This window comes from Gossypium arboreum, chromosome 11, assembly GCF_025698485.1.
Source record: "Gossypium arboreum isolate Shixiya-1 chromosome 11, ASM2569848v2, whole genome shotgun sequence".
Classification (NCBI taxonomy): domain Eukaryota; kingdom Viridiplantae; phylum Streptophyta; class Magnoliopsida; order Malvales; family Malvaceae; genus Gossypium; species Gossypium arboreum.
Window position 1 is genome coordinate 21,880,878 of NC_069080.1, and position 144,179 is coordinate 22,025,056.

The 144,179-nt window shown below is 33.7% G+C and overlaps 5 protein-coding genes and 4 long non-coding RNA genes across 13 annotated transcripts; 6 read left to right on the forward strand and 3 right to left on the reverse strand.

Moving 5' to 3' along the window:
* Positions 1 to 21,003: 21,003 nt before the first annotated feature.
* Positions 21,004 to 38,313, reverse strand: LOC108473535 (protease Do-like 7). 3 transcript variants are annotated; one of them, XM_053022078.1, is made up of 26 exons: positions 37,779 to 38,313; positions 37,296 to 37,366; positions 36,716 to 36,850; positions 36,338 to 36,396; positions 36,145 to 36,181; positions 35,234 to 35,359; positions 33,494 to 33,583; positions 32,704 to 32,769; positions 32,552 to 32,608; positions 32,384 to 32,449; positions 31,882 to 31,989; positions 30,227 to 30,307; positions 29,998 to 30,047; positions 29,265 to 29,430; positions 27,689 to 27,944; positions 27,480 to 27,601; positions 27,045 to 27,227; positions 26,868 to 26,973; positions 26,351 to 26,521; positions 25,311 to 25,390; positions 24,961 to 25,188; positions 24,562 to 24,774; positions 24,205 to 24,362; positions 22,091 to 22,202; positions 21,469 to 21,631; positions 21,004 to 21,362 (listed from the first exon to the last, which is right to left on the reverse strand). In XM_053022078.1, the coding sequence occupies exons 1-26, from the start codon at positions 38,062 to 38,064 to the stop codon at positions 21,328 to 21,330; spliced, it is 3,225 nt and encodes a 1,074-aa protein (XP_052878038.1). In that variant the 5' UTR covers positions 38,065 to 38,313; the 3' UTR covers positions 21,004 to 21,327. The 3 variants fall into 3 exon arrangements, with proteins under 3 accessions (XP_052878038.1, XP_017630652.1, XP_017630651.1); XM_017775163.2 differs by having other exon boundaries at positions 25,266 to 25,390; XM_017775162.2 differs by having other exon boundaries at positions 27,480 to 27,944.
* A 14,415-nt stretch (positions 38,314 to 52,728) lies between these two features.
* LOC128284386 (uncharacterized) lies at positions 52,729 to 55,386 on the forward strand. Its single transcript, XR_008274819.1, has 3 exons — positions 52,729 to 52,874; positions 53,822 to 53,894; positions 55,322 to 55,386. It is a non-coding gene; the product is annotated as an uncharacterized LOC128284386 (long non-coding RNA).
* A 1,116-nt stretch (positions 55,387 to 56,502) lies between these two features.
* LOC128284387 (uncharacterized) lies at positions 56,503 to 58,665 on the reverse strand. The gene is made up of 2 exons (XR_008274820.1): positions 58,543 to 58,665; positions 56,503 to 56,713 (listed from the first exon to the last, which is right to left on the reverse strand). It is a non-coding gene; the product is annotated as an uncharacterized LOC128284387 (long non-coding RNA).
* Positions 58,666 to 63,159: 4,494 nt separating this feature from the next.
* Positions 63,160 to 63,854, forward strand: LOC128283488 (uncharacterized). The gene is made up of 3 exons (XR_008273845.1): positions 63,160 to 63,290; positions 63,380 to 63,624; positions 63,705 to 63,854. It is a non-coding gene; the product is annotated as an uncharacterized LOC128283488 (long non-coding RNA).
* Positions 63,855 to 63,859: 5 nt separating this feature from the next.
* On the forward strand, positions 63,860 to 64,938 carry LOC128283487 (uncharacterized). Its single transcript, XR_008273844.1, has 4 exons — positions 63,860 to 63,905; positions 63,974 to 64,066; positions 64,144 to 64,245; positions 64,401 to 64,938. It is a non-coding gene; the product is annotated as an uncharacterized LOC128283487 (long non-coding RNA).
* A 4,897-nt stretch (positions 64,939 to 69,835) lies between these two features.
* LOC128283843 (uncharacterized) lies at positions 69,836 to 70,284 on the forward strand. Its single transcript, XM_053021243.1, has 2 exons — positions 69,836 to 70,068; positions 70,173 to 70,284. The coding sequence occupies exons 1-2, from the start codon at positions 69,836 to 69,838 to the stop codon at positions 70,282 to 70,284; spliced, it is 345 nt and encodes a 114-aa protein (XP_052877203.1).
* A 5,787-nt stretch (positions 70,285 to 76,071) lies between these two features.
* Positions 76,072 to 80,656, forward strand: LOC108470714 (uncharacterized). Its single transcript, XM_017772149.2, has 10 exons — positions 76,072 to 76,610; positions 76,731 to 76,814; positions 77,135 to 77,268; positions 77,355 to 77,452; positions 78,528 to 78,616; positions 78,698 to 78,812; positions 79,024 to 79,181; positions 79,264 to 79,334; positions 79,871 to 79,985; positions 80,194 to 80,656. The coding sequence occupies exons 1-10, from the start codon at positions 76,371 to 76,373 to the stop codon at positions 80,356 to 80,358; spliced, it is 1,269 nt and encodes a 422-aa protein (XP_017627638.1). The 5' UTR covers positions 76,072 to 76,370; the 3' UTR covers positions 80,359 to 80,656.
* A 10,650-nt stretch (positions 80,657 to 91,306) lies between these two features.
* Positions 91,307 to 92,786, reverse strand: LOC128283844 (uncharacterized). The gene is made up of 3 exons (XM_053021244.1): positions 92,394 to 92,786; positions 91,807 to 91,957; positions 91,307 to 91,695 (listed from the first exon to the last, which is right to left on the reverse strand). The coding sequence occupies exons 1-3, from the start codon at positions 92,784 to 92,786 to the stop codon at positions 91,307 to 91,309; spliced, it is 933 nt and encodes a 310-aa protein (XP_052877204.1).
* Positions 92,787 to 127,901: 35,115 nt separating this feature from the next.
* LOC108470661 (uncharacterized) lies at positions 127,902 to 134,019 on the forward strand. Of its 3 annotated transcripts, none has more exons than XM_017772056.2 (8): positions 127,902 to 128,918; positions 130,223 to 130,522; positions 130,928 to 131,017; positions 131,363 to 131,443; positions 131,968 to 132,026; positions 132,102 to 132,168; positions 132,240 to 132,342; positions 132,886 to 134,019. In XM_017772056.2, exons 1-5 carry the CDS (start codon positions 128,093 to 128,095, stop codon positions 131,994 to 131,996), a joined length of 1,326 nt encoding a protein of 441 aa, XP_017627545.1. In that variant the 5' UTR covers positions 127,902 to 128,092; the 3' UTR covers positions 131,997 to 132,026; positions 132,102 to 132,168; positions 132,240 to 132,342; positions 132,886 to 134,019. The 3 variants fall into 3 exon arrangements, with proteins under 3 accessions (XP_017627545.1, XP_017627546.1, XP_017627544.1); XM_017772057.2 differs by having other exon boundaries at positions 132,259 to 132,342; XM_017772055.2 differs by having other exon boundaries at positions 132,102 to 132,342.
* The last annotated feature ends 10,160 nt before the right edge of the window (positions 134,020 to 144,179 follow it).

Below are 144,179 nucleotides of genomic sequence, written 5' to 3' on the forward strand. Positions count from 1 at the left end.
GTTAAAAAAATTTGTTCAAGAGAAAAGGGAAAATGACTGAAATTTTTAGGGAATCGTTAGAGAAGGGATTGAAAATATTCGAAATTGGAGAATTATTGTGCTAATTTTCAACATTGTCGGAATGATTAATAGAAGAGAACTAGCCCAAGGTCTTCCATTGATTGCAATAGGCAAATTTATTTCAAATTTGAGTTATTTTTCGATTTAAGAAGGACATAGTTCAAGTTTGGTATAGGGTTTAATAATGTTTCTAATTTGGGTTCATCGTTTTTTGATTTTAGAGGGATTTGAATTTATGATTTTTTAGAATTGTTAGTTCAAATATGTTGCATTCGCCCAGGCCTAACATGGGGTTATGCTTTTATACTATCAATTTGTAACAACTCGCCCAACGAAGCTTTTATATTTGGTTATTGTTTGTTGTACTAAGCATAGTTTTGGCTAAGTAAAGTATTAGTTATGACCAAGTATAGGATTTTATGTATACGCCAATCGGCGGATCTTGTGTTTTGGCGAGAGTTGTGGATTGGCGGATTCTTCTGTTGGGTATACGCCACCCCAGATGTTTTGGCAAAGTCATTAAATCCATAGTTTAATAGATTTGTTTATTATTTTAGTAAGACTGTTTAGTTAGTCCAGTGAGAACTGGTTAGTTGATAGAACTTAAAGTATGATAAGCGCACTTAACCATAAGAATCAAGGGTGTTAGTGGAATAATTTGATTCTCCCACTAAACCTTGTCTCCATGCCTAAGTATATAAGGGTATTAGTGTCTTCACCAATAAACTTTGCGCTTTCTTTACATTTTTCTTCTTTTTGATTTTCTCTGCACTCTTTTTGAAAATCTTAAGTCTAGAAATCCTTTTGAAGTTGGGTTTGTTGTACTCAGCCAACTTCTACGTTTGTCATTATCTCTCTGGTAAATATCGATGAACCCTAGGTTATTTTCATAGTTATACACGTAATGTTAGTTCTGCATGCATAAGAGTTAGGTTTTTATGTTAAGAAGAAAACTTATTGATTCTGGGTTATGTGTTCATGTTTCTTGCATGAATGTTTGGATTTATAGTGTAATGATCTGATAAGCTTATGTAACATCCCCTTAACACTTATCCGTTCCCGGAACAGAATTACGGGGCATTACCAGTCAATACAGTTCAATTACGGTTATTAATTAAAAAAAATTGTTTGCACTTATCATAAATTTAACATATCATCCCTTTAATGGGCCCTCGAAGCCCAATATGAACAGTAAAATCAATTCAGGACTAATTTAAAATTACTATAATTTTTTCTCAAAATTTCAAAATTTTCCTTATGAGCAGTACCCACACACCCGTGTGGATTGCCCATGTGACTCACATAGCCGTGTCACTAGATCACAAGGCCATGTCGTTAGGTCACTTGAGAGCCCTTGTAACTACTCTTTGACTTGAAAATATTAAGGTGCAGTTTCCACACGGCCAGTCCACACGCCCATGTGCTAGGCCGTGTGGACTCAAAATGAGTCTTAAACAACAAATTTACCAGCCTTGCAATTTAATATACCAAACATTCCAATAACCATTCATTCAATTACTTTAAATCACATTCAAACCTACTCAAAACATGTTAAATTAAATATTTTATGTGCCTATATGATAAATGTTTTTAAGTATTTCACATACATTTTCAAATAGTTCAAATTCATGCTAATTAAGCCAATTCTTACCAGATACCATTACCAAATCTAAAATTTACTTATTTCACCTTTACTTTCATAATTCAAAAGAACACTCATATGAATAATGTAATATCCCGAATTAGGGCCTAATGAGAATAGTGGTTTCGTGACCACAAATCTGAGATAGAAATAATTATTTTATGTTTATTTTGAGGTCTATGATATGATTGCATGATTTTGTGAAAATTTCGTGAAGAAATTCTATGCATAAAGTGCTTAATTTGAAGTTAGGGACTAAATTGAATAAGTTGCAAAACTTGCATTCTAGAAGTTTCTAGTATGAAATTGCTTTGAAATATTAATTAGGAGGTCTTAAATAGCAATTTGACCAATTTCAAAGTTTATGGACAAATATCGGACATGAATAGAATTTTTGGAAAGTTTAGTAGTAAGGGCATTTTGGTCATTTAGGGGTAAAATGAATTAAAATACAAAATTAAAAGCCAATTTTGCTCATCTTCTTCACCATGGACGTGTATATCAAGGGAGACTCCATGGCTAGGGTTTCCAAGCTTCCAAGCTCGATTGTAAGTCCGTTCTAACCTCGTTTTTAATGATTTTTACGTTTTTGGAGTGTATTTTGGTGTTTTGTGATAGAATGTAAGGTTTTAAATTATGTTAGACAACTTGTGCTACTCGATTTTAAGTGAAAACGAGCAAAAGGGCTTAATCGGTAAAAATACCTAATAGTCATAAGTACATGTTAGAGTGAGAATTTGATGTTTCCATAGAAGGGAAAAATGATCAGCATGTTATAAAACATAAGAAAATAGGATGAAGTTTAATTTCCGAACCTTGAGGCAAAAGTGAAAATATGCAAAAGTTTTGGGGTCAAAATGAAAATTTTTAAAATATGATTTTTGGACCTGTATGAATAGTGTGAATAATTATTAGGCTAAATGTGATATTATAGATGAAGGAAATCGAGATTCGGGCTTAAATCGGGACAATACAAGGTTATGGACTAAAATGGCAAATTGTTGTTTCTGGATCGAGGTAAGTTCGTATGATAATAATAATGCAATGTTATGTTTGAATTATATTTCTTACTATTATTGCATATATTTTATGATTTAATATATTGGAAAAGTTGATGGAATGGTGTTTATGATGTGGAAATATGACATGAAAGAATGTTACATGAAATGCAAGAAAATGAAGATACATGACAAGTGATATATGAAATATGTGATATATGTTATGTAAATTCTTAAAAGCTGATTTGATATTTGAGTTGTGTCCTATTATACTATGAATGGACAATTGGTACTATGGATAGTGAGATCGACACTTCGAGTAAATTCGTACATAAATAATCTATTGATTCTTTTTATGTTATTATATTTTGATATCATACCTATCAAATGGTTATTTGATGTAAATTATGAATTTATATTGATTACGGACAATTTAGTAAAATGTTGAAAAGTGAGGAATTTCCCTATTGAACCTTCGGAATAAAAATGATACGAATGATCTATTGTGAGGTCGCATGTGTAGTACTAAGTGTAGGCTACTATTCGTACCCAAAAACTATGATCACGTGTGTAGTACTAAGTGCAGGCTACTACGCGTATCAAATGGTTAGGTCACGTGTGTAGTACTAAGTGCAGGCTACTACGTGTACCAGATAATTGGTCGCATGTGTAGTACTATGTGCAGGCTACTATGCGTAGCAGATAGCTTTGGCTACAAGTGTGAAAATATGTGCGAGCAATTGAGTATCGCTTATTATTCAAGAGTTCAACGGAAAATCGATTAACAAAATACAATTGAACATGATTATATGATGAATAAGTGTAGGTATATGTTTATGAAAAATTATGAGCAATGTGCTCGATAATTGGGTGAATTTTGATAAGACAAAATGGATTAAGTGGAATTATGTAAGAATGAATTTTAGTGGTAAAATAGTGTTGGACAGCAGCAGTTGCATGACTTTGAAAATTCACTAAAAATTGTGGAAGTTGAATAAAAATGCAAATGATATATGAAAATAAAGCTTAATGAGTCTATTTTCACATGAAAGAAACAGGGGGAAGCAAAAGTTGAATTCTTGTGAAATAGGGTCTGAATGAATTTGAGATTCCCTGTTCTGACTTTATAAATTCACCATAAATTGTAAAAAAATTATTTAGAGTCATACCTTACATGGATGGATTTCTTATTGAGTCTATTTTTAAGGGAAACAAACTGCATGGTCGTTGGGATTCTGTACAGGGAGAAATTTGGTTCGTAGTGCACAGAGGTCAGATTAGTTGTACTCTAAAACAGGGGAGACTTTAACTAATAAACTGTACTAATTGGCTCAACCAAAAATTCTGGAAATTTTATGGGAGAAATATATATGAATCTAGTTTGAAGGAAAATTAACGAAACTAAATTTGAAGTTTTTTAGCTTCAGATATGAATGATTTAGTAACTGTAACTCGATAACACATCTTAACTTGAATATGTGTAATTGTACAATTATAGTGTTTTATCTTGAAAAGCATGGTAGTAATTGCTTATTATTTTCATATGAACTTACTAAGCGTAAAGCTTACCCATCCTCTCTATTTCTTTAGTATTGGCAAGTTGGCTCGGGGTTGGAGATCGTCGGAGGCAAAATCACACTATCAAACTATCATTTTTGGGAAAATTAATTCAAATATTAGAAATATCAAGTGAGTGGCATGTATAGGAAGTTGGTTCGTGATATGTATTTTTATTATGATTTTGACCTTACGTATCAGTCTGCATTATGTTATCGTATATGATCATGAGATGTGGTCCTTATCCATTATGGTTTATAAGTTTAATTAATCGTGCCATGTCCTATGTTTTGATGTGATGATATAGTTAGCTTTGTTTGTTATGCATGTGTTCGAAAAGTTTTGAATTAAATGAAATTTTATGGCCCGTTTTAAATCATGTATTGTTAAGTCTGGTAATGCCTCATACTCTGTTCCGGCCTTGGATACGGGTAAGGGGTGTTACAAATAAGATATCCTAGGTACATGTCATTACCAATAAATAATATACCTCTCCACTTAGAGTTCGGAATTGGCCTGGGATGCTGATCCAATGATCTAATTTTAACTTATCCTGCGCACGAAAATAAACCGTACGCTGAGTATGAACTCAGTGGTATTTCTATAATCTGAACACTTAATAATATGAAAATATAACATTCACTTAAAAATCATATAACAATCACAATTATATAATTGTTCAATTCATAGATAAATCCTTTATAACTCAATCAATTCTTTCATCTACTAACTCGTATAATTTTTCTACAATATGTTTACAATTCACTTGAATAATAATATTATTCACTTATATCCCATTTAGAGTTACATAATTCATGTGTTTCAATCATGTTTTAGTTCACTGTTCAATATCAATAAATAATATTCAACAATTCCCATTTCAATCAACAATCTGTTTTATTCCAAGCTCAATATCAGTCAATATTTTTCAATATTAATCAATTTATCAATATCATTCAGTAACAATCAATTTTTCAGTAGCAATCAGTTATTCAGTAACAATCAATTATTCAGTAACAATCAGTTATTCAGTACCTTTATTCACCCCTATTAACATGACTTGGATATTGACGGATACACGGATCCAACCAACACACCAGTACGGCACTCAGTGCCTCATCGGCTTTGCCGAAGGAAACAGTAACAGTACGATACTCAATGCCTCATCGGATTAAACCGAAGTAACAGTAGCAGTACGACACACATGGTGCCTCATCGACTTGAAGTCGAAGTACAGTACGACACTTATAGTGCCTCATCGACTTAAGGTCGAAGTATCCCTAAACACTTCTAATCCCATGGCATGCCAATTATATCCGACTTAGCCCGAATACTGTTAATAGGGTTTTCAATTCACTTTCAATTTTTCAACCAATACACATTTCAGTTAATCACATATATTTTCAATTCAATACAATTCACTTTACTTTTCAATAACAAATATTCAAATTTCACAATAATCACACATTCATATTAATTTCATCACATTCCCAATCAATATATTTTTCAAATATAACATACATCCAATATTCAATTTTCACATCAATCACATATGTCCATATAAATTCAATTCAATAACAATTTCTAATACTTACCTTAATTACTTACAATAACATATAAACCAAACTATAACAATTAATAATTAAAATTAAATACCAATTCAATTTAAATTCAATACCAATGCTCAAATATCACATAAATCATAATTTCACAAATACTCAATTCAGTATCAAATATACTACACTTATCTTAATTTTTCTTTCCATAAACATTTAAATTAAAATATAAAAATTAATAATTAAATTTGGATTATAGAAATACAAACTGTAATTTCGAGCTAACCTCGTTGACTTTGCCTTTTCCTTCCTTAGCCAAGGTTTTTCCGAAACAATGTTAGCTATGTAAATTAAAACAATTTTCATAATCATTAATACAATACTAATTTACATTTAATATTTAAATTTCTTATTCAATTTCTATTCAATTTCTACTTTAATTTCAATTTTAATCTTAACTAAATTCACTTACTTTTCTATCTCAATTTATACTTTGTTTCTACTCAATTTTCAACCAAACTTAGACATAACTATCTAAATTTTATCATAAAACCCTAATTTCAAAATTCTTACAATTTAGTCCCTACTATGTAAAACTAATAACTTCTTTTACAATTTAATCCTTAAATCGGTTCTAACTAAAAATTCTATCAATTAAACCCTAATTCATCATTTTGTTCAACACAAACTATATATGAAAATCTATAAAACTCTAAAATATTAACTTAATTTCATCAAAACTTTGTTTTAAAACTTCAAAAACATCAAAATTAAGTAAAAGGACTTAATTGACTTACCTTTTAAAGCTTAAAGCTTCAAATCCCTAGTTTTTCCTTTTTCTTTTCTTTTACTCCTTTCTTTCTTTCTTTATCTATTTAAATACAAATATTTAGATTACAATTGTCACCATTTAATTTGTTAATAATACAAAATCTTATAATATAATTATTTAATTAATAAATATTTTTAACTTAATAATAGTAATTAATAAATATCTATTTACTAATTTGATATAAATATTACAAATGTATGTATTTTGATTAATACACTTGTACTAAATCATCACCCTACATTTGTCAAAATCTTAATTTATTTTATAATATAATATAATATAATTTAAAATATGATATAATAATATAATTTAATATTTAACCAACATAAAATCTAAGATTTTATGCATATTACCGCCTCTTTCATTGAAATAGGCTTAATTGCCTATTTAATCCGTTTTATTTTCTTTTAATCTATAAATCAACTTTTACCCTTTATTCAATTTAGTTCTTTTTCCTAATTACCATTAATTAAGCTAAATTCACCTAATTAAAACTTAATTAAGCTCACTACTAGACTCATAATTACTTCTAATAATTATTTACTAATTCGCTTTACTAAGATGAAGGCTTGATATTGCACTTTTTTATGCCTGTTAATTTTGGGTCATTACAGCTTAATTATCCATATTTTAGCTCAAGACGTTCTAGAAGGTCCGAGTGACAAAGGCAAATGTCCTATTATCTAGACTTTGTTGTGTTTCTGGTGAGTTCCTTCTTACTTCCATGTGTGTAACATTTTTTTTTTATATTTCGTGTAAGGTAAGTACTCATACTCTATAAATGTGTAATGTATATATGAAAAAGGGTGTTCAAGAGTTGTCAGTCTGGGTCTATTATGTCAGTATTAAAGTCTAAGAACCATTCTTCATGCTTAAATCACAAATTTTTACTTTTAACAAGAATGATATTGACTGATTACTGGAAATGATGTTAAAGAAATATATTCATGGTGTTGCCTTCGATAAAATGTACATTGAACTAGCAGATCACGATACATAAAAATGGTTGTTTAGCCTTTGGTAGGGCAAATGTATGTTGCAAACCAGATTGCCAAATCATGACAAATGATACAAACTAAAGAAATATGCATGGAATGAATGACAAGAATCTGAGAATGGATTTGGGTACGTGGCTAACATGAAGAAGGTTCGTCCGAATGTTATATGGGTGTATTGCATACACCAAAGGAAAAGTAAAGTGGCGTATAGTCTGTCTATCTGTCTATGGTACTCGCCATATGGGGAATTGTATGATTGTGTTCGAATCTTTGAAAGGATCTGCTTGAAGTATTAGCAATTATTGATATGCTTTCTTCTAAAACTTATTAATTAAGTTATTTTGAACTTACCCCATTTCCCTTTTCCTTCTCAAGCTTACTGTTGAATGTAGACTAGTTGAAGGACTACGCTAGAGGACATTTGCTGTTGTGAGATACCTGTTTATTTGTATTATGTATGATGATGGGGGTGATGTCTGATTGTATTTTGAAAAGAAATTGTATTTAAAACTTATGTTAAAGAATTTATGATTTAATGAAGTTTCATTAAAGTTTATGGAATGATTTAGAAACATTTTATTTTGGGTTGATAAAATACTTTACTAAAATTCTATACATCATTTGACTCATACTCTATTTTCCATATTTTATTAAAGGTTTATTTCAAACACTATGGTTTTATAAAGTTTACGCCAGAATCAATTTCGAGGATGGATAATTTCTTTGCAGTGACACGTCTTACTTGGATCCCCCTAAGGGATCGGGTTTGGTGTGTTACACAATTGATTAAATTTTTGAGAACTGCTATGAGTTTATGTTTTATTGGTGTAAGCTATTCGAACTAAAATTTGTTTAAAAAAATGTTAAGGGTTGTAAGGTATTCAAATTTAATGGGAGTGAAACATGTTTTCTTGATGTCATTTGTTTTGTGTGATGAAATAAGTTGTGGATGCATGCAAAATTTAGATAGTGCACTATGTATGTTTGTATTATATAGTTTGCGCATGTGTTGCTTGGTTATTGTTTGCCATGTGCATGATAGAACTGAATATGTTTGTATTAAATTCTCTAGCATGTGGACTTAGATTATGGATGCTTGCCAAATATTAAATAGTGATTGAATATTATTTTTCATTAGTGTGTATGAAAAAGTCAAAGACCTTACTGCCTTTATTGTGACTTTTGATGTTAAATTTTTTTGGCAGGTTTAGTTGATGATGAATTTAATGAGAGTGAGAGTGAAGAAGAATTGGGTGATTTTGATGGATTTGATTGTGTAATAGGTGATGATGTGTTTAATAATGCTGGAATGAATGTATGTGATATGGCTACGGTTAATTTAGACGGCTTAAACATGGATGATGTACAATTAAGGGAACTGTCTGATAATGATAAATCTGAAACATTAAATAATGCACATGAATCTGACTCATGTGGCAAAACTTGACCTGAGTTCAACATAGAAATTGGCATGAATAATCCAAAACTTGAGATCGGATTGTTATTTCCCAACAAATACAGTCTAAAAGAAGACGCTAGATAATATGATAGGGTGAATAATCACTTTTTAAAGTTCCCTAAAAAATGATCACAATAGGTTAAAGGTAGTTTGTAAGCCACACTATTCAAGATACGTATAGGCCTCTAGAATTAACCCACTTGACCCTAGTGATCACATTTGGAAAATTAGGAGTTTAAACCCTAACCATATTCGTTCTAAGGTATTTAAAAATAGAAATATAAACTCAGCTTGGGTAGCTCAACATTATAAATAAAAGTTCATGGTTGATCCTAATTATTCTTTGACATCATTGTAATAAAATGTCAAAACAAAGTTCCTTTGCCCTATCTCACTAACCAAATGTAGGAGGGATAAACTCAGGGCACTAGAATTAATAGACGCAGGTATAAGGCATATTATGAGAAGATTTATAAGTATCTGTTGGAGCTTAGGTCCCAAAATGTTGGAACAACAACAAATTGTTATCTGCATAACAGATTGTTTCAAAGGACATGCAAATATGGGTATAAGACTAGCTGTAAGAGGATAATATGTTTAGATGGATGTTTCTTGAATGGCTACTTTGTGGTTACCTATTGGCAGCTGTTGGGATATATGCAAAAAACGACATCTATCTTATAGCATATGCTACGGTTGAAAGTGAAAACCAAGCATCATGGTGCTGGTTCTTGGAGTTGCTTTAATTGAACTTGGAAATTGTGAGCTCATATCAAATATATTTCATGTCTGACAAACAAAAGGTAAAATTCAATTTGTTTGTTTTTTTTGTTTTTGTTTTTGCCAAGATGTCAAAAAAATAAATTGTTTTTGTTCTGTTTGCAGGACTTGTAGAAGCAATATGTTTGTTATTTCCTAATGTAGAAACAATAAACTGTGTTAAACACCTACATCAAAATTTCAATAAAACTTTTTCAAAACAAAGGCTTTGAAAGACTTGCTCTGGAAAGATGCCAGAGTAAGCACTCCAAGAGATTCTGAAGATCTTATGGCTGAACTGAAAAATACTAATCAAGATACTTATGATTGGTTGAAGGGAAAGAAATTTGCCCATTGGTTAAGGCCTCACTTCTTATTAAGGAGCAAGTATGATATTCTGGTGAATAATTTTTGTGAATGCTTTAACAAGGTAAACCCCTAAACTTCTTTTTTCTATATGCAATTTATTTTTGATTTGTCAACTATTTTATGCTTTAGTAATTGATATTCCTTTCTGCTACATACACAAGCCGATATTGGAAGCAAGAGGGAAACTCATTCTGACCATGATGGAAACAATTAGGACCAAAATTATGCTACTGATTGTCAACAATAAAGAAGCTGAAAAGTTTAAAGGAAACTTGTTTCCAAAGATCAAGGAAAAGCTAACTGCCAATTTCAAAGATTCAATGAGGTAAATAACTATTTTTTAATAGGCTTAAGGGTGTAAAAAACCCTTAAAACTTTTTCAAAAAAAGTAATTAAGCCTTGCTCTTTTTTTTTTTCACTCCATTGGGTACTTGAACTTTCAAAATGCATAAAAAAGCCCTCAAACTCTTTCAAAAAAAAGCAATTAAGCCCCTACTTTTTTTTTGCACTCAATTGAATACTTGAACTGTCAAAATGCATCAAAAAGACCCTTTGATCGTTAAATTTAATAGTTAACCGTTAAAGTTAATCACCCTTAATTTTTTTAGGTAAAATCACCACGTGTCATAACCATGATGTGACATGTGACAAAATAATAAAAATAAAAATAAAAAAATAAAATTATTAAATTTTAATAAAAATATAAAAATATTTAAAAATTATAAAAGCTGTAAAAGAATTATATTTTTTTAAATTTTATTAAATCGTAAAAGAATTATAAAAGATATATATATATATAAAAATGTAAAATTTTATAAAGTCGTAAGAAAATTATAAAAAATGTAAAAAATCATAAAATTAGTAAAAAAATTATAAAAATTATTGTACCAAAAGAAGTATGTTGTAATTTTCTATAAATTTTATTCATTTTATTTTTATCATTTTTCGCCACATGTCACATTATATAGCGACACGTGATAGCTTTAACTAAAAAAAATTTGGGGTCGTTAACAATAACGATCTACAGTTAAAGTTAATGGTTAAATAACCTTTTTTTATACATTTTATAATTTTTATAAAAAATACATTTTTTTTATATTTTTTATGATTTATATATTTTTTTTCTAATTTTTTTATTTTTAATATTTTTATTAAAGTTTAATAATTTTTATAAGTTTTATTGATTTTTATTTTTTATAATTTTTCGCCACATGTCACGCCATGGTTATGACACGGGGTGACTTTAACTGAAAAAATTAGGGGCAATTAACTTTAATGGTCAACTATTAAAGTTAACGGTCAAAGAATCTTTTTAATGCATTTTGATAATTTAAGTACACAATTGAGTGTAAAAAAAAAGTAAGGGCTTAATTTCTTTTTTTGAAAAACGTAAAAGGGTTTTTTTGATGCATTTTGAAAGTGCAAGTACCTAATTGAGAGAAAAAAAAAGGGGCTTAATAGCTTTTTTTGAAAATGTTTGGGGGCCTTTTTATGTATTTTGAAAGTTCAAGTACCAAATTGAGTGAAAAAAAAAAGGTAGGAGCTTAATTACTTTTTTTTTTGAAAAAGTTTGAAGGTTTTTTACACCCTTATGAATCTTTGCGAGTTCAGATGGCAGAACCAATCTATAAGCAACCGGCCCTATCCGTTCTGCTATCTCGTACGGTCTAATAAATCTTGGGCTCAATTTGCCCTTACGGCCAAATTGGAGTAACTTTTTCCAGGGTGAGACTTTCAAAAATACTTTATCACCAATTTGATACTCAATATCTTTGCGTTTCAAATCTGCATATGATTTCTGACGATCTGATGCTGCCTTCAAACTATCACTAATCACTTTCACTTTTTCTTCAGCTTCTCTGATCAAATCAACCCCGTATATCTTATTTTCACTGAGTTCGGTCCAATATAATGGTGTGCGGCATTTGCGACCGTATAAAGCCTCGTATGGTGCCATCTTGATACTTGATTGGAAGCTATTGTTGTATGCGAATTCAATCAAAGGTAAATATTGTTCCCACGAACCACTAAACTCGAGAATGCAACATCTCAACATATCTTCGAGTATCTGATTAACTCATTCAGATTGACCATCTGTCTGGGGATGGAAAGCAATGCTAAAATGTAGCTTAGTACCCAACGCTTCATACAATTTTCTCCAGAATCGGGATGTAAATCTGGGGTCTCTATCAGAAACAATAGAAGTAGGTACTCCATGTAGTCGAACAATTTGCGAAACATATAATTCTGCCAATCTATCGAGTGAAAATTTTGTACGAACAGGGATAAAATGAGCAGACTTCGTCAATCTATCAACAATAACCCAGATTGAGTCTTTCTTGCTCTGTGTCAACGATAAACCAGATACAAAGTCCATCGTTACTCGATCCCATTTCCACTCAGGTATCATGATCGGCTATAATAATCCCGAAGGCACCCGATGTTCCGCTTTCACTTGTTGACATATCAAACATTTAGAAACAAAGTCGGAAATGTCTCTTTTCATACCATGCCACCAATATTATCTTTTTAGATCGTTGTACATTTTCGTGCTACCAGGATGGACCGACATACGGCTACAATGAGCCTCACTCAAAATCATCGAAGTAAGTTCTGAATTTCTCGGAACACAAAATCGACCTCTGAATTTTAAACAATCATTGTCGTCAATTTGAAACTCTGAACCCATATTAGAATCACATTGAGCTCGTTTAGCAACCAATTCTTCGTCGATTTTCTGTGCTTCACAAATTTGCCGTATTAACACTGGTTCTGCTTTTAATTCCGCTACCAGCACATCATCAGCGAAAATAGACAGATGTACATTCATTGCTTGAAGAGTCAACAGAGATTTTCGACTTAGGGCATCAGCCACCACATTTGCTTTACCAGGATGATAATCAATGACAATTTTGTAGTCCTTTAATAATTCAAGCCACAGTCGTTGTCTCAGATTCAAGTCTCTCTAAGTCATTAAATATTTTAGGCTTTTGTGATCAGTATAAACATGACATTTCTCTCCAAACAAGTAATGACGCCAAATTTTAAGAGCAAACACAATCGCAGCTAGCTCAATATCATGAGTTGGATAATTTTTCTCGTGAGGCTTTAGTTGTCTCGAAGCATATGCAACAACTCTACCTTCCTGCATCAGCACACAACCCAAACCATTCAAAGAAGCATCACTGTAGACTACGAACTCTTTACCAGACTCTGGCTGAACTAACATAGGAGCCTTCGTCAAAAGGGTTTTCAGCTGGTCGAAACTTGTCTGACACTTCTCTGACCACTCAAACTTGATATCTTTCTGGAGTAGTTTCGTCAACGGTGTTGCGATCATCGAGAAACCCTTAACGAATCTTTGGTAGTACCCCGCGAGTCCCAAAAAGCTCCGAACTTCAGAAACATTCCTCGGAGGTTTTCAATCAAGAATGGCTAAAATTTTATTCAGATCAACTCTAATACCCGAAGCAGATATAATATGTCCCAGAAAGCTGACCTCCCTTAACCAGAATTCACATTTACTGAATTTTGCATACAACTGATTATCTTGCAAAATCTGCAGTACAAGCCTCAAGTGTTCGGCATGCTCGGACTCGTTGTGAGAATAAATTAGAACATCATTTATGAACACCACTACAAATTGATCTAAATACTTTCTGAATACCCGATTCATCAAATCCATAAAAATCACAGAGGCATTAGTGAGCCCAAACGGCATCACTAAAAACTCATAGTGTCCCTATCTCGTTCTGAAAGCAGTCTTAGGAACGTCAGAATCTCTAACTCGCAACTGATAATAGCCAGATCGCAAATCAATCTTCGAAAACACGGAAGCTCCTTTCAACTGGTCAAATAGGTCATCTATCCACGGGAACGGATATTTATTCTTTGTCGTCACTTTATTGAGCTGACGATAATCAATACACATTCGCATAGTCTTTCTTTTTCACGAACAGAACTGGAGCACCCCAGGGTGAGAAGCTGGGTCGCGCAAAACCTCTGTCAGTCAACTCTTCCAATTGAGCTTTCAGTTCTTTTAACTCGGTCGGTGTCATACGATACAAAGCGATTGAAATCGGTGTCGTACCTAGAACCAATTCTATGCCGAACTCTACTTCTCTAACAGGTGGCAATCCCAGTAATTCCTCAGGAAACACTTCTGGATACTCACAAACTACAGGCACAGTCTCGAGCTTTCGTTCCGATACCTTTCTATCCAATACATATGCAAGATAAGCTTTATAACCCCTTCTCACATATTTCTGAGCTAACACAGAAGATATCACTGCTGGTAACCTACTCAGATCACTAAACTCAATTCAAATCATTTCACCACTCCAACATCGCAAGTCTATAGTCTTTCGCTTGCAATTTACCACAGCATCATGTTCGGTTAACCAGTCCATTCCGAGAATAATATCAAATTCGTTGAAGGGTAATAGCATCAAATCCACCGAAAAACAGAAATCTTTAATTATCAATGAACATCTCTTGCATACTTTATCAACTAACACATACCGACCCAAAGGGTTTGACACTCGTATCACAAATTCAGTAGACTCAACAGGTAGAGTCTTACTGGACGCTAATGTTTCACATACGTAAGAATGAGTCGAACCAGGATCAATTAAAGCAAGTACACTAGTACTATAGAGAGTGAATGTACCAGTGATAACATTAGGGGAGGATGCCTCCTCTCGTGCACGGATGGCATAAGCTCTGGTGGGGGCACGAGTCTCAGATCGACCGCCATATCAGAAGTCCCTTTCGACACGCCCCGCCCAAAGATTTCGGTGGTCTACCTCTAGTTGTTGTACCACTCGATCTCGCACCTTGCATCTTATTTTTCTCATCAGGTTCCGTGCAATCTCGAATGAAATGATCCCGCGAACCGCATCTATAACAGGCTCTGTTAATAGACTTACCCCAACATTCACCTACATGTTGTCTTCCACATTGTGGACATTCGGGTTTTTCTTGCCGATTGTTGCCAACACTAGCAACCGAAGTAGCTCGAGAGTCCGTTGATGGTCGCTCCTTAATAAAAATTCCTGGAGTCGTCTTTGATCTGTTAGTATCATCTCTGAACTTCTTTGCAGCTGAAAAAGAATTTTTACCCGCCGATCTTTTACGAAAGTCCCTAACTTCATATTCAGCTTTCTTTTTCTCCTTTCCAAGCTCTTCAGCCTTGCAAGCTCGTTCAACCAGTGTTACGAATTCCTTTATTTCTAGAATACCCACCAGCATCTTTAAATCTTTGTTCAATCCCTCTTCAAATCTTTTACACATGAAAATTTCATCAGCTACACACTCCCGAGCATAACGACCGAGTCTTACAAACTCACGTTCATATTCGGATACCATCAAACGGTCTTGTTTAAGCTCCAAAAATTTTTTGCGTTTTTGATCGATGAATCGTTGACTAATATACTTCTTACGAAACTTCGTCTGAAAGAAGTCCCAAGTAACTCGCTCCTTTGGAAAAATCGAAATCAGGGTTCTCCACCAATAGTAGGTTGAATCTCATAATAAGGATATTGCACACTTTAGACACTCATCGGGTGTGCAAGACAGCTCATCAAAAACGCGAATAGTATTATCAAGCCAAAACTCAACCCTTTCAGCGTCATCAGTAGTTGTGGCTCGAAATTCCTCGGCCCCGCGCTTCCTAATCAAATCAACAGGAGGTTTACTCAGCCTCAAGGGATCATTAGTTGCTGGTATTATAGGCACCTGAGGAGGATTATTTAAATTCGGAAATGGTTGAGTAGCCGGGTTTGTTCGGGCATATTGTGCAACCCACTCATTCATCATGGTAAAGAAGGCTTGCTTAGCCCCATCATCTTGATTACTCGCAGATGGTTGAGGTTCAACAGGCGCTGTCCCTTGCGCGGGAGTAGGCGCTACACTCTCAACGTCATCCGCTAAGGCTCTTTCTGGAGTGGATTCCATTTACTAATCAAAACAACAATTTCAACCGTCAGAAGTCATCACACTATCATATACTAGCATTATGGCATGTATAGCTAGACTCTCACGCTCTACGGTAGTCCTAGAATCGACTAAACCGTAGCTCTGATACCAATAAAAATGTAACACCCTAATACCCGTGTCCAATATTAATTTAAGTAATTACAACAGTAATAGCATGTTTTCATGAGTAACTTCTATAGTAAGCACATACTAAAACAAGGGTAAAAATGTAAGGTGATTTTTCTCCTCTTGACCGAATACATACATAATGTATCTCGAATGCTTAACATGTTAGTTCAAGCATAACATAATCACACTCATATCACAATATAGATTCATATGTCAAGTTGATTTCACTTCAAGATTTATAATTAAACCATTATCACATCCATACATAGAACTTTAGCCATATTCACATGGCCTTATATATATACAATACTATCAAAATAGCAACCTCCCAAAATATTATTCTATACATGCCATAATGTCTATTTGAGTTTTAAACAAAGATACCAAAAAGGGGTTGTCAAAAGATGTGATAACTTCGTAATGAGTCCAAGCTTTCCTCGACAAGATGATCTATACAAAACCAATAAACACACCAAGTGAGTTATTAACTCAATAATTTTTAAGAAATTTAAAAAAAAGATGTAATGATCCAATTATCTTAACAAAAATTTAAAATTTCAATCCAATATTAGCCAAATTCAAACAGGATATCACAAGAAAATCTTATGTCACATGTGTACATTATGAATTTGGTACATACTTACCTGAATTCACTATGTACTCCTGCACCATTTAATCGCAAATTGAAAGGACCATGGTAAATATCATATACATATCGTTGGCATATATATATAAATGACAAACAATGTCCAATTAATCAAATAAAGCACAAACCAAGCCGCTCCATCTATAAATCAATCTCCAATCCATTTAGATTCATTTATCATTAATTTATATCTTTGTTCAATTATATACTAATTGAGCCGATTACCTTTCTCTTCTTTCTCTCTTCCCGAGCATTATCTATTAATATACAAATATAGATCAAGTCCCATGTCTAATATCCATGCACATTTCATTACTCCCAGTTTAAATTTTTAAACTTTTTCATTTGCACAAGCAATTCTCTACGATCGATATCGCACACTTAGTGCTCAATTTAAAGGTATGCACACATAGTGCTCTTACTCATTCGCACACATAATGCAGCGTTTCCTCGCACACATAGTGCTATATAATCTCGCACACATAGTGCCATGTAGTTTTTGCACACATAGTGCTGCATAACCTCGCACACATAGTGCTGAAATTTCTTATCTATAGCTACCACTATGTCATAGATAGGTTGATAAATCTCACATTCGATTTTCACAAATTCATACATACCATGATTTCTTATCCAACCTATTTTATGTACAATATTAATCGTAACTTAAATTACTTAGGAACTTACCTTTTTAGTCGGATGAACAACTCCGATCAGCTACTCAACCGCTTTCGCTTTTCCTTTGACCGAACTTGGTTCCCTTTGATTTTGAGCTCCAACTAAGCAAATAAAATAAGTCAATCATCATAGCCCCAATTTATATTCATTCCTCATAGACACACACACATATTCGGTATTCCATCTAATATTAACCATAGCCGAAAACCTATCATACAATTAAAACCCTTGTTCAAATTATTATTCACTAAAATACTATGGCCGAATCCCTCAATTAGCTAACATAGCCTCTTGTATTCAATCTAATCACGTATATACAACCTAAATCCCTCTTTTAACACATAATTCACTATCTTGGAACTCATTTTCTAACTAATTGAACTTACTCCAAAGCCGAATGCTATTTGAGCATTAAGCTCATGTTCTTTTCATTATTAAGCAAGTATTATAACTCAACTAACATCCATTTTCAATTTGAAACATCAACATTCAAAATTAAACACGAAAATTAATAGCCGAATATATATATACTTTGTCCCAAACTCATAAATTCATCCATTCTAAGCTCAATTTGCCAATTAAACAAGTACTACTAATATTAAGCATTATTTCACAATTTATCTTAAATTGCCGAATGGACTCATGCTCTTAATTCATATACTTAACTTCATTAGTCGACTACTCAAGCTCATTTGAGCGACATATAGTAATTTAGTTTGTTCATACTCAATTAGAAACATTTCTCCTTACAAATTATCAAAACATACACAATGTAACCCATTGAGCTCATGACCGAATGCTTCATGCATCACAAACACAAAATCATACACATAGGTCATGTTAGGAGCTTCAAAACCAATTTAAATTTCTCAAAATCCAAAGAAAAACATATGAAATCATACCTTAATTCCTAACACAAGATGGTCGAATGCCTTAGGTGTTCTTTCTTCAATTTCTTGTTTAGTTTCGGCAAAAGGGGAGACAAAAATGAGAAACTTTGTTTTTATCACCTTTTTTCTATTATTAATTCATGGTTTTCTAATATAAAACTATTTAATATTATTTCACTAATATAAAATATACAAAATGCCAAATTCTTCATCATCATTACCGTCCACTATAATCATAGTGGTCCATTTAACATACAAGTCCTCTATGATGCTATCCATATACAATTTGGCCACTTCAACTTTTACCTATCACATTTTTATGGTTTCTCAACTAAGTCCTTTCAAGTAAAATTCCTATTCATAAGACTAAATTTAAAACATCAAATTTTCACACATGCACTATCACACATAGAAGTTTTGCAAATAAATTTTAAATAAATTTTATGACTCGGTTTTGTGGTCCTGAAACCACATTCCGACTAGGGTCAAATTAGGGCTGTCACATGCCTTAACTTATCAAGAAGTTGCCCCAAGAGAAAAACTTTAATTCAAGAGGAAATCAACTGGACAACCAACCACTATTAAAATGGATGCCTTCTACTCAATAATCATCTGCCTTAGACCCATTGATGACACTTTATGGATCAAGCTTTACCTAATACCCGTGAACCAAACTTGTAAAATGAAAATTTATTTCGTTTACTATTTTGGGTTTGTTGTGTAAATTTGCTTAGTATTGCTACTGATTTCTTAACTTAGGCAAATAACTACATTTTTTTTTTGTAAATTGGCCTACAATTCAACTGAGATCAATTGTATTGAATTGTAGGCAAATTTGGAAACAATTTGGCCTTCTAACCATATATAGTTACAAGTCATATAGGATGATCTTGTTTTTGTAAATAGTTTGGCCTTAATTAATGAATGAATTACAATGTTTTGCAATGGTTTATGCTTTTGTTTCATTTGTACAAAATATCTTTGTTGTTTTTAATCCATTCCATAAACCAAAATCGAAGATTCCATAAATTAAACTTTCCAACATACATTACATAAAGCAGATTATAGATAACATACTTTTAACTCACACCCTAAACCCTTTCTTACATTTAACACTACCTCCACCAATGTCCCTGAACAATACCAATGTCCTTCGAGCCATTGATCCAGAAAAAATCATAATCTAGTTTTTCATTTCAGCAACCGCAACAAAATTACAAATAACATCACCATCAACCATATTTTTCTCTCTATCCTTGCATCCTCTATTGTCTTGACATTTTTCAAAATACCCAATAACACAATTCATGAACGAGGGGCGTTAATAGTGGATCAAACAAGGTGAAAAATGACATGCATTTTGAAACCCACTCCCATACTTCTTGCACCCAAAAACCTCCTACTTGGGTTGTCATTAGACCAAGAAGTCCTTAAATTAACTGGGTTTCCACAATAGCATATTGGAATCACAGTGGGTATCTCCATTTCTTTTTCTTTTTCTTCCGGCTAGGGTTATTCTGTCTAGATGGTAATCCTTATAAACTAATAAAAGGATATTATAAATACAATAGGCACCCTAATGGGCCATGTCAATTGTCTGTTAGGTTTGTAACGAAAAATGGGCTCAGTTACTAATTTGTCACTTTTCGTAATAGTTGGTGATTAATTTGCCACTTTTAAAAGTTTAGTGACAAATGTTATTTTAATCAAAGTTTAGTGATTGCCGGTATATTTTTTCCTTTTTTAATCAATTTCATGGAAATTTTCATTTTCAATAATATAAATATTTTAAATATATTTGATAATTATACTAATTTTTATTTAATATAAGTTTTTAATAAAGATATTAAAAAATAAACACAACATATCCTTTAATGTTAAAATTATCAAATTGATTTAATATTTTCTAAATGTTATATTTTAAACAAATCTATTGTCATCATTAATTTGTGTAGGTATTGATGATATATAGTTTGAATTTTTATTTATTTTGTACACACATTCAATAATTTGATCATTCTAATTATGATTACCAGATTGTTTTGCTAGCATTCGAAAGTTTGAATTTTTAATTACGTTTATAAATGATTTAATATATGTTTATTAAAATAATTAAGATGGATTAAATTCTAAACTTTAGAAAAGTAAAGGAGTTAAATTCAAACATATAAATAGATGTTCGATCAAACTCAAGTTAAATATCAAGCTCCAAATTTCAAGTCATGCTTAAACCCGGCTCAATTCAATTACACTCCTAGACACGACTTCAGATATTGTTTTTATTTAAAATTTACTTAATAAATATCAAGGTACTTATATTATTTTTTTCAAACATGAGTGGATAAGTAGTTTTTTTCCAGAACAACGTGTATGTTACAGCAAGCATTTACCAAAACAACTACGCTTTAATGTTTCAAAACGAATTGGCCGGAGGATCGAATTTTACCATTCAGATTTAAGTTAGAAAACCGAATGGGTAAGGAAGCTCCAAACCCTTTTTTTTTTTTTTTAAATTTCATCCAATCATTTATCTATGCAAGTCTATATAACTTGAAGTAATACAATATCAAGTAGTTGAAAACAAGTAAAAAAATTTTCATACAGTATATAAATGCTTAGTCTTCATTGGAGTGTCGGATTCAGAAAACTCACCATGAAACGTAAACCAATCAGCTATACAACACAACTCACCGTATGGTCTGTGCACTGGGTCGGGTCCAAATCTGCTAACCAAGCTTAACCCTGCACTGGGTTGGGTCCGAGTCTGCCAACCATACTTTAACCTTGCACTGGATTATGTCGAAAATCAACAACTGGCCACAAGCAATACCAGGAAAATATATCCGACTCGGTTAATTGGTTCCTTCCTAAAAAAGGATGAGAAACTGAAAAAAAGACACCAAATTCATAAGTTCTGACAATCTAAGGCCTTGATAGTCTGTCGATGCCAAATTGCAGTCTCTGGATCAAATCTCAGCTCCCATGTAGGCCAGTAGTGCAAATCCTGCTTCAATGTTAGAACTCGAGGCTTGCTGTTCAAATGGATGGTCCTTACGCGGACAAACTCCCCATGTTCCAATTCCTGTTCAAATACAAAGAGCATGTACATATTATTTTAGTACTAACTAGAGTTTTCTTTTTCTTTTTTTTTTAAGAGAAAAGAAAAAAAAACTAATTAGTCATATAATGTTTAAGTTTTTTCATAGCCAGATCATTAAAAAGCAATGATTCAATCAGATCCTAGATTATGTTACCTGAGCCTGGGAGTGTTTCGAATATGTATCTAACATGGGAGGAGACTTTTTTAATTTATTTAATTTATGTTATTTGGATTCAGGCGTGAGTACCAGGTATGAGTATGTGTTCAACACAAGTATGGTCAGACCTTTTTTTTAAGGACCTCACACCAGAGTTCAACATAGTTAAGAAGTCAACTTAAGAAATGAAGGCGTATATGCTACTCATCAAGCAATCAAATAAATTCTCTTATGTATGAAGCATAATAGACAAAGTAGGAAAAAGGGAAGTAAATAGACGGTACCTTTGTCACATTAACAAAAGCATCCAAATCAGGAGTCGGTTTTCCATTAACTTCAACAATCCATTGTAGAGCATATAACCCATATCTATGAACAGGACTACCACGACACCACCTGAGAGAAGAACAAATTGTCACAAGAAATACTCAACAAACAGAATATCAAAAGTACCATTTCTGTTCAGAAAATCTTAATGTTTTGTAATATTCAGAAGCAGTCAGTGATATTAGCATAAATAACACTCGGACTATGTTACTATTAAAGCTTGTAAATACAGTATCCAGACTTGTATATTATAGTTGTGCCCTTTCTTATTAGTTTAAGCTTTTGGATTATCTTGTCATTCAATTTAATATGATATCAGAGCTCTCTAGCTCAAGATCCTAGCAACCAGTTTCCCCCTATAACATTTCTTCACGCAATTTCATATTGCCCCATTGAGCTCTGCTTCTCAAATCTTTCTTCAACTTCCACTTTTCTTCCACATTTGGGTTCACGTGCAAGTCCATTATAATTATCCGGCTTGCACGTGAGGAGATGTGTTGAACTTTAAATATAATAACTAGGGACTTTTAGCTTGAGATTCTGGGAGACTTGATCACCCAATATAACATATAGCATAGTGCCCCTTAATCCTTAGTAGTTCATGGGAAGTTTCATCAAAATAGTTTCATAAGCAAGTGATTTAAAACCAAAGTTAGGGATCAAACGAGTTAGCGTAGCAGCCAATTTAACCAGTGCAAAGAAAATACATAAATAAAACAAACATAAAACATCTCTTTCCTGTAAGGTAGGAGATTATGCAAGACCAAGATGTTCACAAAAACATAAAATTCAAATTGTAAAACTTCATACTTAATTTTGATTGCAACAAAGAATTTAATCTAAACTTATATGCTACAATTTCATTTTGTGATGCTCCTTGTGAACCCTAACTCTTTCATATTCCAATCCTTAATCCCGTTACAGACTCAGTCTCATATATTTTGGAATAATTCCTAGTTATACAATTTCATTAAATTATACAAGACACAATTTGAATCACATGACTTTAGATTTTTTTAACACACTTTAATAAAAAATCCATAACAAGTCAATAAGAAATTTCACAAATCCTGGAAAGAGAAATACAGACTATGGCCAACCTTCAAAAACCTTCAAACTTGATCTTACAGAATATATAATCCCTCAGAAAAGTTACGGTTCATGAAATTATTGGAGAAAAATAAATAAATACCCACATTTATTATCAAAATTTAAGGGAATCCTTGCTATACTAATGGCCTTTTATACTGCAAACCCAAATCTTACTTGGACAAAGATGTTCACACAAGTGCCTCTAAACCAAATATGAATTGGTTTTGGGCAGTAAATATAACTCTCAACTTGTTTCTTACTTTCTTTCTAATAACTGGAAAGTGGCCCTATCATGCTTTTTTAAATTCTCATACAAACTAGCCACATTTACAGACATGTGGGTTCCACCCACCCACTGAAATTATTATTTGGGGAGAAAAAAAGTTGAAACATGCATTGAAACAGGCTCACCCTAATTGAAATTATTATTTAATATCCTAGAATTATATTCAAATTTTGGCTGCTATTTGTTCCTATAATTCCTTTACATCAGGCATCTTAAAGTTTAAATAATTTCTCTTATTATCTTCAGACTTGCAGAAAAGTTAGATAAATACTTTACATCTACATCCTCAGTAAAAAAGAGGTTCAACTAAATGTAAAAGGTATTGATTATCACTCCCTTGTAATCAGAGGGCTAAAAAAACAAATAATTGCCATCAATTCACAATTATCATGATCTGGAAAAAAAAACCCAACAGAAATACATGTTCATTAATTTGATAAGATATTTCCATTATTTGATGAAAAATGCAAGCCTAAGCAATCAAACTCACAGGCATTTTTCTACCATCAGGTATATTCACGAGTTAACTTGTTAAGAAATTCTAGTAATAGTAGTATTAGCAGTGTTCTAATGCCTTCAAACATATTGAGGTTAAAATCGGTTCTACTGCTTTACTTCCACCTGCTATGTTCACCTCATCACTTTCCAACTAAAATGTAAATAAAAACTTTTTACTAAGAGAAAAATCCTTACCGTGCCACATATACACCATGCCCTTCTTCCGGAAGAAATCCAAGAGCACGCACAGCAGGATGAGGATCCTGAACAATACACCCACACCAATTAATCACCCGTGTTGTGCCATTCCCATCCCTAACATCTGTCCCCACAACAAGATCAAGTTCACGTCCCTGGAAAATAATACAATTAAAAGGAAAATGAGGCATAATTGTTTCTATGTTACATGTTAGTACTACTAAAAACTAGAAGAACAAAAGAAAATTCGTTAGATCATACACAGATCTTGTCGGACAGGTCAAATTTATAATGGTAATAATTACAAGGTAGAAAAGGAATAGATTGTCTTTCTGCCTGAATCTATTTGCTTACCTGCCGAAAAATGGTCATGTTAAGCTCCCCACCACTTTCACCAAAGTCCAACGCATGACAAACATTTTCTATGTCCCGAAAGCAAGTAACTGGCTCTTTATTTACTGCTAAAACCATATCACCTTGTTCTAGTAAGTTTTCAGCTTTTGATCCTGCCAAACAACCTTTAACACGTAAAACTTGACGACGAGCTGGATCTTTCTTGATTAGCGCCTACAAAAAGTAACATATAATGTGATACTGTAATAATGCAATGTGAAATATGAAACTGAGAGGATATAAAGAGAAAAAGGAAAGAAAAAGTCATTGTCACTAGCATCAGAGTTTAGTATTGCTAAGTCCTGAAAGGAAAAAACATTCTAACCAAAACAGATATAATAAAGGAACAAATAAACATACTTGGATCCAATCATCGCTAAGTCCAAAGCTTCTGGCCTTTGAAAGCAGAGTACGATAAAGTTCAACCTCTAAGATCCTGATGAGCGGCATTGGCCTTTTGACACCATTTATGAGAAGATGCGGTCCATTGCCACCAGATATTATGTTGTGAAGTACCTGACTTATTGCATAAACTGGGATACCTCTCACAAAATGATGATCCTCTGATGTATTGGAACCAACTTTCAGCTGAAATCAATGAAGCAAGCATCAGAATACTTGGGCATATTGGAGTTTATCCAAAAAGGTAGATTACTAGAGGAAACCTTTGTTTTTCTTTTCTTTTTATATTTTTTGTTCAGAGTGGAAACCTGTGTTGAAAAGCTTGCCCAGATTGCTCTAACCCTTCCATGCTCATCTGTCAGCACGCCTGAAAATGCACTACCAAAATCTGCAGAAGAGTTCAAAATCCATTTTATACATTCAAATCAGCACACAGGTAAAATCAGAGTTGGCAAACATGCAAGGTGCACTCTAGGCACCAGAACCCTTATATTTCCTTAGGCACAAGGCGCAAAAAAAAGCACTTGCCTGAATGAAGTAAAGACGCAATATGTATACGTTTGTTTTTATATGTATGTTTGCATATGCGTGCGTAAGTGTATATATATCTATACTTATTATAAAGCCCTAGACTGAGTTGGTGTCACGGGCTAACCGAGTACCAACTCAGTTGGGAAAAGACAAAAATACCCTCACTTTACAAAGTAAATTGTATTATGAGGGTCTTTTTGTCATTTTATATCTTTTATATAGAAAATAGAAAAATATACACGCAAAATAGGATTTGAAGCCATGCCTCTTTAACTTTCCACATTTGTACTTTACCATTCAACTAAAGCCTCATTTGTTATTTATATCAATTTTTTATAAATATATTTGTTACATCATTTTGTGTTGTGTGCCATAATCTAGTATGTATAATAAGCTTAAGATATGTAATTATGATAATAAAATCTAAAAAGTGCTCAAGTTTATCTGCAAAACATGCAAACCCTTTCGCTCGCCAATATGCATAATTTCCTTGGGGTCCCATGCCTATTGTTGAATGCTCAAATATTGAGAAGTAGTGTTTGATACCGTCACTTTCTTATTAGTGAAAACATGTCTAATGAAAAAAAGTTTAAAATAGAAGCAATCGAAGAGAGTTTCAGAGAGGTGGGGTTTATTATGCCTATCGACTTAAAAAAAGTGCACCTAGGCAGACTAGGTATGCACCTCATCAAATGCGCCTTGCACGAAAGGGTCCAAGACACTTTTGCTTTTTACCACTAAGGCACAGGGCGTAGGCACACACCTTGACAACAATGGTAAAATTAGATTCCTTCTTAAGTAATAGCAATAAACATACCAGTATCAAGCTCAACTACTTCCATATTTGTTGCTCTGTACCGTGGACAGTCAGCAGAGCCAATGTTCAGAGTAGCACATGGGTTGGTCACAACTGATTTCCTAGATGTTGCTTGTAAGCTTCTATTTAAACCCACAAGATAGACAGAATCTCCACGATGCAATGCAGGGTCTGTCAAATAAAACAAAACGTTAATCCTTGTCGAAAGTAGTCTTCTTGTGTCTTACCAACAAAATTAACAGAAAACACAATTAAGGAAATCAATGTTAGCTTTCCATCCCCCAGGCCCTCTTTCACTGAGAAAGGACTTCCTTTTACCAAATGGACTTCTACAAGCGTAACAGTACAATCTTTTTATCTATTGGTAAAATCAATTTCCCAACTAATATTTTTGGACACAATAAAACATTTAGTATAGTATATTATAACAACAAAAGTGTGCAAACTTGGTTGCATAAGGAAAGATGAACAAGTAACAAACCCAAACTGCAGGGTAATTGCAAAAAGTAGCACCTACCAGGAAGTAGTTCTGCAGCTTGAACGGCAGACACACCAACAAGCCCTAGTGCTGAGGAGTCATATGCAACTAGAGCAAAATTGTGAACAGGATGAAGAAAAACAACCTGCATTTAAAACATGAAACTGTAACAAAAACTCTATGGTTTCTCAATGTTCTTCCGTTATAAGAGCATACCTCTCCTGGAATTTCAATCGGGTAAGCAGCAAAGGACAGCATCACATCAGATGAGGAAACTGCAACTGTATTCTTGTCAACAGCAACCAAACCCATACTATGAGAATGATATATGATGACACCAGTTCCAGAAAAATGTTGCGAATGGACACCATCTAGCATGCACGACGGTGGCACATGAACCTATAAAGAAGATTAACTTAGGTTGTTCTAATGAGATAAACAAGAGGGAAAACAATAAATAGCCAACAATAAAAATCTCGAAAACAGTCATTATAGCAATAAGAACTCATATAGTAGAATGATCTTAGAAGAATGATCCATGACTAAAGACAATGAAACAATTATCATTTACCGTCAAACAGCATTGTGATAAAAATACTTAAACTGTAAGTTCACAAGAATGAACTATGGCGACCAACAGAAATTTGTTACCTCAAACATTACAAGAGTAGGCTCAATTACTCGTTCAGCAATTGACGCATTAGCTACTGCTGCTGCACCTTGACCATCCCTTAACAGAACATTTTCCTTGGCAATTGTGTCCTCCAACATAACTTCAACAGTTGTATTTAATGAACAGTCAGTAACAAATCCATCAGAAGACATATACTCCTCAACTCGCTTTATTTTTGATCCAGTACCTGTTTCATTCTGAGAATGCAATACTGCAGAAGCATGTTCAGAACTGGTTTCCATACTAGTAGCACCATCAGTCAACCCTTGGTGGTTATATGCATGTATGTGTTCCATGGGAGTAGCCTCAACATTAACACCAGATGGGAGCATAAACTCCAGCTGAAATGCAGGCTTTACTGTCCATAAACCTGAGCTGTCATCACGAGTGTATATCTGTGGAGGTGCATACCATTCATGGCGATCAACCGTGACCAAGACAAACTGTAACATCAACAGAAAAACCAAGATCAATAAATAGCAAAGACAATCTCGATTGAAATGAAACCTGAACATGTCCACAGAGCAAGCAAGTAGAATACAGAAAACAAGCTGGCACCAGAGGCAGAGAGAGGGAAGAAGCCAAGGGAGGGAAGAGTGCCTTTAAAGAAGAAATAAAAGGAAGATAAGGAAGCAAATAAGAAAAGTGATGAATCACAAGTTCCACAATGCACTTGAAAAGATAGGCCAATGTGTGCTAAACAAGAAAAAACGAAATATGGCCTAGTTCTAGTCACATGTAGATAGTATAGTAAGAGCTAGAATTTGATGGTGAATTTTAATAAACAAGGAATGGAGTCAAATCATCAAAAAAATTTTAATTTTAATTTTGTGGTATAATAATAGATTTTTTTTCTATTTGATACTTATGGATCTTTTTAACTATTTCTTTCTTCAATGGGATAAGCACTTTCTGTATCTAGCGCTCAAGTGATACTACACCTATATTTGATTAAACCACAACCATAAAACCACTAAAGAGCCAAAAATAACGCTTCTAGTTTGCAGAATCAAATCCTTTTTTTTTTTCTCCACTCTCTTGCTAAACAAAATAAACAGAAATTTTACAAAAAAAATAAGAGGATGTTAGATATTTTAAATTTCTTAGAGATAACTATTAAGGCTTCTTTTTATAAAACAGATTTGAACCTTAATTTATGTAGACTTCATTACCCTTTATCAATCACGTCAGGAAACTATTTGATCAAGCTCGCTCATCCATATAAATGTTTCAAAGTCACCTTGGTTCAGATCTGGTTCATTTATTAATAAGCTTTAAATTCTCATTCTATGTTGTTTAACTTCAAACAAATTCATTCTAAGCTGTTATCCAATTCCAAAAGCAGGCTCCACCAAAGACCACCTGCCTGTTATTTTCTTCAATATACTAGCTGTTTTTGATCGAAAAGCAAAAGAAACCTTATGCACTTTTGGACCATATTTTTTAACAGAAACATCCAATGCAACTGTTATGTCAAGCGCAGCCATAATGCATCCACACTAGAGGAGTTTTAGAGTCCACAACCACAGTTAGATAGGTGAGACATACCCCTTAGGGTATATCTAAATTCTTTTTAAGAAAAAAATTACTTAAAAGATTAATGTGACATCTGGCAATCTCTTTAACAAGCTCGTGGAGTTAAAAACCTCCAGTCAATGTATCAAAAATAAACTCTAGAAGTAAGCCTCAGCCACAATTTTCAACCCCTGAAGTCTGAGGAGACATAAGCATCAGGTGAAACTGCAAAGTCAAGAATAAAATACCTTTCTCCGATGACGGTCCGTGTAGCTTATATATTCTAAAGGTATCCGAGAACCCTGAGATAGCTTACATAGAACAGAGATTAGGTCCTCAAGTTTTGATATCTCCTCACCAGCGAGCTTCTTAATGATGGCATGTCTAGGAACTGCAGCTCTAGATAACATATATCTGCAACAGATGGAAATCTAATTATTAATAAATCAAACAAAGCCATAGAGATAAAGAAGCAACCTAATAATTGATACAAATTAGAAGCAATCTAATTGTGTTATACAGAACTCCCATATTTCCCATGCTGGTGACCCAATAGATTAGGCAATCTATGATGTTCATCATGAAACACTATGTCTTGTTGGAAATAAAATTAAGCATAAATCAGTCTTTCAACCTCCAAAGTGATGAAGGAATCCTCAGGTGCATTGCACAGGGAAGAAAAAAGAGATCATTAAATTATAATACTTAAATCAGAATAATATCATGAATTATGGCCTAAAATCAAGCTTCATTTATTCAATAAATTAGCTTAAACAATTTAGAAAGATACTGCTTGCGACAATTCAAGCTAATTCGTTTGACAACAAAAGTTATTTTTCTTACCAATGGATAGGTCCAGAAATTAGGCACAGAAACATATGTATACATTAAGTTTTTGCTTCTATTATTTATTTTCAAGATATATTTTGAATAGTTAGGTGGGGATTTCATAAATAGATACAGGTAGACTCGTAGACTTACCCTGGTTCTGAGACATATACAAGACCACATTGGAAACGGAAATTTCTAGCCTGTTTCAAGTATCAGCAAAATAAGATTATCTTTCAGCAACAAAAGTACCATCCTAAATATGCATAAGGATAAAAGCAAACAAATCCTATTCAGCAAACAATGTACCAAAAATCAGATTAAAAAGGATAAGGGGCAGGGGCACTGGGATTATAAGTGCTAAGCAGAAACTGCAACCTACCTGCTGATAAGATAGGGGATGTATTACTGCACCACTTACTTCTAAGAAGTGAGCAGGAGTTATTGAGTGTAAATCCTGAACCTGACAAAAAATTTGGATAGATATTAGCTTTTGCAACCACACTCAACATAAAGCAACTTGACAAACTAAAAGAATGAGCTTCTGCACATTCAGTCAATTTCCAGAAAGAACCTAAGCAGCACATTACACTAACTTATTTCAAGAAATCATTGGCATTAACATCACACAAAAAGGAAAAGCTAAATTAAATCCCACAATGAATAATATCAGGTTCAATGTTCTTGAGAAAAGGCTGTCAGTGGAATGTGATCAATGGGTTTTATGGGAAGGAATATAGAAAGATTATTTTACCCACAAATGTCCAACATTAATTTTCAAGAAAATTAACAGTCTGGATAACAGCTACATGCTAAAATTATATTGATACAGAAAGCAAAGCAATCATAAGAACACATGCAAGGGCCTTATACCAGCTAGTACTAAATTCAGGCCATTGTCCAAAAATATGTCTGAACCGAAAATAGAAATGCTACATCCCATCAAATTGTCAATCCAAGAAAATAGAAATCAAAGGCTCTAGGCACATGTGCAATTAGAGTGCCAAATCTTTTTCCGCAAGAAGCAATAGACCACGTAAGGACTATGCTTCAACAACAATGAGAGTAATAGAGGAAACAGTTATTCTGCTATAGCATTCATTCTTTTAGAGTTACAAAATACCGTATTTTGTCAACAAGTTCAACAGCACAAGGTCATATACTTCAAAGAAAATAAATAGACATTCAACTTCATTAAATGATATCAAATTCCTCATTTAGTAGACCATTTAATTCAGTAGATCTAAACATATCACATTTTGCTATTTCTATTAGTATACAATTTAAAATATCATATTAACTTTAAGTGGTGGGCCTACATTTTATTATTTACAGGAACTCTTACATCAGGTCAATAATGGGGCACAACTAGGATACCCAATTATAAAGATAAAAAATAACTTGATCATCAGATTTACATCAACATGCAGGCCAGAGGTAAATATTATGTTGCCAAGGGCACACAAGGCATACATTAGGCACTAGAACCCTTATATTTTCTGAGGCACAAAGTGCAAAAATCTTGAGTGAAGTAATGTGCAACATGAATGTGTGTGTCTAAAAACATGCAAAATGTTTTTTTCTTTGTTGGTCTGTATGCACAATTTCCTTTCGGTCTCATGTCTATTGTTGAATGCTCAAGTATACAAAAGTAAGTTCAATATTATCCCCTTTCTTACAGGTAAAGGTACAATTTTAAAAAATAAAAAATTAAACAAATTAAAGAGAAGTTCAATCAATCAGGCTTTTTATTTGTGTGCATTGTCTAACAAAAATGTCTGATCAAATCTCGCTTAAAGGGGTCAAAGGCACTTTTGTAGCTTGGTGCCAGGGCACAATAGCTAGACACACCTAGGTGCATTCCTTAACAACACTGCATAGTCACACTGACACAACTAATAAAGAACCTTTAGTATTAGCCACCAGGATCAAAATCAATATTAATAACAAACTATATAATATGAGATGTAATTTAAACCTCAAGGCATCAAAAAATAAGAAGCTAAAAATGCTTAAATGAGAAAGAGTAAGTCTTACCACTAATTGCACACTCAATGGTGTGCCACCTCTTTCAATTTCTAACTCTATATTCTGCTCAACACTGTCATCAAGTAAAGTTTCCAACCTCAGAAATTGAGTAATAACCTGCAATAGATTTTCAATAAAATGAAAGGCAAAAATGAAGCAATTTCATTTCAGATCGTAGAAATTAAGCAATATCTATTAAAGAAATGAATAGCAGCAACTGTCAGATTTTTTTTTAATGAAAAGTTTCTCATTATGGTCAAAGTCAAAATTCATGCTTGAGCAAGCACTAAAAAAGGGCTTGTAGGCACCGCATTACTAATCAAACCATGTCAGAGATCTTCCCAAGTGCCTTAAAAATCATAAATTAAGATCCCAACATTTGTGCATAACTCACTAAGAGACAAAGCACACATAGCTTTAAAAAATCCATCAAATGAAGTAAGTAAAAAAAAATCCATAAACCTAAAAAGAATCAAAACTTGTTTCTTCAATTACTGAATGCATAACTCACCTCCCTATTTACCCGAACAAGTACATCACCTGGCTCCAAATGGTTACGAGCAGGGCCACCAGGCACCTAGAGTAGGTTCAGATTCAGAAATAAGAAGTGAACTAAAAATGGAAACAAAAGGGGGGCAAATTTAAAGCAGAAATTGAATAGAAAAAGAACGTTACTCACCACAGAGTCGACAACAAGCATTCCAGTTTCACCTTGTGCAGATGCATGTCGTGCCATCTAAATTAATAAGAAAATAAAATGAGAAATAACTTTTTTTCCTAAAACAAGCCACGGAAAGGTAGCAAAAATGTTGATGAAAAAGAACTAGGAACCTGCTCTGTTTCACTCTGGAGACCAAGACGACGTATCTCGTCAAACCCCTTATGGAGAAAAGTAGTCTGTACAAAACAAATATCTCGCATTAAATCTAACAAAAGCAAATTTCCAATCATTGACAGAATACTAAAAGCATAGACACATAAATAAATATCCTCACAGTGCAGCAGTTGATAAGCAATACTGTGTATGATGCGAATTTCTGGCACTAGCAAACATATTTTGTGTAGTGCTTGAATGGTTATGTCCCCATTGAGGATCTTTATTGAGCCTCAGTCAAAGGAAGATCGGCAATTTATGTTGGGAATCAGATTTGCAATTTTCAGGGAACTTTTGGAATACAGATCATCATTTTATTGCATCATTGAGATATTCACTCTACTTCATCCTCACTATTTTTCTCTCATTCTTCCTCTAACTTCTCCTCCGATTTCCTCTGTCTCACAATTTTCTCTTTCCTTGCCGTTTCTCTCTTCTCTCCTCCCTCTTCCGCTCCCCTTACCCAAATTGCTACTCATTCCTCCTAACCACACCGCATAGAAGGTGGGATCAAAGAGAGTTTACTTTTGTTACCAGTAAGTTAATATGTTTGGGGTTTGTTCATGGAAGAAGAGGTGCAAGTATTCCTAGTAAGTTCATTTTTCCGAGTTGTCAAAAAAATTCAAAAAAGAAAAAAGATCCAGCAGGACATTTTAGCATTTTCACTTCCATGGAAAATTTAATTTATAACTGTAGAAATTAGTGAAAATGTTATTTTTCACTTGTACAAGGATAAAATCAACAAACCTGAAGCGTACCGCGTGGTATAGAAACTACTTCCCACTTACTTGTGTACGATTCTCCTCCTTTTTGGAAAAATTTTAAAGCCCTTACCACCTGAAAATCAAATTACTGATTTTACTTAGAAATCAGACATAAATCTAAAAAATGAAGGTTCAATTTGTACAGAAAGCAAGGGCAAGGCCTATTTTTCGGGTGAAGGAAAACTTTTATACATAAAATCCAAATGAATAGGAGTTGAGCATGCCAATATCTAGAAACATGTTCGTAAGTTAGCCGCTATATTACTTGGAGTTGGGTGTGAGTGTTGGATACAGGTATGTTTCCAACATTGGCATGTTCAATTTTTCTAAGTTTTTCAATGTGTTTGGAGGATCCTTGGAGGGTCATGTCCCCCACCAATGTCTAAAAATGTGTCTGAGACTCCTGTCAAATGAATAATTCAAGAAATATGCAAAGTCTGAGCAATATAGGTTAGCTATATTATAGCTAACAGAGTGCATGTAAAAGTTTGAAAATAAATCCAAAAAGCTAAAATAAACATGTTATGCCAAATTTAGACACAATACAGGAGAAGAAACATAGCATGAAAAGATAACCTCCGCAAGAATCTTGAGCAGGTCAATATTGTTTTAAGGCTTTACAGGTTCTCGTCTAGCCAACAATTAATTGGGTGGACTAAATTTGAGAAACATATTCTTGTCATTGCAATTTTTTCTTTAAAAAATCTATTAGGGCAAAAAAAAATGTAATGCAGAAAATAAGCACAAATTTATAAACTATAAATTTCACATTTCAATCTACAAAAACGAAAAACCATCTAGGAAGCACAGAAATGTACACACAATACAGGCTATGGCACGACATGAGCACACGAATTTCCAGAAAAGTAGGACAAAACAGAACACGGCAATGAAAAATAATTTCTGTATAATAATATACAATAAAAATTTGAGCCCCAAGTTATAACTTATTGGCCAGTTATTCACCTTCCCTAGGGTTAGCCTGGGTTCAAATCACAATTGTACCAAAAATACATGCAATAAAAATGTAAAATTTATGCTTTTCAGTTTGACATTAACATACAAATAGCTTTTTCTAAAAAAATTCTTTTCCAACTTAAAAACTTGAATCTTAAAAAACTCGTCAGGACTAAATTATTCAAATTGATTATGTATAGGGAATAAATAGGCAAAAAAAGAAAAGAAAAGAAAAAGAATCCTTATAGCATGCCTGGCCATGTCTTAACCATATTTTGATCACATCCGATTTAAAAAAAAAAAAAATTTTTTGACATGTTCAACACATACTTTGTCGTGTTGGAGCCGTGTCTGTATCAGACATAAATCTGATACTTGGACATATTCCCAATAGCAGTATCCATGCTTCATGGATAACCAAACTAGGACTCAAATATGTGAGCCCCAGACTTATTACGGAAAATCTTAAGTGCAATATCCAATAATACTTACAAGGCATACAACCAAGAATAATAATAAATAATAGAAATTTTATGTTAAAGGACAAGGACCTCTCTAGAGCAACCCGTGGAAAGGTTAGTTACTCCCTTAAGTTACAAATTCTAAGCGAATCATAGAAAGCTTGAGCTATATAAACCATCAGACCTTGTAGTCTTATTCTCTCAAGTTAATACAATCTTCAGTCCTAAAGAGAAAAATGAAATCTCAGATAATACCAAAAACAAGGCATAAAGGTCAAGTAGTTAAAGTACCACTCAGTACTCACTCGTTCTAGAGGTAGAAAAAAGGCAGATGCAGTGGTTGTCTTGCCACCAGCATTCAACGCCACGGCTCTGCCTTGCCAATCGATCACTGGGGATCCACTTGAACCACCTTTAGTCCCAGATGCTGCCTGAAAATGAGCATAAATGTAAAACAATACAATCTAGAACAGACAAACATGGATGTCAATGTAAGATAACAGCATAACCAAGGGTGTTTCTTCACCAAAAACAATTGGCAACAAAACTATTAACAAAGATAACAACATTGAACATCTTAATGCCACGCAGGTCAAAAACAATATTAAAACTACATGTCAAAATGCAGCAGATCCATCAGAATGCTGTTCAGGTTATAAGCATTTTATAGTCTAAAATTGTTTGCTTATTCTGAAAGTGGTTAAACATATCGTCCACATGATTGCATCATATCATTCTAAAGATCACCATCTACTTTAAACTTCATAGAATGAAAGTATATAATTTTCAAATGACTTATATCATGAACTTCTATCTGAGATGCATACAATTACATGGTCTCTCTCAGTTTGTACTCATCTTTTCATTTTAGGAAGTGTGGAAATTATATCTATTTTCTTTGTTATTTTACTTTTTTCTTTTTGGCAATTAAAACCATCAACTATCAATATTGAAAATAATTCAAATATTAATAGAAGAAATCTCAAAGTCAAAACCTCTTTGTTAAATAAATTTTACGTAAAACATGGGAATCCAATATGAAAATTAGCAAGTATATATTTAAAAAACATGCATAATGTGAGAAACATTTTTATACACTCTGACAAAACCTATTCCTGATTAACTTAAAATAGCAACGAAAGAAATAAACGAACACTAATCCAGAAAGTTCATCAATCCCCTCCCCCAAGGGGAAAAGACTCCAATGGCTACGTACTTGAAGGTAGAAAGTGTTGAAGTCATTATAGCCATCCCTGCAACAAAAAGCATGTCAGCTACCATGACACAAATTACATATTTGTAGACTATCTACTTTTTACCCGAAAAGTGTTTGTTAAACAACATTGATTCTACATCCATTTGGAAAGCAAAAGATTCAAAAGGAAAATGATAATAAAACCACCACATACTTTGTATATTGAGGAGCATCTCTATCCAAACGAGCGATAGTACCAGCCAATATTGAAACCTACAATTTTTTTATCAAATCAGCAACATTGTAGTTAGGTATACAATTTTTTTATCAAATCGGCAACGTTGTAGTTAATTATCTAGTTTTCATGTTCTGCATTAGCATTACATAGCGAGACATCACTCATGACAAGCACTGGTACTAGCAAAAAGATGAACATCTCAAAACCAAGTTAAACAACTCCATTTTTTTTTTCGTTTTGACAATCCTTCATCAAATGGAATCAAAACATTAAATTACAAATCATTTCCTCATGTTAATAAAATAAAAAAGAAGTAAAGCAAAGAACCAAAGAATACTAATGCTGTTGTATTACCTTCTCTCCACTATCATTACCAACAACCCTGATTTCTAACCCAACACAAGCAGCCTCTGGGGCAAGTGGAATCTCCTCATAGTCTAAAAACTGAATGGCATTAGGATCGTAACGAAAGAAGCCAAAATCATGAACCTAGAGAACAATAACATAATGTTAGTCAATAGTCACAAGAGCAAGAAGAAAACTCTACAATAATGCAAAGCATATGATGTGCCAAATGATCACATACAATTCCAAGTTACTAATTTCAAGCACTATATGCCTATGTTCTCCAAATCTTCATTTTTGTTGAAGTACCATATCTGACACTCTGCCTAGCACCTGGATAAGGGGATGTGACCTTCCAAATACATGTAAAAAATTGGAATAATCCAAAGCACTCATATAAGACGCATACTCGTATGCAAAATTCACACCTAAGTCCAAATAACATGGCTATATGCTCAAAGATCAAAGCCTTCCTAGGACGACAACCAAAATAATGCACATTTCCAATAGTAAATTTCAAAAATCCATTCTCACAATAAGCTAAATTACACTCAAAATAACATTAATCCCAGACAAACTATATACTCACCGGATCCCTATACAAGGGGTGGACAGTAATTTCTTCTCGATTTAAAAACATTGCTTCGGCAACAACAGGTCCTAAAAGCAGACATTACAGGAAGTCATTCTTCTAAATTTACAAAATTTCTTTTTCCAATTTTTGACAGACAAACAACAGGAAACATTTAGCTATTGCCATTTAGTTGTATTTCCTTTGCTATTCTTTTTCAAAAGTTGTTCAAATGTAAAACCAGTAGTATTATACACACGCAGATATTCATATACCTTAAAATTAGAACATACAGCTAAAATGCAAGGCACGTTCAACCTCTAATTGATACATATAATAGTAAAATAATCAATTTTATTACTCACAACAGTCAATTGTTTTTATTTCTTTCAAATTATTAATAACTAACAAACTCTTTCATCTTTTTTTGAGAAGCAATAACAAAATGAAATTCAAGAAATAATAATAATAATAATAATAATAATTCTTGAGGAAGTCAACCAGGTTTAACGACATGCCGATTCGTGAGAATAATTCCTCTTCGCTTATCAACAACAAAACCGGTAGCAGAACCAGCACTGGCAGACTCCGTATCAAAAGCACGACAGGCGGTGGTACGGAGGACGACGACAGCCGGAACAACTTTGTTGAGAGCCTTCCGCCAATCCTCTGCGGTAGCAACGTTCTCTTTGAATGGAGGATCGATCTCCATGGAAAGATCTTCTTTGATCGTCGATTCTAATCCCGATTCTTCCTCCGATCCTATCCTTTCCATTGGATCTTCCATTCAATATAGGATTTTTCAAATTTCAGAGAAGAATTGAAGCTTTTTTTTTTCTTTTCTTTTTCTTTCGGTTGGAACTTTGTAAGTCTTCGTAAGTCCACATTGTAGAAAACTGATATTTATTTTGGCTTTTCTTCATCTTCTTTGCCGGGTTTCTTCGTTGAGGACTACGACCTCGGTTTTTTTTATTTCTAAAAAAAAACAAAATGGGTGCTTCTGTCATGCATAGTCCCACTATTTTTATCTCTTTTACTTTTTTGATAATTTTTTAAATGGCCCAAGTTGTCTGGGGTCATAACCATATTTTTCTTTGGACTAATTCCAAATTTCAATCTTCTATTTTACAAATTTTAAAATATAGTCCTTTTATTTTATTTTATTAGAATTTAATCCTCGAAAAACGAAGAAAATAGTCGATTGTTAAACCTTACAGTTAAGTTGCTGACATGAGTATAAGCAGTTCAACCATTTATGTAAATAATTAGAAAATCAGTAATCTATATATAATAGATAACAAAATCAATGGTATCAATTTCTCTTGTTTACCAACAAGACTAAATTTTCATTTTTGTAACACAGAAAGACTAAATTTCCACAAATTAAAATAGATGAATTTTTTTCAATTCTCAAGATTATATTTTGACAGCTTAAAGTATATAAATTATCTTCATAATTTTTGTAAAGTATAGGAATAAAATTCAGAATTAAACATTTTTAATCGTTATATTATGAGTTTTCAGCTATTCAAGAATAAGGAGTACATACTTTTAAGCAATCTGAGTTAGAAAGTAGAAATAAGATAAGTTCTAAAAATAGCGAATATGATTGTTGATGCGATAACTAAATGGGTTTGATGCTGCGCGACTGAATTTTATGTCTTAAGTGGTTCTGGATGTTATGGTGCGAGATAAAGGATAAAGAAGCTGAAGTCGATGATATGGTTGAGCATTGAATCTCAACTTCCTATATTATAAAAGAAATAATAAAAGAAATGATAATAGAAGTGAGATAAATGGTGTGTTTATTTCGCAAAAAATGAATTACAATTTTTTCAATGCCTTTTCCTAATTTGTTTGGTAAAAGATATATTGGTAAACAAAAATAATTTATTAGTTAATAAAATGTATTTTTTATGAGTAATTTAATTTTATATAAAAATTATATTAAATAAACAAAATAATAAGAATTTACTTTTTAAAAATATTAAAACGTTAATCTCAAATATTATAATTTTAATATTATTAAACATACATATTTGTATTTAATCATATAATAAATTATTAATATAATTTATTATTTAAATAAAATATTTCATATTGTGATTTTATTTTAATAGAATTTTAACATTAACAAAAAAATTAATATTTTAAGTAATATTCTTAATAATTTAATGAAAATTCATATTAATATTTTAATGATAATATTCAATCCCATGTGAGTTGTACGTGAATATAAGCATTCATTTTTATTATTTAATATATTTTATTTCTTGTAATTAGTATAAGTAATTATTATTAAATATAATTAATATTTTATAATATTTTCCAAATAAAAGAATTTCAAATTATAATTTAACTAATTATACAATATTAAATAATTTACATATTTTTAAATTTAAGTGATTATATTTATTGAACTTTAATTTATTCAAAAATTTATTTAATTAGTTTTAATATGATAACTTTTAAAGAAGTTTTAATATAATAATAAAATATTAATATATGACAGATGATTTACTTCAACACTTATTTTAAGTTTTAATGAAAATAGAAAAACTCTCACTTGAAAATTCATATAAATATACTTAAAACTAAATTCATACAAATAAAAAATATTCTGAGAATTGAGGTTGAAGTTGATTTAATTTTTATGTTTATGTCAATAATAGAAAAAAACTAATTGTAATCTTAAAGTATTAAAGTTATCAATTTAATTCATCTTTAAAATTAAAATCAAAACATTGATTTCAATTTTGTTAGTTTAATATTGGAAAGTTTTTTTTTTTTTTATTTCGAAAGAAACATATTGGAAATATTTTAACATTCTATATTTTAAAATAATTTATAATTTAAAAATTAAATGATAATTTTTAATTAAGACGTAAATCCAAATTGAATCAAATGCATTTAAATCAAAATTTTAAATATTACCGTAAATCAATTTATCCAATTATAATGAGATTATCATAACATTTTTCCAAATTTTATAATATTTTATTTTTGTAAATAGAACAAATAGGTGCAGACAAATTAAGCCCCTAAATTTTAATATTGAAATCGATGAGTGCTGAGTTTATATTAAAATTTTGTTTGGTAAATTGATAAATACAAGTGTTAAATGTAATGGCGTTGTTTGATAAAAGTACAAACTGATTTTTAAATTATTATTTATTTATTTATTTTAATATGTTGAAAATTTTCATTTTCAAAATAAAAACCTTTAATGGTTTTTAAAATATTATTTATTTATTAATTTTAATATATTGAAAATTTTCATTTTCAAAATAAAACTTTTAATAGTTTTTCAAACACTCCCTAATATTAGATAATCTAACTGTACTAAAACAACTACCTAATAAATTAAGATACAAATTAAATGTTTCAATTTCCTAAATAGAGTTAAAATATAAATTTTAAAATTTTAAATAAATATTTTAAAAATTAAAACATTAATCTCAAATATTATTATTTTAATATTATTAAACATACGCATTTATATAAAACTATGCAATACAAATTAAAAATTCAATTTCCTAAATAAGATTAAAATAATAATTTTGAAAAGTTTAAATATATTTTAAAATATTAATATCAAATATTATAATTTTCAATATCATTAAATATACATATTTATATTTAAGAAAAGTGGTACATCGCCAAGAAAATTTTTAGATTTTACAAAAAAATTCACAAATAAGATCGAGGTTTAACACCAAATTTCACAAATAAGATCAAGTTTAACAAGTATCTTATAAAGTATAGTAAAATATTAAAATATTTAAAAACACATCAATTTTTTAAAATTGCTTGTAAAATAAAAAAATACACTACCAATGTCCTAAATATTTACCCTTATATATAATTATATAATAAATTATTAATATAATTTAATATTTTAATTAACTTATTCAATATTATACTTTTATTTTAATAAAACTAACATAAATAATATTTTTAATTTTTAAATGATGCTTAAAATTTTTATTAAAAAATATATTAACATTTAAGAATAAATATGTTACATTTTATAAATGTTAGTAATAAATATTTTATAAATACTAAAAAATCCTAGTAATAAATATGTTCCGAAGGACTTTCCAGTTTGTATAATTGGCTAGGCGAGAGGGCGCGAGGGGAAACAGTGGGGAGGAGGGGACTAACGATAACATATTTCTTTTTTATATTATTTAGAGAGGCGAAGGAAGAGGGGGCAAGAGCGATGAAAGACTTGCTAGTGGAGTATGAAGGGGTTTCAAGGCAAACTGTCAATTTTGATAAGTCACTGGTTTATTTTAGTAGCAACGTCGATGACAGGACAAAGGCTCGGATAGGGGATATCTTGGGGGTCCGTATTTCGTCTAACCCGGAAAAGTACCTCGATTTGCCAACAATTGTGGGAAGGAAGAGGAAGGAGGCTTTTGTGGGATTTAAGGAGCGGATTATGAAGCACATTGATGGTTGAACTGCTCGTTATCTCTACGCGGGAGGTAAAGAGGTATTTATAAAATCCATTTTACAGTCAATTCCAATTTATACCATGAATTGTTTTTTACTCCCAAGTTCTTTATGTCGTGAGCTGGAAAGCCTTATTAGTAAATTTTGGTGGCGCAATAACAATACAAATAGGGGTATACGTTGGTGTAAGTGGGGCGTATTATGCAGGCCAAAAGTTTATGGGGGTATGGGGTTTTGAGATTTAGGTGCTTTCAATATAGCTCTGTTAGCTAAGCAAGCCTGGAGGCTTTTGATGAAACCGGATTGTTTACTTGCCCGTGTTGTGAAATCCAAGTATTATCAATCTACGGATTTTATGAATGCACAACTTGGTTCTTACCCTTCATATACCTGGCGCAGTATCTGGTCGGCCCGTAGGGTGATTCAAGAGGGTGGGGGTGGAGATTGGGCAGTGGCACCTCTATTAACATGTGGCGAGACGCATGGTTGCCTGGACTGGAAAAGGGACAATCGGCTCAGTCGATTGATATTAATTATACACTCGTTTCGGATCTTATTGATGTAAATACATATACCTGGCAGGCGGATGTGGTGAATAGTTTGTTTGGTAGTGATCAGGCCAGGAGGGTGCTTTCCATGCCACTGTCAAGATTCACACAGGAGGATGAATTCTTGTGGCAAGGGGATAATACGGAGGAGTATTTGGTAAGGAGTGGTTACAAGTGGCTTGTTTCAAATACAGGCGATGGTACAGAATGTGCAAATACAAGCCAGAACAATGAGCTACGAGTTTTTTACAACAGAATTTGGAACCTTAAATTGGCAAATAAAATTAAGATTACATTTTGGCGAATTGCTAATAACTTTCTTCCTACACTAAGCAATCTGGTACCTCCAAGGGTGGCAACTAGTAGCTGGTGCCCAGTATGTAGTGATGCTGAGGAGACAGTGAAGCACCTCTTCTGTGATTGTGCTGTAATTACCCAGGTTTTGAATGCTCTGCTGGTACCATTTGCTCCCTCAAACAATACAAACAATTGGAAACTATGGTTAGTTAAAGAGTTTGTCAACAGTTCCCTTGATAAATGTAAATTGTGGATGGTTGTATTTTGGGCAGTTTGGTTTAATCGGAACAGTGCTTACCATGAGGGTGTCAATCAACAAGCATATGGTATTGTGGCTTTCGTCAAAACATACATGCAAGAACTGGACTGTTTGGATTCGGTTTTACAAGAGGTTCAACGTCCTCCGTGTAGCATTTGGAAGCCACCAGAGGGATTTAAAGTAAAGGCAAACCTTGATGTGTCTTTCAATCATTTAACATACAAGGCTGTTGCGGGGGTCTTAATTAGGAATGGGGATGGATTAATCATGGCGGCTGGTATTTACCCTTTTGAATCTGTAACAGATTCGATTGTTGCAGAAGCAAAGGCATGTCTGAGTGCGATGATTCTGTTGAACGATTTATGGTTCCGAGTGGTGGTAGTGGAAGGGGACTCTTTGTCTGTCATCAAGAAACTGCGATGTCCTGGGGTTGACATATCGATCATTAGTGCACTTGTAAAAGAGATTAGGGCTAGGGGACAGTGTTTTGATTCAGTGGAATTTAGATATGTACCTCGACAGAGCAATCAAGCGACGCACACGCTGGCGGCGGAGAGGAGGCGTTTTGAGGGAATAAGGGTCTGGGTCGAGGAAGCTCTGGTGGGGGTGGCAGCAGTAGTAGATCGGGAACGACAACGAGTAACCTCAAGAGTTTGTGTATGCATTTCTAAATCGAAGGATTGTGGATATTTTTACTTCGGTTGAGATAAGGGATGCAGGAGCATTTTCAAGTTTTCAATGGAAGATACCATCGAGGATGGAATAGGAGCTCATAATTTTAATCTGGTTTGGAGTTTCATTTCTTCTGGTTTTTTGTTGAGTCTAGTTTTTTTTATGCTTTTCTTGTCTGTTCATTTTCCTTTAAGCTTGCTTTTCTATCTTAATTTGTTTTAAATGGACCGTTTGTTCCGGCCAACGGGGTCTTCCTGATTTTGTGGTAACAATGCCCTTCATTTAATGGTAACCAGCTAGAGTTATTTAAAAAAAAAAAAATCCTATCACACTCATTTCCGTATGAAAATTATAGATTTAGAATATATATATATATTTAAAAATATTATACAATAAATAATGAATTATACGGTTTGAATATAAAGATAAATTAAATGAAGCTTTGACTGTTTAAATATTATCATATATATATTTTATTGATTTTAAGTAAAAAATTAAAATGTTCTCGAATAAATTATTTATTTTAATTATGAAAGGTATTCCCATAACTTCATAATTGTGTTGGTGATCCAGTTGAGGGTAAAATTGACTCAATCAGGAACTTAATTAATAATATAGATATACAATTGATGGAAGTAATAAAGTGTGAATAATAAAATTAAAATGTATAAATATATATATATATATATATATATATAAAACTTTAGCTGAATATAGACATGATTATGGGTCAAGTCATCTGCCTAAATCTGAAGGTCCACCAAAAAAGTAAGAGGGTTTGGGCAAAAATATATGCCCAAAAAATGGGCTTGTACAAAAAGTGATGCTCATTTTTCAAATGGGCCAAGTCTCGCGTAAATTTTTTTTGGCCTGGCCCGAATTTGACTAAATTTTTTTCTGCTATTGTTTGATGCTGCTTTGTTATTGTTTGTTGTCATTTTGCTATTATATTGTTACTATTTTGTTGTTATTGATTGAATTTTATATAACTCTTATTTTATTGTTAATTTTGCTACTATTTTAGATGCATTTGCTTGCTAAGTTGTAATTATCTTAGTTTGACAAAAAATAAATTGCAACTATCTTAGTATTATTTAAGTATAAAGATTTTTCCTAATTTATTTTCAATTTATTAGGAAACATTTATTTTAATATTTTAGTGTATTTAATGTATTATATTTTTAAATTTATTTTATATAAAAAATATAAAATTTTTAATATGAGTGGATCGGGCTCGAGTTTAGCATTTTTTATCGATGTCAGGCTTGAACAAATTTTAGGCCCATTTTTTGGGCTAGGCCCGAGCCTAAAATTTTGCACTGGCCGCGGCTTGGCCCATGATCATGTTTAGTTGAATGGTAAATTATATGTTTTATTGATACAACTAGTGTGAATTCAAATATTATAATATGCATATTTTTATTGATTTTTTTAAGTAAAAAATTAAAATACCCTCAAATAATATTATTTATTTTAATTACGAAAGGACATTCCTATGATTTTTAATCGAGTTGGTGACCGATTTAAGGTAACACCTACTCAATCGAAAACTTAAATAATAATATAAATAAATATTTTAATAATATAAATAATCGAAAACTTAAATAATAATATAAATAAATATTTTAATAATATAAATATTAGTGTTTATATAAATTCTATTTAATTTCATTTATCTCTTATAGTTACAATGTGCCACTGATGTTATATATATATATATATATATATATATATCAAATGTTGGATATTAATAAGTTTATATAAGAAATCATTTATTATAAATAAATTTCTATTATCAAACGAAAATGCTTTTATGATATTGGGTAAAAATATAAGGGCAAGTTACACTTGTTGTACATGAATTTTACTTTAAATTACATTTTGGTCACCCAACTTTTAAAACTTATGTATCAACTATTAACTTTATCAAATTTTTATATTTTAGTTACTTAATCGTTTTCTCCCATTAAATGGATGATGTGGCATCTTAATTTAAAGGGTTAAAAACTAATTTAGTCCTTGAAATATACATAAAATATATATTTTAATTTTTTTCTTGAAATAATTCTAAAAAGTTTTAATAAATTATAAAAATTTAATCAAAGGTCGAAAATTAACCCTTGTAATGCAACAAACACTTAAATAAATTAAAATCGAAAAGATCGAACACATAAATTTTACGTGGAAAACATAAATTTTACGTGAAAAAACTCCTCAAAAGAGGATAAAAAACCACAGGTAGAATGAGATTTCATTATAATAAATGAGAGTACAAAAGATAAAGGTAATTAAAGAAAAACTCGAAGCCCCAAAAACAAAGCCCTTCAAAACAAATAACAAGATTCTCTCAGTCTAAATATTTTTGTTGTGTAAAACTTAGAGTAATTAAGCCTTATTTATAGATTGAAATTTGTAGCAAATATGACTATAACAACTCTAGGTTAATTAGAGTTTAAAGGGGGAACTAAAAATAGAGTTTAACTAAGAAAAGAAAACTGAGAAAATTTGATCTGCACGTCGTCACGTCGTCATGTGGCTTGATATGATGTCAGGATTTGAAGGACTGTCGCGTTGTCGGGATGAAGCTCTGTTGCTTGTTGGGACAAGATGACCATTGCATCATCGGGACGAAAGAATACTGCTCGTCGGGACGTCGCATACTGTTAACTAAAATAGGAGGTATTTACCCACATTAAAATTATTAATATTATAAAATATATTATAAAATTTCAAATTATTATTATAAACTATTGTTTATAAAATTCTTTATTTCCTTTTCTAATGCTTTAATTCAATTAAAATCATTTAATTCAATCTTGGTTGTGGTGTGGTGGAGATGATAGAATCTATAGGGTGGTCATTTAGATAAATAATTGTTTATAAAGATTGAATAGAAGCATTAAAGAAAGGAAATAAACAATTTTATAAACAATTGTTTATAATAATTATTTAGAATCTCTATAATTTTTTATTTTAATTTATTATTTATAATTTATTAAAATTGTTATTAAGAAAAAATTAACAATAGAAAAATAATATTGTATTTATATTTCAGGGCCCACATTAGTTTTAATCCTTTAAACTAACGTACACGTCATTGATTTTACGGGAAAAATAGATGAGTAACTAAAATGTGGCAATTCAACAACATTAATAGTTATTATGTAAAGTTCAAGGACAATGGGTGTAGTTACCCAAAATATAATTTATGTTGTGTTTGTTTTATAAAATCAAGCTTCAAAATTTTATTTTAGTAAAATTTGTCAAATATTGAAATTTATTTTACCTAGAATCCTTCAAACACTAGAAAATTATTATAAACTTGTTTAAGAAAATACGATGATGTTTTAAAATTATTTTATATAAAAATTATTTTCAATGAAACATATATAATTTTGTTATAAAATAAAGAGAGATGGAGAGAATAAAGAATAAAGAAAGTATGAAAGCAATAGAAAATGTACTTTATTGATCAAAATGGATAATTACTATGCTTCATCGTAGTCTCTATTTATAGGTATAAGAAGTATAAAAAAAATAGAGATCTAATTCTAATAACTATTAGAATTTAAAATACATTAAAACTTTATCTTAATCATGATGGACATCCACTTAATAAGATATTTATAACACTCCCCCTTAGATGTCTATTGATAGATAATGTGTTTCGTTAAAACCTTACTAGGAAAAACCATGTGGGATAAAAACCTAATAAAGGAAAAGAAATACACAATTTATGATACGCATAATATGCTGCCTCATTAAAAATCTTACCATGAAAACCTAATGGGACAAAACCTCAGTTAAGGGAAAAAGAGTACAACGCGTATTTACTCCCCTTCGTGAAAACATCACATATTTTATCATATTCTACGTATTCAATCTAGAATACTAGTTTTTCAAATGAATATTTGAATGTATTTGCTAAGCATTTATATTACCATTCTTTTAAAACATGAGTGAGGGAAAATTTTGAGAAATATATGTTGATCTCTTCGGAGATTCAACAATATCATAACAAACTTTAATTATGATTCTTATATAAAAATAAAAATAGGTATTTTATATCATTTTATAATCCTTCTTCAACTACTCAAATTTACCACATATGTTCAAATTATTTCAATTCATATAAATGAATAATTTCCGAGAATTTCAATATGCTTTTAGCATTCTAAATTCCTTCAATGATTTTAATATAAACTTTACTATATAGTGATTTATAAATGTTGTAAAACAACCACTAGACGCAAGTTAAATCTTTTATGAATTGTCAAAATAATATGTCTAAAGATTATTGCATCCACTACAAAAGAATATTATATCTTTTCATAATCAATACCAGTACTTAGCAAAAAACTTCATATTTTTATTCCGCTTTTGTAAAACTACTTCATTTGCATCCTCACTAGCTTTATACCTTTAGATATTTGGACTACTGGTCTAAAACTCCTCGAATTTAATTGTACTTGAGTTGCGTCTTTCTATTTTGATCAATTCTTTCCATATCTATATTTCTTAATAGATTTATTCAAGATCCTCCTTTTATTTCATTATTTCAATAATAATATTGCATGCAAAATCATTGTCGACCACTTTTATTTTTCGGTTCCACATTTTCTAATTGACATAACTTATCGAGATCTCTTATTTTCATTATTTTAAAATTTAGTTTCAGGTAATTGAATCTCTTCTGGAGTTTTACTTATTAGTTATGTCCTAGGTCTCTTCTGGAGTACCCGCCTATAACCATTTAGAATAATTTTTATCTTTGGGACCGATCAATCTATTATTTATTCTAACTAATTGTCCTACTGGACTTTGATTCAAATTAAAATATTATATGGTATATAACACTTGGTTATTTTCATTAAGTTTGCACTACAGCAAAATAGACTTTAAGCGGTGCTTTCAACGGCGTTTGGACAAAAAACGCCGCAAAATATACACATTAGTGGCGTTTGGATAAAAACGCCGCTATAGGTCAGAGTTATAGTGGCGCTTGCCAAAAAAATGCCACAATGATCAATATTAGCGGAGTTTATGTAGAAAATGCCGAAAAAAATGAGAATTAGCGGCGTTAAAAAAACGCCGCAATAGGTGACGCATTAGCGGCAGTTGTCTAAAAATGCCGCAAATGTGTTGAGCAAAAAGACGCCGCTTGTTGGTGAGGCAAAAAATTCAAGCATTAGCGGCGTTTTTTAAAAATGCCGCAATAGGTGACGTATTAGCGGCGGTTGTCTAAAAACGACACAAATGTGTTGAGCAAAACGGCGCGGTTTGTTGGTGAGCTGTTGAGGCATTAGCAGCGTTTTTGGTAAAACGCCGCAAAAAATTCAAGCAATAGCGGCGTTTTTTAAAAAACACCGTAATAAGTGACGTATTAGCGGCAGTTGTCTAAAAACGCCGCAGAAGTTTTGAGTAAAACGGCGTCGTCCCTTAGTTAGCTATAAAAACGCCGCAAAATGTGAATCATTAGTGGCGTTTTTTTAGAAAACGCCTCGAATAAATTATGTTATTTTAAGGTTTAAGGTTATGAATTTTAGGTTAATTTAGAGTTTTAGGGTTTATGATATAATGTTTATTATTTTAGGTTATGGATTTATGTTTTAGAGTGTAAGTTTGGGATTTACTGTGTTTTAGGTATTAGGGTCGAATTAATATTAATGTTCATGGTTTTAGGGGTTATGCTATTAGGGATTAGAGGTTATGATTAATGATAAAAAATAATTTATTTTAGGGTTTTGGTAAGCATTAAGATTCTATTTTAATTACTTGTGTCCCTTGTTATATATATATTAGAACTTGTAATATATATTAATTAAGATTCTATATATTTAGGGTGTAAGTTTAGGTTTAGGGTTTAAGAAAAGGATACTATTAGCTAGAAACTGAAGAACATTTGGATTTTACTGAGATTCATGCCATTTTGTATATACCCATATTATTTAATATAAGAATATAAACATATATATGTGTTTTAATTTGTACTATACTAACATTGGCCACACTAATTCCCAAAAATATGTCTACAATTATGTTTAGGGTTAACGATTTTTAGAGTTTATAGTTTGGAGGCTTTATAGTTAGGGATTTACGGTTGGTTTAGGGGTTACTGTGAATGGTTTTGGGGTTTAAAGTTTGGGGTTATGGGTTTTGTACTTGTGGTTTAAGGTTTAGGATTTAGGGTTTAGGGTTTCAAGTTTAGAGTATAATTTTGGATTTTAATTTAGAAGATAAATATAAATAAGATAAATATATATAAATTATTATTTTAATATAAATAAGACAAATATATATAAATTATTATTTTAAAATAATATATATCAAAATGGGTTAAATCCCAAATAGCAAAGATGAAAAGTGGTTTAGTGTGCAAGTGTGTACATGAACTGTAATTTGATCTAGATCTTTCCACCTATTAACACAATTATTGATATAAATAGCGTCATGTTTTTATTTAATTAATTTATATGCATACATAATATTTATATTTATTCAATATAAAAATATATTGATGTATTTTAAAATGTGTATTACATCAAAATTAAAGTTTTAACTATAGTTAGGGTTTAGAGTGTAAGTTTATGGTTTGAGGTTTAAAGTTTAAGGTATATTGTTGAAGACTGAACCAATATTTGGAATTTTATGAGATTCTTGCGATTTTGTACTACACCTAATATAAATATATGAAAATATATTTTGTACTACACTAACATTCGTCACACTAACATTACTTGGATATAATACAAAAGAAATTCTAAATATATAGTTTTAAATTTTGACCAATTTTTAAAAAATATTCAGGTATTAGCGGCGTTTATACATAAAACGCCGCAAATGATAGGTAATAGCGGCGTTTTTCAGAAAACGCCACAAAATTTAATTATACATTAGAGTAAAACGGCAACGTTTCCTCTAAATATTAGTGGCTTTAGCGGCGTTTCTATAATAAACGCCACAAATTGTATTAGAACGGCGTTGTTTTGTAGTGTAGATAAAAGAGGCGTTAGTGGCGCTTTGCCTAAAACACCGAAAAATGTCTCATTAGCGGCGCTTTGATGAAAACGCCACAAAGTTTCCTTATTTGAAACGGCGTCATTTTTTCTCCCTTGAGGTTTATGCCCTTTACCCGAAATTAGTTCAGTTTTTTGCTAAGTCATTTTCCCCCATTTCGGTTCTTCCTTCCTTAAATCTCTAAAACAAAAAACACCACTTTGTTTTTCCCCAAATCCTCCTCTAATTCCCCAAACCCGAAATCCCTAACATTTTCCCCAAATCCCATTTTTTCCCTAAATCTGTTCTCCCATCCCCGAAATCCCTAACTATTTTCCCTGTCCTCTCGTCTCACTTGCTGTTATTCCCCGAAACCATTGCGTCTGTGCGATATCGACTTTGGAAGCGGTTCATCTGATTCTGCTACACTAATCGTGTAATTTAGGTACAAATTTGTTTTTCTCATTATTCTTTACTCCTTATGCTTACAATACTTTTTCTTGAATTTTTCAGTGTTGTTGGATGGTATAGTCAAGCAAGAGAGTGGAATCAGGTACTAAAGCCAGTGTTTTCTGATAGAAATTTCATGTCTCCCCTCCTTGTTTCTTACAAAATATTTTGGAAGGACAAGGAAGGCATTATCCTCTCTCAATTGTTTTTCTGTTCATTTTATTCAATATTTATTTTAATTTTATTCATCTCCTTTTTAGATTCTGTTTTCAATCGCTTTCACGCTAATTTTATCGCCGTTTAATCCATCAAACACCACTTCATGAAAATTTGTAAATAAATGTAATGTGTTTACCTTGGAAGTTATACTATACTTTATTTGTTCCAAAAGCCCAAGTGTTTTTAAATCTATTTTCTGTTTCTACCTGTGTTCTAATGTGTTATGTATATGCAAGCATGCCACCAAATTTATCGAAAATCCTTATCGATTCATCACAAAATTAAACTTCAAAGATAGTGATGAGTAATATAAATCACTTTAGACTTGGTTTTTTTGTGCTTAGTATGTCACTGAATTTTTTGGGTACCTTTCGCAACAATTAATTAATTAGAATTTATTATCAGAGTAATTTAACGATGATAAATTATCAACAATTGACGAAAGTGATTAGTTTCTATGCCTTCTACTGGTTGCTTTTATTATCTATTTATCTTTAAGCTCCTTTTGCAAACAATTGTATTTTTGCAATATTTTATAATATTTTATTTATATTTTTACCATGTACTATATCTATGTATTAAGATTAATTTTACTACTTCAACGATAATAAAAGATTAAGGATTTAATTATCATTTAATATATTTCCATTAAAACATTTTAAACATTTTAGTTATGTTTATGTATAAATATTGACTTAACTAATGCACGTTAAGTAGTAGGTCGTTGTCAATTTCCTTGTCCTCTTTAGACGCCCATCAACCTTTTTAAGGCATTGTCATTTGAAAGCACATCTCCTTTGATTTGAACCTATATGTGGGTAGCAATGACCAAATCCAGATAAGGACGGTTACATGAACTAAATTACAGTAAACGTTAGATTTGCATTTAAAGTGTTTTTACTTATTGTTTCTTTATCTTCATTTTGCAGACAGCAATTCCAATATTGGTAGGGACCAAATTTGATGATTTTGTTGGTCTTCCCCAAGATTTGCAATGGACTATAGTGACTCAAGTAGAGAACTTAAATTTGTTATTTTGCATGATTATTTGAGATCTGCTCTTAAATTTGTTATTCTGCATGATTATTTGAGATTTGCTTTTGTCAATGTACTTTCTGATTTCATTGCTCTCATACGTAAAATTCAAAAATATTGACCAAACACTCAATCCTGTTCTCAACTAATCCGTGTTAAACACGTCTCGGGATGATGTTGTAACGACCCGAATTTTACCATTGCCAAAAAAGTATATTTTCGGTCTCCGTTTCGAATGGATTCGTAAATATTTATTAAAAATATTTACTAAGTAAAATGAGTAGTTAATTAGAGTTTAATTAAGTGAATTTAATTTAATTAAGAGTAATTAAGAAAAGGACTAAATTGAATAAAGGATGAAAGTTAAATTGTAGATTAAAAGAAAATGAAGAGGACCAAAATGGCAATTATGCCATTTGTCCTAAGTGAGTGACATAAACATAAAAATCTGAGATTTTATGTGTTAAAATATATATTATATTATATTATATTATATTATATTATATTATATTATATATAAATAAGTAAAGAAACATAAGAAACAGAATAGAAGAAACGAAACAGAGAAGAAACGAAACAGAGAAGAAACAGGGGAGAAAGAAAGAAAGAAAAGAAAAAGGGAAAATTGAAGGTTTGAAGGTTTGAAGCTTTAAGCTTTAATAGGTAAGCCAATCAAGCCCTTTTTACTTAATTTTGATGTTTTAGAAGTCTTAGAACAAAGTTTTGATGAAATTAAGTTGATATTTTGATAGTTATTAGATTTCTAGATATTGTCCATGTTAAATAAAATGATGAATTAAGGGCTAAATTGATAGAAATTCAAGTTAAAAATGATACAAGGATTGAATTGTAAAGTGATTCATAAGTTTTATGCTTTAAGGACTAAATTGAAAGAATTTCGAAATTATGGTTTTATGATGAAAAATAGATAATTATGTCTAAGTTTGGTTAAAATTGAGTAGAAATAAAGTATGAATTAAGATAGAAAAGTAAGTGAATTTAGTTAGAATTAAATTGAAATTAAAGTAAATCAATATTTTGCACTAAAACTGTTTTAGACAGCAGCAGTAGTCTAACTTTGAAAAATCATAAACAATTATAGAAATCGAATTAGAAGATGAATAAAATATGAAATTAAAGCTTATTGAGTCTAGTTTCTTATAGAAGAAACGATATAAGCAATTGAATTGTAAATTATGAGATATAATGAATTTTGTGAGACAAGGTTAGAATGAATTCGGGTTCCCCTGTTCTGACTTTGGAAAATCACCAAAAACTGAAGAAAAATAATTAGAGGCTTAAAGTTATATGTTTAGAATCCCTAATGAGTCTATTTTCAGGAGAAATCAACGGGAATATTATCCGAGTTCTGTACTGTGAGATAATTAATTTTTAGCGAAGAATGGACGAAACTGTCAGACAGCAGAATAGGAGTAAATTTAAAGAATAAACTGTACTTAATGGCTAAACCAAAAATTCTGAAAATTTTATTGTAAGAAGATTTGTGAGTCTAGTTTCAGGAAAAATTAGCGGATCTTAATTTAAAATTCTGTAACTCTAGATATGAATTAGTAATGTATTAATGATTATGAATTGTATTAATTTCGTAGTCAATGTGGTACCGGAAATCTCGGCTAAGAAAGGACAAGACAAAGTCAACGGGAGTTAGCTCAAAAAATTACGGTTTGTATTTCTATAATCTGAACTTAGTTATTATTTGTTATATTTATATACATATTGCAATTGTTAGTGTTAGAATTATGATGTTTTACAATTGGAATGGATTGATTTTGGTATGCGATGAATTTATTGAATTTATATTGATTGAAATTATTTTGATTGAATTTATATTGATTGAATTATATAATATATATGATTTATGTAGAAATTTAAATATTGAATAAATATTATATTGAAAAATATATTGATTAGAAATATGAGAAAATTGATATGAATATATGAGATTGTGATATTTGAATATTTGATATTGAAAAGTGAATTGAATTGTATTGAATTATGAATTAATGTGAATAATTGAAATATATTGTTGAATTGAATGAAATTGTATGAATTGTGAAAATGGGTGAATATATGTGATTATCGAATGGTATATTGATGAAAGAATTATTAAATTGAGAAAGTGAATGAAATACCCTATTAACTAGTCATTTGAGTCGGATATAATTGGCATGCCATAGGATCCGGAAGTGTACGGATTTGTCGGTTTTATCGATCGACACTTTATGTGTCGTATTTCGTGCACCTCGTGTGTCGATCAGGCACCTCGTGTGTCGCTTTTAGGCACTTTATGTGTCGATATCGATCAGTACTATGTACCGCTTTTAGGCACAATGTGTCGATCGGTGTGTTTGGGTTGGAATCGTATCCGTCAAAGTCCGGGTTTGTTAATAGGGTAAATAAGTGAAAGATAAATCGAATAAATTTGATTGATCAAGCTATTGAAATGAAACGAGAAATTGAATTGAGAATTGAAAATTTAGATATGAAATTGAAAATATGAACCAAAGGTTCATGAAATGATTGGAGTTCGAATTGATGATATATGATGCCACTTGATGGATTGAAATGTGATTTAAGTTATATGAATCGTATGTATATACTGAAAGCTATTAGGGATAGTAAGTTGATATGATATAAATGAAATTGACTGTTATTGAAATGAATTAAAATGGAATATGATTGATAAGTGTATAGTTGAATATAGTTCAATGATATTGAATTGTGAGTAAATTAAGGTATAAAATAACTGATTATTACGGAATAATTGACTGTTACTGAATAACTGGTTATTACTAAATATTTGATTGTTACCAAATAACTGACTGTTACTGAATAAATAATTGTTCTGAGAGTTAATGAACATTACTGATTGATTAATTGCTATTGAAAAATAATAAATGATTTTGAATTTAAAGTAGACCAAAACATTTGGTTGGAAAGTGAATGTTTGAATTCTCATTGAGTTTGAATAGTTCAATATATATTTATATATATATAAATTAATACGTTTTATAATTGTTTAAGTGCTCAGATTATAGAAATACCACTGAGTATACCATACTCAGCGTACGGTTTGTTTCCGTGCGCAGGTTGAGTAAAGATAGTACGTTGAAACAGTATCCCAAGACGATCCCGAATTCATTAAGGTAAAGTATGCTGAGTATTGATAATGGCATGTACCTAGGACATTTTATGAGAGTCATTTAGGTTATAGAAGTATTGATGAAATGAGTAAATTATGGTTGGCAACGGTATGTAGTATGAATTTTGAAATTTACTAAAAAAAAATCGTAGTGATTCTAAATTAGTCCCGAATTGAATTTACTGTTCCTATTGGACCGCGAGGGCCCATTAAAGGGACGACATCTTAAAACTAGGATGTGTGTGAATATTTATTTTAATTAATGACCGAAATTGGACTGTACTGACTGGTAATGTCTCGTAACCCTGTTCCGGTGACGGTATAGGGTTAGGGGACGTCACAGATGTGAAAATCTTTCCTCCTGAAAATAAACATTCCCATCTTAAACACATATCTATCGAACACTCATTTTTGAATCCAAGAAAATCATGCATGTAAATTTGCCTTAAAAAAGGATAGATTTGTGTAAGAGGAATGTCCTGTGGAGTCTTCCTTAGTCTATTCTCAGCCATTTGACATTTGTGACAAAAAATCATTTCTTTTCCATTCGCAATCAATGTTTAAAAATTGAAACACTAAGGGCCACCTTGTCGATTAAACTATACCAAATTGGAAGGTTGATTACTTAACTTATTTCTATGCATTCTCGCTTTAACTTACTTAAGAAATACTGCTTTTTTAACTCCAGCCTCTGTTTGCTGGCGAGAGTGGAGTAGACCAGGTTGTTGAAATACTACTTTGTCAGGTGAAAGGGGAATGTAACACCCCAAACCCGGCCCAGTCGTGAAGGCCGAATCTGACGTGCCACTTTGAAGTCAAAAACTCGTGTTCCCTTTTTAGTATTTTAAAAAAAAGCCGACTTTTGTCAAACTAACCAAGTGAATGAAGGCTGGGCACCAGGTAGATATCCATAATAGAGGAGGTGAGCCATGAAGGCTGCTTAAGTACCAAGCTCTCCGATTGGATCCAATCCTAGACATGCCCACATCCATTGCCACAATTGGTTATAACAAGTTGAAATTTCTTTGAGTGATTATCTTTGATAAACCGAATATTCGTGACGTCGTGTTATTTTAAAAAAAAACAAGTATCATTTTGAAATCACACCCTAAGTCTAGCCCATTTGAATTAGTATCCATCAATTTAAAGTTGTTTTTAATAATATAATCCCAGAAAAATCAAAGAAGAAAATAAAGTTAAAATGGCCTTATTACAACCCAAAAATTAAATAGCAATTAAAAATAACTTAAGAAAACCAGTCTCTTTTTCAAACCCAAAAGTATTCACCATGGCCACTCTGAATCCCCTCCGGCTCCAAGTCACCCACATCAAGGCTCACCTGCAAGGTTAAAGAAGGGTGAGTTTGGGGAAACTCTGTGTAAGGAAAACCCATTCAAAGCCCAAGTCACCAAGCCTGTTGGGCCTAAGCCCATTCAGTAACAGTGGTACTAGGCCGAGCCCTTTTCAGATTAATAAACCGGGCCTTAGCCCTTATTCAGATAAAAGATGGCCCATAGGCCCATTTCAAAATACATGCAACATCAAGAAACATATGCAAGCCCATTTGGGAGACTACTCAACCCACCAACCACTACACTCCACTGCATCACCATACACTCCATGTGGGGAATAGCTCAACCCACCCATTTAACACTCCACATTGCAAACCTTTATCTTCGATTAACGAAAGAATTGAGGCAAAACCTCTAGTACGAGGATAAGCCACTTTCAGTACTTCCTCCGTCAATATCCCAGTCCCATGCATCAAATAATAACAACATGGCATGCAGTAAATAACAACAGTCAAACATCCATTTAGGTCAATTCAACCCAAAGGGTATTTCGGTAATTTATCTCCTAAGGGTAAAACTGTAAATTTTTCACTTTTAAAAGTATTTCAGTAATTTATCTATATTAGGGTTTTTCATGCATATTCCTACCTTTCACGTACTAACAGAATCACTACCGAGGGTTCTTACCGAATTGGGCCGGTGGCCCATCATTCCAATTTTGGCCCATTAAGCCCAAAAATATCGAGGGCACAGAAATCATGCACTTTGTAGCCCAAACATTGCAGCTTACCAAAAACATTAATCGATTTACCTCACGAGCATTCGCACACTCGCAAATCTACAAAATACCGATTTTTTGCATTTCGGCTTTTCGACTTTTGCCGATCTAGACTAAGAAAGAGGGTGTTAGTTACACACATTTTATGACGATATGTTGATTTAAATCCACACACGAACCGCCTACAATTAGATTACTAACACGTTAATCTAACTATTTAAATACAAACTACGTATTAACCCCTTACAATATTCGGTCAACCACATCTACAGATCATAGTAAGCTTATAAGAAATCAATAAGCAACTCTTTAACAAATTTTTGTCAATGTTTACCACATAATCATAATTTCACTGCAAGCTATCTTCCTGAGCAACAGTCACTAAATCATTTATAACTGGAGCTACGAAACTCCAAATCAAGTGCCATTAATTTTCCCTGAAAATAGACTCATATATCTTATATCCATAAAATTTTCAGAATTTTTGGTTTGGCCAATCAATACCAGATTTTTCTTAAAATTTCCCATGTTTCACTGTTTGACTAATCTGACCACTCTTCATTACGAATCAAATTTCTCATTGTAAAGAATTCAAAATATGTTCTTATTTATTTCATTTGAAACTAGACTCATTAAGCTTTAGTTACATAATTTATGTAGCTTCTAACTCATCTCCCACAATTTATGGTGATTTTCCAAAGTCACGTTACTGTTGCTGTCCCAAGCAGATTTATTACCAAATCACTCTTTCACACCTAACTTGCATGCTTGTTATTTAAACATGTATATCACCAATCAATCATCACATATCTATGATTTTACTTAAGTATAATCTCCATTTCATCATTTTAAAGCACAACATGTCAGCTGATTTTTCCCCTTAGCATCTAAGGCACATGCATGTTCATTTGTTTGGCTTAACTTCACCTATCTTCCATTTTTCATCAAAAGAACATGAAACATCAACCATTTCCTTCATTTTAATTCATGACCAAATGCTCACAGCACAACTAAAAACCAAAATATGCTTCAAGAGTTAAGGTAGAATCCAGAAGAACTCATGAACCTCAAAATAAAAGCAAACTACCATGAACTTACCTTCAATTTTCTTCCCCAAGTGACCGAACATTCAAGAGCTTTCTCCTCTCCTTTCTCTTCTCTAACTTTAGGCTATGATGAACAAAGATGGACAAAACTTTATTTTTTTACCCCCTTTTTTTTTTTAATAAAATTTCATATTTAATCCATTTAATTCTTTAATACAAAAGACATGAAATTCCCATCTTGGAACATTTACCTAAACCATTATCATGGAACATTTACCTAACCCATTATCATGGAATATTTACCTAATCCATTATCATGGAACATTTACCTAACCCATTATCAATTTGTACCATGAATTATGGATATCAAGTGCTCATATTGTCTACAACAACATGATGGCTGGCCACTTAATGTAAAATGGGAGGTTTGTCATGCAAATCCTCCTATTTTGCACTCTCATTTATTTGGCCACTTCAATTTAGCCTATAGCATTTTCAAACATTTTCACATAGGTTCTATTTCATAATTTCACCACCTTTTTCTTATGGAACAAAAATTAACTAAAATTGTCGGGTTCTATCTTAAGCTTGGCTTTCTAGAGGCCCACTAACATAATTAAACTTATGCCAACATTCACAGAATTTCTGAAAATTGGGGCGTTACAGGGAACCAAGCATATCTTACATCAGTTCTAGGTACTATCAAGCACATGTGAATTGCACACTTTCTTGGCTTATTTATATGCATTTTCACTTTCAATTAATTAACAAATACTATTTTTCTGACTCCAGCCTCTGTTTCCTGGTGAGAGTAGAGTAGACCAGCTTGTTGAAATTATTAAGGTATGTTTTAAAAATGCAAGCCAAGAGAATATGATTCTTTGCCCTTGTAAGAAGTGTGGCAACATCAATTGGCATTATCATGAAGTTTTCTACGAACATCTAATTATTGATGGCTTTATTCGGGGTATAAAAAATGGATTTTTCATGGAGAGTGTACAGCTAGTGGAACTTCTTCAACGATTAATTCGACTTATCCTGATACTGCTTACCATCAGTATGTTAGACAAGATTACATGGAAGGTATGTTGCGGGATGCATTTAATATGCACAGTCATAGTGAGCAATCGTTTCCATCTGACTTTGTTGCATCCGATGATTGTAATATTGGTGGAAATGTTTTTGGCAAAACGGGAACAAGTGTACCTGATGAGGAGCCAAATGAAGAAGCGGCAAAGTTCTACAATTTACTTAATGAAATGAATGAAGAACTTTACGAGGGATCAAAATATTCGAAATTGTCCTTCTATATTCGTCTATTTCACTTAAAATGTTTGGGAGGGTGGACCGAAAACTCTTTTACAATGCTGCTAGAGTTTCTGAGAGAGATGTTTCCGTTTGCAAAAATCCCCCAGTCTTATCAAGTTATGAAGAGACTAATAAAAGATTTGGGCCTTGGGTATGATAAAATTCATAGTTGCCCAAATGGCTGCATGTTATACTGGGGTGATCAGAAGAACCAATAGTCTTGTCATGTTTGCAGTAAGTCTTGTTGGATGAATGGGAATACAGAAGATGTGAATGTGGATGAAGGTGGGGCACAGTTAAGAAAGAAGCCAGTCAAGGTTTTGCGATTTTCCCTTAATACCAAGACTTCAAAGGCTTTTTATGTCGTCAAAGACGGCCGATTCTATGAGGTGGCATAATGATCAACGAACTGATAATGGATTATTAAGGCATCCTGTTGATTCTTTAGCTTGGAAATCTTTTGACAGTAAATTTCCAAGCTTTGCAAACAATCCTCGGAATGTGAGGCTTGGCCTAGCAGCTGACAGCTTTAATCCTTTTAAAATCATGAGTACTTCGTACAATACTTGGCCTATAGTGTTTGTTCCTTACAATTTTCCTCCATGGATTTGCATGAAGCAATCTTCATTTATTTTATCAATGATTATCCCTGGAGAGAAAGGTCCTGGAAATGATATTGACATCTATTTGCAACCACTTGTTGAAGAGTTAAAACAATTATGGTCGGGTGTTGAGACATATGATGTATTGAGAAAGGAGAACTTTAATTTACGTGCAGCTTTATTGTGGACAATTAATGATTTCCTGGTTTATGCTAATTTATCGGGTTGGAGTACTAAAGGACGTTATTCCTATCTTGTTGTGCTGCGCAAACTTGTTCGAAGTGGTCGTGTAATGGGAAGAAGTTCTCTTACATGGGCCATCGTCGGTGGATAGATGGAAATCATAAATTTAGATTTCAGAGGACTCTATTTGACGGTACTAAAGAATACAGTGGAGCTCTTGAGCAGACCATTGGATCTGAAATCTTGTTTATGTTAAAAGATATCAACTTCAGTTATGGGAAGATGAATCAACCATTGGATCTGAAATCTTGTTTATGTTAAAAGGTATCAACTTCAGTTATGGGAAGATGAATCAACCACCTAACGCACAATCAAAGAGAAGGTCGAGGGATGAATCTGATAATGAATCTGACGAAGAAGATGATCATAATAAGGCAGACTTGTGGAAAAAAATGTGTATTTTTTTGAGTTGCCTTATTGGGAGCACAACATTTTACGTCACAATCTTGATATCATGCATATTGAGAAGAATGTCTGTGAGAACATAATTAGGACAATTTTGAATATCGATGGAAAATCAAAAGACAATCTTCAGAGTCGACTTGATTTAGTTGACATGAGAATTCGGTGTGATCTTCATCCTCAAGTACTTCCGAATGGGAAATATCGGTTGTCGCCTTCTATCTTTCAATGTCAAAGGAAGAGAAAGAAGTGTTCTACATGGTGTTGAAGGATATAAAGGTCCTAGATGCGTATGCGTCAAATATATCTCGATGTGTGAGTTTTAAAGATCGAAGATTATATTCATTAAAATCACATGATTACCACATCTTGATGCAAGATTTACTCCTAGTTGCTTTACGATGCTGTATGTCAAAAAATGTAACGTCTTGTATAATTAAACTATCTAATATAATGAAAGCTATTTGTGGCAAAGTTTTGGATATTGAAGAACTTGAGAAAGTACAGGATCGAGCCGCTTTGACTTTATGCAATTTGGAGAAGATCTTTCCACCTTCCTTCTTCACTATTATGGTGCACTTGGTAATCCATCTCCCTCACGAAGCAATACTTGGTGGACCAGTTTTTTATCGATGGATGTATCCTATAGAAAGGTGCTAATTTATTTGTCAAGTACTCATTCATTCACCTCTATACATTTAGTTACAACTTTTGATAAATATTGTTTATCGTGTTTAGGTTCCTAAGCAAATTGAAATCTTATTGTTACAATAAGCGTTACCCAGAAGGATCAATTGCTGAAGGCTACTTGGCAGAAGAGTGCATGACCTTCTATTCTAGATATTTAGAAGATGTTGAAATACGATTGAATAGACCAAGTAGAAATGCTGGGCTCAATGATCATAACTTGGCAGAAACTTATTTATTCCAAAGTTATGGAGAACCAATCATCAAAGTTGAAATTGCAGAATTAGATGATATATCATGGATACAAGCACATCGATATGTACTTTTTCACCATGATTCAATTGAACCGTTACGTAAGTAAGTTCTAAAATTTCCTCACATATTCGTCGTTTTGATTTGTTTATTTTCTAACCAATTAAACTTGTTTTAACATAGTGAATACAAACAAATTTTGAGATCTCGCACGCCTCAAGATTATAACATCGAGAGATTAATAAGTTATTCACGTAATCTTTTCATGAATGGTTAAGCCAAACGGTATGTAACTGAAGTTAATAAGTTACATATAATCGCGAAATTTAGTTAATCAAATAAGAATGTTTTTACATAATACATTTATAATTTCTCAATTTACTTTCGATTTAATAGGTTTGGAGTGGGAAAGATGTCAATGACGAAGTTAAATGGCTTTCCCAAGGTCCGAACAAATTAATAAAAGATATAGTGCCTTCCTCATCAATGGATACAGATTTCATACAAAATATCGCGAGAGAATGAGGAGAACTCAAAATTGTGGAATTGTTGTTAATTCTTCAATTACAAGTTATGCTAGTGCTAGAGACAGTAATCCGGTTGAGGGTAATGTGGAGTATTACGGACTTCTTACCGACATTATTGAGTTGGATTACTATATTCCGGTGTGATTGAGCTGATGTTAATACTGCTCGCGGAATTAAAAAAAATCAATTTGGTTTTACAATAGTTAATTTCTCTCGCTTGATTCACACTGGACAACAATTGATGGACGAACCATATGTATTTTCTTCTCAAGTGAAACAAGTTTTTTATTCGAAAGATCCAACTGATGAGGGTTGGTATGTTGTACTCCGGAACACCCCTAGAGACTTGTTTGACATGGGTAATGGAAGTAGAGATGACATCGTCGAAAGATCAGAAACATTGCCTTTTCCAGAACAAAACTTAGATGAAAATATCCCTAGTACTAGTACACAACATCAATGGGTTTGATATGATATAGATGAAGATATTTACGAATAATGATGTAGTAAGATTTTACGATTTTTTAATTATATGTAATACTATAATTTTAATCTTGGTCATGTTATATAATTTAACTATTTTACATGTACTATTATTGTTGTAATTTGTTACTAAAATTTCAATCATTTTATGTGTATTGCAGGAAAAATGCATAAAAGAAGGTTACGAAGTATTGTCCAGAATACTCTAAATTTGGAAGAAGCAAATAGTGAATAGCAGACAGTTGTTGGATCTTCGAATGTACCGAAGGCACTTGACGAGCCTGTAGAATTTCAAAGTAATGTTAAATTTATTTTACATGTGTGTTGTCTTTTATTATTGATTCATTTTTCAATTTTAATATAATAATAATATATCGTTTTTCAGCTGAAAGTGATGGGACGCCCAGAGTTCGAGGACTTACGCTGCTTAAAGATTTATACGAATTAAATCCTGTCGAATGTGTCAAAGTAAGTAGAAACAGTCATGGTCAGCCTGTTGGATCTGAAGCTCAACTTTTAGCAGGCTATTTGGGCATTATAGCACGAAATGCTAATATGTTGCCCATCAACTACGAATCATGGCATCACATGCCTGATAGCAACAAAAATCAGGCTCTCGATAAAATTAAGGTAACAAAACGTTAAAGTAATTTATAATACTTTGGTTTAACTTTCATTTATATTTACATTCTAAACTTGTGTTTTTTTAGGAGAGATTTGCTTTAGAGGTCTCTGATGACTATATCAAGAAGGCATTGGGTAAAAAATGGAGAGACCATAAAAGCACTTTGAAAAAACTATATTTTAAGAAAGACATAAGCCTCGAGGAAAAATTGAGAAATGTCCCACCGGGAATGCTGAGGTACCAATGGGAAGATGCGGTTAGATTCTAGAATTCAAAGAAAGGAGAGGTATTATGTATTTCAAAACTCTTATATATAGTATTTACTATATACGTAATAATAATTTCATTATGTAGGACCGTGAGCGAGTTGGAATAAGTAGCGGGCAAAAACAAAAATTCACGCGCACGGCAGGGTCGAGAAGTTTTGCTTCTGTAGCTGAGGCCGAGGTATTATGAATTTATTAATTCTGTCAAATATTAATGACTTTCTACTATTAAATAATATTTTTACTACTATATTGTAGGAAGTTTTGTCAGGTCAAAAAGTTGGCCGCCTTCAGCTTTTTGAGATTACGCATAGGAAGAAAGATGGATCTCCTATGACATCCGAAGTTGGAGAAATTATGGTATATTTACTTAATAAAATTTGATTTATTATAAATATTTATAATGTTTAATTATAATGGTTTAATTCGTCATTAGTAGTTTTAAATAATGTTAAGTTATGTTGCATTTCTTTTTATTATATATTTCATTTCTAACTCTTTAATTGATTTATTAGGAGAAACTAAAGGAGAAGAAGACGGAGTACGAAGCGATTGCTTCGACTGATAGTTCTGTTAATCTTGAGAATATTGATAACAGAATTATCATTGAAGTTTTGAGTCCTGAAAGGTATGGTCGGGTTTGATTTCAAGGATCTAGTGTTACCCCGACCCAATATTTTGGATCCGGATCCAAGCAATACATGCCTTCCGGGAGTCAAGCTCAAGCTGAAGTTCAGGGGTTAAGAGACCAGATAGCTCAGATGCAAGCGAGCACAGTTGAGCAAATTGCCGAGGTTCAACTTAGAGCGGAGGCAGTAGAGAGGGAGGCAGCGGCAGCAGCGATGGCAGTAAAGCAGAGCAGAAAGTACGATGAGGTCCAGCTACAACTTTAGCAAATGATACAAATGTTTCAGCAGTCGCAAAAGCAACCATCTTAGACATTAGTTTTCTCCTTGTAAGAAACGTTTTTAACATTGTTACATTTAACATTATTGTAAGAATGTTTTGAGTTATACTTAATTTATTAATTCACATCATAGATCTTTCGTTGAATTTGAAGTATCATTTAGATTTAATGTTTTTTATTCTATTTTTTATGCTACATTTGCTGTTTTTGGTTGGATTTCATGCAAGAAGGGTTGGAAATTGGTAAAAAAATAAACATTTCAAATCTGCCAAAATTAGCGGCGTTTGTAGGAAAAGAGCCACTAAGAGCCTTGACTTTTAGCGGTGCTTTTTTCATACAAATGCCGCTAGTTTTTGTGGCGTTACCTTTAGCGGTGTTTTTTTGTGGCACTTGGAAAAACGCCGCTAATAGTTTTTGCGGCTCTTTTAGCTAAAAAAAACGCCGCTAAAGTTTGTTTTCGTGTAGTGTTGTAAATACATCTAACAGTTAACTTATAATGAGTTATCCTTATTGAACTTCTGGTTCAATGACTCTCCCCCTAACTCATTACAAGTTATTGTTTCTCTCACCCTACTGTTGGGAAAACTGATAACTCATGTCACATTTAAATCTCGAATTAATTGCTCAAAAATATTATAAGGAGACTCATATAAATATACATTCCCAATATCTTATTATGACCTGTGCGCTATGGTGGAGCAGTTGGAACATATACCGCACATCTAAAAATTATAAGATGGGAAATATTTGGCTTTTTACCAAAAATCAATTGTAATGGGGAGTATTTATAATTTATTGGCTTGATGCATACAGTATGGAAATTAATACAATCTCATGTTGAAATAGAAAGTTTTGTTTTTATAAGTAATGATTTAGCTATTAGTTGGAGGCATTTGATAAATAATTTAGCTAAATCATTTTATGTGTGAACATGAGTTACAGGATGTTCAACTTTTATTCCAATTGACATGCAATAATCATTGAAAACTTGGGATGACAACTCACCAACATTAGCAAGATGAATTGTTTTAGTTGCATAATCTAAAATTAATCATTTAAATAAGCAATCTCGCAAATGACAGGTTGCGAGTTGATAACGCATGTGATTATTTTGTAGATGCATCTACCAAAATCATATAATATCAAAACCATCCACATGGTGGATGAATGATCCCATATTCATTTCAGAAATGCAAGACATTAAATCTCACCTTTAGCTAGTGAGTTTCTAAGAACCAATTTTTATTGAGAACAAGCAACAAATGAAAATTCTTTAAATTAAAGAATCTTTTGGTTCTTTAATGGATGTCCATATGAATTCTTAATTAATTTCTGCTTCATATATGAAGCAAGATGGTCTAACTGGTCATGCCAAGTAGTAAACGCATTTGTATCAGTAAACTTCTGTTTACTTTAGCATGTGTTTCAATTGTACTAAATTGTAACAAATTAATAGTTTTACTATCATTCTTTTTGATTTGTATCCACATATAAATACTATTATGTCATTTACTACTAGAAATGTCTAAATCAATGTGAAGTCTATAATGTCACCAAGTCAATAAATATAATTTTCAAATAATTGTATGCAATATTCGCTTTAGGGAATATGTCAAAATCTTCAAATGCCCAAAAATCTATTAATAGCAAACTTTGAGAGTAAATCTTATTTTCCATGTGTATAGCAAGTACATAACCAATGACTTTTCATACATAAAGTTTTCTCTCTTGCAAGTTCTCATCAGTAATATTTTACCACGTAATTTTAATTGAGAGCTTATTCTGAATACTGTAGAGTTATACTTACAGTTTTTAAAAAATACTTGCAACTTTTGATTCACCATAATAAGTTTTGAATTATCATATTCTATTTCTTATGAGTAGATATTTCACATCAAATATTTTACTTTCAACCCTTTAATAGGGATGATGACAAAAGAATATCATAAATATTATAAATTAATAATTCAATCCCTTTTTTTATTCATATGAAATATAATCTTTTACTCATTCACAATCTCAATATGAGATCCATTACAAATAACTTTTAAAAGTAATGCATTATCCATCATAAATTTTGTGCTTTTTAGATAGTGATATATTAGCTCTTCTTGTACTATTAAATATTGGAATAATATTTGTTTGTTTTAGTACTAAATAAGATAAATATTTTCTATCTGTAATGATAGAATTCTTTATTATATTTTCATATCTTTCCTCAAAGAATATTAAAATATTTGGGCATACGTTACATATGTGGACAACAATATTTCATATCACATTGATAACATAAGTTATCTTTATCCTTTGAAAAGTTATCTTGAGAACTCTCATTGTTCTCTTATTTATTACTATGTTCCCACTTTTAGTGGTAAATGAGTATATCTTTTATTTTCTTTATTTTTACATTCACTTCAGGGAATGCAACAAATCTAGTAAGACGAACTTATAAACATCCCAATAGATACTAGACGAACTTATAAACATCCCAATAGATTCTTTATTTCATAATCACCATCGCAAACATGTATGAGATTTCAAATCAAAATCTATCTATGCATATTGTCATGATTAGTCTTCAATTATAAGAAACAATAAATAAAACATAGTGAAATATACCTGAAGATCTTTAACATCATTGTCATCACTAGAAGGTATGCGATAGTTCAAGAATATTCTTGATTTCATATAGATAACGGTATCAAATCTTTCACCATCCTTAAGAACAAAAAGTAAAATAAGTTAATCAAAACAATGATAACATATAATGAAAGAAGAATGAAAAATAATAATCAGATATGAAATATTAAATAAAAGAAACTTCTTATAAAAACTTTGCATCTTGCTGTCAAAGAAATTAAAAATCATGGAGGATAAATTTGATCGTCGATAAAAGGAACTATCACTTTAAGTAAGATCGTGCTGAGAACGTGTTATAAAATAAAGAGAGATGGAGAGAATAAATAATAAAGAAAATATGAAAGCAATAGAGAATGTATTTTATTGATCAAAAGGAATAATTACAATACTTCATCGAGTCTCTTTATATTTATAGGTATAAGAAGTATAAAAGAAGTAGAGATCTAATTCTAATAATTATTAGAATTTAAAGCATATTAAAACTTTATCTTAATTATGATGGCCATCCACTCAATAACATATTTATAACAAATTTTTAATTTTCATTTTTAAAATGAAAGAAATTGCTTAACTTTTGCTTTTATTTTATTATATTTAAGAATAAAATAAATCAAATCACTAAAATAATAGATAAATTTGACATAAATCTGAGATTGACTAAAAAATTGTCAATCAAATGGATTTAATGTTACGATGAAATCATAATGTGAGATTACACGATCCAAAATGTTTCTTTAGATACAAGATTGTGACGAGATGGTAATAGAGGGCTGTGTGCGGTCTGTTTAGGGGATGATAGGAGTGTGGTGGACAGAGCTTCAAGCCATACAAGATGAGCTTGAGTATGCTACTAATATGGGTTTCACGGACATTGCGACTCATATGAGTTGATTTTGAAGGTGCGCGATAATAAGTTGGACATATCCATATCAGATCACTTCGAGAAGGAAGTTTACAATTTATACTTAACTTTGTTAGTCGTTTTAATAATAATAAGACAGCTGATCAGTTAGCTCAATCGAGCTGTACTAGTTTTTTTTTTTTCACTTAGTTTTTGTTTTGATAATTCTGTTGAGGTTCATGGAAGATGCTATTATTGCTAAATAAAAGAATGTGCTTTTTTTAATTATATTTTATCAAATAATAATCATAATTGTAATATATTTTTAAATATATTTTATTTTTTTTCATTTATCTCGTCTCTGTTTTATGGAAATTTCAAGAGGCAATCTTGAGAGTCAGTGCGTTTGATGATTATTGGATTAAGTTAATCTTGACATGCGTTTCATTGGTGACATATCAGTTTTCATCAATGGAACCCTTGCAGAAATAATCAAGCCAGAAGGCGATCTAAGACAATGAGACTCTCTTTTTCCGTACTTGTTGTGTTATGCCAAAATATTCCTCTCGCTTATGATTGAAATGGCTGAAAGTGAAAGGAAAATAAAATGTCTTAAAATAAGTAGTAGAAGCATCCCCATCACTCACTTTTTTGCAGATGATAGTTGTATCTTTTTCAAAGTGAGCAGAGAAACATGTCAAGTCATTAGAGGCCTTTTTAAGCTTTTCCGTGAGTTCTCTAGACTCCTGATCAACTTTGAGAAATTGAAATTTATGATGAATCGAAACCATCAGCCTAAATTCGAACAAGTGATCAAAAATATTTTACAAGTCAAATTTACAACCAAATGAGGTAAATATATTGGAGTGAATTTAGAGGACTTAAAAAGATGAGGTAAATTCTTCCAGCCTTTACTTTCCAAAACGGAACCAAAATTTATCTTGTGGAAGGCGAAGCTTCTTAGACAAATAGATAGATTGACTTTGTGATATAGATGTTTTCATTGGAAAACAATATCAACGGAGGAATAGGAATTAGAATTCTACATTTATTTAATTTCTTTAGGAGTTTTAGTTTTACTAGGTTTTTTATTTCCTTATAAACTTTAAATTAGGAATTCTATTAGGACTTTAAATTAGGAATTAGATTAGATTTTCCTTTGTAATTAATGACCTATAAAAAGGCTGCCAATATGAAATAAAAGGGAGTTTATTTTTATCACAAACGTTAGTTTGGGAAGGGGTTCATCAGAGACTAATCACCTTTGAGTAACCATAGGTCGAAGCAAGGATACTTTCTTGTCTAGACTGTGACTAGATCTTACGCCAAGGCGCATAACAACTTGGTATCGAGTCACCGTCATGGGTGACTTAAAAACTTTAATGTACCAAGTGGAGGCATTTATGGAACAAATGGCTACAAGGCAACGAGCATTAGAGGAGCAGATGGAATTTTATCTCTTTCGGTCCAAAAGACAACGAAAGAGAATTTAGAAAAAATAATGAAGAACAAGGCAAGAAGGAGGCAAGAAAAGAAATTCAGATTCACAACACGGTGGGGGCATGGTGCCAAGATACTCCAAGATGGAATTTTCCACTTATGATGGTGTTGGTGATCCTTTAGGATGGTTAAAAAGATGCGAAAATTTTTTTGGCAATCAGCGGACCAACGAAGAAGACAAAGTCAACTTAGCTTCATTCCATCTCTTAGGAGAAGCACAATTGTGGTTTGATCAAATCGAGGAAGAGGAGGCAAATCTGGATTGGGAGCGCTTTAGAGAGTGTTGTCATGTCAGGTTTGGGCCACCTATGAGTAATAACCCCTTGAGGAACTTGCAAACTTGAGACAAACTGGGACGGTAGAAGAATATCAACATCAATTTCAATCATTACTGGCTAGGACTACTGATCTTAAACCTCGACAACAAGTAAACCTTTTTACTGCCGGATTAGTAGAGGAACTTAGAATTGATATCGAGATGCAACAACCGGAAACCTTGGAGTTGCAATGAATATGGCTCGAGCTTTGGAACGGAAACAAAAATTCTCTTCCAAGATGTTATCTCAAACCAATCTAAACTGGTCAGCTTCCCAAAACACTGGCAGCAATTCCATTATTCCAACAACTAAGAGCTTTGCAAAGGGAGGAGGACAAACAACGAAACCAATGGGGAATAACAGCAAAATAGGTTCTTCCACACCATTTATCAAAAGATTGACACGAGCAGAGATGGCGGAGAGAAGGGCTAAGGGATTGTGTTATAATTGTGACGAGTCTTACTCCATGGGGCACAAATGTAAAAGGCTATTTTGGATAGAAGTACCAGATATTAAAGATGAGTAAGAAGATGAGGTAGATGATCTTGAAATTTCCTTACATGCCATTAGAGGAACTTGCAATTCATCTACTATGCAACTACCAGCAAAGGTGTCAGGAAAAACAGTGTTAGTTCTCGTTGATTCAGGCAGTACACATAACTTTCTACGCGAAGGTCTAGTGCCAAGATTGGGACTGAAAATACAAAAGAAAAGGGGGTTGCAAGTATGTATGGCAAACGAAGAACGGGTTTCTAGCATTGGCATTTGTAAATCAGTACAGTTCGTTGTGGCCAATGACAACTTTCAAGCTGATTTTTATACAATACCATTAGAAGGGTTTGATATGATTTTGGGGGTTAAATGGTTGTGTACCCTTGGTCCAATTTTATGGGATTTCAGCTTTTTAATTATGCAATTTGCAGTAAACAAGAAGAAGATACTCTGGCAAGGGCAGCACCTAGAGGAAGTTCCACGACTCAGCTTGATACAGGGACAGGATTTAACTAATGTAGTATTAGATAAGCTACTGGTAGAATTTGCGCATTTATTCTAAGAACCGTCTGGGTTACCTCCTAACCGCAAATGTAACCATCGTATAACTCTCAAACCAGGAACAGGACCAATTATAGTCAGGCCTTATCGATATCCACATTTTCAAAAGGATGAGATTGAGAAGCAGTGTGACCAAATGTTACAATAAGGAATCATTCGACCCAGTAGATCACCATTCTCTTCTCCAGTACTATTAGTAAAGAAGCATGACGGGTCATGGCATTTTTATATCGATTATCGAGAGCTTAATGCTTGCACTGTTAAAGACAAATATCCGATTCCTATCGTGGATGAATTGTTGGACGAACTTCATGGGGCAAAATATTTTACAAAATTGGATTTACGATCGGGATATTTTCAAATTAGAATGGCAACTACTGATGTGGAAAGGACAGCCTTCCGAATCCACCATGGACACTTTGAGTTTCTTGTCATGCCATTCAGGCTTACCAATGCCCCTTCCACATTTCAGAATTTGATGAATGACATTTTTCGCCCTTACTTGCGTAAGTTTGTTTTAGTCTTCTTTGATGACATATTAATTTATAGCAAAATATGAACTGAACATATACATCATGTAAGATTAGTTTTTGAACTCTTGCGAGAGAATATGTTGTTCTTAAAGAAATCCAAGTGTTTCTTTGGAGAGTCTCAGGTAACCTACCTCGGTCATGTCATCCATGGTGAAGGGGTCGAGGTTGATCACACTAAAATTAAAGATGTCACCGATTGGCCAACTTCTAAAACTACCAAGGCTCTACGAGGCTTTCTTGGGTTAGCAGGATATTATAGAAAATTCATCAAGAATTATGGACAAGTGGCTGCACCCTCAACATCTCTTCTAAAGAAAAATGCCTTCAACTGAACTAAGGAAGTCGATGTTGCTTTCACCCAATTAAAACTTCTCTTCAGAAGCCCAGCTTTTGCAATTACCCAACTTTATGAGGAATTTGTGGTTGAATGTGATGCTTCGGATAATAGGTTTGGAGCTGTACTACAGCAAAAGGGACACCCCATTGCCTTTTTCAGTTGCAAGATTGCAGATCGACACTTTAAGTTGGTTGCCTACGAACGTGAATTAATTGGTTTGGCAAAGGCAGTGACTCATTGGCGACCCTATCTTTGGGGAAGGCATTTCCTCATCCGTACCGATCACTTCATCTTAAGTTTTGTTAGACCAACGACTTACGACATCCCCACAACAACATTGGATCGCAAGCTAATGGGGTTTGATTTCGAATGGAATATAAGCGAGGAAGTTGAACAGTAGTGCAGATGCTTTATCTAGAAAAGACGAAGACTTACCACACCTCATGACTGTTTCATTCCTCAAGTTGAAATTCTTAAAGCCATCGACGAGAAATAGAAGCTTCCCTGAATTATCACAACTCCAAAGAAAGAATTCTACAAGGAGAGTTGGGGCTGATTGGGTTGCACAAGATGGATTGATTTTTTTCAAAGGGAGGTTGTACCTTTTACCTACCTCACCAATTATTCCCACTCTTATCTCCTCTATACATACTATGGCACTTGAAGGGGAATTGAAAACATTGCATCGTCTTCGCCAAGATTTTTTTTGGAAAGGAATGAAGCTTGCAACCTTAGAATTTGTGCAACATTGTTTAGTATGCTAATGCCACAAATGGAAAAATTTACAGCCCGCAGGTTTACTTCAACCTCTTCCAATACCACAACATGTTTGGGCTGATATTTTTATGGATTTCGTGGAGGGTCTACCCAAAGTAAAAGGGAAATCGGTACTTATGGTGGTTGTGGACAGACTGTCGAAGTACGCTCATTTTTTACCTTTTTCCCATCTATTTACTGCTATATCTGTTGCTACCGTCTTCTTTACAGAGGTATTCCGACTTCATGGCTTGCCGGAATCCATAGTTTCAGACCGTGATAAAGTTTTCCTCAACTTGTTTTGGAAGGAATTATTTCGTCAAAGTGGTTCTAAGCTCACTTTTTCCTCAGCATACCATCCCCAATCTGATGGTCAGACAGAGGTAGTTAACCGAACAATAGAAATGTACCTACGATTGGGTTCCATGGGCTGAGTATTGCTACAACACCTCATATCACACTGCCTTAAAGGCCACTCCCTTTCGATTAGTATACGGTAGGGATCCACCTCGACTTCTCTCCTATTCAGCTGGCTCTACAAGGATTGAAGCTGTGGATAAGGCTCTACAAGATAGGGATGCACTTTTACACAATGCTCGGGATAGACTCTTGCAAGCTCAGCAACGAATGAAAGCCACTTATGATTTGGGGCACAGAGAGTTGAATTTTAAAGTCGGGGATTGGGTTTGGTTACGGCTTCAACAGTATCGACAATTGACGATAACTAAATAGAAGCATCACAAGTTATTGCCAAAATATTTTGGTCCTTTAAAAGTCTTGAACAAAATAGGATCAGTTGCCTATCAGCTTGAATTACCTACAGGCAGCAGAATACATGATGTATTTCATGTTTTTTTCCTCAAAGAATACAAGGGACCTCAACCAGATGCGGTAGGAGACTTGCCCTTAGTATATGATGGCAAGGCCTTGCCTACTCCACAAGCTATTATTAATACCAGCTTTATCTGGGTCGTGGGAACTATTAGTGCAATGGGCGTGATGTCCTCAAGAAGATGCCACTTGGGAACCAATTGATAATTTTCGAGTAGCTTATCTCGAATTTGAGCTTGAGGACAAGCTCAACTCCGAGAGGGGAGTAATGATATAGATGTTTTCATTGGAAAAAATATCAACGGAGGAATAGGAATTAGAATTCTACATTTATTTAATTTCTTTAGAGTTTTAGTTTTACTAGGTTTTTATTTCCTTATAAACTTTAAATTAGGAATTCTATTAGGACTTTAAATTAGGAATTAGATTAGATTTTCCTTTGTAATTAACAGCCTATAAAAGGCTGCCAATATGAAATAAAAGGGGAGTTTATTTTTTATCACAAACGTTAGCTTGGGAAGGGGGTTCAGTCAGAGACGAATCTGCCTTTGAGTAACCATAGGTCGAAGCAAGGATACTTTCTTATCTAGACCTGTGACTAGATCTTACGCCAAGGCGCATAACACTTTGTTCAGATGATACTCTCTAATCTGCCGATTTATCAATTATCTTGTTTTTAGGCTCCGAAAACATCTGTGAGAAAATAGATAAGATCATGTGAAAATTTTGGTGGGGTGAAGATTTTGACAGTAGGAAACCCATATCTTAGCTAGGATCACCTTTGTTCAAATAGATTTTAAGGAGGATTAGGTTTGAGAAAGAGATCACGAAAGTCTTCTAGCTAAGTAGCTGGCTTTTGCAAGAAACGCTTATTCAGAAATATTGCTACAATGAGAACATCATAAATTCTCAGTCGAAACCTGGTAATTCTTGGACACGGAAAATCATTCTCTGCGGGAGAGATGTCATCAAGTGGCAAAAGGAAGTTCAGTTGAAGAATTTAAATAACTTAGGGTCAATTCTCTCAAATCTTTCACACCAAGATGATAGGCATTTAGACAAAGCGAAGCTCATGTTTTGATGGTATCACAGTAACAAGATGGAGACATTCTTTTGAAGGAGAATTCTCGATTCAATTTGCATATCACAAAGAAATCAATAGAAGCAAAAATGTGAAGCAGAACTTGAATCAAGCAAGAATTTCAGAAAGAGTACGGAGGAAAGCATAGGCTATGAAACTGCCTTTCAAGGTAACCATCTTCATTTGGAAAATTTGGAACAATGTTCTGCCGATTAAAATGGAGATATAATAATGAATAAGAAAAATGAAAATGGAATGCATCTCTTCCTAACATGTGAATTTGCAAAGACAACGTGGTTTGGATCCTCTCGGGACTTAAAATCAATCCTATCAGATTCGGGATCAGTTCGTGATTGGTTAGCCTCCCTAATAGAACATTGGAATGCAACAAGGAAATCATAAATGAAAAGTTCACATCTATTGCAAGCATAATTCAATCCAACCTAGCCTTGTGCATAATTCAAACCTTATTCAAAGAATAAATTAAAGAAGTAGGACAAACTTTGGGTATCACCTAATCATCTACTCAACTCTCTAAATTTGCAACATCTCTTTAAGCTGGGGAAGAAATATGACAATAATGGGGGTAGGCTCTCTCCTGAAAGTCCAGAGTAATGAAATAATTTGGCTGCATAGGTAGGAATTTGGTTAGAGTAGGATGTCTATTAGTAAACTTCTAATTCTCCGATTTGTTCTCGCTAAGCTACTGGAACTAAAAGCTCTAAAATGTACTTACAAGTTATCAAGAAGTATTATTGAGTGCAAACAAGTTCAAGATAATGGAAAGGGACTCCTAACACCAACTTTATCAATATTTAAATATTAAATATTAATAATTATAGCATATATCTTCCAAATTGAAGTCAAAGTATTTCTTGAAGGCTTGTGATTAGCTTGGGATAAAGGTTTTAGACAAGTCAAATTGGAAATTGACAGTGCTTTGCTTATTGAGATTCTTCAAACAGAACTTACAACAGTTAGAAATGTTGTTGAAATTCATATGATTAATGACTTGTGTTTCAAAGATTGGAAAGTAAATTTCAAAAGTATTAGTATAACAAATAATAAAGTGATGGATTACCTAGCCAATATGATTAAGGATAATATTGATCATTTAGTGGTTCTTGAAGAACTACCCTCCAAAATCAAGATTTCACTAAAAAAAAGATATTTGTTTGAGTGCTCTTGTGGAATCAAGTAATTAGTTTCTCAAGTTTTTAAGCTTGGCCTATTTTTCTTTCTACCAAAAAAAATTGAAAACCAAAATTCAAAAAAAAAAAAAAAACAAATAAAACGAACATAATTTGATGATTTATATAATTGGGCTTTTTAAAAGTCTGTTTAACTTTAACCATTGAAAACTTGGGCTGGGATACCAATTTCTAACCTATATTTTTTAGGCAATAAAAATGATAATTTGATTACCTGCAAAGGAAAGATGATAGCTTTATTTTAATTTTTCTTTTTTCAACCGAGAGCAGCTTAAAATCCATTGAAACCAAGTTCGATACTATCACTTGAAGCTTTAACCTCCTCCGCCGCCAGTTGAATCCACTGCCATCAGTCCACCGCCGCAGCTGATTCTTCAGTTCTCTTATCTCCCTGCTGCCTCTAATACAAATAAAAAAGCTTGTCAATTTTGAAACAGTGTTGTTATTTTTAACGATTTTTTGAAAAAGCGGCAACGAGATGGATATTAATGGCAAGGGAGATTCCGTGGATGAGCTCAAGGGCCTCCGAATTACTAACCTTGACGATGATGACGACGATGACGATGACGAAAACATCGCTGTTGACGAGGATGATAATGGTGAAGACGAAGACGATGATGAAGAACAGGAATCTGTAATTCTTGGGTTTGTAGAAAAGCCTGAACACAACTGGTCACTTCTTCGCCAGCAGTTTCCAAGCAAAGCTGGAGGCGTCCCAGTAAACCTTATTTCTTCTTCTTCTTCCTTTTTTTTTTTTGCTTTTCTCTAATATCTTTGCTAATTGAATAGTAAAAACGTATACATTTTTGGAATTTTTATGATATTGTTTTCTTTGCAGGCTTGGTTGGACCCAGATAATTTGCCTACAGGTATGTCTTGTGTATGTGATGTATGCGGAGAACCCCTGCAATTCCTACTCCAGGTACCTTTTTTGGTTATTTGAATTGTAATGCTTTGTCAGGCTTGAGTTCTACTTTAAACTTGAATCAATTCCAATAAATGTCATAGTTTGTTTTATATTTTTGTTATATTAGAAAAATAAAAATGCTTGATTATCCTTCTGCATCACTCTGTTTGACTCCTTACTTGAAATTTCCAAAGCTGAAAGCTCTTTTGGTAGTTATAGTTTGACTTTTTTACGCCATGGAGTATTTCTCTTTGATACGAGTTACCATATACTTGGGAGACAGAGGGGCAGAAGTGGGCTGATTCTGCTAATTTTCATCTTGATTGAATTCCTAGGTTTATGCTCCATTAGTTGAAAAAGACTCAACATTTCATCGAACATTATTTGTGTTCATGTGTCTGTCTATGAAATGTCTTCTCCGAGATCAACATGAACAATGGAAGCGTCATCCGGATAAGCAATCAAGGAGGTATATCGAATTCTTGCTTTTTTCCATCTCAACGCTAGTATTTTCAGTGTGCTAGTACCTTTCTGAGTCTGTATTGTTTTCTCAAGTGTGAAGGTTTTTCGTTGCCAATTGCCTCGTGGAAATTCTTTTTATTCAAGTAAACCCCCTGAAGGCAATGCCACCGACAAACCTTTAACCCCTGGAGGTAACTTTGGGTTCTGCTTAGTTATTAAATTCTATTTCAAATTTAATGACAATATTGAATATAACTAAGTTTGTGTAGGTGTATATCTTATTACCTCAGCATACATTATGTGCTTGATTAGAAGGGATGAGTTTTGCGTTATGTTGCCAACTTTTGATTTTCACCATCTTAAGTAGGGCAATAAGGGAAAGTTGAAACCAGGAAAAAAAGGGGAGAGATGAGAGAATGCATTTCCCTTCATTCTTTAGGTGGAAATAGAAGTAGGAAGGAATGGATTTGCTTTCATTTAAATCCTTCAGATTCATTTCATCCGTATATTGAGAAAACAGAGGGAAACTATCAGCACTTTGGATGTAGTTGTTTAATCTACTTTTCATCCTCAATTTCTTCTATTTTCTTCTTCATCAGACAAACTCATTTCCTCTCCTCTGCTCATTTCTTTTCACCACCTGTACTTCATCACTCCCAGCAATTGTATTTTCTGGGAAACTTGAGCTTTGTTATACAAGTTTTTCTTGGCAGATCTCTGTGATTCCATAGATTTGATGGTTGATTAGAAGAGGGAAGCTTATTAAAATTTTAATGCAAAGTTTCTTATGACCCATATTATTACTTAAAAAGGAAAGTGAAATAACATAGAAGAAAGCTTTTTCCATCATGAAAATAACATTTCTCTTGAGTGTATCCATAATGCAGTGTGATCCTGCTATGAGTTCCCCTGCTGTTGATTTCATGTTCTTTTCTGATTTTTATTTCAGTTTTTATGTCATTAAATACTGGTTTAAGTTGAAGTTGAAGTTGATTTCATGCTCTTTTCCTAATTTATTTCTGTTTTTATATGTCATTAAATATTTGTTTAAGTTGACATTATTATGGATTTTGCTTAATTGCTTTATTCATGATTATATGCACTCAATTTTTCCTTGACCATTACATTATAGCGATCACTTTATGCTAGGAGTCAACTTAGCTTATTAGCCCCTTGTTGAATCACTGTATTAGCCAACACAAAATTGGGTTCATTAATTCCATCCATGCTCATAATGGTATTTCCCCCCTTGTATGCTTGTTGCAGCTCCACTATGTAACTGGTGTGGCACCTGGAAAGGAGATAAGTTCTGTAGTAGTTGTAAAGTAGCACGATATTGCTCACAAAAGCACCAGGTAGGTAGGGTTTTCAAGTTTTGGTTATTTTCACTTGTTAGAAGATTGTTTGCTTACCCTTCCTTTTTTCTTACTTTTCAGGTCATGCACTGGCGTGCAGGTCATAAACTTGAATGCCAGCAGCTGAGTCTTTCACCTCAGTCATCTGACTCCAATGCCTGTCATGGTGGAGTTGCACAAATTAAAGCCCCAAAAGGCAAGTATTAATTGATATTAACCCCCTGGGTATTGACTTGGAATCAGCTATGCATGTAAATTGGCATGTTAATGGCCAAGCCTTCTGCCATTTTCTTCTGGGATAACTTTTAAGAATAGAGTGAATGTGTATTTGAACTGCAGAGTCTAAACAAATGTTAGTTGTGAAACTTTCTGAGTTCTCTTGTATTAAAATGTTGCCTGTTAAACAGTTGCAAGCAAGAGTTTATGGCCAGAGTATGAGATGAAAAATGAGCACGAAAGTGAATATGATACAGAGATGTCTGGAGATGAGGAACATACCGATAATTCATTGATACCTAGAAACAAGGTTGATGACGCAATGAAGTCACTTATGGATACTTTTGAGGTATTGATACCAGTACTGTTGCAGTGGCATGTTATGCATTCTTGTTCCAAGTCTCTTAATGCTCGCATCCTTTGTTGTATAGGGAGATGGTGACAAAAAGAGTTGGGCTTCTTTCCAAGAGCGGATAGGCAAGGCTCCTGAACAAGTTTTGAGGTGAGAACTTAAATGCTTTTTTGACTTCTTGTGCACCATATAACAGTTTAGAAGAAGATATCGGGATTCCAGCAAACCACTTGTGAGTAGTGTCTCTACTGTGCTTAGCTTGTATAAACTATAAAGCACCCTACATATGTCACATTAGCTTGATATGGAGGATGGCATCAATATTACTTCGACTCTTCATTTTTCTTAAAGCATCCATGCCCAGCATTCATGTCCGACCCATAGATATGGGGATATGACCTCCAAGGTTCCACCAAATTCATGTCCGTATTCAGCACTTACACCTGAGTCTAGTAATATAGGATGGCGTTGTGAAAGAAGATAACAAAATATGCTTAAATAGACCTGTTTAAGTAACAAACTAACAAATGTCAATCGTAATCTTTTACTTAATCCATAAAAATGAAAAAGCTGAAGATATTGCATTTAGAACTACATATTTTTTCTTCAAGTTCATTCCTTTTTCTTTTCCATTGCTTGATTTTCTTATGTTTCTCATGTTTGTTTATTTCTTTTAACAAAAACAGATATTGCCGGAGTGCTGGTTCTAAACCACTGTGGCCCATGTTAGGTGGTCGCCCTTCCAAGGCTGATATTCCCATATGCAGCTATTGCGGTGGTCATCTATGTTTTGAATTTCAGGTACTTGATAATCTTATCTTCATGGAAATCCCAATTTTTTATGATCAATTTTTAAAAATAAGAGAAATATATCAATCCTCTGCATTAATCCTTTGTGGACTTTTTTTTTATTTTTCCCATTGATTTTAGAATGTCAAATTCCTCCTTGGAATCTCTACTTTAGCTCAAAGAAGGAAATATCTAATACATGTACAAATGTGTTGATCAGATATTACCTCAGTTGCTTTATTACTTTGGTGTGAAGAATGATGCGGAATCTCTCGATTGGGCAACGATAGCAGTATACACATGTGAAGCCTCTTGTGAAGGTGTTGGATACAAACAGGAATTTGCCTGGGTACAACTTGGTACTGCTATTAATTGCCCTTCATAGTTGTTTTGATTTGATCATGTTTGAAGGAAAAGTTGCTTCTAGGTCCCTTATAATGGCAAAAATTTTGGGACATTTGCTTGAAATTTAGTTAGTGGGGGCAATTTTATTATTTTTTGATTTTAGAATGTGTGATGGGATTTTTTTTCCAAACTGTAATATCCCTTTATGAGAGAGAATATATTGTATGTTTATTTTTATTTGATGCTATAGGGATTGTAGATGTTGAAATGGTGGAATGCCATAAAAGCACTAGATATCCCCTTAAAATGGAGTTAAACTAGTCATAAATTGCTCTAAACTTGGATTTTTGTTGGTACTCCACCATTTACGAAACATTTTCTTTTAATTTTGTACATTCAAAGAAATTACAACGAATATCACTGAACCTCAATATGATGCTACCAAAAGGATTAGGTATTACAATATTCAAACAATTAACTGAATTTATAAATCGGGACTAAGAAATTTCGCTATATGCTCTCAGTAAAATTTGAAATTTTAAAAACATTGTTAGTAATTTTTCGGTAAATACATTAAAAGCATTAATTTTCATTTTTTTTAAGTAGGAAAATTAAATTTCTAATTTTACTTGTATCAAGTATACTAGTACTTACGGGCGTATTAAAATCGACGAAGATGATGATCTAAAATTAGATGATTTTGAAAAGGAAAAAGATTACTTATAAATTGGTTAAGATATTAGATCTTTATTCTATATTGGAACTTTTATTTGCTTTCCTAATTTAAAATAACATTTTATTTTAATTTTGGAGATTTCAATTCATTACCATCAATATATTAAATTAAACTTATATTAAAATTTTTAAACTCTACAACAGAATTAAAAGGTTAATAATTATCTTATTTATATAGTAAAATATTAAAAAAATATATTTTAAAAAAGAGATAGATGTCAATTTTTAAGAATAATTGTAGAATAAAAAAATACATATGATATGATAGAGATTTTAACTCCCAAGCAGACCTAAAAATTGACAAATGTCTCATGTATATGGTTTTATCTTTCTAGAACACCAATTAAGAACATTAAATGTAGTTGTGGAGTTAAAAACACGGCTACATGTGTATCAAATGATTACATTATAGTTTGAGTAATAATTGCGCACATATATAATATGTCATAAAACTAATTTCTATAATAAAGAAAGAGAACTATTTAGATAAAATTAAGGGACATTTGAGTCCACCTTGGTACGTATATATATATATATTTATTTATTTTGGTATCTGAATTTGACAATTGTAGTATTTCGTTTTTGAACTTAAAAATATAAAATTTTAATGACATAACACTTTGAAATTGTGTCACATCATCACTTAAAAAAATTATATAAATATTTAGGTGATGACATGATACAATCTTATAGTGCCACATATGATATTCTAATAACCGAATCAGTGGTTGAACCAATCAGACTACTGGTTTCCAATTTTGATTGGTTTAACTGCTAAGCCAACAACAAATAAATAAAATTCATAAAAACTTAAAAAGAAAGTTTTTATAAAACCAATTCAACTATTAATTTTTGTCTCCATTTTTAATTTTTATTAATTTTGAGTAATTTTTAACCCTTTTGTTTGGACCAATATGCTAGTCAATTCTCAACTCAATCGATCTGATTGATCAATCCAGTCATGTTCTAAGAACAGTAGTGACATCATCAAATCTTGACTGAATTCAAGTTTAGAAACCAAAATAAATTTAGTTACCAAGTTGAAGTACTAAAGTGAAATAAAAAATACATATATTATAGTGTACCTAATTAGGAACCAAAATTATAATCTCTAAAATTAATTTTACGTGCTTCTAAAGAAATTATATTCTTAATATTTTAATCAACCAATTTTAAATTTAACTATAATTATACTTTCGGTACATGTAATATTTTAAATTTCTTTTTCTTTTAACATATAAATCAAGAAAATTTTTAAATATATATTAATGGTTTAAGGTTTTTCTATATTTAATATATATTTAATATAGAAAATTTTAAATATATATTAATGGATATATTTAATATATCCATCGTAATTCGAAATCGTTTGAACATGAAAAATAGTTAAGCATGACTTGATTAAATAGTTTGTTTAAATCTAATTTTAAATTATTCTAAAATTAATAAATTTAAACAAAATAATCCAAATGTCAAGCTTGCATGATCATAATTCGAAAACACTCCGACATGAATCACGAGTATTAAATTTGATTTTAAGGTTAAATTTATTAAATTTAGTTGGAATTTAGAATCAAAATTTATTAATTGAACTAGCTAGAATTAAAGTAAAATTAATTATGTTAAAAAATAATTTGACCTTTTATGAAAGGTTAATGATCAAATTTAACTAAAAAAATAAAAGTTAAATTGACAAAACTTTAAATATTAAAGGCTAAATTTACCATTATGCATATTATAATAATATTACCCCATTATACTATTTATTACATGTCTTGCAATGTATTTTGTACCACAAATTACAATATATTTATTACACGACTACACAATTTCTTACAGCCAATATAATATATATGTCTTCTTACCTTCTCACTAATGGAAAACGTAATGGATTAAAAGGGATCGACACTACAAACAACACCATATCCAAGCCTAAACTTAATGTTAAAATTAAGTGACTCGAATTCTTATTTAAATAAAATACGATGAAAAATAAAATAAAAGTAAAATCCATATAGAACTAGACTTCTTTTATTTTATTTTAGAATAAGGTTTTTTAAACCTTATTAAACTCCATCTATTTTATATTGATTAGGATAAGGTGTTTTAATCCTACTAGAATATGGCTTTACAAGCCTATAAATAGACATAGTCTATTCCTCTTGTATTGATTCAAATTTTCGACATAGTGAATTTTCTTCTTCTCTGCCTGTGGTTTTTTTCTGAAAGGATTTCCACGTAAAATTTGTGTGTTTTTTATTTTATTTTATTTTTTCACAAATTGGTATCCGAGCTTCCGGGTTGTTCATCTCAATCACAGTAATGGCGTATTTGAAGTATGAAATTCCGCTGTTAGATCGCAAGACCAGATTTGCATTGTGGCAGATTAAGATGCAAGCAGTTCTTGCGCAGATGGATCTGGAGGATGCCCTGCTAGGGATAGATAAGATGCCTTCAACATTAACAGATGAAGAGAAAAATCGTAAGGATCGAAAGGCGTTAACACAATTACATCTGCATTTGTCCAACGAAATTTTGCAGGATATGATGAAAGAGAAGACTGCTGCTGCATTATGGAAGAGGCTAGAACAAATATGTATGTCGAAAACTCTAACAAACAAGTTGCATATGAAGCAGTGTCTTTATGCTCATCGTTTGGAGGAAGGTGCGTCTGTACACGAACACTTAACAGTGTTTAAAGAAATTCTCTCAAACTTGGAGGCCATGGAGGTTTAGTATGATAAGGAAGATCTAGGGTTGATTCTACTTTGTTTGTTGCCCCCTGTCTTATTCAACCTTTAGAGACACGATTTTATATAGCCGCGAGTCTCTCACAGTTGATGAGGTTTATGATTCTTTAACCTCGTATGATAAGATAAAGCATCTTGTGGTTAAACCCGACTCTCAAGGAGAGGGTCTCATTGTTCGTGGGAGACAAGATCGGAATGCTGATGATGATCGTGGTAGGACACAGGAACGGAATCCTCGTGGTAAATCTAAGGGTAGATCGAAGTCTTCAAACAGAGGTAAAACTTGTAACTTCTACAAGAAGAAAGGGCACATTAAATCTGAGTGCTATAAGCTACAAAATAAGATTAAAAGGGAGGCTGCGAATCAAAAGGGAAAACAACCAGAAAATTCCGGTAAAGCTGATGTTGTAGAAGACTACAGCGATGGTGAACTTCTAGTCGCTTCTGTTAATGATTCTAAAGTAAGCGAGGAGTGGATACTTGATTCAAGCTGCACCTTCCACATGAGTCCCAATCGAGATTGGTTTACAACTTACGAAATAGTGTCTGAAAGTGTTGTTTTGATGGGAAATAATTCTTCGTGTAAAATCGCAGGTGTTGGAACAATTAAAGTTAAGATATTTGATGGAGTTGTCAGAACACTTAGTGATGTACGGTATGTTCTAGAATTGAAAAGAAATTTAATTTCGTTGAGTACTCTTGATTCAAAAGGGTACAGATACACAGCTGAAAGTGGGGTTTAAAGATTTCCAAAGGGTCCCTTGTTGTGATGAAAGGGCAGAGAAAGATTGCCAAGTTATATATTTTGCAGGGTTCTACTGTTACTGGTGATGCAGCTGTCGCTTCCTCTTCCTTGTCAGATGATGATATTACTAAACTTTGGCATATACGCCTAGGGCATATGAGTGAGAATGGTATGGCAAAATTGAGCAAAAGAGGACTTCTTGATGGGCAAGGAATTTACAAACTGAATTTCTGTGAGCACTGTGTTTTTGGGAAGCAAAATAGAGTTCGATTCACAAGAGGAATCCATAACACGAAGGGAACGTTAGAGTATATTCATTCTGATCTGTGAGGGCCATCCAGAGTGCCTTCGAGAGGTGGAGCTAATTATATGCTAACCTTTATTGATGATTTTTCTAAAAAAGTTTGGGCGTTCTTCCTGAAGCAGAAAAGCAATGTGTTTTCCGCATTTAAGTCTTGGAAAATTATGATTGAAAAATAGACGGGAAAACAGATAAAATACCTCCGCACAGACAATGGCTTAGAGTTCTGTTCTGATGAGTTTAATAGATTGTGCAAGTTAGAAGGGATTGTCAAAACCATTTTTTGAAAAAATGGGGTCGACTTGGTTTGAAAGCGAAAATTAAAACGGGAGTCGCCACCGATCTTTATTAGGTGTGATCGGATCACATTTGTTTTAATAAATCAATTTTAGTTTACTAAAATAGTGCCTTTGGTCTACGAAACTTGAGAGAATGAGTTCGGGAGTCGGTTACGTGCGAGGAAGGATTAGCACCCTCGACACGCCCAAAAATTGGTACCGAATTGATTAGTTAGTGTCCTAATATCGAAAATTTAAAAATCGGGAAGGGATTTGAAATACGATCTTTTCTATTAATATTGACTTTAAAATTCTTGAATTAGTTTGAATCGATTGTTTAAAGATTTCCTTATCTCGAGATATCAGAGTATCACATCCCGTAAGTTAGGACACAATACCATGAATTCCCGAGCACAAGGTCGTCTCTTAATTTAAATGAGAATTTCATGTGTTTTAAAACTCGAAAAGGATATTTAGCTATTTAGAAACAATAAGGAAATCGAAACCCCGTAAGTTAGGGCACGATTCCTTGATGTTCCAAAATGCAAAGCATTGCTTTATTTGGAAAATTTCGTTTTTGAATAGTAGCGAATTTGATACTTTCACATAAAACAATTTATTGGATGAATGTAACGAGGTTTGATTTATTGGGGTGACGATATGAAATAAAGGTGTAGTGCGACATAGAACAATGATAAAAATATTACACAAGTGAATGACAATAATATGACAATACAAATAAGCGAATCATGCAATGGCAATAATCGTACAACATGCATCGTTTAAATACTAACATTAACAATCAAAGATAAATGAATTAAATAATCAAATAAAAAATGAATAGCATAAAGTTACTTAAAATGAATAAGATGTAAGAAGAAACGAGATTAAAAGGATAATAAATGAGTTCTAAATAAATAAATAGATAATATGCAAAGAGAATTTTAAAAGAAAGATCAACCATATACAAAACAATTTTAAAAGATTATAACAAGGTTAAAACCAATAATATATGTTTATGCGAAAGTATGAAACAAATAATATAAAAATCTTAAGGTAAATAATAATAAAACATTCCAAAATATATAAATAGGGTTTTAAAATGAGGTACATATAACGATTTAAAGCAAGTAATAAAACAACAATTCACAAAAAACAAGTTTAAAATAGTTTATAAAGCAAATTTAGAGTAAATAATATAAAATAAGTTAAGATAGTTGATATATGATTTCAATTTAAAATAGAATAAAATAATATATACATATATATTAACCTTAAGTGAATAGTTTTTTTTTAAAAAAAATTAAAATAACATATGAAAACTTAAAATAAATAATATGTGGAAAAAGTGCTTTAGAGTAAATAATCTATAAATCTGGTCTTAACAAAAATAATGAAAAAGGGTTTGAATAAATAATATATAGAGAGAATAAGGATAAATAATTTGGAATAAATAACATATATAAAAACATAGAAAACTAAGTTTAAGCTGCATAATATATTAAAGTTTAAAATATAAAATATGTAAAGGTTTAAAATGAAATAATCTATACGTAAAATATAAAATAAATAATATGCCAAATAATTTAAGATAATATATAGTAAGGCAGTAACTAAATAAAGAAATATATATATGTTCATAATCCAAGATAATATGTAGTAAACAATTTGAAATGTATGCTTTAAACCAATTTTAAATAAACAATATATAAAATAGTTTTAAGAGAGCTAATGTATATAAAATAACAAAAGATTTACAGCAGTTTAAAGAGTAAAATAAAAATAAAATAGAAAAGAAACAAAATAAAATAAATGAATTAATGAATAAATGAAGCAAATTAAAAATAAATGCGAAAATAATGAGTCGGGACTGCTTTGTAAGTCATCAATAAAATAATGGGGTACAATCATAAATACCAAAAGCTTCCAGGACTGCATTAGAAAGTCTTGCGAAGGACCAAGGCCCGAAAGAGCAAATATCCCAGGCCCTTTGATGCGCGGCGTTTTATTAGCTTAGTCCAGGGATGAAATCGGAAACGGAATAAAATAAATGGGTGAAATTTAAAAAAGGAAAAATGCAAACAGGGCTAAATGGAATGACTCAGGAAAGAAAGAGGGGCCATAACCGCAAATATCCCATTTTAAGGGCACAGACCCTTCTCCTTTGCCCAAACGACGCTGTTTCATGCAGTATTTAAATCTGTTTATTTATTTTTTTTCTTTTATTTTGCTTTCTCCCTGTTTGAAAAAAAAAAAAGAGAATACTCCCCCACCCCTTTTTCTCTTGCAGCTAGGGTTTCAACACCCATCATCGCCGGCGGTTCACCGTGTCAAACAGAGAGGGGAGCTCCGACGACGCGGCCATGGTGTAGATCCGGTAAGACTCTCTTCCCCTCCTCTTTCCTTTGTCTATTTTCGTATAAAAATAAAAATAAAAAACAAATAATACAAAAAAAATGAAATCGTAACATGGAACAAGACTAGAAATAAAATCAACCTTCTGCTTTTTTTGCTATTGTGATTTTGTTTGCTAAAGTTCGTGTCCCCCAAAAAAACTACAAATGGATGTTTCAATTTTATAACCGAATTACATAGATTCGCTTTTTGTTTTTTCTTCTTGTCTGCTATTTTTTCTTCTTCGTTTCTTGTGTTTCGCGTGCTATTTTCGTCTTGCAGGTGTCAGACGCGTGGAAGGCCGATGGTTGGTGCCCCAAGCGGTGGTGGTGGCGTGCGTGATGGCCAAGGGCAGAGGGGGGAGTGGCGGCTGAATTTTGGTGGCTAGGGTTAGGGTGGTTGCTGAAAAAAAGTTTAAGATAGTGGGCTGACTTGGGCTTTAGGGTTTTAGGTTATTGGGTTTATTTTGGGCTGAAATCTGGGTATTGGGTTTTAATTAGGTTTTGTTTTAATTTTGGGCCATGTATTGGACTATTTTTTTGTTTATTTGGTTTGGGTTCTTTTAGGCCAAAATTGGCTATTACAGTTGCCCCTCTTTGCTCATTCTCGTGTAATGAGAATGGAGCAAAGACCTTAAAATAGCCAATTTTGCCTAGTCTAACTGGATCTTGGCTTCTTAGTGCTTCTTTTCTTCTAATAGCCTCACTCCATCCCACTGCATCTTTAGGGGTATTGTAATTAATTCTATGGTTTGCTCCAATGTAATTTCAGGGGGAGGAGACTTGTAGCTTCGATCAACTCCGCTGGAACTTCAAAGGGCTAAGACTTGATAATTTCAACCTGCTCCACTGCATCTTCAGGGAGATGAGGTTCGCGACTTCAACCCGCTCTATTGCAATTTCAGGGAGATAGTAATGGCTTTAATCGCTCTCGCAACTTCAGAGAGATAAGATTTGCCATGGTAGATTTGATCCACCCCACCGCAATTTCGAGGTACAGATTTATAGCTTTAATCGCTTCTCTCGCAACTTCGGAGAGATAAGATTTGCTAATTTGATCTCGCTTCATTGTAACTCCAGAGAGGCAAGATCTGTAATTTTCAGCCTATTACCCTACCGCTTAGGGGTTAAGGCTTGGTGGCTTGAATCGCTTCACTACAACTTCCGGAAGGCGAGATTCGTGCGTCTCGATCCGCTCATCGCAACTTCGGGAGGCAAGATCTGTAATTTTCAACCTATTACCCTACCGCTAGGGGTTAAGGCTCAGAATTCAACTTGTTACCCTATCGCTAGGGGTTAAAGCCCATCATCTTCGATCTGTTTCCCTACTACTTAGGGGTCAAGATCTGCGAATTCACCGATGTTGCTACACCATCCTCTACGGGTATTATCTGTAGAATCGGTTCCATGTAACTATGCTTATGCCAAATAATTAGGATGCTATGATCGAAATGAATCAAATGCTCCTAACTAGATGTGTTATGAATGATATATGAATGAAAATGTCATTATTTTTAATGCTTGATCGATATTACTAAATGGTTAATGAGATTTTATCAATGACGATTACTCTACCTTTTCTTCGATGGTATCTCCGCGAAAACCCGACGAATAATCACAATTTGGGATGTTATTTCACCAACGTTTCCAACCTTTGAATGTAGGGTAATTCAAACTAATCAGTCCCGTTTCAGGTCCTTGTATCATTTAGAAGAATTTCAGAGTAATATGCAGAACTCTTTTTTAATATTATTAGTCCATTAATCATCAATTTAATGAAAGACGCTTGAAAAAGATTATCGCAATAGGCAAGATGGAATTTTATTGAGAGCGAAGCTCAAGATGAACAAGGTAATTAAGATGGCACATTTGCTAAGATGCAAAACGAGAACCTATGAATTAATCAAAGTGGCACATTCTGCAAAACAAAATGAATAAGATAGGAATAAGTGCCCCAGATATCACAGTATAAGCTTCGTTGCACAAACTTCTCGAGGACTTTTTGAACTCGGTATGTGTTTGGAAGACCAAGAGTACTTTGTTGATGCCCCACTATGTAGCATCCCTCCCTCCTGTTAATTCAGAGAAGGCAAAACTACCGTATGCCCCATGTTCGATCAAAATTTGAATTACCCATTCTTGGGTTTTCAATTCAAACCCCTTTGGTCTCAAAGCGCCCTTTCACGGGTTTTCACCTTGGCCTCTCCTTTTTTTTTTTAGGTAAAATACCTCTTGACCGAATCTGAATTAACGGGATTAGGCAGGCTCTTACCATCCATCTCGGTCAAAATCAGAGCCCCTCCAAAGAAAGCCTTCTTTACCACATAAGGCCCTTCCCAATTCGGCATCCATTTCCCTCTGAAGTCCTTTTGTATGGGGAGGATCTTTTTCAATACGAGGCCTCATTCATGGAATTCTCTAGGGTGAACCTTCTTATTATAAGCCCGCATCATTCTCTTTTGATACATTTGACCATGACGGATAACCTTTAGCCTCTTTTCTTCAATCAAGTTCAACTGGTCGTATCGAGACTGGATCCATTCTGCTTCATCTAATTTTAGTTCTGAAAGTACGCGTAGAGAGGGAATCTCGATCTCAATAGGCAGAACCGCTTCCATTCCATAAACTAAATAAAAAGGTGTTGCCCCGGTAGAGGTTCTGACTGACGTCCGGTAGGCAAATGGTAATTTCTCGTGCCAATCTTTATAGGTCTCAGTCATTTTTCCTATGATCTTCTTGATGTTCTTATTGGCTGCTTCGACTGTACCATTCATCTTTGGGCGATACGGTGACGAGTTATGATGTTTGATCTTGAAATGGCTACAAACTTCCGCTATCGTGCTGTTGTTCAAATTCAATGCATTGTCGGATATGATTCTTTCAGGCATCCCATATCGACATATAATCTCTTTCTTTAAGAACTTACCGACTGCCGACTTTGTGACGTTGGCGTAAGAAGTAGCCTCTACCCACTTGGTGAAGTAATCTATGACCACAAAGATGAATCGGTGTCTATTAGATGCCTTTGGTGAGATCGACCCAATAACATCCATACCCCACATGGAGAAAGGCCATGGAGAAGTCATGATATGAAGGGGTGAAGTAGGTACATGCATATTATCTCCATAAATTTGGCATTTATGGCACTTCTTGGCATAGTTGATGCAATCTCCTTCCATGGTAGACCAATAATATCCGAATCTCATAATCTGTCTGGCCATGGTGAAACCATTAGCGTGTGTTTCGCAGACACCCTCATGAACCTCTTCCAGGATTTGCTTAGCCTCAACAGCGTCTATACATCTTAAGAGTACCTGATCCTTCTTTCTCTTGTATAGGATCTCTCTATCCAAGACATAGTCACTAGCCAGCCTTCTTAGTGTCCTTTTATCATTCTCAGTTGCTTGGTCTGGGTATTCACGACTCTTCACATATCGTAAAATATCCTGGTACCAAGGATGATCATCTTTCTCTTCTTCTTCTTCAATGTTGCAGCAATAAGCCGGAGCCTCATAAATACTCATTTGGATAGGCTTCATATCCTCTTATTTATTCACTTTGATCATAGAAGCTAAGGTTTCCAAAGCATCAGCCATCTGGTTTTCGTCTCGTGGAAGGTAGCAGAAAGTGATATCGTCAAAATCCTCGATTAACTCAAGAACCGACCTTCGATAATTGATCGACTTAGGGTCTCTTGTCTCCCATTCCCTTTAAGTCGATAGATCACTAATGCGAATCCCCATATACCTCTAGCACTTTAATCTTACGTTTTATTCTTTTTAATTCCTATGATACATGCTTCAGATTCGCCATATTATTTGTGCAATCAAAATCCAGTTTCTTTGGTGAAAGGATAATGATCTCTGTTTGGGGATACAAAGATCGCCTGATTCCGTTACTCCACTGACATTTGAAGCTGGTCAAAATTCGGTTTCCACAGTGACCTTCTTGAGAATCTTCTTCCGTGGTCGCAACGTACATTAGGTCTTCATTCGGGAAGTCAAAACTCAATAGTTCATAATCTTCTAAAGCTCTACTAGCCAGAAAATCTGCTATTGCACTCCCCTTTACAGCCTTTTGGTTCACGTAGACTATGTCAAACTCAGAAAGCAAAATTTGCCAACGAGCCATTCTTCCGTTCAAAGCATTTGACTCCATCACATACTTCAAAGGATCTAGTTTCGAGATAAGCCAAGTTGTGTGGTACAACATGTATTGTCTCAGTCTTCGGGTTGTCCAAATTAAAGCACAACACAACTTCTCAATCGACGAATATCTTGTCTCACATTCGGTGAATTTCTTGCTGAGATAATATATCGCTTTCTCTTTTCTTCCTGACTCGTCATGTTGGCCCAACACGCATCCCATGGAGTTTTCAAACACTGTCAAGTATAGTATCAGTGGTTTATCCGGGCAAGGTGGCATCGAGACAGGGCACTAGACAAATAATGTTTGACTTTATCGAAAGTTTTCGCATTCCTCATCCCAAACACCTGGATTATGCTTCCTAAGAAGACGAAATATAGGGTCACATTTCTCCGTTAGTTGTGAGATGAAACGGGCGATGTAATTTAATTTTCCTAGGAAACCTCGAACTTCTTTTTGAGTGCGTGGTGGGGGAAATTCTTGTATAGCCTTGACTTTATCTCGGGTCAATCTCGATTCCCTTCTCACTGACTACAAATCCCAACAATTATCCTGACCTAGCCCCGAAGGTGCACTTTGCGGGATTGAGCTTTAGTTAGAACTTTCTTAATCTCAAGAATAGTTTCCTCAGGACTTGCACATGCTCCTTTTCGGTTTTGGATTTTGCAATCATGTCGTCAACGTAAACTTCGATCTCCTTGTGCATCATGTCATGGAACAAAGTTACCATGGTTCTCTGATATGTTGCTCTTGCGTTCTTTAATCCAAATGGCATCACTTTATAACAAAACGTTCCCCACATGGTTATAAATGTTGTCTTTTCCATGTCTTCAGGATGCATTTTTATCTGGTTATATCCCGAAAAGCCGTCCATGAAGGAGAAAAGTGAGTAACCTGCCGTGTTGTCCACTAGTGTATCAATGTGAGGCAATGAAAAATTGTCTTTGGGGCAGGCTTTATTCAAGTTCCGATAGTCCACGCACATCTGTACCTTCCCATCTTTCTTAAGAACTGGGACTATGTTGGCTACCCATTCTGAGTACTTGACCACTTGTAAGAAACCGGCGTCGAATTGCTTTTTGACCTCTTCTTTTATTTTTAACAAAACATCCGGTCTCATTCTTCAGAGTTTCTGTTGTACTGGCCTGCATTCTTCCTTTATGGGGAGTCGATGTACCACTATATCAGTATTCAATCCGGGCATGTCTTGATATGACCATGCGAAGACATCCTTAAATTCCCGGAGCAACTCGATGAGGTCTTGCTTTGTTTCTGCAGCGATACTAGCTTCAATTTTCATTTCTTTTCCTTCTCCTAAGCTAACAATTTCCACTGACTCCTTATGAGGTAGGATTTGTTTCTCCTCTTGATCTACCATCCTTAACAAATCAGGAGATAGGCTGTAATTTCGGTCATCTTCAAAATTCTTAGTGTCCTCCATACACAAATCTTGCTCGAAAGGAATCTCTGAGTCATTAGTAACGTTGCTCATATCATTGATATCTAGAGACCTGTTATGGATGAAGAAAGAAATCCAAAGAACAAAAGAATCTAAGAATATTTGATTTGTGTGGTATGATTATGAATGAAGTAGAAAGAATAAAAGAATATTTGCTCAATATGATACGCAAAAATGTATTTTATTGAAATGACGATATTTAGACATATGCCTATTTCATAAAAGGGTTCTTATCGCCCCTAGGCATAGAGCAATAAGCTTGTTTTGAACATTACTCTGAATTAATTCTAAAAGTTACAGGGATCTCCTCCACGGTCCAATTATTCAAAACACTTCCAGGAATGTAAGGGCAAATTCCAGATAAATCCCCTTCTTCAGCTTTTTCTTCAGATATGGCGTTAATGCTCCAACATTCCAACATCTCTTCTGCCACTTTCTGCATTGTCATCTCTTATTTTGGATGGATAGTTCCTCCGAACAAGAACGTTCGGGATAAATGAGGGAAAGTCATTGGTTCCCATTTGACCTCCTCACCGCGTAGACGTGCTCTTCTCATCTCTTGCCTTTTTTCCAGCTCCTTATTCTTTTGCTTCGTGTCTGGCTTGAATCCTAAGCCAAAGTGGTCTCGTTTTTCTTTTAGCATTAGTATCTCGCTCCTTCCTTGGAGGCACCTTCCAAGTCCTCTTCCCGGCAGGGCTCCTTTGCCGACCGTCAATCGCAGGCCCATCCTCGTAGCTTTGGATATTTTAGGCATTGGGATCTTGGTTCCTTCGACAATGAATGTAGCATTGACGAATTCTAGCGATCGAAAGGAACATTCTATCGCCTCATCGTCCGTACCCATGTACAGTGTGTCATTGGTGACGGATGCAATAATATCTTCCTCCGCGTTTATCGTTACCAACCTACCCTCAGTTACCAACTTTAACTTTTGGTGTAGGGATGACGGCACGGCCCCCGCTGAGTGAATCCACGGTCTCCCCAACAGGCAATTGTATGATGGCTTGATGTCCATTACCAAGAAGTCCACATCGTATGTATTTGGGCCAATCAAGAGAGGTATCTCGATCCTTCCCATCACTTTTCTTTCCGTATCGTCGAATGCTCTCACGACTTTTTGACATGTCTTCATGTAAGAGTTATCTACTGGCAACCTATTTAACGTGGATAAGGGCATGACATTCAATGCCGATCCATTATTAATCAATACCCTCGGCAATGTGTATCCTTTGCAGCGAGTGGTAATGTGTAGGGCCTTTGTAGATCCTATGCCTCCCGGTGGTATTTCATCATCATTAAAGAAAATAAAATTATCCGCGCTGATGTTATTGACCAGACAATCGAGTTTGTTGACAGAGATGTCATCCGCAACATATGTTTCATTTAAAACCTTCATCAATGCACTTCAGTGAGTTTCTGAATTCAAGAGCAAGGCTAGTACGGTTATGCGATCTGGCTGTTTGTGCAATTGCTCTACAACACTGTACTCACTGTGTTTTAAGAATTTTAAGAATTCTTTAGCCTATTTTTCAGTTACAGGTTCATTGACGGGTGATTCAGGTCTGGTCGTCTTTTCCTTTTCTTGTTCAACGACCACGGATTTTCCTTTAGCTGATTCTACCTTTGTGTTCAGAGTATAACACCTTCCACTGCGTGTATAGAAACCCTCGTCTTGACCTTTCTTCGAAGGGCCAACTGGATTCTCCTCTCCCGGGATCGTTACGTTGCAGTCGTAATTCCAAGGAACCCTTTTGCTATCCTTATAAGGGAAAGCAACGGGCTTTTGAATTATGCCCTTTGGCTTAATTGGTACTCCGACTTTATTGACTCTTGGTCGGGATATAATTACGACCGGGTGATTGACCCTTCGGACATTGTTGGTTGGCCCTTGCTCTGACGTGCACACATCTTCTCCCTTCGGGCCCTCGGTGTACTCAAAAAATTTGATCTCTTTATTTTCTATCAATCTCTGTACCAGAGCCCTGAATTTATTGCACTTTTGGATCTCATGCCCTTCCTCGTCGTGGAATTCACAATAGTACTTCCCTCCTTTAGGCTTCTCCTCTAAACCTTGTATAAGTAAACCTTCTTCCACAATTTTCTTCCAAACCCATCTCAACGGGGTCTTTACCTCCGATACGTCCATCTTAGTTCTCCTTCCTCCTCTTTCACTTATCGCGTTTAACCCATTGTCTGAATGACTGGGTAACGAATTTCCTGCCACATTAGGTTTTGTGGGATCATCGAACTTTACAATGCCCATCTTTATGAACCTTTCGACTAATTTTTTGAAGGCCGAGCAGTTCTCAATTGTGTGCCCTGCAATTCCTGCATGGTATTCGCATTGCGCGTTTGCATCATACCACTTTGGGAATTGAGGTTGCATGGGTCTTAGGTAAAAGGGAGACACTACATGCGCATCGAATAGATTCTGGTAAAGCTCCCTATACGTCATTAGGATTGGCGTGAACTGGACTCTTTCCGTGTTAGGCCTTGGGTTGGAATCTTGACTCGCGGAGCCCTGATGGCTAGTAGTCACTGCCCTTAGCTAGTTTGCTGTGACCGGCTTGGAATAACCCTTATGATATGCGCTCGTATTGTTCACCTCGTTTTCTTTCCTTCTTAGAGCCGTTCTCTTGGCATTTTCCCCCACTTCAATCTTCCCACATCTTACCGCGTTTTCTATCATCTCCCCGGACATTACTATGTCCGAGAAGCTTTTAGTAGCACTTCCTAACATGTGGTTAATGAATGGGGCCTTTAGAGTGTTGATAAATAGCATGGTCATTTCCTTCTCCAAGAGGGGTGGCTGGACTTGCATCGCTATTTCCCTCCACCGTTGTGCATACTGTCTGAAGCTCTCACTCGGCTTCTTTTCCATGTTTTGTAGGGTAGTTCTGTCAGGTGCTATGTCCGTCACGTGACCGTATTGTTTCATGAATGCTTGAGCCAAGTCCTTCCACGAACTAATTTGGGCACGGCTGAGCTGGTTATACCACTTAGCCGCAGATCTGATCAGACTGTCCTGGAAACAGTGGATCAACAGCTGATCATTGTTAACATATCCTGTCATCCTTCGACAGAACATCGTAATATGAGCTTCAGGGTAGCTCGTCCCGTTATACTTTTCGAACTTCGGGGTTTTAAATTTTGGTGGGAGCACCAGATCTGGGACCAAGCTTAAGTCCTTAGCATCGATCCCGTCACGGTAATCAGCAGTCTCCATTGCTTTGAATTTTTCCTCAAGCCATTTGCACCGATCATCGAGTTGTTTTGCCATGTCTACTTTTCCTCTCTCCATTTCTGCCATGTCATCAAGGTCTGGGACAAATGGATTAGCTGGATTATCCCCGGGATTAGAGCCTGATCCTATAGGAATGTTTATTGGTATCGAGGCATTGGCCTGGTATTGCTGGGGCCTAATGGTGACGGATACCGTTCATGGATACACCTCTGGTTGTGGTTGGGTGTTTACCGGAGCAAAGCCTGGAGGATAGATAGGGTCTTCATTATCGTTCCCCATGGTGTTCTTCCCTTTCTCGCGTTCTCTAGCCAGCAACTACGCCAACTGGCCTATCAGATTATTTTGGGATTCTTCCATTTTTTCCTTCATATCTTGTTGCATCTTAGCCAGTTGCTCTTGCATCTGTACTTGTAATTGCTCTTGCATTTCCCTTTGCATTTGTTCTATTCTTTCTAATCTCTGATCCATTGCTTTGGTTTTACGGCGGGTATAGTAGCTGTGTTCGGTTGGTTGATTCTCGTTGGTTTCCAGATTAACTGAAATAAATTTGTTTAATCAGGGTCTTTTCTTGAAATTTAATGTACATGATGAAATTTAATGCAAATGAATGAATGCAAAAAGAGGCATTGATTCCAATTCAATTTCATTAGAAGAACTTCACTAGAAGAAAAATTTCTTTACATAGAACGGATGATTACATATACGACTTTGCCCTAATGCCTAAAGCCTTAATTTTTCTAAGGAACCAAGCTAGGTTTCGGCCTCGATCTGATTCTGACTCGTACTTTAAGCTTAATACATCAGCTTGGACTGCCAAAGTTTGCAAGTGATCGGCTACCTCCCGAACCTGAGCCATAGCTTCGCCCATGACATAGTCTCTATCTCTAATTTGGTTCTGAGAGTGGTGAAGCTGTTCCCTGCAATGGTCGTTGTTTGCCTCAAGAAGTTCCACTCGAATTTTACTATCTCGTAGTGCAGTCTCGAGTTCTTCTACTTTCCCTTTCAACTCTTCGATCCTACTCAGACTAGCCTTCAGCTCAGTTACCGAAATTACAGCTACGATGTTGATGAAGTGATCTTTCCAATTCAACTACCCGAGCATGTAACTTCTCCTTTTCGTTTTGGCTTTCTAACAAACTTTTTTTCAGAGTGCCCTCTCGTATTCGGGCATCTTGAAACCTTTTCTCCCAATGGTCGGCTCTAGTCTTTTCCTCTTTGATCTCTTGATGCCATTGCTCCGACATTTTACCTAAACCGGCAGTTCTTATTGACATACGCAACTTCTTGTAATCGGTTTTCAAACTATCCAAATCTTCCTCGGCCTTTTTCTTTCCTTTCCTTAACTTCTCAGCCTCTAGCTTGTAGATATCGACGTCTAATCCCAATTTCATTTTCTCTTTTCTAGCTGCTTTATCTTCTTCCCCAACTCTGAGTTCCTTTTCTCAAAGTCTTATTTAATGATCTCTAACTCGGATGGGATAACCCGTAAATACTCCTCTATCGATTGAGTGTTCCCTTGATTCGGCCTAGGGATGTTGTCGTTGACTCTCCTACCCCACCACTATTCATACCCGGGGGTGGTCATCGGGCCTGTGGTAAATCCTTTCATTCTTCAAGCTTGGTTCCATGCATCTGATATCTCGCGAACCCTCTTCTTATAATTATTGTCTTTATAGGAGAACTCACATTGTGCCAAACCCTGTGTCACCGGTATAAATTACCTTGATCGATATTGCCTTAACACCACCAGTGGAGTGTATCAAACGGCTCTCCATATTCCGGCCAGAGAGACCCAGTCAAAATCACCGCACCTATATAAGATCTCGTCAGGAATCAACCACAGAGCTCTCCATTCAACGTCTTCGGCCCGCAAATTCTGGAGAATAGTTATCCATTTCTCTTCTGAGATATCGTCCCGCCTCGGTGTGGTCACGAATTCCCTTAATGGGGAATAATCCTTAGAGAAAACCCGATAGGAGACCTTCTCCACCTTCCAAAAATGGCTGTGGAACCAAGCCAAAGAAAGCTGAGCACAACCAATAAATCTTCCCTCGCCCGCTCTTCGGTATGCATTCAAGGATCTGAAAGTTTTTGCTAGTATTGACGGAACAGGTGTAGTACCTTTATCAAGCCGATCGAATAGATCTAAGACCGCTTCATCTATGTGTCCTAGCGCCTTAGGAAAGATGATCAAACCGTAAAGGCTTAAGGCAAAAACATCAACCCTTTTCTTCGAATCAGGGTGCTCAAGAATCAAGTCCCTCAAATTCCTCCAAGGAATACACTTACTATCCCCTTTTTGCTTGATGCGGGTTGCAACCCATTGCTCGCTCATCCCCTTTACATTTATCATCTTCTTCAAAAAGGGAGGGATGTTGACAGGTCTTGAATAGGCCCTATCAGCCTGAATCTTCGGGCAATTAAGTAACGCCATGTATTCCTCCACAGTAGGTACTAAATCAACTCTTCCGAAGGTGAAGCAACTGTAAGCAGGGTTTCAAAACTGCGTGAGAGCCCGGAACAAGTACTTGTCCACCTTTACATCGAGCAAATAGGGTAAATCACCGTAGTTACAGTAAAAAAGTTGCTTGAATTCGCATTCCAACTATTCCATATATCCCTTAACTCTTGCAGGTCATTTTGAGTCACACTGATGCGAGTGAAATCCCACAACTCCGATTCATATCCCTCAGTCAAACTATCTCCTTTCTCTTGTTGAATTCGCCATTCCAACTATTCCTCGATCCTCGCCCATTATAGGCTCATATGGACCGAGTTTGATTCAGGGGAATACATTTCCCTATGGCTATACGAAGATGAAAACCTCACGAAGACGCAGGTACGGATGTATCCCGAAAGCGATCCACTATCCTATACGGAGGTGAAGACCTCACGAAGGAGTAATTTCTCACTTCCACTTAAGAGGGTGAAATTGACCAATAATGCGATGCGATATGCAAAGATACATGAAAGAATTAAACTACTTAAATCAAGCATATTATGAAGAAAGCCACGAAAATAACAAACAATATGCAATGCAGATAATTTAAAACCGATTTTCAATTTTCGACTAAAGACAAAAATTAATCAATTTAAGGCTTGACTCTCGAATTCCCCAGTGGAGTCGCCAAGCTGTCGAAACCATTTTTTGAAAAAACGGGGTCGACTTGGTTTGAAAGCGAAAATTAAAACGGGAGTCGCCACCGATCTTTATTAGGTGTGATCGGATCACATTTGTTTTAATAAATCAATTTTAGTTTACTAAAACAGTGCCTTTGGTCTATGAAACTTGAGAGAATGAGCTCTGGAGTCGGTTACGTGCGAGGAAGGATTAGCACCCTCGACACGCCTAAAAATTGGTACCGAATTGATTAGTTAGTGTCCTAATATCGAAAATTTGAAAATCGGGAAGGGATTTGAAATACGATCTTTTCTATTAATATTGACTTTAAAATTCTTGAATTAGCTTGAATCGATTGTTTAAAGATTCCCTTATCTCGAGATATCAGAGTATCACATCCCGTAAGTTAGGACACAATACCATGAATTCCCGAGCACAAGGTCGTCTCTTAATTTAAATGAGAATTTCATGTGTTTTAAAACTCGAAAAGGATATTTAGCTATTTAGAAACAATAAGGAAATCGAAACCCCGTAAGTTAGGGCACGATTCCTTGATGTTCCAAAATGCAAAGCATTGCTTTATTTGGAAAATTTCGTTTTTGAATAGTAGCGAATTTGATACTTTCACATAAAACAATTTATTGGATGAATGTAACGAGGTTTGATTTATTGGGGTGACGATATGAAATAAAGGTGTAGTGCGACATAGAACAATGATAAAATATTACACAAGTGAATGACAATAATATGACAATACAAATAAGCGAATCATGCAATGGCAATAATCGTACAACATGCATCGTTTAAATACTAACATTAACAATCAAAGATAAATGAATTAAATAATCAAATAAAAATGAATAGCATAAAGTTACTTAAAATGAATAAGATGTAAGAAGAAGCGAGATTAAAAGGATAATAAATGAGTTCTAAATAAATAAATAGATAATATGCAAAGAGAATTTTAAAAGAAAGATCAACCATATACAAAACAATTTTAAAAGATTATAACAAGGTTAAAACCAATAATATATGTTTATGCGAAAGTATGAAACAAATAATATAAAAATCTTAAGGTAAATAATAATAAAACATTCCAAAATATATAAATAGGGTTTTAAAATGAGGTACATATAACGATTTAAAGCAAGTAATAAAACAACAATTCACAAAAACAAGTTTAAAATAGTTTATAAAGCAAATTTAGAGTAAATAATATAAAATAAGTTAAGATAGTTGATATATGATTTCAATTTAAAATAGAATAAAATAATATATACATATATATTAACCTTAAGTGAATAGTTTTTTTTTAAAAAAATTAAAATAACATATGAAAACTTAAAATAAATAATATGTGGAAAAAGTGCTTTAGAGTAAATAATCTATAAATCTGGTCTTAACAAAAATAATGAAAAAGGGTTTGAATAAATAATATATAGAGAGAATAAGGATAAATAATTTGGAATAAATAACATATATAAAAACATAGAAAACTAAGTTTAAGCTGCATAATATATTAAAGTTTAAAATATAAAATATGTAAAGGTTTAAAATGAAATAATCTATACGTAAAATATAAAATAAATAATATGCCAAATAATTTAAGATAATATATAGTAAGGCAGTAACTAAATAAAGAAATATATATATGTTCATAATCCAAGATAATATGTAGTAAACAATTTGAAATGTATGCTTTAAACCAATTTTAAATAAACAATATATAAAATAGTTTTAAGAGAGCTAATGTATATAAAATAACAAAAGATTTACAGCAGTTTAAAGAGTAAAATAAAAATAAAATAGAAAAGAAACAAAATAAAATAAATGAATTAATGAATAAATGAAGCAAATTAAAAATAAATGCGAAAATAATGAGTCGGGACTGCTTTGTAAGTCATCAATAAAATAATGGGGTACAATCATAAATACCAAAAGCTTCGGGACTGCATTAGAAAGTGCGAAGGACCAAGGCGAAAGAGCAAATATCCTGTGCCCTTTGATGCGTGGCGTTTTATTAGCTTAGTCGAGGATGAAATCGGAAGCGGAATAAAATAAATGGGTGAAATTTAAAAAGGAAAAATGCAAAGCAGGGCTAAATGGAATGACTCAGGAAAGAAAGAGGGCCATAACGCAAATATCCCATTTTAAGGGCACAGACCCTTCTCCTTTGCCCAAACGATATTGTTTCATGCAAGATTTAAATCTGTTTATTTATTTTTTTCTTTTATTTTGCTTTCTCCTGTTTGAAAAAAAACAGAATACTCCCCACCCCTTTTTCTCTTGCAGCTAGGGTTTCAACACCCATCATCGCCGGCGGTTCACCGTGTCAAACGGAGAGGGGAGCTCCGACGACGCGGCCATGGTGTAGATCCGGTAAGACTCTCTTCCCCTCCTCTTTCCTTTGTCTATTTTCGTATAAAAATAAAAATAAAAAAACAAATAATACAAAAAAAAAATGAAATCAGAACATGGAACAAGACTAGAAATAAAATCAACCTTCCTGTTTTTTTGCTATTGTGATTTTGTTTGCTAAAGTTCGTGTCCCCCAAAAAAAACTACAAATGGATGTTTCGAATTTTATAACCGAATTACATAGATTCGTTTTTTGTTTTTTTCTTCTTGTCTGCTATTTTTTCTTCTTCGTTTCTTGTGTTTCGCGTGCTATTTTCGTCTTGCAGGTGTCAGACGCGTGGAAGGCCGATGGTTGGTGCCCCAAGCGGTGGTGGTGGCGTGCGTGATGGCCAAGGGCAGAGGGGGGAGTGGCGGCTGAACTTTGGTGGCTAGGGTTAGGGTGGTTGCTGAAAAAAAGTTTAAGATAGTGGGTGACTTGGGCTTTAGGGTTTTAGGTTATTGGGTTTATTTTAATGAAATCTGGGTATTGGGTTTTAATTAGGTTTTGTTTTAATTTTGGGCCATGTATTGGACTATTTTTTGTTTATTTGGTTTGGGTTCTTTTAGGCCAAAATTGGCTATTCAATTGCCCTCTTTGCTCATTCTCGTGTAATGAGAATGGAGCAAAGACCTTAAAATAGCCAATTTTGCCTAGTCTAACTGGATCTTGGCTTCTTAGTGCTTCTTTTCTTCTAATAGCCTCACTCCATCCCACTGCATCTTTAGGGGTATTGTAATTAATTCTATGGTTTGCTCCAATGTAATTTCAGGGGGAGGAGACTTGTAGCTTCGATCAACTCCGCTGGAACTTCAAAGGGCTAAGACTTGATAATTTCAACCTGCTCCACTGCATCTTCAGGGAGATGAGGTTCGCGACTTCAACCCGCTCTATTGCAATTTCAGGGAGATAGTAATGGCTTTAATCTGCTCTACTGCAACTTCAGAGAGATAAGATTTGCCATGGTAGATTTGATCCGACCCTACTACAATTTCAGAGGTACAGGATTTATAGCTTTAATCTGCTCTACTGCAACTTCAGAGAGATAAGATTTGCTAATTTGATCTGCTTCATTGTAACTCCAGAGAGGCAAGATCTGTAATTTTCAGCCTATTACCCTACTGCTTAGGGGGTTAAGGCTTGGTGGCTTGAATCTGCTTCACTACAACTTCAGGAAGGCGAGATTCGTCGTCTCTGATCCGCTCCACTGCAACTTCAGGGAGGCAAGATCTGTAATTTTCAACCTATTACCCTACTGCTTAAGGGGTTAAGGCTCGTAAATTCAACTTGTTACCCTACTGCTTAGGGGGTTAAAGCCCATCATCTTCGATCTGTTTCCCTACTACTTAGGGGGTCAAGATCTGCGAATTCACTGATGTTGCTACACCATCCTCTACGGGTATTATCTGTAGAATCGGTTCCAGGTAACTATGCTTATGCCAAATAATTAGGATGCTATGATCGAAATGAATCAAATGCTCCTAACTAGATGTGTTATGAATGATATATGAATGAAAATGTCATTATTTTTTAATGCTTGATCTGATATTACTCGTCGTTCACCGAGATTTTATCAATGACGTATTACTCTACCTTTTCTTCGACTGGTATCTCTGGCAGAAAACCCGACGAATAATCACAATTTGGGATGTTATTTCACCAACGTTTCCAACCTTTGAATGTAGGGTAATTCAAACTAATCAGTCCCGTTTCAGGTCCTTGTATCATTTAGAAGAATTTCAGAGTAATATGCAGAACTCTTTTTTAATATTATTAGTCCATTAATCATCAATTTAATGAAAGACGCTTGAAAAAGATTATCGCAATAGGCAAGATGGAATTTTATTGAGAGCGAAGCTCAAGATGAACAAGGTAATTAAGATGGCACATTTGCTAAGATGCAAAACGAGAACCTATGAATTAATCAAAGTGGCACATTCTGCAAAACAAAATGAATAAGATAGGAATAAGTGCCCCAGATATCACAGTATAAGCTTCGTTGCACAAACTTCTCGAGGACTTTTTGAACTCGGTATGTGTTTGGAAGACCAAGAGTACTTTGTTGATGCCCCACTATGTAGCATCCGTCCCTCCTGTTAATTCAGAGAAGGCAAAACTACCGTATGCCCCATGTTCGATCAAAATTTGAATTACCCATTCTTGGGTTTTCAATTCAAACCCCTTTGGTCTCAAAGCGCCCTTTCACGGGTTTTCACCTTGGCCTCTCCTTTTTTTTTTTAGGTAAAATACCTCTTGACCGAATCTGAATTAACGGGATTAGGCAGGCTCTTACCATCCATCTCGGTCAAAATCAGAGCCCCTCCAAAGAAAGCCTTCTTTACCACATAAGGCCCTTCCCAATTCGGCATCCATTTCCCTCTGAAGTCCTTTTGTATGGGGAGGATCTTTTTCAATACGAGGTCTCATTCATGGAATTCTCTAGGGTGAACCTTCTTATTATAAGCCCGCATCATTCTCTTTTGATACATTTGACCATGACGGATAACCTTTAGCCTCTTTTCTTCAATCAAGTTCAACTGGTCGATCGAGATTGGATCCATTCGCTTCATCTAATTTTAGTTCGAAAGTACGCGAGAGAGGAATCTCGATCTCAATAGGCGAACCGCTTCCATTCCATAAACTAAATAAAAGGTGTTGCCCGGTAGAGGTTTCGATCGACGTCCGTAGGCAAATGGTAATTTCTCGTGCCAATCTTTATAGGTCTCATCATTTTTCCTATGATCTTCTTGATGTTCTTATTGGTCGCTTCGATTGTACCATTCATCTTTAGGCGTCGGTGACGAGTTATGATGTTTGATCTTGAAATGGCTACAAACTTCCGCTATCGTCTTTGTTGTTCAAATTCAATGCATTGTCGGATATGATTCTTTCGGGCATCCCATATCGACATATAATCTCTTTCTTTAAGAACTTACCATTGCCGACTTTGTGGACGTTGGCGTAAGAAGTAGCCTCTACCCACTTGGTGAAGTAATCTATGACCACAAAGATGAATCGGTGTCTATTAGATGCCTTTGGTGAGATCGACCCAATAACATCCATACCCCACATGGAGAAAGGCCATGGAGAAGTCATGATATGAAGGGGTGAAGTAGGTACATGCATATTATCTCCATAAATTTGGCATTTATGGCACTTCTTGGCATAGTTGATGCAATCTCCTTCCATGGTGGACCAATAATATCCGAATCTCATAATCTGTCTGGCCATGGTGAAACCATTAGCGTGTGTTTCGCAGACACCCTCATGAACCTCTTCCAGGATTTGCTTAGCCTCAACAGCGTCTATACATCTTAAGAGTACCTGATCCTTCTTTCTCTTGTATAGGATCTCTATCCAAGACATAGTCACTAGCCACCTTCTTAGTGTCCTTTTATCATTCTCGGTTGCTTGGTCTGGGTATTCACGACTCTTCACATATCGTAAAATATCCTGGTACCAAGGATGATCATCTTTCTCTTCTTCTTCTTCAATGTTGCAGCAATAAGCCGGAGCCTCATAAATACTCATTTGGATAGGCTTCATATCCTCTTATTTATTCACTTTGATCATAGAAGCTAAGGTTTCCAAAGCATCAGCCATCTGGTTTTCGTCTCGTGGAAGGTAGCAGAAAGTGATATCGTCAAAATCCTCGATTAACTCAAGAACCAGCCTTCGATAATTGATCAGCTTAGGGTCTCTTGTCTCCCATTCCCCTTTAAGCTGATAGATCACTAATGCAGAATCCCCATATACCTCTAGCACTTTAATCTTACGTTTTATTGCTGTACGAATTCCCATGATACATGCTTCGTATTCGGCCATATTATTTGTGCAATCAAAATCCAGTTTGCTGGTGAAAGGATAATGATCTCTGTTTGGGGATACAAAGACTGCCCCGATTCCGTTACCCACAGCATTTGAAGCTCCGTCAAAATTCAGTTTCCACAGGTGACCTTCTTGAGAATCTTCTTCCGTGGTCGCAACGTACATTAGGTCTTCATTCGGGAAGTCAAAACTCAATAGTTCATAATCTTCTAAAGCTCTACTAGCCAGAAAATCTGCTATTGCACTCCCTTTCTGACCTTTTGGTTCACGTAGACTATGTCAAACTCAGAAAGCAAAATTTGCCAACGAGCCATTCTTCCGTTCAAAGCATTTGACTCCATCACATACTTCAAAGGATCTAGTTTCGAGATAAGCCAAGTTGTGTGGTACAACATGTATTGTCTCAGTCTTCGGGTTGTCCAAATTAAAGCACAACACAACTTCTCAATCGACGAATATCTTGTCTCACATTCGGTGAATTTCTTGCTGAGATAATATATCGCTTTCTCTTTTCTTCCTGACTCGTCATGTTGGCCCAACACGCATCCCATGGAGTTTTCAAACACTGTCAAGTATAGTATCAGTGGTTTATCCGGGCAAGGTGGCATCAGTATAGGGGCACTAGACAAATAATGTTTGACTTTATCGAAAGTTTTCTCGCATTCCTCATCCCAAACACCTGGATTATGCTTCCTAAGAAGACGAAATATAGGGTCACATTTCTCCGTTAGTTGTGAGATGAAACGGGCGATGTAATTTAATTTTCCTAGGAAACCTCGAACTTCTTTTTGAGTGCGTGGTGGGGGAAATTCTTGTATAGCCTTGACTTTATCTGGGTCAATCTCGATTCCCTTCTCACTGACTACAAATCCCAACAATTATCCTGACCTAGCCCCGAAGGTGCACTTTGCGGGATTGAGCTTTAGTTAAAACTTTCTTAATCTCAAGAATAGTTTCCTCAGGACTTGCACATGCTCCTTTTCGGTTTTGGATTTTGCAATCATGTCGTCAACGTAAACTTCGATCTCCTTGTGCATCATGTCATGGAACAAAGTTACCATGGTTCTCTGATATGTTGCTCCTGCGTTCTTTAATCCAAATGGCATCACTTTATAACAAAACGTTCCCCACATGGTTATCCCAAGCGGCGGTGGTGACGCGCGTGATGGCCAAGGGCAGAGGGGGGAGTGGCGGCTGAACTTTGGTGGCTAGGGTTAGGGTGGCTGCTGAAAAAAAGTTTAAGATAGTGGGCTGACTTGGGCTTTAGGGTTTTAGGTTATTGGGTTTATTTTGGGCTGAAATCTGGGTATTGGGTTTTAATTAGGTTTTGTTTTAATTGTGGGCCATGTATTGGACTATTTTTTTGTTTATTTGGTTTGGGTTCTTTTAGGCCAAAATTGGCTATTACAGGGATCATGAGATACTTGACAGTTTGTCATACTCCACAGTAAAACGGTGTTGCAGAACAAATGAATAGAACGATCATAGAGAAGGTTCGATGTATGTTGTCAAATGCCAACTTACCAAAATCATTTTGTGCAGAAGCAGCCTCTACTGTATGTTTTTTGATCAACCGATCTCCATCCGTTGCCATTGAGAAAAAAACTCCATAAGAGGGATGGTCTGGTAATCCTGCTAATTATTCTGATTTAAATATTTTTGGGTGTCCTGTGTATACTCATGTAGATAATGGAAAATTGGAACCGAGATCCATTAAATGCATTTTTCTTGGTTATAAAGCTGGTGTAAAAGGGTATAGGTCATGGTGTCCTGAAAATAGAAAAGTTGTGATTAGCAGAGATGTTGTTTTTTATGAAACTGCTATGCTACCTAACTTATCTCTTAAAGACTCTTCCAAAAAGAAAATCAAAAGCAGGTGGAGCATCAGATTAATACAGAGTCAACTCCTCATGTAACGCCCCCACACCCGAGACCGTCGCCGGAGTCGAGTATGAGGTGTTACTAAGCTTAGTTTAACATTTTTAGAACTTTGAATTATTTGTTTCTACATTCACAGCTTTTAAGCTACTTGTGTCACAGTAACAAGAAAAATCATATCTCGAGTTACCAAACTCGAAATTAAGATCTGTAAATTTTCCCTGAATCTAGACTCATAAAACTATCTACTAATTTTTTTCTAGAATTTTTGGTTGGGCCAATTAGTACAGTTTATTAGTTAAAGTTACCCCTGTTTCAAGACTCGACTGGTCTGACCTCTTTTTACTACGAACCACATTTCTCTCTGTACAAAATTCATATGACTATGAGGTTTGTTTATAATAAAACTAGACTCAATAAGGATTCTGAGGATATAAAATACACCACCTAATTATATCTTAACAATTTATGGTGAATTTCTAAATTAGGAACAGGGGATTCAGAAACTGCTATGACTCTGTTTCACTTAAATTAAAATATCTTCTAACATATACTTCCTTTACTTGTTTCATTTATTTCATGTGAAACTAGACATAATAAGCTTCAATTTGATATGTATTTCACCACCAAATTCAATTTCTATGATTTTTAGTAAATTTTCAAACTTGCGTTAGTGTTGCTGCGGTATTCTGTTTATGGTAAATTTCATCCTTTTATGAGTTTTATGCACTAAGTATCTTAATAGTTTTCCTTAACATCAAACATAATCTAAACTAACCATTTTCATAATTTATCATTATCAAGCATTTCCTCAACCATTTCACAACCATACCATAAGATCATTTACACAAAATGGGTATATTGCTATACATGCCATACTTAAATTTACAAGCCATTTACCAAAAATCTTACGGATAGCGTGGATGAGCCTTCGACCTATCCCGACTCTGAGCTGGCTTGTCCAAAACTACAATGAGTAAGAAGGAGGAGTAAGCATAAATGCTTAGTAAGTTCATATGCAAATAATAAGTAACATAACAAAGCAGTTATACCAGTCAACATTAGCATACATCACTAAAACACATATCACATTTTAATCATTCTTCATCATCTTATTACCTTATCGTGGTTGTATCAATACTCAACCCGAGGGTTAAATACATACCTGTCCAAAATATCCATTTCATATCACTTACCAATACGTCTCTTTACATCTCGAAATTTTCCTCCATTTGAGTAGAACTTTACCCGTTGAACACATCGGAATATAATTCGGATACATGGATAACTTGCACATAAGTGCCACATATTCAATCAAGCAATCATGTAACCCGCCCATAAGCGAACTCGGACTCAACTCAACGAGCTCGGGCGTTCGCATCCATAAGTGAACTCGGACTCAACTCAACGAGTTCGGATGCCTAGTTACATCTCACGAACTCGGACTCAACTCAACGAGTTCGGACATTCGCATCCATAAGTGAACTCGGACTCAACTCAACGAGTTCGGATGCTCAACCATCCTAGTGACATGTCACTTGTATCCTAATCTATTCCTAAGGTTCAAACGGGCTTTTTCCTCGAACACTTATCCTTGCCGTCTTCCGTAGAATGCCGAGATCAATACTCGGTAACAATTATATTTAACAAGTAGTTCACATAATTTACATATTATTTGAAATTAACCACAAAGCATACATTTCATAATAAAATTCAGCATAACACATAATTAATATCAATAACTTAAAAATAACAATTATGCTACATTATTTACACATGAACTTACCTTGGTACCAAAATACAAAGATTTTGCAATTTAGTCCACAATCTTTTCTTTTCCTCGATTGAGGTCGATTCCACGTCTTTCTTGATCTAAAATAACACATTTAGCTTATTTAATACTCACATTATCAAATTAATCCTTAACTCAAATTTTGGCAAAATTACAATTTTACCCTAAACTTTTGCATATTTACATTTTTGCCCCTAGGCTCTGGATTAAACTTTATTCCTTATTCTTATGTTTTACAACATGCTGATCACTTTTCTCTTCTATGGCAACATCAAATTCTCACTCTAACATGTACTTGTGACTATTAGGTATTTTTACCGATTAAGCCCTTTTACTCGCTTTTTGCTTAAAATCGAGTAGTACAAGTTGTCTAACATAATTTAAAACTTTATATTCTATCATAAAACATCAAAATACACAAATTTCACCTATGGGTATTTTTCCAAATATAAACCCTAGGTTAAATTATTGCTAACATAAGCTTTATCGAGTTAGGGATCTCAAAACGTAAAAATCATTAAAAGCGGGCTTGGAATCACTTACTATGGAGCTTGGAAGCTTGAAACAAACCCTAGCTATGGAGAACCCTTGAAATTTCGGCCTAATGAAGAAGATGGACAAAATTGGCTTTTAATTTTGTTTTTAATTCATTTTAATAACTAAATGACCAAAATACCCTTACTACTAAACTTTCCAAAAATTCCTTCCATGTCCTAATTTTGTCCATGAACTTAAAATTGGTAAAATTGCTATTTAAGACCTCCTCATTAATATTCCAAAACAATTTCATACTAAAACTTCTAGAATGCAAGTTTTGCAACTTATTCGATTTAGTCCCTACTTTCAATTTAAGCACTTTAGGCATAGAATTTCATCACGAAATTTTCACACAATCATGCAATCATATCATAAACATCAAAATCATTGTAAAATAATTATTTCTATCTTGGATTTGTGGTCACGAAACCACTATTCCGATTAAGCCCTAATTTAGGATATTACAACTCTCCCCTTTTAAAGATTTTCGTCCTCGAAAATCTTTAAATAAACAGTGTGGGTATTGGTTTCTCATAGTTTCTTCAGTTTCCCATGTAGTCTCTTTTACCCCATGCTTTTGCCACAACACTTTCACAAGTGCAACACTTTTATTTTTAGTTGTTTGACTTCTCGAGCTAAAATCTTAATCGGTTCTTCTTCATAAGTCATATCGGTCGCAGTTCAATTTCATCGGTGAAATTATATGTGAAGGATCTGAACGATACCGACGTAACATAGATACGTGAAACACATCATGAATCTTTTCTAATTCGGTGGTAAAGCTAGCCGATATGCTACTGGTCCAACTTTTTCAATTATTTCATACGGTCCAATAAAACGCGGACTTAACTTGCCCTTTCGTCCAAATCTAAGGACTTTCTTCCATGGAGACACTTTCAAAATACCTTATCACCAACTTGAAACTCAATGTCCTTTCGCTTTAGGTGCGCATAAGATTTACATCTATCTCAAGCGACTTTCAAACAATCTCGAATTATCTTCACTTTTCTTCGTTTCTTTTATTAAATCAACTCCATAAATCTGATTTTCCTTGAGTTCAGTCCAATACAAAGGCGTTCGACACTTGCGACCATACAATGCTTCATAAGGTGCCATTTTCAAGCTCGTCGATAGCTATTGTTGTAAGCAAATTCTACCAACGGCAAATATCTTTCCCAACTTCCTTGAAATTCCAATACACAACATCCGAGCATGTCTTCAAGAATCAATTACTCTCCGATTGTCCATCAGTTTGTGGATGAAAAGCAGTACTAAAATTTAACTTCGTACCTAACGCGTCTTGCAACTTTTGCCAAAACCGCGAGGTAAACCTTGGATCTCTATCTGAAATAATCGATAATGGTATTCCGTGTAATCTAACAATTTCTTTAATATACTGATTCAGCCAACTTGTTAAGAGAATAATTAAATGACGTCATAGGGATAAAATGAGCCGACTTAGTTAATCATCAACTATTACCCGGATGGCATCTTTCTTTCCCGAGTCAATGGCAATCTGAAACAAAATCCATAGTAATCCGATCCCATTTCCATTCAGAACCATAATAGGTGGAGTAATCCTCAAGGTACTTGGTGTTCGACTTTCACCGTTGACAAATTAAGCATTTGGACACAAACTCGATATATCTCTTTTCATTCCATTCCACCAATACATTTTCTTCAAGTCATTATACATTTTCGTACTACCGGATGAATCAAGAAATAACCACTATGTGCTTCAGTAGGATCTTTTGAATCAATTCCTCATTCTTGGTACACAAATCCGATCTTTAAACATTAAGCACCCATCGAACCAATTTCGAAATCGATCCGTGTCGACTTCACCTTTATTTTCTTTTGGCTAGCAAATCTTGATCATTTTTCCGAGTTTGAAATCTCTTGTAAAAACATTGGTTTTGCTCTTAAATCTGCTAGAATCGAACCATCATTTGACACTTTCAACCGAGTGTTCATAACTCTCAAAGCAAACAACAACTTTACGCTCAAAGCATCAAGAACCACATTCGCTTTTCCGGATGATAATCAATAACAAGCTCGTAATCTTTCAACAACTCCAACCATCTTCGTTGTCTCAAATTCAAGTCTTTTGTGACATCAAGTACTTAAGACTTTTGTGGTCGGTATATACCCGACATTTTCACCATACAAATAATGTCGCCAAATTTTCAAAGCAAACACCACCGCAGACCAATTCCAAATCGTGAGTAGGATAATTCCTCTCATGAGGTTTTAAGCGCCTCAAGCATATGCCACCACTTTTCCTTCTTGCATGAGCACACACCCCAAACCATTTAGAGAAGCATCACTATACACCACAAATTCTTTACGATTAATTTGTACTAACACTGGTGCCTCTATTAATAACTTTTCAATTCTTCAAAACTCTGTTGACATTCTTCCGTCCATTCAAATTTAACATCCTTTCGGAGTAATCTAGTTATAGGAGCAGCAATTATAGAAAATCCATTTACAAACCGCCGATAATACCCACTAGCCCCAAGAAACTTCTAACTTCGATTACGTTTTTGGTGGTTTCCAATCAACAATGGCTGAAATTTTACTAGGATCAACCCGTATACCATCACCTGAAACAATATGACCCAAAAATCTAACTTCCCGGAGCCAAAATTCACTTTTACTAAACTTAGCATACAAATGCTTATCTCTCAAAGTTTGCAAAACTATCTTCAAATGCTCAAGATGCTCTGTCTCATCTTTTGAATAAATTAAAATATCATCTATAAACACCACAACAAATTTGTCCAAGTATGGCGAAATATGCGATTCATTAAATCCATAAACACAAGCAGAGCATTTGTCAATCCGAATGGCATAACTAAAATTCATAATGACCATACCTTGTTCTAAAAGCGTTTTAGGTACATCCGACTCCTTTACCCGATTGGTAATACCAGATCTCAAGTCAATCTTTGAAAACCATGTCGCTCCTTTTAGCTGATCAAACAAATCATCAATTTCTAACAACGGATACTTGTTTTGATTGTCACCTTGTTTAACCGCCGATAATCAACACATAATCTCATAGAACCATCCTTCTTTTTCACAAATAACACGGAGCACCCCAAGGTGAAAAACTCGGTCTCACAAAGCCTTTATCAGTCAACTCTTGCAACCTGCGACTTTAATTCTTTCAACTCTGTTGGTGCCATTCTATATGGAGCAATCGAGATCGGAGTTGTTCCGGTATCAAATCAATACCAAATTCTACTTCCCTGACTCGAGGCAAACCCGGCAATTCTTCTGGAAATACGTCCGCAAATTCACACACAACCGGCACTGATTCAACTTTCTTTTCAACTTCTTTTGTATTAATTACATACGCCAAATAAGCTTCATAACCCTTTCTCAGATATCTTTGAGCCGACATTGAAGAAATCACACTAGGCAATGCCTCGATTTATCCGATTCAACCCGCAGAGTTTCACCATTTCCACACTTTAATTCTATAACCTTTTCTTTGCAATTTACTATAGCATCATGCAATGTCAACCAATCCATACCCAAAATAACATCAAATTCATCAAACGGCAACAACATCAAGTCGGTAGGAAAGTAATGATCCCGAATCATTAAAGGACATTTCTTACATACTTTATCAACAATCACACATTTGCCTAACGGATTCGACACTCTAATCATAAATTTCGTATTCTCAACGGTATATTCATACTAGACACCAATTTCATGCACACATATGAATGAGTAGAACCGGATCAATCAAAGCAATAACATTAACATTATAGAGAGAAAATGTACCGATAATCACATCGGTGAGGAAGCATCTTCATGCGCTTTAATAGCATAAGTTCTAGCGGAGCCCTTCCTTGAGTCTAACGGTGCATCCTCGGCTACATTCTTCGCTTGTTTCACTTCCAACTTTTCTCGGATACCTTCCCTCGAGTCCGCACCACTAGCTTTTACATTCGAAATTTTTCTTTCTCACTCTCTCTGGGCGTCTCTAATAAAATGATCCGGAGAACCACATCGAAAACATTCATTTGCTCTGCACGGACCAAAATGATTTCTACCACACGGCGGCACTCGGGTTTAGCAAATCTCGTATTTCCACACTAGCCGCAGAAGTAGTCCGAGATTTAAGACCCACATTTCGCTTCTTAAAATTTCCATATGATTGCCCAAATTGAAACTTGGGAACGAGGATTCATATTTCTTGACTTTCCGGTTCTTTGTGAGGGTGCATTACTCATTGGTATTTTCTTCCAATTTCGTGTTTGATTCTACCTTTTCTTTTCCTTGAGAATTCTTCACCTTGCAAGCTCGATCGACAAGTACCACCATTTCTTTTAGTTCAAGGATCCCAACAAATACCTTAATGTCTTTGTTAAGCCCGTCTTCAAATCGTCGGCACATCTTGGCTTCAGAGGAACATATTCCCCGCATACTTACTTAATCGAACAAACTCTCTTTCATATTCGAGATGTCATATTACCTTGCTTCACTCAAGAAACTCTTTACATTTCGATCAATAAATCTTTCACTAATATATTTCTTCCAAACTCTTCTTGAAAGAATTCCCAGTTACCCTCTCTTTCGGTACCACCAAATCAAAGTCTTCCACCAATTATAGGCTGAATCTCTCAACAAAGATGTAGCACATTTCAAACATTCTTCAAGTGTACAAGATAATTCATCAAATACCGGATAGAATTTTCAAGCGAACTCGCTTTCTCTGCATCATCATCAATATTTGCTCTAAATTCTTCACCCCTTGTTTACGAATTCTATCAACGGGGTTCTGTGAAATTTTATCATATCCACTCCTTGAGGCATTGGAGGCATAGGTTGAGGAATTGGGGAGGTGGGGAGGTCGTACATTTGGGTTCGTCTGAACGAACTCGATGTACCATGCACTCATCATTTGGAGAAAGGCTTCCGATCCCTTTCCTCCTCCCCGACCAACAAAGAGGGGTGGGTTTTCGATCGTGTTGCTCCATCAGCGGAGCTGGCGCATTACTCAGACTTCATCTCGCCACATTTGGATCAGGATCCATTTACTATATAAAAAAATTTCATTTAAAAGGTCAAGTCGTCACACTATAACAATTCATACATATGGCATGTATAGCAAAATCCGTACAGACAACACGTAGTCCGAGAACCGACTAAACCTGCTCGATACCACTAAATGTAACGCCCCACACCGAGACCGTCACGGAGTCGAGTATGAGGTGTTACTAAGCTTAGTTTAACATTTTAGAACTTTGAATTATTTGTTTCTACATTCACAGCTTTTAAGCTACTTGTGTCACAGTCATAAGAAAAATCATATCTCGAGTTACCAAACTCGAAATTAAGATCTGTAAATTTTCCCTGAATCCAGACTCATAAAACTATCTACTAATTTTTTTCTAGAATTTTTGGTTGGGCCAATTAGTACAGTTTATTAGTTAAAGTTACCCCTGTTTCAAGACTCGACTGGTCTGACCTCTTTTTACTACGAACCACATTTCTCTCTGTACAAAATTCATATGACTATGAGGTTTGTTTATACTAAAACTAGACTCAATAAGGATTCTGAGTATATAAAATACACCACCTAATTATATCTTTACAATTTATGGTGAATTTCTAAAGTAGGAACAGGGGATTCAGAAACTGCTATGACTCTGTTTCACTAAAATTAAAATATCTTCTAACATATACTTCCTTTACTTGTTTCATTTGTTTCATGTGAAACTAGACATAATAAGCTTCAATTTGATATGTATTTCACCACCAAATTAAATTTCTATGATTTTTAGTAAATTTTCAAACTTGCGTTAGTGTTGCTGCAGTATTCTGTTTATGGTAAATTTCATCCTTTTATGAGTTTTATGCACTAAGTATCTTAATAGTTTTCCTTAATATCAAACATAATCTAAACTAACCATTTTCATAATTTATCATTATCAAGCATTTCCTCAACCATTTTACAACCATACCATAAGATCATTTACACAAAATGGGTATATTGCTATACATGCCATACTTAAATTTACAAGCCATTTACCAAAAATCTTTCGGATAGCGTGGATGAGCCTTGACCTATCCCGACTCTCGAGCTGGCTTGTCCAAAACTACAATGAGTAAGAAGGAGGAGTAAGCATAAATGCTTAGTAAGTTCATATGCAAATAATAAGTAACATAACAAACAGTTATACCGGTCAACATTAGCATACATCACTAAAACACATATCACATTTTAATCATTCTTCATCATCTTATTACATTATCGTGGTTGTATCAATACTCAACCCGAGGGTTAAATACATACCTGTCCAAAATATCCATTTCATATCACTTACCAATACGTCTCTTTACATCTCGAAATTTTCCTCCATTTGAGTAGAACTTTACCCGTTGAACACATCGAATATAATTCGGATACATGGATAACTTGCACATAAGTGCCACATATTCAATCAAGCAATCATGTAACCCGCCCATAAGCGAACTCGGACTCAACTCAACGAGCTCGGGCGTTCGCATCCATAAGTGAACTCGGACTCAACTCAACGAGTTCGGATGCCTAGTTACATCTCACGAACTCGGACTCAACTCAACGAGTTCGGACATTCGCATCCATAAGTGAACTCGGACTCAACTCAACGAGTTCGGATGCTCAACCATCCTAGTGACATGTCACTTGTATCCTAATCTATTCCTAAGGTTCAAACGGGCTTTTCCTCGAACACTTATCCTTGCCATCTTAGTAGAATGCCGAGATCAATACTCGGTAACAATTATATTTAACAAGTAGTTCACATAATTTACATATTATTTGAAATTAACCACAAAGCATACATTTCATAATAAAATTCAGCATAACACATAATTAATATCAATAACTTAAAAATAACAATTATGCTACATTATTTACACATGAACTTACCTTGGTACCAAAATACAAAGATTTTGCAATTTAGTCCACAATCTTTTCTTTTCCTCGATTGAGGTCGATTCCACGTCTTTCTTGATCTAAAATAACACATTTAGCTTATTTAATACTCACATTATCAAATTAATCCTTAACTCAAATTTTGGCAAAATTACAATTTTACCCCTAAACTTTTGCATATTTACATTTTTGCCCCTAGGCTCTGGATTAAACTTTATTCCTTATTCTTATGTTTTACAACATGCTGATCACTTTTCTCTTCTATGGCAACATCAAATTCTCACTCTAACATGTACTTGTGACTATTAGGTATTTTACCGATTAAGCCCTTTTACTCGTTTTTGCTTAAAATCGAGTAGTACAAGTTGTCTAACATAATTTAAAACTTTATATTCTATCATAAAACATCAAAATACACAAATTTCACCTATGGGTATTTTTCCAAATATAAACCCTAGGTTAAATTATTGCTAACATAAGCTTTATCGAGTTAGGGATCTCAAAAACGTAAAAATCATTAAAAGCGGGCTTGGAATCACTTACTATGGAGCTTGGAAGCTTGAAAAAACCCTAGCTATGGAGAACCCTTGAAATTTCGGCCTAATGAAGAAGATGGACAAAATTGGCTTTTAATTTTGTTTTTAATTCATTTTAATAACTAAATGACCAAAATACCCTTACTACTAAACTTTCCAAAATTCCTTCCATGTCCTAATTTTGTCCATGAACTTAAAATTGGTAAAATTTCTATTTAAGACCTCCTCATTAATATTCCAAAACAATTTCATACTAAAACTTCTAGAATGCAAGTTTTGCAACTTATTCGATTTAGTCCCTACTTTCAATTTAAGCACTTTAGGCATAGAATTTCATCACGAAATTTTCACACAATCATGCAATCATATCATAAACATCAAAATCATTGTAAAATAATTATTTCTATCTCGGATTTGTGGTCACGAAACCACTATTCCGATTAAGCCCTAATTTAGGATATTACACCTCAAGCCAGAACAAAAATTGAGAATAGAGTTGCTTCTTCACCACAATACTCTATCGCCAAAAATAGAACTAGAAGAGAAATTAAACCTCCAAATAAGTATGCCGAGGCTGGTCTAGTTACTTATGCTTTAAATGTGGCTGAAGATATAGATGCGAATCAAGAGCCATCTAATTATTCTGAGGCGGTTAGCTGTGAAGACTCAGAAAAGTAGATGTTTGCTATGCAAGAAGAGATGAAATCTTTTCACAAAAATAGAACATAGGACCTTCTGAAACTTCCTAAAGGTAAAAAGGCTGTTCGTTGTAAATGAGTGTTTAAAAAGAAAGAAGGGACTCCAGGAGTTGAAGAACCCAGATATAAAATAAGGCTTGTTGCAAAGGGTTATAGTCAAATTCCAGGAGTGGACTTCACAGATGTGTTCTCTCCAGTTGTTAAGCATAGTTCGATTTGAGCTTTACTTGGTATTGTGGCCATGCATGATTTGGAGCTTGAGCAGTTAGATGTAAAAACTGCATTTCTACATGGAGAACTTGAGGAGGATATTTATATGCAACAACCAGAGGGTTTTATAGTCTCAGAAAAAGAGGACTATATTTGCTTGCTGAGAAAGTCCCTTTACGGTTTGAATCAGTCACCAAGACAGTGGTACAAGAGGTTTGATTCCTTTATGAGTTCTCATGATTTCAAAAGTAGTTTAGACAGTTATGTTTACTTCAAGAAAAACAGTGATGGTTCTTTTGTGTATCTACTTCTTTATGTTGATGACATGTTGATAGCAGCAAAAGATAAATGAGAGATAAGAAAGGTCAAAGGCCAACTAAGTGAAGAATTTGAGATAAAAGATTTAGGACCAGCAAAGAAGATACTTGGTATGGAGATTCTCAGAGATAGAAAATCAAGTAAATTTTACCTAAGTTAGAAGGGGTACATTGAGAAAGTTCTTTGCAGGTTCAATATGCAGAGTGCTAAGCCTGTTAGTACTCCTTTAGCAGCCCATTTCAGACTTTCATTGGCTTTGTTTCCACAATCAGATGATGAGACTGAGTACATGTCACATGTTCCATACTCTAGTGCAGTGGGATTTATCATGTATGCTATGGTTTGTTCACGTCTAGATTTATCATATGCAGTCAGTACAGTTAGCAGATACATGGTAAATCCTGGTAAAGAACATTGGAAAGCAGTTCAGTAGATTTTAAAATACTTACGAGGCACTACTGATGTTTGCTTACAGTTTGGAAGAACTAAAGATGGAGTCATAGGGTATGTTGATGCTGATTTTGCTAGAGACCTTGATAGAAGAAGATCTCTCACAGGTTACATTTTTACAATTGGAGGTTGTGCAATTAGTTGGAAAGCCACTTTGCAAACTACAGTCGCTTTGTCTACTACTGAAGCTGAGTACATGGAGATTACTGAGGCTTGTAAAGAAGCTATTTGGTTGAAAAAACTATTTAGTGAACTCAATGAAGACCTTCAAATCAGTACAGTATTTTGTGACAGTCAGAGTGTCATCTTACTTACAAAAGATCAAATGTTTCATGAGAGAATAAAACATATTGATGTTCGGTATCATTTTGTTCGTGATATTATTGCTCGTGGTGATATTGTTGTGAGCAAAATTAGTACTCATGAAAATCCTACAGATATGATGACTAAGTCACTTCTTATAACCAAGTTTGAGCATTGCTTAGACTTGATTGGTGTTCATTGTTGAAGTTAAACCCCTAAGGTGTTTTATGGAAGAGGTGGAAAACTTATTTATTGAAAGTTCGCGATAAAAAACTTGTTCATTGAGAATTTGTGTCAAGGTGGAGATTGTTAGAATTAAGTGACCCGAATTCTTATTTAAATAAAATACCATGGAAAATATAATAAAAGTAAAATCTATATAGAACTAGACTTCTTTTATTTTATTTTAGAATAAGGTTTTTTAAACCTTATTAAACTCCATCTATTTTATATTGATTAGGATAAGGTGTTTCAATCTTACTAGAATATGGCTTTACAAGTCTATAAATAGACATAGTCTATTCCTTTTGTATTGATTCAAATTTTCAACATAGTGAATTTTCTTCTTCTCTGCCTGTGGTTTTTTCCTGAAAGGGTTTCCAAGTAAAATTTGTGTGTTCTTTATTTTTTATTTTATTTTATTTTATTTTTTCACACTTGAAGGAGGATGCAATAATGGTTTAACTTTTGTGTTTCTTAATTGATTGCACTGTTAAGGGTCTAGCACAGGAAAGCCAACATTGTGAAACCTTAGCCATGTATGCACACACAAGCTGTGTCTTTCAACAATGAAAGATACATTAAGTGGCGCACACTATGTGTGCTCTAACATATTTATTGAGCTCTTCATTATTTTGTTCGTTAGTGAATGCTTGACCAATCTATACAACCATGTAAACTTTACGTGATCGCCCTTTAAATCTCTCTTGTCCTCAATAAAATGGCCAAGTAACCTTTTTCTCTTCAACTCAAACTCAAATTTAGATACCTCAATGAAAATAGTTCCTTCAATTGGATGGCACATTATCAGGGCTATATCTTCCAAAGTTATTGTTGATTCACCACAGGAGAAGTGGAAGGTAAATGTTTCTAGTCTCTACATTTTCACCAATACCACAAGCAACGACGGTTGCAACATGATAAGATATATTTCAACCACTTTTAAAAAAAACCTCATTATATTTAAATGATTTTCAAGCTGAACACCCTTGCCCGACGTATGATAATTTACATTAACCCAATTCAAAAGTTTCATTTCTCAACCTACACAAAAATCAAAAAAAAAAAATGAACACTCTAAAATCAACATAAATAGAATTTGGGTAAATTACACCAATAGTCACCCAACTTTGGGGTAGCTGACAAGGCAGTCACCTAGGTTTCATTTCAATCACTCAACTATCGAAAAATTACAAAACAGTCACTAACGTTATAAAAAAGTGACAAAATAGTCACTGATTAACAGTTTCCGTTAGGGTATTAACGGGATGCTGACATGGCAAGTTAACCAGTTGATGTGGCAAGTCAACTTGCCACGTTGGTGAAGCGGCTGATGTAACACCCCAAACCCAGCCCAGACGTTATGGCCGGATCCGACATGCCACATCGAAGCGTTCAAAAAATTTTATATTGTTGATCCAGAAAAACCTACTTAGTGTTTTAAAAGATAATTTCATTATAGGTTAAAGTGAATGGAAGCTGTGCACCAGGTAGGAAACCGGAAAAGAGGAGGTGGGTCTATTGGACTACTTAAGTACCAAACTCCCTTCGGATCCAATCCTAGACATGCAAACCGCTATTGCCATACCTTAACGTCATGTATATTTTTAGAAAACTGATTTGATTAAGTCCTTTTTAGGAAAAGTGATTAATTTTGGAAAATATCTTCATTGCGGAAGCTTTGCCTGTTTTCGTGTTTTTTTTAAATCAATTACTGTTTTTGAAAACGCGCCCTAAAGCTATCTAATTTCAACAGTTAAATATAAATATTACCTATCTTAATAAAACATATAAAACCATCAAAAATAAATAAGCGGCCTTATTACATTTAAAAGCCCAAAACCTTAAACGTAATTAAAAGGATGTCCATTCACCGAAGAAAATCAAACTTTCGAGCGGGTGGCAACTCAATTCCCTCACAGCTCCAAGGCCACTATGGTTGGGGATTACTGCGTGGATGAAAATAAAAGGGTGAGTTTGGGAAAACTCGTTGTGTAAATTAACCCAACCATAGCCTATATCACCAAACCACGAAATAGAATAAGTTGGCCTTAGCCGCAAGTAATTGAGAATAAAGCCCATAGGCCCATAACGAACGAGCAGATATTACATGTTTATGCGAAACCCAACACGATTCATCCATAACACCCCGTATCACCTTACACCATGTGGGGAGACTACTCGACCCACCCAACCGCTACACACCACGAAATCGCAGCGAGGCTGCCAGATATTGTGACGAAGTCACCAGATACAGATATTGTGGCAGAGCCACCAAATCAGATAATTGTGGCATAGCCACCAGGACAGATATATGTGGCCAAGCCACCAGATCAGATAATCGTGGCATAGCCACCAGAACAGATATATGTGGCAGAGCCACCAGATCAGATAATTGTGGCATAGCCACCAGGACGCTTCCTCCATAATATAACCCATGTCCCCATGCAACAGATATATAATCATGGCATACATCATACAGAATTAGATCGTCATGCTTTTCAGTCAAAATTAACCCTAGGGTATAACGATAATTTTGCACCTAGGGTATAACGATAATTTTCCATACATAAGGGTATTATAGTAATTTAGCTGCTTTTAGGGTTTTCATGCATATCCTAACTATTTACGTACTATCGAACACTTTCACGCATACTTACGAATTGGGCCGTTGGCCCATGAACCCGATCTTTGGCCCATTAAGCCCAAATTATCAAAATGTACTAAATCGCGTCTGCAGTTTATTACTTTAGATTACCAAATATACAAACCCAACTATCTTACAGTAGTATTCAGACATCAAAATTCCCAAAATACTGACTTTTCGGTATTTTGACTTTTCGACTTTTGCCAATCTAGTCTATGAGAGGTGTCAGTTACACACACATTTTATGACGATATCTTGTGAGATCCACACACGAACCGCCTACAATTAGATTACTAACACTTTAATCTAACTATTCAAATACAAACTACGTATTAACCCCTTACAATATTTGGCCAACCACACTTACAGATCATAGTAAGCTTATAAGAAATCAATAAGCAACTCTTTAACAAATTTTTGTCAATGTTTACCACATAATCATAATTTCACTGCAAGCTGTCTTCCTGAACAACAGTCACTAAATCATTTATAACTGGAGCTACGAAACTCTAAATCAAGTGCCGTTAATTTTCCCTGAAAATAGACTCATATATCTTCTATCCATAAAATTTTTAGAATTTTTGGTGTGGCCAATCAATACCAGATTCTTCTTAAAGTTTCCCATGTTTCACTGTTTGACTAATCTGACCACTCTTCATTACGAATCAAATTTCTCATTGTACAGAATTCAAAATATGTTCTCGTTTATTCCATTTGAAACTAGACTCATTAAGCTTTAATTACATAATTTATGCAGCTTCTAACTCATCTCCCACAATTTATGGTGATTTTCCAAAGTCACATTACTGCTGCTGTCCCAAGCAGATTTATTACCAAATCACTCTTTCACACCTAACTTGCATGCTTGTTATTTAAACATGTATATCACCAATCAATCATCACATATCTATGATTTTACTTAAGTATAATCTCCATTTCATCATTTTAAAGCACAACATGTTAGCCAATTTTTCCCCTTAGCATCTAAGGCACATGCATGCTCATTTGTTTGGCTCAACTTCACCTATCTTCCATTTTTCATCAAAAGAACATGAAACAACAACCATTTCCTTCATTTTAATTCATGACTAAATGCTCACAACACAACTAAAAACCAAAATATGCTTCAAGAGTTAAGATAGAATCAAGAAGAACTCATGAACATCAAGATAGAAGCAAACTACCATGAACTTACCTTCAATTTTCTTCCCCAAGTTACCGAACATTCAAGAGCTTTCTCCTCTCCTTTCTTTTCTCTAACTTTAGGCTATGATGAACAAAGATGGACAAAACTTTGTTCTTTTCACCCCTTTTTCTTTTAATAAAATTTCATATTTCATCCATTTAATTATTTAGTACAAAAGACATGAAATTCCCATCATGGAACATTTACCTAACCCATTATCATGGAATATTTACCTAATCCATTATCATGGAACATTTACCTAACCCATTATCAATTTGTATCAATTTGTACCATAAATTATGGATATCAAGTGCTCATATTGTCTACAACAATATGATGGCTGGCCACTTCATGTAAAATGGGAGGTTTGTCATGCAAATCCTCCTATTTTGCACTCCTATTTATTTGGCCACTTCAATTTAGCCTATAGCATTTTCAAACATTTTCACATAGGTTCTATTTCATAATTTCACCCCCTTTTTCTTATGGAACAAAAATTAACTAAAATTGACGGGTTCTATCTTAAGCTTGGGCCTTCTAGAGGCCCACTAACATAATTAAACCTATGCCAACATTCACAGAATTCCTGAAAGTTGGGGCGTTACAGCTGATGGGTCTCGGTTTGGGGCAGGTTTAGGGAAAAAAATTGAAGGGTTACGGGTTTAAGGGTAAAAAATTAGAAACAAATTAGGATTAAGGGGATTTGGGGAAAAAATTAAGTTGGGAAAATTTCGATTGTGATTTAGGTTGGTTTAGGGTTGAAACTAATTCGAGAATCGATTAAGAAGGGTTTAGGGTTAGAAATTGATTTAATAATCGATTAACAGGGTATAAGGGTTTAGGGTATGATTGGTTTTTTTACTTGGGGATAATTTATTATAGGGTAAATTACACCAACAGTTGGGTGACTATTGGTGTAATTTATCCCCCCAAAAAATGAAGAATTGTGTCATTGGCTTTTTGTTTCTAAAATCTAAATTTCCAACGGGCATATATGGAAAAAAAAACATTATAATCTTTGTCTAAACTGTTTTGGAGAAAATATTTTCTTAGATTCTGTTTTTTTTTAACACCTCTGTCTCTTTGTTATCAGAAGTCAACCACATTAGTTTTTAGGAACAATTTGGGAAGGGAAGAGCTTTGTAGAACTGTTAAATTTTTTTTATATCTTTTGATTTCTTGGCCAATATTCTTAATGTTCTTCGTCCAAATCAAATAATTGGGTGATTAACTTCGCTTTTAAATTGCCATAGCAGAAAAAAAGTCCTGGTATAGTTCTTTGAAGGAGAATCTTGTTGGTGGTTGAGTGAATGAGAAAGTGAAAGGAAATAAGTGAGGAGCTTGAGGTTGAATATGAGATACAATGAATGGAGGGTCCTTAGGTCTACGTACAGGGCATCTCCATTTTTCCTCTTCTCTTTATTATTCTTCTCTCTTCTTCTTTTTCTCTAACCCTAAAATGGTGCTGGTAGGACTGTTAAAGTGAGAGTATCCGGCTAGCTGGATAGTTTTTTTACACCAATGACGCTGTCACCTGCCATGTCACTTTGCTATGACGTCTGTGACAGAAAACGGAAAAAATGACTGTTTTGTAACTTTTCAAAAGTTGAGTAACTAAAATGAAACTTAGGTGACTGTTTTGTCAGCTACCCCAAAGTTTGGTGACTGTTGGTGTAATTAAACCCATAAAATTTAATATAAAACGATAAAAAATACTTGCTTAAGTAATAACTTAATAAAAATACAATATCAACAACTACAAGCGCTTATGATTTGATTCCTTCAAGAGGGCCATACTTTCGTTTCAAAAGATTGAATTAAAGGAGAAAAGAAAAATTCTAGAGAGTTTTTTAAGTTAAAAAGTTGATAATGACGGGCAACAACTTCAATTGGGATGTAAAAAACAAAATTGTGGAATGGGGTATTTATAGTCACTGTAAAAATACTATTTTATACTGAAGATTCCACCTTTGGGGGTAAACTATAAGTAAACAAAAGTTAGTGTTTGGCCCAAAAATGTCAAGAGGGGAGTGAATTGGCATTTTAAAAATATTTGCCAACTTTTCTAAACAATGAGGGAAGGAAATAAAAGTTTAGACAATTCGATTTATAGTGGTTCGACTCCAATTGCCTACCTCCGCTATCTTAGTATACCTCAACTAAAGATTTACCAATTCACTGTACTTGAAATTATTATATTTCAAGGAAAATGTATAACCTTTACAATCCATATATTTTTCATAAGGATGAGATAGAACCTTCCCCCTTGTTTTTGTGGCTAGAACCCTCTAGTTTTTACAAGACTCAACTTTAACCTTTACAAATTGCTTAAGGTTTTGTACCTCCAAAACTTTAAGTAGCTATTGCAATACAAAGAAAAGATGTAAATAATGAAGACCTTTTAATGGTGTGTGTTTACAAGTGTTGAGCTCTCTCTTAAAGTGAAATAAGAATGATAAAAAGATCTAACAATAAGCATCTAAAAGATATGTACAAGAGAAAATGAGAAAAATAAAGAATTTGAGGCTTTTCTCTTAATTTCTATGCTTGAATATTCATCTCTTGTATCTTGAAGTGTTCTTGATGTCTATATATAACAAGGAAAAATTTTGTGACCATTTATAGCCATAAAGATAATTTCTAGCAATTAGAAGCATTGCATACAAACTTGCATTGATATAACTTACAAGATGTATGGGTAGAAGTGGACTTGTATGAGTAGAAATAGACTTGTATTAGTAGAGGAGGACCTGAATGGGTAGGAGTCCCCCTGAGTATCGCTAGAAGTCTTACTTAAAACTTGAACTTGAAGTGCTCTCTAACTTACTTCTATAGGTATCCTTAAAACTTGTTTTTGAGTAATGCTTTGAAAATATTTAATAAAATTTTCAATAATTATTTTCACCAAATGACTTAAGAAATATAGATAAAAGTTTATCTTAAATGTTGTTATATCAAAAGTTTGAGACATCAAAACTAACAATCAAGTTAAGATTAAATGGTAAAAATCAATTTAATCATAAACTCTATACAATCAAATTCAATACAAAGCATTTATTAGAGTTAGATTAATGGTAATTGGTAATAAGTTGATTAAGAAATTAACGCTAATGAGTGGTGAGTTGTATTTACTATATTTATTAGGGTTAGGTTAGGGTTAAATAGTGAAAAACAATTTAAACTTAAATTATACACCCATATGTGTTAAGATCAATACAAAATATTCATTAGGGTTAGGTTACAATAAATAGTGAAAGGTGTCTGGAACAATCTAATGTATTTATGATGGTTTTACTTCAAAAATAGTTGAAATTCAACATCAGATAGTGTCAATGTACTTTAATCATTATGTAATTATATGTAAGATTCAGTCGCGATATTGAAAAATTTGCAATGCATATTTCAACGTTAAGTACGATACCTATAAGTGTTGAGACAATCTTTTATTTTAGGTAAAAGTAAATTAATAAAAATAATAAAACTTCTAATATCAAAGTCAAAACATTGAAATTCAATATTAATAGCTCCAACATTCCACTAATGTTGAAAAATTTTAACTCCGTTTACTAGATTAATAAAAAATATAAAAAATATTTAAAATTTATTAAAATTAGAAAAATTGTAAAATTGTAATTTTTTAAAAATATATAGAAATATAGAAAAATTATAAAATTTTATAAAGTCTTAAGATAATTATAAAAAATCTAAAGAAATATAAAATTCATAAAAAATTATAAAAAATATTGTACTAAAAGACCATTTTATAATTTTTATTGATTTTATTTTTTATTATTTTTCACCATATGTCACACTATGTTGCAACACATGATAACTTTAATTGAAAAAATGGGCTGTTAACTTTAACGGTCAAGGGTTAAAGTTAATGGTTGAAGGATCTTTTGATACAGTTTATAATTTTTTATGATTTTTATAAAATTTTATAATTTTTATAAATTCTTTCAAGTTTTAAATATATATTTTATATTTTTATTAAAAATTAATAATTTGTATAATTTTTATTGATTTTTATTTTTTATAATTTTTTACCATATCTCAGGTTGTGGTTATGATACAGGTTGACTTTAACTAAAAAAATGAGGGGCAATTAACTTTAATGATCAACTGTTAAAGTTAACCATCAAAGAATATTTTTGATGCATTTGAGAGTTTAAATACCTAATTGAGTAAAAAAAATTAGGGACTTAATTATTTATTTAAAAAATTTGAAGGCCTTTTGATGCATTTTAAAATTAAAATATCCAATTGAATGTAAAAGAAAAACAAAGACTTAATTGTAATTTTTGAAAAATATTGAGGGCTTTTTACACCAAAAGCTATTTTTTATTGGATTTAACAAATTCTACCGAATTTATCAAATAATAATTATTCTAAAATATAAAAATAGATTTTTAATGAAATTTAAAGAATTAATAAAGTAAGATATTTAAACCGATATAAAGACGAAAAGATGATAAAAAATTCAAAACCGGGACCTTAGGATTAACACCTCTGATTATCTCCCACACTTAACCAAACTCTATAGATTTAGCCTTTAAATCTAACCTTTGGAATCATATAAATTTGTTGACTTTCTTTCCATATTTTCTTTCATTCCAAAAACCCAAAATCACAGAGATCGGATTTTTGGTGTTAAGAAAAATTCAAATGGTTGTTTGCCAAGCTTCAAAGATCCATCTCCCAACTCCCTTTGCCTCACCTTCTTCTTCTAAAACTCCAACGTCTCTCCTCTTTGAACCCCATTCTTTTTCCCTCGCCCTTTCCCACTCTGATTCTTCTCTTTCCCTATTTCCTTCCATTTCCTTCCCTTTCTCTTCCACCCAAAAGTCCCTTTCTATTCCTCCTCCTTCCTCTTCCTCCACTTTCCTTCTCCTCAAAACCCAAAAGTCTCCCAACCCCAGGGTCCTTTTCGTCGTTGCTGGCCCTTATAAAGGTGGTTCCAAGGTTCTCCTTAGATTTTTTCTTTATAGGAATGATGGAAGCAAGGCTTTTGAGAAGGCTAAAGTTGTTTCCAAGCAAAACGGTATTGAGTTTGATGATAAAGTTGGGGTTTTGATTGATGTCAGTCATGGTTTGAAACTTATGATTTCTGGGTCTGTTAATTTTTTTGCATTGTATTCGGTTTCAAGCTCCAAAGTTTTAATCTTTGGGGTTAACTTGGTGGTTGATACTGATGAAAGTGATGATGGGGTCGCTTTTAAGCTCATGAAATTTGCTGTGATTGATTGTTTGAAGCCTGTTTTCTCGATCAGTATTTCGTTTGAATGGTTGGTTTTAGGGGAGGAAAATGGGGTTAAAGTTTGGAATTTAAGAGAATTGGTGAAAGGGAAAAAGGTAAAGAAAGTGAAGAATTATGGTCTTTCAAATGGTGTAATTGGAGATAACAATGGTGTTTCCAATGGTGGATCAAGTACTTCGGAGATTGTTTCTAATGGTCATTTGGATGGGAAGATTGAAAAGCCATCCGTTTCAGGTAAGTTCTATGGGTTTGAACTTTAGTTTTATTGCTTATAAATCTGTTTTCTGAAAGACATAATGGATTCTGTATTTCAGTCTATAATTGTTGGCAATTTTACTTGCAAAAATGCTCAAGTGATTTAGTATGGTGGCATCCTTAAATATATCTTTAGAGTTTATTACCATGATTATATATGTTAAGCTTAATACACACATACAATATAATACTTGCATATACATATTTTGCCTTACTTCACTTAGATGGGCACTCCTTTTTGCACCTTGCGCGTGAGGCAATATAAGGATTCTTGCACTTAGGCTGCACCTAGTGCCATTGACATCCCTGTACCTGTATAGTTAGTGCATTTTGTTAGACTTCAGATAAAGGTCTTTGCGATGCTTGGTATTTAGAAGACGGAACTTTGCTCACTTCTTAGATTAATGTTTCTTGTGTTATGGCTTCTGAGATAATTTACAGGAGATAAAGTACGGTCTGGACTCTAGAGAGTGCTTGGTGTAAATGCATTTCAATGAAGATCTTATAAGAAGAGGTTTAAATACCTAGTAACATAGGAGGAAGTTTGTTTTTTGGTTGGAATTTATTGTTCAGAACCCAAAGAAAATGATTAAAATTTGGTACATGTCAACACCATCTACTGCCATTTTCCTGTTTCATTAAGTTAGATTTCTAGATCAAGGAGCATAGAGAACTTTAGGATTTTAGCTTGAGCCTTATTAAAAAAAAAAAAAAAAATGGAATGGATTACTTAATCTGGAATCTAGCCCAACCTTTTAGATACGAGTAATAGGTTTTTGTTATCATGAATCTTCTGGTGATTACATATGGCTCATTATGATAGCATAACTCAGTTAATTGGCTTTACTTGGACATCCTTTTCATCGCCTTGTGCTATATCCACTTGTTCAATTTTTTATTTTCCCTAACATATTGCTTTAGCATTTATTTAACCAAGCAGTTTGGTGACTATTGTGAGCAAGATGCTGTCAATTGGTTTAAATCATATCGATGTTTTGAGATGGTTAATTATTTATTTTGTAAAGTATAGAGTATGCTCGACTGAGCTCTCTTATATGTTTTCACTTCTGTTTGATTGAAGTTTAGCAGGTGGGATAAATATGCCATTCAGTGTATTTATAGTAGGTCACTATGGAAATAATATATGACACTTGCACAATCTAAGTACTTGGCGAGTTTTTTTTTCCTTTTCCAATATAATTATCTGTTTTTTTTTTAAAGTACCAAGAAAGTTGACATAAAGTCGGTTCCTTTTTATCTTTGGTTGGCATCTTGATTTGCAGTGAAGCCAAGGTCTGGTAAACACAGACAAGAGTCTGCTGAACCAGGTGCATGCTTTGTGCCATTTGAGCCAAAGGAGGTTAAGGACTTGACATCTGGGAAAGCGTCCTCTATGTCTTTGAAGGCAATTTCAATTCAACCATTGTCCTCTAAGAGGTTCTTGGTCTTGGATACTGTTGGAGATTTGTTTGTCTTGCATGTAACAGACACATCTGTTGGATCAGATGTCACCTGCTACATGAGGCTATTGCCACATGTTATGAAAGTGCAAATGATGGCTGTTTTTCCCGATATTTCTTCGAGTAAGCTTCTCTACTTTGTTCTTTAGTTTTTCCGAAGGCTTTATTTGTTAGAAATATTCGCATGATTAATGGACAGCAATGGGACATGACTCGGAATTATTGCCATTCGGAAGATTCTGGATACCTAGCAAACGGGTAGTGGAGTCTTTCCATTGTTCTTTGCTAATGGGTTATCTTGTGAGCAAAGAACAAGGAACAAAATAAATATTTTGTAGGGCACGAGTTCGGGGTTGCAACATTGAAGTCATATGCTATTAAAACACCCTGTGTTAATAAAAATATAGGAGAAAGAATGAATAGTAAGATAAAAGTTCTGTGGAGCTTTGTTAATGATAATCTTTGCCATTTGACCTCAGCTTTATATTACGTCTATGCCATTAAATGATACTTACCATCATTTTGTAGGAAGACAAACTGTTTGGATATCAGATGGGCATCATTCCATGCATGTGGTGGACATTAGCTCTGCTGTTAACGAAACTGATAAAAGAGAGAGTGAGGAAACTGCTAATATGGATCTCAAGTTTTATAAATTCTCTGATTTCATTAATTTAATATTTTGTCATATATACATACTACGTTTATCAATATTTGGAGAATACTTTCATATTCTCTTCCATGATTTTGATTCCTTTGTGGTCTTGTCCACAAAATTTTTATTCTTGCTTATGAATGTGCAGAGATTTTAAGAACTCAATTCATCAGTCACTTTATTACTCATTTTTCTTATATATTATTGTAATGTTCCCATGTGTTCTTTCCAGTTTGTTATTCTAGTGTGTGTTTTTCCTTCTAAATTTTGATGAAATGATTTTCTTTTTTCCCTGTTCTATTTGCTAGTTGTTCAAGCAATTTTTACTAGCGAAAAGATCCAAGATATGATACCTACGGCTGCAAACAGTATTTTGATCCTTGGACAAGGTAATCCCTGGTTTCTTTCTTCCAAAGGCATTTTATCTTATTTTGCAAGGTGTTTGTCGAACACGGGCATGGTTAGATTTTTGTAAGTTTTTCTGTCTATTTGGAATATCCTCATACTTGTGTCATCCACGAATATTGGACATGGATGCTTTGAAAATAAAATAAAATTCGGAGGAACATAGATTCTCTCTGTGAGCAATGCTCCTTGAAATTAGAAATTGACTGGAAGTGCTAGCCTATGCATGTTCTCTGTTCATTCTTTCCAAGGGCAGCTATAGAGTTAATTGTATGTGTAAGTAATCTATCATCAAGATATGATGAATTGTTCTCGGGGTTGTATGTGTGAATGCATATGAGCATAATACAGATACTGTTATGCTTATTGCATATGCCTTATCTCTGTCCCCCTTCTTTTCCTTTTTGTCACTTTTACCCAAGTTTTGCAAAATCATATATTTTGCGCTCTGCAATGTTCGGTTCTGCGGTTTCCAAAGTTCTTGACTTCACCTTCTTATATTGAACAGGAAGCTTGTATGCATATACTAATTCCTGAAGTGGTTCGGCAACCATATCTTTTTGTGTGGTGAGCTTTCTGTCTTTCTTAGGAGCAAGATCATCTTGGATCCCCTGATACTGATTTCATTGGATGTTTTTGTAGGTATCCGTGTTCCAGGTTGTATTTCGGTGATTATATACCCTCAATTTATTCCTGGACCTGTTTTTTAGTGAGTACGAATGGACTCTTGTGCAAATGGCTAATACATTGATTCTCAGATCGTCATTCCCTAAATTTCAGTTGGCTATCTTGCATCTAGAGTACAGAGGAGTCTAAAGTCAAGATCTGCAGTTGTCATGTGTCTAATGGTGTATAAGGCTTCGAGGACATGGACCTCTTGAAGGTATGTGTGATATGAAGTTTAGTTTATCAAAATAAATATTGGGTAATTTAACATATGAAATTATGTAGGCCAGCCAGATTTATGATTGTGTTCTTAGTATTTATGGTAAGTTTGGGTGGGAAAAAAGATGAAGTTTTAGGGTTTATGGATACTGTTGAAAACCTTGCTTGGACTCTTCATTTTCCTTTAATACTCATGTTTGAAATTTGTTTCTGATACATATTCGAACAAGGATAATAAGACCCTCCAATTATATGGAAAAAGAATTTAATATTCTCATTTTGAACATGTATCCATTAGGTTTGAACTGGTCAAAGTGTTATCCTATAAAGTGGCTGAAACGGAAAGAAATATATCTATAAACTCTAGGTAGTGATAAGCTTAGGCATGCGGATTGAACTAAGGGATTTGATTTTGAAAATATGGCTTACAGTTGAAAGTCACGCAGTTTATGATTTTCATTGTGATTCCCATGTCTTGCTTCTGGTTAGCAATCTCTTATTCATTTTATCGAGCTATAATTTACTTTTCTATAACATACAGATAATCACGGGACAAGTCAGATGCTGCTGATAGAGATACGGGTCCTGAGAGATATTTGATCTTTTTCAACTATTCGTAGCCAACATCTACCTCTGGCTCCAGTTATGCTAGCCACAAAATCAATTTGCAACTGAAGCTTTGGTCGCCACATTACTCCGTTTCATCTTCGACGGCAAGCAATAAATTACATCTTGTGGTGTTTACTGGATGACTGAGGTGATAAAGATGGAAGCTAGTGTGTATGATCTTTTATGAAACTCCATTGTTGTAAAGCTTTTCTAAGGTTAGTCACTATGTCAACTTCTGAGAAATAAAATCTGAAGGGGGTGACTTGACAATTCATGTATTTTTATCGTGTTCATGTGTGATTTCGAGTCATAATTTTGTTTAATTTGTTCTATATTTATATAACTTTTGGCATAGCTTTTGGCGTGTTCCTATATTTGGCCTTTCGTTTTCTTGTTTTGTCATGTGCGGCGGACATATTATGGTGTCTAACCTTGGAAGCATTTGCTCATGTTACAATTTCAAGTATAGCTAAGAATGAACCTATTTAGCTTTGTTTTTGGGCTTGGATATTGCTTTGCCAGTTTATTTTACTTGTGATATAATTACAATTGCTCTACAATTACAACCACTGCCTATAAATGTTCTCGAGCTCTCGAACTAGATATTAAGATTCGACTCGTTCGGTAACTTGAGTTGTTCGTATTTTTACAATAACCTGAACTTGAAGGGTTATTTATTTATTTAAATTGAACTCGACAACTTATGAGCACAGATGTTATTGGTGTGATGTGATAATGGATGCGTATTCTTCACTCAGTACACGAGTGAAACACTTGTGAGCTGTTTCAGTCTGATATTAAGATATTGGAATTTGTGGTTGAAATTTTGAGTTAAATTTGAATATTTTTCTATGCAAAGACATAACTACCAAGATGTAAATGATGATGATTCAAGATGGCGTCACTTTATGTTGACAAATATGACAGCTAAAACGATGATAAGGTTGAAGATGAAGATGAAGAATAGACCCAAACCATTTGTAATTTTTGTTTTCTTATGTGGTTTTATTTTTCTTCTTAAAAGATATTTTATATTCATATAATATTTGATGCCGTATTCTAATAATTTTCATGTCATGTTCATATTTTATTTTATTATAGTCATGTTGTGTTCAAAATATTATCAAAGTTTAAAAGATTTAAAATAAAATAAATGGGACCAATAAAGCTAGTGGCATAGTGAACCTCTCTCCCCATTCGGTGAAACCTACGTTGCATACGAAGTGAGACAAAAACTGACGGCCATGATGAGCCCTACACTGGGGACCCACCTATAAAGTATACTCCTCTACCATTCATTTTTTCTCTTCATGATGGGTGACAACCACATGTCATCCACATGCCCATGCATATCAAGTTGGCCAAAGTCCTCAAAGAGTGGTGATCAACTGATATTGCCCTACAATGGCAACAGGATATGATGAACTCACGGACCATTCCTTGTTTGCCTTGTTTGGATTGGATTTTCACTTTGATTTTTATGCATCTATTTTCCATTTCATTTTGGATTTTATTTTATTTAATATTTTACTCCTAAATTTGTTTTTTTAAGTTCAATTATAATTATTAAATATAGGTAATATGCACCTTTTAACTTCGACTAAAATCAAACTATTACGAAGTAAAAGCGAATAGATTCATAATTAAAATATATTCAAATTTAGATCATAATATATTTAGACATAGCACATTGGTGAGATTTTTTTTTTTAGTACAAGAAGAAGGAATAAACCATAACTATATTAAGCATGATTAAACCATAACTATATTAAGCATGATTAAATCATTCCAGATAATAATTGAAGCACTTCATCCGGTGGTTGCTTGAAAATATATCTACCCAACGATCTTGAGAATGCCATTGAAGCCAAACCATCAGCAACCCTATTACCCTTTTTGAAGATATGTGTAATTTGAACCATCCAAGGAAGTTGGAGTAGGCTCTTTGTAACACCCTTAACCCGTATCCGTTGCCAGAATAGAGTTTCGGAGCATTGCCGGACTTATCAATTAAACAATCATACAATTCTCAGATCCAAACAAACATCATTCAAATACAATCATATAGTCCCTAATACAAGCCTTCGAGGCCAAAAACAAGCACTATAAATGGTTCGGGACTAAACCGAGAACTCAAGAAAATTTTGGAAAACATAGAAAATTTTCAAAGTACAGGGGACATACGCCTGTGTGGCCTGACTGTGTGAGACATACAGCTAAAGACACGTCTGTGTCACAGGCCGTGTGGACATTCGAAATGGGATCACACGATTGTGTCCCAGCCCGTGTCCTACCCCGTGTAACTCACTGCCTTGGGTCACACGGCCAACCACACGCCCGTGTGACTAGCCCGTGAACCCTTCAAAATGACCTCACATGCCCGTGTGCCAAGCCGTGTGCTAGGCCGTGTGAAGCTATTGACTTGGTTTCTAAATAAGTACCAGGGGACACACGGCCGTGTTGCCTACTGTTGAGACACACGCCCGTGTCTTTGCCCGTATGGACAAAAATAGGCTATTTTCAAGGCTATCTTTCTCACCCAAACTTGCATTCATCTACACATACCAAATAACATATAACTATATCATCAATAGGCATTCAAACCAGTCTCAACCAAGCCAAAATCATGCTATTCCAATACCAACAACCATAATGCTCATAACATCATAATTTGCCAATTCAAAACATACCAATATCACCTTCAAGAATTCACCTAATTGGTCACTTTCAAATATGCATTATTTTGCCTAATACTTAGCATGCTAATTCATTCTCAATTTCAACCATTTGCTATATTCATTACCAATTTTTAAAAAGTCATTCAAAAAGCAAATATAAACCACATAACAAAAGGCCATTTACAAACATATACACATAACCAAGTATACCAAAATAAGCCAAATCACATGGCTATACACATAACCAAAACATACATCATTTACAAGCCAAATCAGTTAGCTATATACATTACCAGCATATAGGCCATATTAACTACAATACCTATACATGCCATATAACCAAGTACACAAGTTCAAAAGTACTAAAACGACGGTTAGATAGTGTGATGGGATCTTTGACAACTCTCAATCCGAGCAAGCTTTGAAATCACTATAAACACGAAAAAATAAACAGAGTAAGCTATTAAGCTTAGTAAGCTTGTATGAATAATAAGTACAACTTATCATTTAACTACAAATTAAGTAATCAAAAATTTCATAAAATAACTCATATTGATCCACAAACCTATCACATATTCATTCACAAGGTTAGATATGTGATTCACAAGTTTCATAGACTCGAAGCTTATATGATTGACATACATACCTGTTATGATATGTATCAATCACTTATTCTTTCATACCATCAATATACTCGTTGAACCATTTGGAATAATATCGGATACTTGGGAATCTCGCACTCTAAGTGCCAATACATGGTCGAAACCATTTCAATCTCAAATCTCATATAATGCTCACTCTCGAGCTATCACCAAGTCTGCTCACACAAGCTGACAGTCAAGACGTAACTACACAGTACTGCTCACACAAGCTGATGAGTAACCGCAACACATGCCAGAAAACTCAGCCACCGGTAGAACGTACGGACTAGCACCCAAAACACAATAACTCCTAATGACATGTCATTTGTATCCTATCTATTCCTAAGGTTCAACCGGGATTAAACACGTAGCCAAATCTTCGTCGAACATTTCCATAAAGTCGTATTCATCAATAATACAATTATAAAGCATTTAAAGAACAATTACATTAATGCTTATTAACATACGAACTTACCTCGAATTTATACCGAGAGAATCGAGCTATCAATCAACTATTTTATTTTTCCCCTGATCTAATTCCGAATATTACTTTTTTTGATCTATATATAATCCAATTTAACTTATTCAAAATACATTATATTCAATTTAATCTAAAAATCATGTTTTGGAAAAATTACACTTTTCCCTTGAAATTTTAAATTCTTTATAATTTAGTCCTTAGCTCACAAATATACATATTCATGCAATTTAACCCACACCCATGCTAGCCAAATTATATATATCCATAGCAGCCCAAAATTTTCATTATTTCACACATTTCACCATGAATTTTACACATTTTACAAATAAGTCCCTAATTTGCAATTTCAACCAAAATCACTTAACAAATGTTGTTTATTTAACAACAACTATCCATTTTCTATCATCAAACATCAAAATACATACATATTCATCAACGATAAAACCCTATAATTTTAACAATTTTGCAAATTAATCCCTATGCTAGCTAGATTAAGCTACAACAACTCTAAAAACATAGAAATCATTAAAAACTAATCTCAAAATTGATCTCATGCAAAGACTTCAAGTGCTGAAGCTTCAAGGTGATAACAATGGAGTTTTTCTTCTCTAATTTTAGTCAACTATAGCTTAGGAAGATGAAACTTTAGTTAATTTGTTTTTTTTAATTAATTTATTTATTAAATTACTTAATTAACCTTGTTATAAAACCATTAAAAACATCCATTTTATGTCCATAAATGTCCAATCACTATAAAAATGGTCTAATTACCACATAAGGACCACCATTTTAAATTTCCATAGCTATTAGACCCTTTTAGCCATTAGAACCAAACTTTTGCACTTTATGCAATTTAGTCTTTTTCATCGAATTAAGCATGCAAACGTTAAAATTTCTTAACGAAATTTTTATACAATCATACTATCATACTGTAGACCTAAAAATAATAATAAAATAAATATTTTGACCCAATATTTGTGGTTCCGAAACTACTATTTTGATTTGACTAAAAATAGACTGTTACGCTCTTGATGGCTCGACTTACAATAGAATATTGCTAATTTGATTCAGTTGCTTGAATCACCTGGATCAACATATTGGTGATACTTTAATCCATAATAAAATCTTTATTGAGAATTGTTGATACATTTAATCAAAAAAGGGGAGATGGTGGTGAGAATTTGAAGGCTGATTCACCTTTGATAAACGGAGAGTCGGAGGAAGAAGTTAAGGAGGGAAAATAGGAGAAAGGAAAAGAGAAGGCTGGAGAATGTTTAGGTTATCATGTGGAATGCTTGGGAAAGAAGATAATTGATATCTCATGTATTGGGGTATATATAAGGGAGGTCCCTTTGTCTGATAGTGCCAGGTCATTAACAATATTGGTCGTAGGTTGCTTGTGTGGTTGGCCAGTTGGAAGACCTGTTGTGTTTAGTTATCGTCAAGCATAATACTATCTGGTCCTGCTGTGATATTCTCCTTACTGAGGTAGTACAAGGTTGTTATACCTTGGTGGTCCTTCAGCGGTACCCATTTGACGGATAAAAGTGGGTAGCCTTGTAACACCCCTAACTCATATCCATCATTGGAATAGGGTTTTGAGACATTACTGAATAAATATTTACGAGTTCGATTTATGAAAACGGAGTCCCGAGAATGCACTTTTCGACACCCCTGACTATAGGGTCGTTACAAGCCTATCGTGGATGACTAGCCTAATGGTCATTATTGAAGGCTAACTGATGGTTATTATTGAGGGCTAGCCGAATGGTCACTGCTAAGGATACAAGGTGGACGGCCATATGTGGGTGCTTGCAAAGCCATTCCTTATATTGCCACATGTCCAAGCTAGAGTAGAGGTATAACGAGAATCCATACATGTATAAATACACAGAGTGGGTTTCAAACCTAGGTACTTAAAGTTTAAAGGTCCCAAACTTTGTAAACACTGCCAAAGTTTAATTAGCAATTGTGTTTTTTTGAAGAAGTTATAAGTATAAATACAAGTACAATTATAAATAATATATATTTAAATAATTATAATCAAAATTAATCATTACAAAAATAATTGTATCAGAAATTAAAATATTTTCAAATTTAAACTAGAATAAAGTCTGAAAATAATTCACATATAATTTGCACAAGATGGGACACAAGATCTTAAATTTATCAAAATCCCAAGCTTGCCATTAAACTAAGAGCATTAATTATAATATATGAAGATAGTTATAAAAAAAGAGAAGCATTTTTGTAAAATATTTTAGTACATACATATTTTATCTAAATCATTGTACCCTATTCTTAAAAACATTAAAAAATCAATTCAACATACCTTCGAAGATGTGAACATTCACAACTTGTGATGTAACGGTTGAGTTACAATGGTACCAAAAAATGCGACTTTGAAACCCCATTTTCGTAGACCGAGCTCGTAAATATAAAAGGAATATTTATGGAGTTGAAATAAAAATACATTGATGAATGGTCAAGTAATTTTGTCGATAAAATAGTCAATTAAAACTTAAGGACTAAATTGTAAAAGTTCAATCATTATTGAGTTTTAATTAAGAAAAGACTTAAGGACCTAGATAGCAATTAACCAAAGGATCAAAATGATAATTAAACCATTTTTAACTTAGTGTTAGTGGATAATGATGACATTTTCCATTAAGTTTGAGTAATAATTAGATTATGTTAATTAAGCCATTACTAAGTTAATTGAACTAGATTAATTAATAACTAACTAAGGTATAAATATGAAATCTTAGTGGAATTTCATCATCTTCTTTATTAGCTCACCATCCACCATAGAGGAAAAGGTAAGAAAAAGCTTTCAACTCATTTCATATTTAGCCATTCAATTAGGTAATAAAACCATGCCCTTTTCTTGTAATTTTTTTAGATTTATGATCATAGGAGCTTGATTTAGCTAGCCCATGTATCAATTTGATCAATTGTTGAAATATTAGCAAGTTGCTATTGTTGATAAATTTATGAAATAGGCTTGGAATTGATAGATATTAAGCTTAGATAATGAAAAGGACTAAATTATAAAGTTGGTTAACCTTGTTTGTTAACTTTGTAACATTAGGGACCAAATAGGATCAATATAAAACCTATCATGAAACTATACTAGGAATAGAAAGTATAGGGTCCCTAATGGAAAAATGTGAAATCGAATTTGATCTGAAGCTAGGAATCGAAAAATATGCTTATATCGAGTTAATTGACTAAATTGAATAAAATAAAAATATTTGTATATTCAAAAAGGAGATTAAATAAAACTTTTTAATTTGGTTCTATTTCATGCTTGAGATCACAAAAGAGCTTTCGTAAGCTTGAATAAGACATAAAATAAAAATATTTGTATATTCAAAAAGGAGATTGATGTTTGACTACACGTGTGAATGATTATTTTACTGTAAATTTGAATGTAGTTGCTCCAACAATGAATGTAGGGTCTTATAACTTGGGTTTAATGATCGGGTTGGGCAGGGGGTGTTACAATATTTATGCTTGGACATAAGTTAAGATTTTGGTGGAAATTGACATACATGACTAGAAAATGTGATTAAGTTGAAATAAATTGAGATAAGTGATTGATGTTAAATCCATTGATTGTAACTATAAAAATGGAAAAGATCTTAAAACATATCATTCATTGTATGCATAATTCATGTTCAGATTCAATCAACGAAATTCAGAAATTGATATGTTATAGTTATAGGATGTGAATATGCAAATATGAATGATTGATGCCTATGTGAACTTAATAAAAGGCTAGAATACAAATGACATGCCAATAGGGTCATATGCGCGCTTGTGTATGGGATAGTTAATGATGTAGAGATTATGATATGTAAATTAGGGATCCAACATTTGTTGCGGATCATTGAGTATTCACTGTCTCTATGGAGACCTTGGTATGGTGGAGGGATTTATTTGAATATGATTAAACATTTGATGCCTATGGGCTTTGTAACGCCCTCAACCCAACCCGATTTGTCAGGTCCAGATCTCGGGTGTTACTAAACAAAATACTTAACTGAATTATCAAAATAGTTGAAAAATTCTTCTTTTGCTGAAAATATTTTTCTTATTATTTTACTGAAAGATTGAATATACAAGAACAAAGGAAAGTATTTAAAATAAAAAAAAATTATAATAAGCTTGTTACAACTCATTACAGTATAAAAGTTTGTTAAGACAGACTCTTAGGGCATAATCCTGATCTATGCCACTTCTCCACTGTATGCATAATATGTTAGATTTGTAAAATAAATTTAAAATAAAACTGAATAAACCAGGACCTATCATGTCAAATCATCAAGAATAGATCAAGAATAAAACTACATGCGGAAGCGTACCTGAATCCATGAATTTCTTGAAGTTTTACCGGATCTTGGGGATTTGATCTTTCAAATTAGCACACAAGAAATTCAGAGAATATCTGCTCTCTCTTTCCTAATGATATGATATTAGAAAAGATATCTTGTGTATAATTTGGGGACCATAATCCTAATATTTATAACCTTGGCATATTAATTCTAATTAAATTCTAATTAGCCCATCATTAATTAGAATTTAATTAGAATTCAATTACTAGAGTATCTGCACATATTTGACCCATACTTTATTTAATAATTAAAGCCTAATAAAATTCTTAACCAAATTAGATCACTTTTAATTTGGGCTAACCTATCATGATAATAAATAATAACATGTAATTACCCTTATTATATATGTGATGTCTATATTTTCCAACAATCTCCCACTTGGACCACATATATATAGTAATTACTCTATAATTACATGTCATTATATAACCTTATGAGCTCAAAATTTTACTATCATATCCAAAAGGTATTTCGAACAATCTCGTCCATTAATTATGTTAACATAGAACCAAGGCAACTTTCGTTACATATATCGTAACTAAATCCATCAATGATCTCGTATATTAACACAACCAAATGACATAGATCAAGTATGGATGTGTAGCATGAAAATTACATGCAATATGATCTAAACATGTCTATTTCCAACTGGTCCTCCTTAGTGAGATCAAACCTTACCAAAATTAGAATGTGAATAAACCAAATAAACTTTATTTCTGCAGAAAATAAACTTAATATCTTTAAATTGAAATAACTAAAAATGTGTCTATAACATAAAAGCATTTAAAAATACAAACTCCCACTAAAAAAAAAAATCAAATGATATTACACCCATATGAGTAGTATGCTCTTATAAAACCTTAGGTGTATCTTCTTATTAAACGGATCCGAAATCATGGAGTTTGTCCTAATATGCTTTATAAGCACCTAACCACTCTAAACTTTTACTTTAACAACTAGGAACTTAAAGTCTATGTGTTTTTACTTTGATGTGCTCCTGTTGCTATTGGAATAAAAGACTGCAATTTGTTTTCACAATTTGCACTTTAGTGACAAAATCTTGTATCCATATTCCATCAAAATTGGAGTCTATATACCTGATGATCTCTAACTGATTAGACCTCTGATATGTAAGCATGTAATCTTTTGTTCTCTGAAAATACCTTATAACCCTCTTAGATGTTATCCAATGGTCTAAACCAAGGTTGCTTAAAATATCTGCCCAACATCCCAATAGTGTACACAATATTCCAATGTATACAAACCTAAACATACATTAGACTTTCTACTGCTAAAATGTAAAAAATCTAATGCTTTTTTTTGTAATCTCAAAATCATTCTTAGGGCATTGATTGAGGCTATACTTATTATTGACAAACAATATGTTATTAACATATAAAACCAAATATAGAACCTTACTCTTACTAAACTTATGGTATATACGATTATCAATAAAATTCATCTCTAAACCGAATGAGATAATCATTTGGTAAAATTTGTAATATTATTGACGAGAAGTTTGCTTAAGCCCATAGATGAATTTCTTTGCAAATCATTAACTTTGCATCATTAGACACAAAGCTTTCTAATTGCTCTATATAAATGTATGATCAATGTTACCATTGAGAATCCATTAACTTAATATTCATCTGATGTATTTTAATGTCAAAATATTCGACTAAAGCCATGATAACCATTTCTCTAGTGGACCTTTTTAATGACATTCATTCTTGAGGTTGTTGAGTTTGTTCTGCTGGAAAAATTACCTCATCTTGAATAAGGAGTTGTTCAACATTATCATATTGAGGTTCTAGATTCACTTTTTAATCAATAATAGGTATGAGAACCTAAACATCATCAAAAGCGATAGTAGGAACTGAGTTAGAATCCAATTCCTCCTAAAAAAAAATGTCTTTAACCTTATTTCTCCCCCAAACTCAACATCCTAAAAGAATGTTGCAATTCTCATCTAAAAAATATTCCTAATTGTGGGATCATAAAACTCATAGCCCTTAGATCTCTTAGTATTTCCTTTACCCTTATACTTGATAGACTTCAAAGAAGTCAAAAGTGATGTCATTTCAACATTACCGTTTTTAGCAAAACGTTTCTCAATTTTGTTAAAGAAACTTTGGCCTGAGTAATCTTTTTAGATTCTTTTCCCCTAAAGGCTTCTGAAATGTTGTACTTCATGATCATTAAACTCATGCAATTTGAACGATCCCACATCTCAAAATCCCTTTTAACATAAGGGGTGTTTTCCGCAGTGAGAGGTGCAAGTTGTTCTTCTCTTAGTGCAATGTCTATGTTCATACAACCAAACACTATAAGTAAGTTCCTTTTCCATTGTTTGAAATTAGTCCCATTAAGCATGGATATATAATTTATGTTAGCAGATATTGTGGCAGTAGAAGATGAATTAGCTGAATATAAAACAAAAAATAAAAATAAGCTCACATCAATATTCATATGTAAACAATAAATTCAGGATAATGGCTAATCCTAACTCAAGATACCAAACACAATATTAATATCAAGTCTTTGGACAATAATATTAATAGTAAACGATACTCTTGTTGTAGCAATCAAACATTGACAATAAATTATGTCAAACAATTAATTAATCTTTGGACTAACTTATTCTCACATAAAATACCTTATAATTGTCACACATTTATCACCACAGATGTTGTTGAAATTCTGCCAAATTTAACTTACCTTTGGGTCAATTAATAAACACATGAATCACAAAAATATATAATCATCTTGATATTTTAAATAAACTAATCTACACAAAAGAGGTCACTTTGGCGGCATTTTGTTTCAACTAATCTATTTAATATATTAGACATCCTTAATTAAAACCTAAAGCTAAAATCTGAATTTATTTGTTTCAAAGTATTTCTCTTAATTTCATCTTTCAATCAAATTAAAAGATAATAGTATATATATGTATATATTTATCCTAAAACAACATAATGATGTTCGCAAATATAATAATAGTTGAATAAATCATGAACAATAAGACT

Bases quoted from the DNA above. Each gene is read 5' to 3' on its own strand.
- LOC108473535 (XM_017775162.2), bottom strand. From the start codon at position 38,064: ATGGAAGATCCAATGGAAAGGATAGGATCGGAGGAAGAATCGGGATTA. The intron at 24,363-24,561 runs GTAAGCAAATAG...ATTATTTTCCAG, and splicing joins ACATGACCATTTTTCGGCAG to GGACGTGAACTTGATCTTGT. The intron at 21,632-22,090 runs GTACCGTCTATT...GTATTTGAACAG, and splicing joins CTTTTGTTAATGTGACAAAG to GAATTGGAACATGGGGAGTT.
- LOC128283843 (XM_053021243.1), top strand. From the start codon at position 69,836: ATGGTGCCAAGATACTCCAAGATGGAATTTTCCACTTATGATGGTGTT. The intron at 70,069-70,172 runs GTTTGGGCCACC...ATTACTGGCTAG, and splicing joins AGAGAGTGTTGTCATGTCAG to GACTACTGATCTTAAACCTC.
- LOC108470714 (XM_017772149.2), top strand. From the start codon at position 76,371: ATGGATATTAATGGCAAGGGAGATTCCGTGGATGAGCTCAAGGGCCTC. The intron at 76,815-77,134 runs GTACCTTTTTTG...TTGAATTCCTAG, and splicing joins CCCTGCAATTCCTACTCCAG to GTTTATGCTCCATTAGTTGA. The intron at 78,617-78,697 runs GTAGGTAGGGTT...CTTACTTTTCAG, and splicing joins ATTGCTCACAAAAGCACCAG to GTCATGCACTGGCGTGCAGG.
- LOC128283844 (XM_053021244.1), bottom strand. From the start codon at position 92,786: ATGAGACCGGATGTTTTGTTAAAAATAAAAGAAGAGGTCAAAAAGCAA. The intron at 91,958-92,393 runs GTAACTTTGTTC...TTATTTGTCTAG, and splicing joins CAACATATCAGAGAACCATG to TGCCCTGTCTCGATGCCACC. The intron at 91,696-91,806 runs GTGAGACAAGAT...TCTCGAAACTAG, and splicing joins CAGCAAGAAATTCACCGAAT to ATCCTTTGAAGTATGTGATG.
- LOC108470661 (XM_017772055.2), top strand. From the start codon at position 128,093: ATGGTTGTTTGCCAAGCTTCAAAGATCCATCTCCCAACTCCCTTTGCC. The intron at 128,919-130,222 runs GTAAGTTCTATG...CTTGATTTGCAG, and splicing joins TGAAAAGCCATCCGTTTCAG to TGAAGCCAAGGTCTGGTAAA. The intron at 130,523-130,927 runs GTAAGCTTCTCT...ATCATTTTGTAG, and splicing joins TTTTCCCGATATTTCTTCGA to GAAGACAAACTGTTTGGATA.